This window comes from Thermobia domestica, chromosome 12 (genome assembly GCF_964235325.1).
Source record: "Thermobia domestica chromosome 12, izTheDome1.hap1.1, whole genome shotgun sequence".
In the NCBI taxonomy this organism is placed as follows: Eukaryota; Metazoa; Arthropoda; class Insecta; order Zygentoma; family Lepismatidae; genus Thermobia; species Thermobia domestica.
The window spans coordinates 177017757-177161935 of NC_137465.1; the positions used below are offsets into that span (position 1 = coordinate 177017757).

Sequence of the window (144179 nt, forward strand, 5' to 3'; positions counted from 1 at the left end):
AAACGTACACAATATATTATACAGATTCTGGACATAGCTTAAGGTATGTGTGAGATATTGGCATTTCTTAAAAAGTCTGTAAATGCTGTTTAAAGATGAGAGTACAATGCCAATTTAAAAAATAAATAAATAAAATAAAAGAAAGATAAAGTTCAGGTGAACATTTCAAGGAAAAGCCAGAAATAATAAAATGTACAAATATTCAGTTCATAATTGTTTTTTTACTTCATACATACAAATTTCGAAACATATAAGGATCAAATAGTGTAGAAATAATTCAACAGTTCATTCATATGAATGTTATCAAGTAATTGTGTCATGTTTCCAATCAACTTCCAACGTACCTGTTTTAATAAAGTAATTTACATTAGAAAGTAGACTACTAATACACATTCTTGAAAAGGTTGTTTACACAAGTTTTGTGTCAATAATAGATAAATCTTTGACAACATCTTCAAAATGGTCTGTGCTGTCTTTTATAGTTAACTGTAGGAAAAAAATATTTATAAATACTTGCTATATTTATGTACTGTAAGTTCTGCCAATAGGAACTACCCTAGCCAAAGTGTTCTTTCGTTACACAGAGACATTCTTTTAAGTTTTCTTTTTATTATAAAGAAGGAAATTATTCCGACTTCTTTCGAACACCAGACAACATCTTGCAAAATTCAATATAGTTCAACATCCACTTGCCCTCTCGTGAGTAAATTGGGGCGTCCTCGAATGCAATTTCTACCTACAAGAGAAAAAAAAATATCTTTTAAGCATACTAAATTTAAGATATTGTTCTTTCAGAGTAATCACAGGCAAAGAGAATATTAAGAAATTTGATTTCAATCATGGCAAGTCAATAAAAAAGCGTGGAAAAATAGGGGAAATTTTAAGGTCTCATTTCGATAATAATATGAATCAAAAATTAATTAAAATTTCGTTATTACATGCTTTTCTTTAACTTGTTATTATATAATACAACCGTGTCCTCAAATCTTGCAACGTATATTTAATTCATTTCCCAACGTCATACAGTGATGAAAGTTTGCATAGTGACATAAGTCGGTTAACAATACAATATTCTATTGTTACTTTTATATATTTTTAAAGATAGATTTCTTGTAATGTGTAGCGCTTGAACAATAATATTGTCAATAATCTTCAGGTACTCACATTTCCTCCATAATATTTTTATTAATAAATTTTAGCAATAATGATCAATAAAAATATTGAGGAGTGAAAGCGAAAGTGAGTACCTACAAGTTTATTGATTAGATCTCGTTTTTGATTTTAAAGATCGATATCAGCCTTGCAAGAATCTTTACTCTTGAGTAAAGCAAAATTATCTAATATACAGAGATTAAAATTCACAAGTTCGAACAAAATTTCAGATTTTCACCGTTTTTCATAATGCTTGAAAAAGAAAATCGAAAATGCTTTCTTTTTAAAAAAAAAAAATAATAATAAAATAAGCAAATCGTGCGAAAAATAATACTTTGAAAATCTACTTTCTTTAAAAATTTAACAAAAGTAAGTGAAACCATACTAAAAAAGAAAAAAATCTCAATATTTCAAGATGAATTTCTTTTAAAACAGAATTACTTTAGTACCATTTGCGTTTTATTTTGTTTCATTTGTTTTTAAAGAAAGCGCATTAAAAAAAAAAAAAATCTTTTACGTTGAATTTGGAGATTCGGACAAGAATACATTAACGATGAAGGACATGTCCTCAAATTTGTAAAAATTAAAATGAATTCTTTAATTCAATGTCGCATGGTTAGAGTAAAGAAAACGGACGATTAATGAAAGTACTGATTATGAAATAATTTTAGAATGAGAATGTGGAGGGACCGGATGAATCCTGAAAAAAAAAAAAAAAAAAAAAAAACACGGACACGGTTTTGTTCATCACAAGCTTGTATACGCTGAGATGAGACTAGAGCCTCCTTGCTTCTCAAATATATGGTATAAACCTTGTCCCGCAGTTGAAATTGCTACTGGTTAGTGCGAGTGATCAGAGATTTGATTCTAGAGAAGGGTACAGTTCTCCATCGTAGTCAAGTTGTTAGCACTCGTTCTTTCTGTGCACGTAGTCTCGGATTCGACTTCCGGGAGAGTACTTACCTCACGTAGAATGATCCTACTTTACCCAATAAGTCAAGTCTCATATAGCTTCGGTACTGAAAGAAAAAACAACGTAAAACTCTTATCAGTCTATTCAACACGTAAGTAAGGACACAGGTGTTGGTAGTTTGGTTATATACAAATAGTGTGGTATTTTCTGCGGATGTTTCTATTGCCTCAATTTAAGAAAAAAAGAGGTGCAGTAAGTGTGTAATGTTTGGTAAATCCGACTAATTTTTGGGAACATGAAAACCATTTCATTTTATTCGAGATATCGTAATTTACCACCTTGGTTACAATACAATAGTTATTATATTTTCCTTTTTCTTTTTTGTCCTCATTACTTCTGGGTACCTTGTACCTTCATATCATTATATTTACTTAAGAACACTTGCGTAAGTTAACAACTTAAAATAAAACTGAACTAAAGTTATATTGTTACGCAGAGGGGATGGATATAAGGCCTGAAATTAGTTATCAAAATTGAGATATGCTATATAAAATATGAACCAAAGTCAATGTACACTATGAAAAATATGTGCTTATTTCATTCCTATTATAAATAATAATAATAATAATACTGTAGGTGTAACTGCCAGAAATTTGCAATATATAAAAAGAGTGTTTGTAAAAGAACTCCCTAGATTTAAGTATAAATTTAATTGGGAAATGAATGAAAACTTACATCAATGAGTACATATCATGAAAGAGAATTCCTTCAAGCTTTGTTTAATGTTGGTAGACTTCAACGCGGGATCCATTTGTAGCCCTGCACACGTCGAGACGATATTCCACTTCTCGCCACGTATTCATCAATATTTCAAGTATAACTATCCCAACTGCCGCGACGATTATTTCCCGTAAATGATTGATGTATCTGATCTTTTCACTATACACAACATTTTTTATGTGGCCCCAAATCTTTTCTTTAAAAAATGACATCATCATCAATTCTGTGTAGAGAGTCAGCAGCAAACTCATACCTTTCGATTTTATCAGTAAGTTTAATTTCATGTAACAGTTGCCATTTGTAGGCGCGCAACTTAAGTCTTTTACGCGCAACATCATACGCAGTACCTTTAGGCCAATGACTTCTGCGGGCTCCGAACACAAGAAACACGGATCTGTTCAACAACATCTTCAGAAGTTTTCGGTGTACCTGGTGATTTTGCTTTTAAAACACTACCGGTTTCCTTGAAAGACTTTAGCCAATGACGGATAGTTTTGCTGTAGGTGGTTTACCACCATACTGACGTCTAAAATTACGTTGCACTGTTATAACTGACTCAGTTTTCACAAACCAAATAACACACTGTGCTTTCTGCTGCGTAGTACACATTGTTGCTGAGCTGCTCTGCACTGCACGCCTGCCTGGACTGAACTGAGGAAACAGAGGGGGAAAAAAACAGCACTGTGCCGTCTCAAGGTCAAGCAGACCTGCCAACTGCAGGGTAGCCAAACTTGGAGAGCTGAGGAATCAAACACCACAAACTAGAATAGTGTATGTTACTTTGTACAGATTCTAGGACACATTAAAGCAAGGGAGTTCTTTTTCAAACACACTGTATATGTTTACACACGCTGTGACAGCTCACTTTTCTACGATTTTCTTAAAAACAAGATTTGCCGTACATTCAGTTTTCCAACCTTATATTGTAAATTACAGTCTACTTTTTAGTCAAACCTTATTGATATGATACACTTATTACTAGGGTTAGGATTTTATTGCACTATAAATGCGGGGATAATGCAAAATAAAAAATGCAATTATGCACGCACTATAATTTGAAAAAAAAATGCTTTCACAGAGAATCATCCGTTACTGTTTATTAGTGTATTACCTATATATATATACAGTAGCGTAGCCAGGATGTGTGTTTGGGGGGGGGGGGCCAAGTGCTGTTATAGGTACATATAGAAAAATTACAAACAAAAAAATATATAAACATAAAAATATATAAAAAATTACAAACATCAAAGTACTAAAGTACATTGTTGGATCTCTTTGGGGGGGGGGGGGGCCCGGCCCCTCCGGGCCCCCCCTTCCCTACGCCACTGTATATATATATATATACACGTGTTTCTACTCTGTTGTGTTTTTCTCAAAAGAGGCACGTAACACTGAGTTGCAATAAACAACAAAAATCATATGTAGATTTTCGAACTGGAATACATGGTGGTTGTCTGCAAATAACGATTTGTACATTGAAAGGTTCTTTCAGTTTCTACAGAAACCACCGGAGCATATTCGAAATAGACCATATGACTTATTCCTAGATCACTTTCTAATTTGGGCAGTACAAATTTTCTGCCTGAAAGAGTGTCCACTATCGCACACAAAACATGGTACCTGAGGTTTTTTTTTTTCCCCCAATACATCTGTCATTTTTCTTGACACTACCAGTCCTACTTCCCCAGGAACACTTTCTAATGCACTTACTGCATTTTTGATTGAGTCAGTTGAAGTTGTCAACTTTTCTCGAGATTTATCTAAGGAAGTGATCACACCTGGTAGAAATCCAAAATTAGATTGAATGTACACAAGCTTACCTTGAATTTCAGGATTGGCCAGTATCTCTTGTGCAGTTCGAATCGCGGAAGTTTCGGAGGGGTCGAAAGAGTCTATCGTTTTCTTCACAGCTTCGAAGTTTTGACAATAGTATTTACAGGCTTCTAGCCACGTTCCTCACCTGGTAAGAACGGGGCTAGGTGGTAGAGGGAGTTCAGGATGCTCAGACTTAAAAGCAGCTACACGTGATGGGACCTTACTGAACACTTTCTTTACACTTCCTATGAGTTTATCATCAGGAAACTGCACACGTATCTCTTCAGCCACTTTGTGGCAACCATGCGCGAGGCACGTAATGTGAATCATTTTCGAATATAGCACCTGCAGTGAGTTCGCTGCTTTTACCATATACGGTGCAGCAGCGGTTACAAAGAGCAGCACGTTTTCATAAAGGACGCCATTAGGCCATAAGATATGCATTGATTTATCAAATAACTTACTGATCGTGGAATAATTGACCTTTTCCAGAACTTCGCAATTCAAAAGAAATGTTTTACCCGGCCCACCCTCCTGCATTCCTCCGAATCTCACGTTTCATCCATGGACACCCATATTTTCTTTCCGTCCACTTCTTGTTTAATACACTGCATTGTTTTCTCGTAAAGTTTGTTCACGTAATTCTTCCTTAATGTCAAAGAATCGGGGAGGGGTTTACAAGTGTATTTTTCCAAAAAGGCACGCAATGTCACGTTGTCCACTTTGTTCAACGGAATGTCCGCACAAATAAATGCTTCGCACAGATCTTCGAAAAAAAAAAAAAAAAAAAAAGAATTATTTTTGGATGTACCACACTGCGGGAGAAGTTGTTGCGCGGCGTTTGTCTCTCGTTTCGCACGTAACTTAAGTCCCCGTGTGTGTTTGTCCCTTGAAACATGCTGTTCAACGGTAAATTTTCTTTCGGCTGAAACTGCCGTATTACACACCTTGCAGTAGAGAACACTTCCATCTGTTCCATCTGTTGTAAATACTTTTTCACCTCCAAGTTCACTCACAAATCTTTAAGCTTGGAAGCAGTACTCTCTTTTATCTTCGGCATTTTAACCAGATAAACTGCAGAATTAGGCGTCTACCAACAGCTCGGCAAAACAGTGAATGCCAAGGTCACTGAACTCTCGCTCCTTCGTTTCATGTGACTAATCTCCAGAGACTGCAGTCTGCGGACATTGGCCACGCCTACTCCAACGAATCTTCAAACTAGAATCGTGTAGGCGGAAGCATTCTTCTTCAATTTATTGTTTTTATAGGAAAAATGACAATTATGCAGTTAGAAGTAAGAATAAATACTAAATATGCATGTAAAATGCCCAAAAAACTGTAAAAAAATGCACTTATACACAGAAATGGGCAAAAAACGCAAAAAAAAAAAAAAAAAAAATGCACAAACAAGTTTGTCTTAAATTACTTCTTTTTAATAAAACAGGATTTATAACACAACGAGCAATGTTTATACTAATCCAGAAAAAAGATGCAAAATCATCAAGATCCTAACCCTACTTATTACAAAGCACATTTTCAACTTTCAGCAGGAATAAAAGCTAAAACTATGGACGTGGTAATAAATGTATAAGATAGATCATTTTTATAATGACAAAAATTACGTAGTAGTATTCTGGGAAGTTAAATTTATTCACAAAATTCATGCTACATAGAACATGATCTATTCTTTCCTCAATAAACAAGTTTAAGATTGCAGAAGCAGTTGAAAATATAAATTCTATCATCACTTTTCATTTTTAAAAAATGCTAATGAAGTGTTGGCATTTAGATTAGGAAATAAATCTACGCAATTATAATAACATCCTATTAAGATGAGTTTTTTTTTTTTTGGGGGGGGGGGGTACAACTATTATATCGCCTCACTGTGAAGAAAGTTATAACAAGGAATTGTGTTAAGTAGCTTTTGTTTGTGGAGCCAACTTGAGTGAGATTAACAAGAAAAGTAGATCTTATAAGTGTATTTTAAATTAAAACTTACTCTCAGGTAAGATATTTTAAATTTGATCGTCTTAACTAACATAGAAGGTCTCTTGAAGTAATATAAATTCAATATTAACACATATCTTTTATCACTAAATTTATTGCTATAAAAGTTCAAGATATTTTGTTTTACCTCTTCCGATGTAAATCTGTCTCCCCAAGCCATTAAGTCATGTTTGAGCCTGAAATAATAATAAGAAAATTAGAAATTTTAAGAAACCAATACTAGAATTTATTATTTATTTTCACTAATAAACTAAGAACTGGTACAAGGCATTTAATTTCAATTCACATACTCCTTTATTAAATTTATGACATTCAGAAACAAATACACTTTCAATTTCAGATAACAAAAGTAAAAATTGGACAGAAAGCTGAAGTCTTATGTTTTACATCATGAATTTATTGGTGGAAACTCATTCTCCGTTACATCGTCTGATTTCAACGAAATTCGCACCACAGAACATGTGTCATAAAGGTCAATAGTTCGAAGATGTCGGAAAATACGACGACTGTACAGTAGTTGTATATATAAATCTATAGTTTGTGGATCTCAGTTTGCAGCTGTACTGCCAGGACGATGTCAGCAAACGCTTATTGTGCAATTAAATGACGTCAATTGTAGCCATAGAGTAAAGCTGCGAGAAACCTGGGGCTCCATTCCTTAGCGATTTGCATAAATGCAAAGCAAATTTTGCATTTCAATTTGCAAATGAAAAATAAAATGAAATCTTTGAGTTTAACATCCCATGATTATGCCCTTTAGACTAAGGGAGACGGATGATTAAGGCAAGTGAATGATGATGGAATAATAGGTAAAATGAGAAAGTGGAAGAAAATGGGAGTGCCTGTAGAAAATCCATGGACACAATGTTGTCCATCACAAACTTACTTGGTCATGGATCGAACCAGGGTCCCTACGCACTAGAGGTAAGCGCTCTACCACTAAGGCACTGTGTCCCCATTTTATTTGCAATGGTTGGAATACCAGTTATAATTACGTGTTACATTATCAGCATTGCGTTGTGATCCTCTAATTTTGCGATGACCGTTACTGAATGAGACCCAGGATGGTCGTTCTGCAGAATTTCCGTTTTACATTAGTACTGACGTGTCAGTAGTTCATCGTGCCAATAGTGTACACAACGGAGACACAGTGTTCCCACAACAGACATTCCTCCAATATCCCCCGACGCACGGTGAACACTTAGACATAAAGATCGTTCATATCGCCCTAACTGACAGGCAAATGTTCACTATTACAATCGATGGGAGTTCATGTGGTTCGGATTCCACATTAAGCTGTAAGTCTTCTTACGTGTAGCCTCAGTATTGAAAGAGACGCTAAACTTCATATAACCGACCAACCACCCAGTACAATTCGAGCTACCGTGTCCCTTATGTGAGCGCATGAACACTAAACGTTGTTCGAACTAGACCTACGTTTCCGCGTTCCTCTCGAATAGCTCTTACACTTGTGTCGGAACAACAATAGAAGTAAATGAAGGGCAGTGATATTTGGCGATAAGGTGGTAACTGTCTCTGTTTCGGACAGTGTAACGGTTGTACGCCGTGTTATCAACGTACAGATGAGTGGGAAAATTGAGCGTGTATTCTTACTCGTCATACAGGATCCACATCTGGAGTTTTGGTATGGGGCAAAAACCTACATACTCTGCCTGCTCTGTCTCCGGAGCTGAACCTATCGAATACATGCACAATACGGTAGAACAGTGCCTAACTGCCAGCCGGACTCCAGCAACGATCATCGTTCAACTACAGCAAGAACGTCATCATACCTTGTTGGCGAAACAAATGCTTTGTATGCTATTCGGAGTGATTATGCTTGCTTTTAAGGTGAGTGTTGTATGATTTTTTGAACACACTGTATAGCATTTTTTCAGATGTCCTACGGACAACTTATTGGGATTACTACCACCTACCTTCTTGTGTATCAAATTTGAACCAGATCTGTGAATCCCCATTAGGTATCCAGAAATGCGTTTGCACCAGTGTAATTGTAACTTGAGAATCCCAAAGCGGGCATGGAAATGAATAAATATTGCAGAATTTGCAAAATATTATCAAATCACACTAAAAAGTACACTACATGCTAAATACTTCATTTAACAGGAAAGAAAAAAATTAAGGAAAAGGAAGAAAAATATAGAACAGAAAAATCGCTGTGAGGAGTCCATGTAGACATCATCATCTTAGGATGCAACCATAGCAGAAAGTAGAAAGTGTTTCAGGTGGTGGAAGTTAAAGCTCACCGCCTGACTGAAACCGAAAAAGATTTCCCAAAATCGTTTACTTTCGCACCCTCGTTATGAAACCTAAAACCATAGGCTCTACTGAAGAAATACCGGAAATTCAAATGGAAAACCTGTCCTATATTTGCCATCAGTTCTAGTTTTCAACGTTCAATCACAAAAATAATATACTTTTCAGCAATCCAGTATTTTCTACTCTTCCAATCTTATTTACATACTTAACGTACACCCACTGTTCAGCTTTTTATATTGCGAAACTCTAACCAACTTCTTTTTCGATCTATGTCAACAATGGATCGATACTCTGAAGCGTCCAAATTCTCCATCTATCTGTCCAAGAACATGTAACCCATCACAACAGTTCGTTCGGCCTCACCTTCTGTATCATGAAAATGTTTTCCCCAGACTCTTAGATCCTCTCATGAATATGTCTATATTACCATCCTTTCAGCGAGTCGTTCTCCTGGTCTTGGGGGGCGTGGTGGCTCAGTGGTAGAGCTTTCACCTCCGGTGCTTGGGGTCCCTGATTCGATCCCAGCTCGCGCCGTGTGGACTTTGTGGTGGACAAACACCGTGCTCGTGGGTTTTCTCGGGGTTCTCCCGTTTCCTCCCACTTTCTTCATTCCACCATTTCATTCATCTCTCATCATCACCATCTCCTTTAGCCTAACCTGCAAAATCGTGGGACGTAAAACTTAAAGATTTCATTTTTCGTTCTCCTGGTCTTAACTATCTATAAAATTCAACTAACTACACTCCACCGTTTCCTACTTAACACTTCCTTTCATTTTTCATGTTTGTTTTTGTTCTTTAAATTACGGTTATTACTTTTAGTAGGTGCTTTTCGTACTGTATTACCTCTCATCATTTCATTTCTTATTCATAATTGACTATCTAAATACTACTCATTTCTAATTTTAGAACTACCAAAACTGAACCACTTGGCGTAACAGCCTCTTGTAGACCTCGGCCGCTCCAACGCCATCTGCTGGCGACCGGCAGACAATGAGTCTGTTGAAGATAAGGATATATTCCTGAATCAAGCTTAGCGACGAACACGTGGTCAGCGCGCTGCGTCGCCATCACGTCTTTCACGTGACTACCCAGTTTGCCTCACGACGATGGGTGGACGCCGAAAATTGGGAAGCATCGGCCGGGAATCGAGCCCGTGACCACGTGGATGTCAGTCTAACGCTCTAACAACTGGACTATCGTTTTCTCTAACTTTGGAACTACGTATAACTTAAATAAAAATAAAATCTTACCAAAACAAACATTTGTTGGTACTGATGTTATAGTTTTGACAATATATCATTGCCTTCAATAGACAAATAAGACAATGAGTCTGTTGAAGATAAGAATAGATTCCCGAAACTCTAACAAAGATATTAATAATAAGTGTCTGCTTTCGTTAGATATTATTTTTATTTAAAATAATTTGCTATCAAGTGTAGGTTTTTTTTCCCTACATTTCTTTCTTTTATCAAATACTCTTACCGATCACTTAGTTTTATCTTCCTCCGCTTGGAACACATTACTTTCAACTTTTGTGACACTTATCACATGACTGAGTTCCTTGATAGCACCCAGGACCCTTCACAGTTACTTTTCATCTGTTTGTTCATTTATTTTTCCTTATTTTTTTCTGTTTCGTCCCCTTTGTATCTAATGAAGCATTTAGCGGAAGTACGTACTTTTTTTAAAAGTGTTATTAATAAAGTTTTAACTTTATTCTGGTTAGTAGTTCGTTTCCCACGCCCAAATCGGTTTTTCTTTGTTAAACACACACACACACACACACACACACACACACACACACACATATATATATATATATATATATATATATATATATATATATATATATATATATATATATATATATATATATATATATATTAGAGTAAATGGTATTTCTTAAAAATATTTTGTTTATGAATAATGATTATGAACGTCTGAGGAGAATTTACTTATAACTTTCGCTTTAAATTGCACGGTTTCGCTGGGAAACGCCCAGCTTTAACAAGGTCAAACAAATCATTAAAAAGAAGGTAAGAAAGGATTGGGTACATGGAGCAATGGTTGTTCCTCAAACACTCAAAACAATGAGCGTAAGCTCTATAAATAATAATCAATCGAGCACGTTTACATTACTATCCTATCTACAATCTCCTGGCAATATGGCTACGTATAACGAGGATTAATTATGTGTGTATTGCAAGTACTGATCTCTTTCTTTACTTTCAAAGGTCAAAGTGTTGAAGATGGATTCCAGCTTCTCTCTCGTTCACTCTTTTGTTAAGTTATTGTTTGTTCTTACAAAGGATGATTCAGAAGTTTGAGAGTAATGAACCCTTGTTCCAAGAGCTCTCTTTTGTCACCTTGTTTTCTTTCTTCTCTTTTCGTTTCTGTCCTTGGTAATGCTTGGCAATAAGCGAAAATTTGGACTTTAACTGTAAAACAATTTGCAAACAATTGAAGATATGTGAAATATCAACACTAATGCTTTCGACTGTCCCTGATCCCAGAAATCTGGGCAATGGTTTCTGATCCCAATGAAAGGGAGGAAGCTCTGTGGCGTAAGGGCTGGCGTCAAACTCAAATGGTGACTTAACACGTACCATGGGATCCGAGATGAGATGCGGGAGCATCTCGACGTATATGTGGTACCTCTACACGCGAAGGCGGTTGCCGTGGAATGGTAGAGGTAGGCAGGGCCGGGATTGGACAAGCCCCCTTGGGCATCGTCTGGGGCTCTCGGATCGGGTTAGACTCTGCTGCACTGTGGTCATACCGTGAAATTCAGTAGCTCATGGGAGCCAATCCTAGGAATCTGGGAAACGGCGGGCATGGGCAGGAGGTGAGCTTTCCCCGAAACATCGAGTACCATGCATGCAGAGCATGGGAGGACGGCTCGCTAGCGGTCTGCCTTCACCAGTACGTAACTGGTAGGCACTTAACACTTCGGTCTGGCCGCGCAGTGGGCGTATTCCGCTCCCTTAGAGAATAGGGGTTAAATCGCTAAGGCGAGTCAGGGTTAAGGAACAAAAATCCTGACGGTGCACTTCGTGCAGGCGGACACTACGTCCAAGATAGAGGGAATACGGACCGGGTGTCTCAGTTGACGGAACCGGTCCAATAAATAGGCCAAACGGCAGCGGGCACGCCCTTCATGCATGTGCCAAATCGTAGTGGTAGACCACTAGATCCTAATGTCTCTGGTGCCACGCATTTGACTTTGATACTATCTCTAGTTTACATTTTCTCATATAACATGAATACTGTTCATCTGTACGTAGAATAAAAAGTTGCAAAGCATATAGTGAAAGAACCTGGTAGAAAAGTTAGGAAAATAAGACAATTATTTTTCTTCAAGAAATACTATATTTTTGTGTTAATAATTTGAGTTTGCCTATATTTAAAAGCAAATCAGTTAATTTATTTCGCTTGTCAGGTACTTTTTCCACACAAGATCTCGAAGCGAGGTAAAATTATCTTTAGTTTCGATGCGAACCATGATATAAAACAGAATAAATAGCTGTAGAAGAAATTGAGAACTTAATACTTTGATATTACAAGGTAATTTACCTATCTTCTAAAATAAATCCTTTTCCATCGTAGTCCCATTTAGACAGTGCCTCTAAGAGAACTTCTTCGGAATCCAAGTCTATAGCTTTGTGTCCCAGCAACACTACAAATCCTTCAAAATCCAAAGGATTCGGAGCCTGTGAATGAAGAAAATTCGCGTAATGATTAGTTTCACATTATTAGCCTAACTATTTCTAAATTGTTTGTCAATTACATCTTTCATATACCTTATCTACGAACAACAATATTCTACGTGATCTTTTTATTTAGTTATTATTTTTTGATACGATATTTTTTGGTGCTTACTTTATAGAACATATAAATTTAAGGCACCAAATAGCAATACTTAACTTTCAAGCCAGGAAGGACTTGTCGAAATCTACTGACGAGCAAGAAATAGAGAAAGAATACTAGAGAGAATCAAATAGCTTCCAACATTATGGTACTGTCAACTATTTTACATTCTACACCTGTGGTACATTCTGTAACGGTTTGCGCCAAAATCTGCGTTTTAGTTTTCAATAATAGGCATAGCAATCATAATTGATTTTTGGATGTTTTGCGTTACGTTACGCTCCACAATTTTTGCAAAGACTGATACGGAATAAGATCCCTGATTAATTTATTATTTTAATTGTTCTTTATCTTTACTATTGTTCCAGTTACTATTACAACTGTCGTTATAGTTACTTTCTGTTGGAGTATCTCTTTCTTTCTAGTGTTTACTCTTCCTTTCTAAAAGTTAACACCAGCATTGACTCGACCACTAGTTCTTTTGTCAAAATAATCAAAGTGGTTGTTGACAATAACACAGCCGGACAGCCACATGACGGATCAATATTGAACAACTGCTTGGCAGAAAATATAAAACTTATCATGCAACATGAAAAATTCGTAACTGTAAGTTCTTTTCCCAAACGCTTTATCAAATCGGAGGATATATTGTCCCCCCCTACAATTTATCTATCACATTTCATTTATATGTCTGCGATGTTTCTAAAGTTCTAGATCAGGTGTTTACACAATTATGCAACAAAAAGTTAGATTTTTTTTCTTACTTTCTTTTTTTCGCGTTACTGCGTTAGCAACTGGCAAAGTAACTTTCGAGCGAATAGTGACAAGAAAACAATTCGTAGACAGTCGCAGCAACAGACAGACATAAAGTAATAGAACATGGACTGCCTAACGATGCAAAAATCAGACTGCATAGTAAGTGCGCAAGGAATTTTCCAAAGCGCGAAACACAAGAAACATCGATGAATCAGGTTTTTCCCGATACTGTTAAACATACCTTATATTTTTGAGATTAACGCTTTAGTTGTAAAAATATAAGCAGAGAGTCCCTCAAGAGCCTTCTACACGATATGCTTCACTTCACTCCACACTAATAAATCTAACGCTATAATGACAGGTGAGCAATCAATCAATCTGTGAATATTTAATTCAGCAATATTCCGACATTCAAATCAAAATGTGCAGGTGTGTTATGGAGCACGAACCGCAGTCGTTGCCTAGTTGCAAATAGCACGTTCTGTAAAAGTTCCAGTAAGACGTCTCTCACAAATATAAGAAATTGGCTCCATGAAGGTGGGTAGATAATAAATACGGCCCAAATGGTCATGTACGATGCCCACACCATACACGTAATACAAAGCTGTACTGAGGGTCTTGCACGAGAGTAGAATGAAGATTTATTTCACACATGGAACTGTGAAGCGTGTCTGACTTTGTGAATATTACCTCGTTGGCTTACAGAACCACTGCTGGGAAGTCCGGTATAGCAACAGTTTGATGGAAAAACCATTGAAAACATCCCTGATAAGGCATCTACCTTCTGCAACTTGAATGGATGCTTTCATTTGTTGTTCAGTACACGCCACACACTGATAAGCGAGTGTGTAGCACGAGGCCTATGATATGAGGGATTCTATTTTTCCAAGGCGATCAATTTGTTAAGAGGAGACCTGAGATGGTAACCTGCGATGGAGGAAATCGTTAGTCATGCAGGCTCGTAGCTTCCCACTCCTTTTTGCAAAATGAAGAACTTCAACCGTAAAACTACAATGGCAACTACTGGTGTTTTGCAGTCACTAGCGACGTGCACTGCAAAACGACTCTAACGAATGAACTAATATACGTTCTGTACTTCGATTATCTTATGTACGTCAGTAGAAACATAAGACAGTCATACTTCACTTACCTCATTTAGCATTATTTGAATTTCATCGTCGCTCATCATCTTTCCCAAAGTCATATAGGTTAATTCTAAATCAGTTTTGTCTATTACGCCATCTCCGTTTACATCAAATAATGTGAAAGCCTGTCCAAATAAAGAGAAAAATATAAGTAAATATTGCAAGTTAAGTGATAAAATGCACTGCACTTGAGAACTATAGTCATTGCGGATTAAGTCGCGGGTTGATATTACTCATTTGTTTATGCATGTAGTCTTGAAAACACTTGAAGTGATTGTAGCAAAACTAGTGGCACGCGCCTTATTCTAAAACAAGTTGACGCTGTGCGGCTTTTGCTAAGTGATGCGTGTGTGATGACAAGATGACGAACTTTTCGCTATGTTATTCTTAGTGCTTTTGTTTTTGTTGCTTAGGTTCTGTTAGTGTTTTATTGTAGTGTTACATAAAAACAAAAAATCTGTAGTTTCCATGCCGCCTTTGTCCTTTTCTTCATGTTAAGTACTTTGTATGACAATCATTTCCAACTGGACGCTTTGTGTCGTCACAATTCGCTGCTCCCATTTTCAGTAAACTACGCAGTGAGAATAAGGAGTATGTATCAAACATGGCGTTAAAAACTGCATAGGTGACAGGAAAACAAGAACATAAATAGCATAGTTGTTGGTTTTGCAGATACACTACACGTGGATCCATGATTATTAATACACTGCCAACAGTTGTGTTATATCATTTCCCTACCTCGACTCTTGCCCTCCTTTGCTCCACATATTCCTCACAGTCCTTCCTTTGACCGCAAACCCGTGCTCCTACGTCATACATCGCCTAATTGGAAATGACTGATGTATGACTTTCTTTAAAACTGAATGATTTAATAACTTATGATAATATGATTAAAAGCCAATGACTGTGCAGCTTATATGCCACCTCGATAATGGAGAAAAGGAGAAATGAAAATGAATATATATATATATATATATATATATATATATATATATATATATATATATATATATATATATATATATATATATATATATATATATATATATATACAGTATGGCGCTAAATTCGTTGTACAAAAGCAGAGGAGTGATTCCTGGGAGTAAAACAAACAAAAAAGTTCCAATAAACATAGGGCGAAAACCCCATCGTTGACGTGTTATAGGCTGCCGAAAACATGAAAAAATGAATTCTAAAGGTCCATAGTTCCAAAACTATGGGACCTACCTTGGTCGGGTCAAGACTTCACTTAGGAACTAATTAGTATGAGCTCTATCCAAAAATATATGTTTTAGAATCCTAAGGTACTCACGCAACAATTTTTATGGAGGTAGTTGGAGAGTACTCTATATCATAGGCCTGTAGTCAAACTCCGTCTATAAAAATTGTGGTGGAAGCACCTCAGGATTCTGAAACACGCATTTTTGGATAGGGCACATACTAGTTCCTAAGTGAAGTCTTGACCCGACCAAGGTAGGTCCCACAAAAAACGAGCTATGAACCTTTAAAATTCATTTTTTCATGATTTTGGCAGCCTATAACACGTAAACGATGGGGTTTTTGCCCTATATTTATTGGAACTTTTTTGTTTGTTTTACTCCCAGGAATCACTCTTCTGCTTTTGTACAACGAATTTAGCGCCATATTGTACATACATACATACATACATACATACATACATACATACATACATACATACATACATACATACATACATACAAACGCTCTAAAAATACATAGGTAGGCGCGTAGAAAAAAATCAAATGTAAATTAAATGTTCAGTATTAAATATATTAATTTGCTTGAGCATTCCCCTTGGGATGTACACATTAATTTTGCTTAAGGAAAAAAATCAACTATTTTTTTTTCCTTCATTGACAGTATTAAATAAATCAGTGAACATTTTTTTCTTTTTACAGTCGATTGGTCACAGTTTTCACTTGATTTTAGACTCTTTCTCTTGGAAGAACACCAAGCTATTTATACTTGTGAAGTTATACAAATGTGGTATGAATCTCCGGTCTCTTGTGGATATTTACTAGTAAATTGAAAGCTTAATTGCGCCATACTAGTATTTTTGTAATAAAATGTAACACTAGTCCACTGACTTGTAGCTAATATTTTACTCTTGTAAGTTCGAAAAACACACACTCGTATATTTACATTAGCATCACAAGTCTAGTAGCTTTGAGAAATAGACCCCAGATTAATAGTGGTGCATATCCAATATAAACTCTTATTCTTTCAAATGACACTACATCAGGTTATTACAAATTTTGAGTGTACGTGTTGAACATACAGTACCGCACTTATTATTCAGTGCTGCAAAGTAAGGATGCTACAGTATCACAAACGCCTCTTTTTAACATTATCCATGTATCTGCAATGTAGATTATTATGAAATACTTGTTGTATAGGCATTTCAGTTTTCCTAAGTACGTTCCAATCGCATATCAAATATGAGCAAAATATCGCCTTGCAACTTTTTCTCCTTGTTGTAGTCTTCTAGTAAATTGTTATCTGATTCGAGAATCTGCCGTCATTTTCGGACCTAAGTACTTGAAAGTTTCTGCTATTTTCAGAGATTTCCTTGTAATTAGTATTTGTTTCCTGAAATAAATAGAGCTTATTTTTCTCATAACTTATACAAGAGCCATAATTTTCTGTACGTTTGTCTTAAGAATCCAGTTGTCTTTGTACTTCAACTCTTCCCCGAATCATTATGTTGTCTGCAAATACCTTACTAGTGAATTACTGATGAAATTCCAACAAGATAGTTTTAATTATTAATTCTTTAATAGTAATGATGTTTCTTCGGCTACCAGTAACTACCCATATTTTTTAGTTAAACTGGAAACTTCCATCGAGAAATTACATTTAGACGTTAAGTTAAATTCTATATATAAGTTTAACGTTGGGTCTGAATACATTTAGCGGCATAGCTTTTTGCCGTTGCATATACAAACGGATGAATAGAGGCTCAAATATCCAAAAATTGTTTTTCAGGCATAAGAGGTAGTGATACGTTTAATTTCATTTATTTATTTTTCACGTTTTCAAGGCACTTTATTTATATAGGTGTTTGTGAGTAAAAGTGAATAAAATGATATAAAATATTTAACTCTATAGGAATGAAATAGATATACAGGGTGTTTCAAAACAACACCGACAACATTTGGGAGGTGATTCCTAACACCAAGATAAGACAAAAAGTATAGACCAACCTGGGTGCACAAATGCTTCCTTCCGGAGTTATAAGCTGCCAAAAACATGAAAAAAATGAACTTTTAAAGGTTCATAGCTCCAAAACTATGGAACCTACCGTAGTCGAGTCAAGACTTCACCTAGAAACTAATATGTGCGCCATCCAAAAATACATGTTTCAGAATCCTGTGGTACTCACGCAACAATTTTTGTAGAAGTAGTTTAGCTACGGGCATATAATCTGAAGTACTCACCAACTACCTCTTTAAAAATTTTTGCAGGATTCTGAAACTTGGATATTTGGATAGGGCACGTACTAGTTCCTAAGTGAAGTCTTGACCCGACTACGGTAGGTCCCATAGTATTGGAGCTATGGCCTTTAAAGTTCCTTTATTCATGTTTTCGGAGCCTATGTTCCGGAAGGAAGCATTTGTGCACCAAGGTGGGTCTATACTTTTTGTCTTATCTCGTTGTCAGTAATCACCTCCCAAACGTTGTCGGTGTTGTTTTGAAACACCCTGTATATCGCTTATCCTTCAGTTTCATATAACGCTTTATTCAGAGCTTCAACAGGATTACACATATAAATCATGTCACAAATGTATCATGAACAAACAGCAGCTTTATATAAATGTTATAATAAATAATCCAGTAGTAAATTGTTTTAAAAAAATTGATTCAAACTTTAGTTTTATATATATATAAGAAAGAAAGTAAAATGTATTACTAATATCAAAATAACACGAAACGTAACGTTACGTCCCATAGCCAATTCTCTTAAAATGAAAGAAAAAACAAAAGTTCAACTGACGATCTGAAACATTAGGTTATATTTTTATAACGTGTTATTATCAAAACATTAATCTTGCTGTAGTTTGGTGAATTAGTTTTCAAAAATGTAGTTCATCAAATTCAAGTGTAATTATGTTGTAAGATTAAATGAATACAATTAGTTTCCCGCCTTTCTTGTCTTCCAAATTATTGAAATTTGAATGCAAATAAATATAAAATCACCTTGTGATTTTTAGGAAGAATAGGTGTAAACCGTTAATTCAATTTTAATAGATTGGAGAGGGAGAAAACTAAAATCTTTTTTGATACAATACTGAAGTATATTGTTACAATCAATTTAACGATAATGATAAATCAAATATTAGATTATCATTGCCTTTAAAATCAAATTAACGGCAATCGTAAATGAAATATTAGACCAATGTCTTAATTTTAATTTATAAAGATTGTTTTCTACTTACGTATGAAAATTGAAAATAATTAAAGTTGATTGAAAAAACAGACCAAGGATGAGCAAAGTACCTCGTGCAACTCTTGTAGTTTTTCCTCATCAATCTGGCTTAAAATATCCACATCTTCCGGTGGTGGTTCAAACTGAGATGGGTCATATTTTGGACGGTTTCTTTCCTTTTCCAGGTCCCGTTCTCGTTTTTCTTCTAATGCTAACTCCAGCAGCTTTTCAGCCAACAGCATTTTCTTCTCCAGTAAAGCTTTCTCAGCTTCTTCCCTCCGTCGCGCCAGTTCTTCGAGGGATAAATTCGCCTCTTCATCTTCAGTAGGTGGCGCTGGTGGCTTCGATTCTTCTGGTTTCGGTTCTTCAGGCTTCTTTTCTGGTTCGGGTGGTTTCTCTGGTTCCTTCTTTTCTTCTGCTGCTGCTTGTGGTGGAGCTTCTTCTTTTCCCTTCTCCTTCTTTTCGCCGGCGTCTTTCTTCTTCTTCTTTTTCTACAACAAACAACCAAATTTGCTGTTAGTGATTTCTCAGAACCAGAACATCTGTCTTTAAGTTTGGAAGTCGATGGTTACATATAATTTCAAAATAGGATTAAATAGTTGTTAGTATACAAATGCAACATGTTATCAGTATCCTAAGCAAGTATATACTCTGGGTAAAAGCAACATCACCAAATATTATGAGGTAATTCGGAGTACATGAAAAAAGAACCAAAAGAGAAAGAATCATCTCTCAGTTTTGTCACAAATGGTATACACTTACTGGATTGTACAATTTTTGGTCATGATGAATTCCGTTTTTTTCACGTGGGCTCAAGTTTATTCATGTTTGTTTTTGCAAATTGGTTTTAGATATGTATATTTAGATGTGAATCTTGTTTATATGGAAAGTTAACGTAAAATACGAAACTAAACACCAGTGTTAAATATTACTGCTTTCTCTAGGAATTTAGTTCCAAAATAGCGACAGCGCATGTCAGCATTGTTGCTCAGGTTTCAGCTCAACCACAGCTGCAGCCTATCGAATAGGCAAAAAATCCGTTGCTAGAAAACGACCAAAAATTCTGATTGGCTGAACGTAATCAGATTATTTTCCCGTTCCATATTTTTTCTCCTCGACAATAAAAATTATATCTTTTCTAGCCAACATTAAAAGAAAAAAATGAGGCAGTGCTTTGGCATACGACGTATAATCTTAAAAGATTTTTTCAAACCCGAAATGTAGTATTTACTGTTCCTGATTTCAATATTGGGTTACAATAGACCAAAAACAATAAAAGGGGAGAGAAACAGATTGATATTGATTAAACGTCTCAAGAGTAGGTTTTATCTCCACACTTATCCTTCTGTTGAAGCCAGAAGTGGTAGTTTTAACCACTGCCGGACTCTAGTTCCTCAATACAAAGCAAAATTTATATTATTATTATTATTATTATTATTATTATTATTATTATTATTATTATTATTATTATTATTATTATTATTATTATTATTATTTTCTGTTAACTTTAGCCGGTTAGGGCTGGTAACACCGTGAGCAGTTAGTCAGCCATTCACAGTGGTTACGTCGTTCGGTCGTGCTATAGTGTTACCAGTGTTTCAGCTAACATTACTAATATTTTACTAATGTTAGGTCTCATCTTGAATATTGTACGGTAATTTGGAATAGTGAAGCAAACTATTTTAGTTCTTCGATTGAATCAGTTCAAAATTCATTCCTAGCCTGGATAAAATGGAAGTTTAAAGAAATAGGAGAGGCGAGCTTGTAAGACATAAGGATGGATCTTAATTTTACCCTTCTGTCTGACAGGCGTCGGCTCTTTGACTTGAAATTTGTTCATGTAATTCTGCATGGAGATTTTGTTCTGGAAAACTTTTTTCTCTTCAATAATTCCTCACAGAAACATTAGGAAATTTATTCCGTTTATTAGTAAATATCTAACTAGGTCTTCTATATATAAAAGTATAGAAAGAGCTAATAACTTGTATCCTGTTCTTAATTTGTTTCATAAGAATTTCAAGAAGGTGCGTGAATTATTTTTTTTAATTTTTTAAATAAACTATGAAATGTCTTAGTATTTTTAGACTTGCAACTGATTCTCTTAATTTTGTTTTGTATTTTTCTAAATACTGTATGGATTTGTTATATATTATCGCAAATCTCCGACAATAAAAATTATATATATTTTATATAAAAAATTATATATAAAAATTATATATATATATTGTATTTTTTAAAAATCAAATTGTAAGAACCTTTTTAATTCTGAACAGATATACATGTTTGTTTCTTATTTTTGTTGTATTTCTGGAGGTCATTTTGTAAAGTTTGTAAGGTGCCATTTGAAAGATCCTTTTATGTTTTGTTAGGTTTTTTTTATTATTCTCTCGTCTTTTATTTTCCTATAATCTTTTCTTTTCTTCTATGCTTAATTCCTTCTTTACTACGTATACTGGACTTTTTTTTTTAAATTTGGTCATGGATTTTTTTATTTGTGTCATGAATTTGTTTATGCTTGTTTTATTTTCGTCATTATTACTAGCCTTATTTTCAGTGTATTTTACCTGAAGTGTTTAACTTAGAAATATTTATTTTCATATTGTATTAGCAGCTACATAATGTCTTTTTGAACTTTTTTTTCTCTTTCAATATTTTATAAACTGTTACAACTACATGGTTAATAATAATCTATTTTTGAATTTTATACTGTATATTTATCCTATATGGTATACCTTTTCTATATGCATGTTAAATATGCTTATTTTTTTTTTACTATTGTTATTTTTGTATTTTCCAGTTTGTAACAGATACTGCATGTTTTTGTGTTATTTTTCTGAACTAATATTTTATCCATTTCGTCTATTTTTGTATAATCAGTTGTATGCTGTTAATTCTATTTGCATGCGCCCTATGCTTGTAAAAACATTTTTTTTTTTTTTTTTTGTTTCTTAGGGGCACCTGTAGCTGTAATGCTGTTTGCTTCCAATAAACATATTTCATATTATTATTATTATTATTATTATTATTATTATTATTATTATTATTATTATTATTATTATTATTATTATTATTATTATTATTATTAACAACTGTTGCGCTCAAGCCTTCGGCTCTCTGTACACTAAGAGTTTAAAATCGCGCTTAATTAAAACCTCCAATTCTTTACTTGTCCTAATACAAAGAGCAAAGCACTTTCATATTCAGTATAATCATTATCCGCTCCAAATTATTAAATTGAAACAATAGTGTACGGTTTCGTACCCTCACGTGTAAGCAACTACTGTATAATTCCGAACGTGTGTTATTGTGTCCGAAATATAATCACCACCAGACAATGGAAGGAAGATATCAGGAAGACACAAAGTTGGTTTGGAAAGAAAAAAAATGTCTGACCTTTTCTTCACAGACCTTCTCTTTAAAAGATATCTATTAACAAAACCTCAAGTGGACAGAGGCATTAATTCTAGTGATGATAACTAATCTTCCTAATCTATCTCCCGAAATCGCCTTAGGAAAGAGCGCCGATCTTGGGGCGTGGGGTGCCCCCCTAATGCTCATGCGGACCCCCATGTATTTTTATGAATTTTTTATTGTTTTATATATATATATATATATATATATATATATATATATATATATATATATATATATATATATATATATATATATTGTTATATGTATTTTTATGAATATACATTATTATTATTATTATTATTATTATTATTATTATTATTATTATTATTATTATTATTATTATTATTATTATTATTATTATTATTATACTGTTAGCAGCCTATAGTTCTAAAAGGATGCATTACGATCCACGTTTATTAGAGTACTTTCCTTTAGTTACTTTAAAGACCTATTTCGCTAAACTTTGTGATCTTTTTTTCAAGACCTGTACGTGCAACACGAGAGAAAGTTAAGGAAAAACTCGATGTTAACCAGAAAACGCGAGAAAATAATACGGAAAAGTTCATTATCTTCTACCAGATATATCTTTATATTCTTTGAATTGTTAAATCGTTCTCAAACTCACAATTGGGGCCGCGGTGGCTCAGTGGTAGAGCGTTAACCTCTGGTGCTTGGGGTCCTTTGAACTTTGTGGTGGACAAGCACCGTGTGCGTGGGTTTTCTCGGGTTTCTCCCGTTTTCTCCCACTTTCTTCATTCCACCATTTCATTCATCACTCATCATCACCGTCTGTTTTAGCCTAACCGGCATAACCGTGCGACGTAAAACTCAAAGATTTCATTTTCATTTTTTCAAACTCACAATTTAAAAGACCGTAAAATTCACTCAATTCACTCTTTTCACTGAGCTGCGGTTCACTTAAGCTCAGTTACGTAAAACTAGGCATTATAAGTTCCCATAATATGTACACCTTTTAGGTTCGTATTCATCTTAATATTCCCAGTGGGGATAATAGTTCGAATCCTACTTTAAACAGTGCGTCTTGTCTTATACAGCCTCAATGATGAAAATGGACGTTAAATTTTAATAAACTAGTCAACAAATCACTTAAAACTTACATAAAACGAGTTTTATCTTTTAGAGTGGTTTCAGGTTCGACAATATGGATATAAAACAGAACATGAGAGAAAGAACGAAACGAATAAATAGAAACTCAAAATTGAGAAAATGGCTTCGCAAATATAATTTTGTTTATTTTCCTATGGTTTAGTTATGAAATTATTCTTCTATTTTCAAATTGGTAGAGTATTAAACTATACATACACAAAAATGCATTTCTTTCTGTTTTCACTCCAATTACACAGACAGCCAATTTTTTACTCAATAGAAGTTGACAGTGAACGGCTCAGAATGATTTTCATTCATTTAGAATAAATGACCAGATTAAGTAACATTTCATTTTAGGATAGAATATTCCTACAAGTGAATGTGAATATAAATATCATTTTACATTCAATTATTTTGAGCGGGACTCGCCAGAAGGTAGCACCTTACCCAGTCCTGGAAATATTGTGTGCTTATTTTATACATTTATATCATTCCACCTAATTTTATACTAGTTATTTTCTTAATCAAATTATAGAGATTTCTTTTGTAGTTACGTGGTTAGCTTACGCGCCTTTGGCACGGGAGATCCGGGTTTGATACCCAGTGGAGCTCATGTGGTTCGGTTCCACCTTTAAGCTGTAGGACTACATCTCATATAGCCCCGATGCTGAAAGGGGCACTAAGCTCTAAATTGATCAACCAACCAATTAAAAAAATTACAAAAAACAGAATACATTACTTCTTTTAATTCTAATCTGAAGCCGAGGTATGTAGTACTTAAGAATAATGAGTTCATAATATTGCACAGTTTTTATTTTATTAACTGTCTAAAGATAGATCTTGTAATACAGACTACGATAAAGAAATTTATTTTCGGTCGGGAAAGTATTCAATTTTGAAGGTTTGATAGCTTTTAAGTAAATAAATGATAGTGATTACTTCTTTAAAAAAATTTTAAAATAATAGTAACGTTATGTAAATATTTCATGTGGATTTGCGAAACGTAAAACATTAAATATAATATCACTTTTTCTCTTTAGAGACAATCTTTTTCAGGGCTTCTATAAAATCTGAAACAATGGTAGCACCTTATTTTACAGATCGTTTTCCGCTGGCTGTATGCTTTTTTGGACGTTGGAATTGATTGAGTGAAGAGAGCGAGCACCAGGCTCTCCTGATCTCTATGGAATGTATTATGTGAGAAGTTTTGAAAACAGAAGTGCATATTGAACAAATATAGAATCTGAAGGATATAACAATCGTAAGGATGCTTTAGATTCTCACATTTTGAAGATAATTCATTGAAATAGAAAGGAACGTTTGGGAAGCTGGGTTGGGAATGGTGACGAAATGGAGCACGTTTTGCATTAAGAAAGTATTCAATTTATGCATCTACCATTGGTTCCACACTTTGTAGAAATACTTATCTACTTTAGCTGGACAATTTCTAAACATAATGAAAGCTGTTTTAAAAATTACACACAAACTAATATTTATAATACATTTCATATAAGACACTGTTTTACACAAATCCACTCTGGATTATTTTTTAAGTTTGGAGCTAGTGTCTGAACTGTACGTAAGGGATTTTAGTGCCAAGGCATATGCACGCCCATTTAAAGGTACGGCAAGGGTAATTACAAACACTAAAATAAAATTTTAGATGTAGTGTCTTAATTTTTATCCCCAGAACTTACTGTAGTACTATTTTTATTAATATTGTTGTTGGGATTTTATTTATTGATTGATAGCGTTAGGAGTTAATGGAGATATTAACACGAAAGATATTTGTACCTGTCACAGTTTAGCCTTGTAGATACTTGCTACTCAGAAATGGACTGCCAATCTAACAATTAATATAAATATATATATATATATATACAAAACATGATTTCTAAAAGAGATACCAGGGAATAAAAAGGAATTCCTCGAGATGTAGAATAAAATAGAATAGAATAGAAGTAAAAGCAAAACGTCCTGTATCAACTATTGTCTGGGTTTAGACCCCTCTTAGCCTTCCGTGGGTGCGCCACTGCTGTCTTGCATAACGAAGTTTATATATATATAAAACTACGTTATGGCTAGGAATCCTTTCGATACCCAGTCTTATCCTTTCCAAATTAGTTGTAAAGCTTGAAACAAATGAAAATATAATGTTTTATATACAGTTTGTAATATACATATGACTTTTCTTCTGTCGATAACTGTTCACGATTTACACACATATAGGTAGTTAGATATGTCGGATACTATATACAGGGTGTCTCAAAAGTCCCCTGACGTAGGGTAACTGTTATTATCAGAGTTACAACAAAATGTAAGAGGAGAAACCGTCTCCAAATATCATGTTGTCAATCTAAAGTGAAGGAATTTTTTAAATCGGACGAGCTGTTTGGCTGTACACTCTTTGGGCGCCCGGGGCCGCGGTGGCTCAGTGATAGAGCGTTCATCTCTGATGCTTGGGTCCCGGGTCCGATCCCAGCCCCCGCCAAGTGAACTTTGTGGTGGACGAACACCATGTGCGTGGGATTCCTCGGGGTTCTCCCGTTTCCTCCCACTTTCTTCATTCCACCATTTTATTCATTACTCATCATCACCGTCTCCTTTAGCCTAACCGGCATAACCGTGGGACGTAAAACTCAAAGATTTCATTTTTTTTTCTTTGGGCGCCCAAAGTTAAATGAAAATGCAACGTTGCTCTTTATCTGGGCCAATAACATAAGTGAATGAAGTTACTGTATTTTACGCTAACTTGTCGATGGCCAGCTCCCATTTCAAACATGCCCCCATAATGTTATATTATTAATATTTATTTCATGTTTATTTTATTAATATTTTTGTTCTCCATTATCATTTTAGTAATTAATTACTAGCATCCTCAGTGATCTTGAAAGTTTAATTGACAACAAGTTTAGCTTACATGTTTGACCAACAACAATATAATTTGAAAATGAATGGTGAAGCACATGGCTCAGTTAGTAGAACTCTCACTTCTGATACGAGAGGTCCTATTCAAACCTAGGTTATGTGAGTTTGTAATGAAGAACATGTATCACCTGTAGAAAAAATAACATCACCATACTAACATGTAAGTGATTCGATTGCATATTGGAAATGAAAGAAAAAACTTTTATAAGTATATATTGGATTGAAATAAACATCTTTCCAGAGCTGTAAGTCGTCGTATGTGTGAAAAATTGTATCTTTAAATAACTGCAACACTGTTAGAAGCTTAACAACTATGAAAGGTTGCATTTGTTTTTGACCATATATATAGAATTTTAAAATAATCTACAAGGGATCATCTCCTGAAGTTTTGTTCCCTATAATGTCATTATATTTAGTATACATATATACTTACAGAATTGTCATGAAAGTTGCAGGTATTTAGTTAAATCGAATACTCGTTTGCAGTTCCGTACGCGGAAGTTCATCAACAGGGTGAGAGGGGTCAATCACTTAATTTCATATCCTTTTAGGACACGCGTTATTTTTGTATTAATATTTTAATATAATAAATGCTTATCTTTCGATAATATTTTGCTCAAGGGGGAGGAGGAAGCTTGGACCCCTAAACCCCCTTTTGTTTACGCCACTACTCGTTTGTGTACGACTACTCAAATAGCTTTCTTCATTACTTAGCTAAGTTGCTGTCAAAATGTTATTTTCCCATCCTTAATTTCCAAAAAGTTGCGTTTTGCAACATAGTTTTTTTTTTCAGTTTAATATTTGATAATAAATCACCTTCCGTACTTTTTTGTTGTATTTGGAAATCACTTGGTTTATAAAATACAAAAGGAAAAAAAAAAAAAAAAAAAACAATACATGAAAAAGTGAACAATTCGTTTGCTATTAATGACTACTCCAGAAAATTATAATACCCATAAATACTCTACCCAGAAATTGAACAATACTATTGTGAAGATACTGTATATGAAAATGTTATTTAATTGCGTACATAATGTGTTATTTTATTATGAACATTGGGACATTTTATTTTGAATTGAACTCAATGAAAACTGTCATCTTTGTTTAAGGTTGAAGTCACATTTCATTTTTTTTTTTTTTTTTTTTTTTTTTTTTTTTTTAAGTACACTTACTTTACAGACAAGGAAGTTTTCCTGCTGTCTGTAGTATTATTCTTACATGTGTATTTTCTTAATCAATAAAACAACAGATTGCTTTCCTGTCTGTATTTCTCTCACCTCACCTATGGTTAATATATGTAGCCTGCACTTTTCAACGTCATGGAAGAAATCGTCGTTGAACCAGGAAATAACCCGGAAGGACGTGAAGCAAAAGCCGTGGGAAGAGTATTGGAAGTGGCAATCGAAGTTTGATATTCAACCTACCAACATGTAGTAAGAAGACCACGACTTTGACTTCCGAGAAACGATACCTTGCTCTAGATACTGAGAGCATTGACTGTCTTTTACATAGTTAAGTTATTAACGATAATGTCTGGTCGTTTAGAAATTAAACTTCGGTTGAATTAATCACTGTAGATACATCGGCTTCGCTGTACGAATCGCGTTGGATCTTAACCTCCATCCATTTCATCATCCATCTGCAAAGAGAGATCAAGGAGGCCTGCAAATGGACAAACGTCGATTCACCAATGGAATCATAGAGGAAGGCACCTCGAAGCCTATAAATGAGTACAAGTAGATTTAACCTATCCCAATAGTTATTTCCCTTCTTACCAATTTCTACCCTCTCAACATCACAATCTGTTTCATTTTGTAAGTGTTCAGTTTCTTTTAAGTACAACCCAGGCCAGATCTCGTATCTTACGCTCTACCACGTATAAGTTTTACAAAATCCTGGGCGCGACTTGTCATTTTTAACATCCCTAATGTTATAAATCGTTCTCATATTATCTGAGCTTTAGAACTGACAAGTGGCGTTGCACATTATATGTTATCTCAATATTTTTATGCAGAACTGTGCAAGGATACTAATCTCGAACATTCATTTTTAAATCACGTTATTATTATAAATATAAGTTATAACAGCGATTCCGAAACTTTGTACCGCGAATTCCTGGATCACTGCAAAGTTTTCGTTGATGTGATCTGATTGTGTATGTGATATAATTAATACATTTCAGTTACAACGTATTTTAAAATAACATCACAGCTATTTATTTCACAGACAACATTTCTTTGTGACTCCTGTATCGTTTCTCATGAAATCAGTGAAGTCAAGCAATGCCGGATCAGGTCACAGGAAATATAGGTGACCATAGTCCTCATACTATGGTGTTGGAATTGCGGCGTCCATGTAGCGTCGTGAGGATAATTAAGGAGCTAATTGAAAAAGAAGTAGCGAATTCTGGTCTAGAGATTTAGTATTAACGACGAAGGGAGTCGATATGCTGAACACGCATCGCTCCAAAGGCATGAATTTCTCAAGACGGGTGGTAGGCCTTTGCCCGCTATGGGCTATTCCAACAGATGTTTAATTTTAAACTTTAAAGAGTCGTTTTCCTTGCAGCGAAAGGGATCTCTTTCTGCCAACCAACTAAGTGATATAGAGACTAAAAATAATTCTCACATCAAAACTATCTTTTTGATCATATGGTCTTGGTTTTTGTTTGGCCGAGGCTGAGGTGGAGTTGACAATATACTGTTCCAAATATGTGTGTGGTCAGGTTCATACACGAACTTCGTGGAAGAACTATATATACGAGATTTGATAAAGAAGTATTGGAAGATATACTGATTATGTTATAAAACCTCCCCCTCCTATGCAGTGCTTCTGTATTTGTCGCTTTCGTGCCTAGCACAAATTGACGCATTACAGTGTTTTGAAATTTAGAATCTATTAAATTATAGTGTTCATTGTGAGGGAAACGAGTAAGTGAACTATAGTGTTTTTGAATCTGAAATGTCTGTGTTTATATAACTAAAAAATATGTCGCAGAACAAATATAACAGAAGCGGTATGGAAGCTCGGAATTTAAGAAGACAAACTTAAGTATAATGATAATACAAGTGTGCATTTCTCTTATTCTTAATGTACATCTGTCAAATCTGAAAGTGAGGATGATCGACTTGATGCTCTGATCGCAACGAAGAAATACCACCATTAAATATAAAAGTGCAGTTTATTTATATTTCACGATATTAAATTGTAGTCTTGATACAGACCGCGGTGGCTCAGCAGTAAAATGTTTATCTCTGATGTGTGGAATCCCTGGTTTCATCCCAGCTCTCGCCAAGTGGGCTTTATGGTGGACAAACACCGTGTGTGGGTTTTTTTTTTCGGGATCTCCCGTTTTCTCCCACTTTGTTCATTCCATCGACTCATTCATTAGTATCATCATCGTTTCCCTTAATATTGTGAATAAACGTGGAACATTAAACTTTAAAATTTAAATATTTTAAATTCAAGTTCCGCTTTTTTATGCCCTGTTGGCTAAAACAGATAGATAATAAAAATCAAATTAATGATAATGGAAGAATTAGTGTAATTAAGATAATGGGAGGAAATGGGAAGCCCCGAGGAAACCCTCGAACACGTTTTCGCCACAAGCTTATGACGGTTTGAATCGACACTTAGCACCATTGGGCCACCGTGTACTCGGTGTTTATATTTCATGAATTGGTGCACAGCACGTAATTATCTTCTTGTACGAGAATTGCTTTGTCTCGGAACAAAGTAATCATGTAGGGAACTATAGGGCAGTGACCTTCAGTTTGAAAGTCCTAAGTAATATCGTTGCATGGGTCTGAGTATGGTTATAAGCGACGTACCTTCTCCAATTAATCCAAAGTGTATTTATATTCATTTGCTTGTCTAGTGAACATCAGAACAGAACTAAATATATTATTCATGCCACATTAATAACAGAAAGTAATATTACTAATAAGATACATACTATGATGGTGTTATTAGTGTCATATTTTTGTATTGTTATAAGGTACTGCATGTTGTTAGTGAGACTAGTACCTTTGCTACATACAACATTCGCCAGATGAAAGGTGGTTTTCTCACTGGGTGTTTGGCAATAGCGTTGCGGATTCATTGCTTGACGCCATCTACCAGTTCGGCTGACGCGGATTTTAATGTTGGAACAAAGGAAAAGAAACGAGCGTGAAAAAATTACTAAAGATAAAATAGTAAAAACTCAAGCAGAGGAAAGGGAACTTTAAGCACTTTCGCTAAATACTTCATCAAACAGGGAGAGGCACAAGAAATCAAGAAATAAACAGACAAGAGTAGTGTCTGAGTTTGAATATGGCACCAAACCGGACGCTTCTTAGTTATTACTCTTTCTTACTCTTTAGTTTCTTATTTCTTCTCTTCCATGTCTGATGAAATATTTATCGAAAGCGCTGCTAGTCTTATTCCTTTTCATTTGTACAAGTATTTTGTTTTGTAGCAATATTGTAATATTTTCTTGCAGTTTTCTGGCAATATGTTAAATATTGTATATTCCTAAACCTTTTGCTCTTGCTTATCTTACTTTTACTAGCGATCTTTTCCAATCTGTTACTCTCTCGTCCAGTAGTCCTTCCCAAGATGTCTTCTTCCTGGAGATCCGAATGGGGGATATTTTACCTCCAGAATTATATTTTAACTTGCGAAAGAACATTGCATATATGTTCTCTTTCTGCTGTCAGCAAAAATGAAAATGAAATGAAATGAAATCTTTAGTTTTACGTCCCACGGTTATGCCGGTTAGGCTAAAGGAGACGGTGATGATGAGAGATGAATGAAATGGTGGAATGAAGAAAGTGGGAGGAAATGGGAGAACCCCGAGAAAACCCACGAGCACGGTGTTTGTCCAACTCTGCTGTCAGCAAACTAGAGAAAAATAGTGGTGGTCTCCCGTAATAACCAGCCGTTAAAAGACTTTGACTACGCCCGAGACTAATGTTCAAGTTGCCGTACCGAACCCTATGATTTCCGCCAACTTTACTACTAGAGAACTGCTTACCTTCTTCCAAGGTAGTCTTTGTCTGGCTACTCTATGTAGATCTATTTGGTAGAAATAGCCCTTGTGGTAATGAATTACCGTCGACATAAGTCTGGTCATTAAAACGAATTGAGGCAAGATATAAAATAAAACCTGCCATTAAAATTATGGAAATCAACTGTCTCCGAGACGCCCGATTTCCACGAAATAAGTGCCCAGGAAACCCATGAAATTGATGTTCCTAAAATAGAATTCGGATTTACTTAAATACTAAGTCCTTTCTGTCGTGACTTCGTTGATGCACATGATCATAAAGCAGCAAAATCTACCTGACTATGATTCAAATGTGCCACATTTGCACGAGCAGTTAGATATATATTTTTTAACCTCGTATAGAGTATTAGTATCAAGGTAACAAAAAAGGAATTATTAAAATTGTATAATAAAGAGGGCATTAGTGACGCTGGGGAAAATTATGTTGATATACCAAATAAATTAATATATTTGTAAATTCTTCAAATTAATTATATGCAGAAGCCACAAAAATAAAGCGGATAGTATGTTTCTAATTTAAATGGTAATATGCATATAGAACATACTGTAGGTACACAAAATGTTGATAGATTTATATATCATAATTTAGGGATCGATTATAATCTGGCGAGTTAATCAAGAGGCGACAATCACGAAATGTTCTGTTTCTGATTATATATTGGTGCCACTTGTTTATTTTAAAACGAGTTTCGCATCTAAGGTAGACAATATTCAGATGAGAAAAAATAATAGTCTCAGCATCCAATCGGAATATTGCTTATGAAGTCGTTAAAATTAGGTGAATAAATTCCGTGTATTATTGTAATACCAGTTAGCTCTCTAGGCTATAGTTCTTATTTGAGAATCTTCGATTCTATTCCAATTCAATTGTCGTCAGTTGGAACATAGTTTTATGAGTGATAAAAAACAAAATTTGTTATCCAAATATTAGCTATTACATGAACCTAGAGGAATAGAAAATCTTCAAAATCTTTATGTTCTGTTAGTATTTTAAATGAGAATATTTTCACCCAGACACTTTGTAAATGGTAGTGAGAAGGTTGAACTTTGACTATGCCATATTAATATCGAATGTGGCCGTTGATGTGTTCATCTTTTAAGCCGAGTTTGAATCAGAGACAGATGAATTGAACTAAAACACAGCATGTGCATAACAGGTTTATATTTGTAGTTTCAATACATATATGATTTCAAGAATGAACCTCAAGTGAAATGACTTATTGGTAAAGATGAGTCAAATTCCATATTATTTTGAGCTTTTCAGATGTGTCAAATTCCATATTCAAATATAATAATGAATAATAATGTTTTGACAAATAACGCACAAACGCACGGAGCTGATTCTGTTAAGAGAACACAAGTTTAGCTTTTTATTTCAGAGATCATGGGAAGGAGTCTTGCTGTTTTATGTGCAGAAATTTATCAATAACGTTATTGTGTGTAGGTAATAGTCTAATTTGACCGTGGACATGAATTCGTCGTCTTTTAATATTTGATTTTCTCAATGTTTAATACAGTTGCTGTCTCTATGCGTGTGCCAAACGGAAATTAAATATATTATTAGATATATGGTGGTAAGAATCAGAGATCACATAAAATACTTGTCTTGTTTGGATCGAGATTTACCCGAAAATTAAACATATTGGACTGCAGTTATGAGATTCATCAAGATTAAGCATGAACAAAGGTCATGACAATCTAATGCTGTTTCACCATATGGCATGAAGTACCACAAAGCACAGTCTGGAATGGCATATTATAAAACAAGATTTGGACGCCCAAATCATCACAAGGCGAAAGGACACGAGCCAAGAAAAAAGTGTATTTAATAAGAACGATCTACCAGTACACACAGAAACACTTCTTACTTGGCATATAGAAGGGGCTAGTAAATTGTTATTGGTGAAGTTTGGATAAATTTATTATGTGTAGCAGAGTCCTAGTAGAATGCAAAAAGTGTTCGTATTATAGGAATGGATAGAAAAGCTTTCAAAGTTGTCTCTCATGAGTGGATGGTTTTTGTGTCCATGATCAGTTGATCATCTACATACTATTTGTAACTTTAATGCAAGCAACTGGAGCCTACTTCTAGAAGGAGGTCATGAATCATATTTATATGCCTTTTTTTATTCCAACTCTGTATAGCAGTCTTATGATGGCAGTTGTGCTGCAGACGAATAGTTAACCTATACAGTATATTATCTTAAGATAATCAAACCTTTATATTATTATTTATTTTTTTCAAAGGAGATATCTATTGTTAGAGAAATCTTTAGACACATATAAACACAAACAACAGGTAAGAAATGCCATTATAGGAACGTGTTTGTGGGCTAGACAATACTTACCACGAGCTTAGTGAAGTATTTAACTCGATCTGTCACTGCTGATGGTGAGACGGGTTTTCCTTTGTACATAACTGGAGCGGAAAGGTTTGCAGAATCGGTCGGAGATTCATCTTCCTCTTCTGCAGATCCACTGCTTCGGAAAATTTCATCTTCCTGGTTATTACAGCATAAATAGCTGCCATGAAAACATTCCTCGGAACATCTTCCATGATTAACGCTTTTTTCTTCATCAGATTCAGATTGTCAGGTATATTTTTATGGTTCTGTTTGTTAGTGGAGGTTAAATAGTATGATTATGAGAATTATTGAAGGTAATAAGCTAAAGTTTAGTTTCACAACGGAGGTTACTTAGATGTATATTATATAGTAGTATATAATATTTGATTTGGCCCCCGCTACTGTGCAATGATTTGTAAAATTAATTCAGTTGTTATAACAGTAAAACAATAATGAATCTCCAATGTTCGTTATTTAAGATAATTTCCAAATTTACTTTTTAAGTATAATCATGTCGGTCTTTGACCAAAAATAACTAAAATATAGCTTTATCGAGAAATTGTGCATATTAGCCACAAATAATACGATAATAATCTAAGAAACATTTACTAGATAATTATATAAAATAATTACTTATTATAGACGATTTCCAGTTACTTGCAATCAAATTTGAAGTCCACTGGGCATACTAATTTTTGTAAGTAAGAGTACCAGATACCTAGATAATTGGAACAACTCTTTTCTTTGAGCACTTGTCCCTATTTTTTACTGACTGCAATCAGAAAGTTAAATAACAAGATTTTCTCCTCACCAGTGAAAATATAAAGCATTATGGGATTAGGATGTTATAACTACCAAACTATAGATAATGTGGCTACATAGTTGAATATAGACACATTTCTACCCTATTTCAAAATCAAATACTTGTTTGTAAGAAAGACAAATGTGAATGGAATGATCTTTACAGGATTCGTCACATGGTTATACAGAAATGATTAAACTTTCAGAACCATACAACACGTCTAACCTTACTAAATAAGTTAATTTTCATGTACTGCAATTCGAGTCTCTATACGTCGTGGTATCGAATCAAGCAGGCAATGGATATTTTTTTTTCTGAGAGCTCTACTGTCTGACTGTTTGTATGCGAATTCACAATACATCGACACTGTCTGTTGGAAGACCATGACAAACAAGGGCCGACCAACCATTTCCGACACATAAGATCAGAAAAGCGGGTACCCACTCTTTCTCGAAGAAGTCTTATGCATTTTGAGATACCTGTAGCTGGGCGTTCTGTTGAAATATGGTGTTCTTGGTTGTTAAAGGAAGTGAATGACTTCGACTTCTAGAACTTCTCTAATATACCGGTCACTGATAAGGCTGCCGCCGATGAGTGCCAGCTTAAATTGGATGTTGTACCTAATGGCGCCAAATGCCTTACGCCTGCCATTTGGCTGCTATGACACTCGACAATACACACTGGAATCAGCACGATACCATCTAATACATATGCAGAAATAATTGTAGAACAGATTGAATCGGTAGTCGTGGTCTTGAGAAGTTTCGGCAACTCAGTGTAGTCGTCAGTTTATGTTGCACGTTTTGATGTCGACGAGGCATAATATTAGTTGCATACACATTGCTTGTTTGCTTGTCCACGCTTCACTACCTGAGTGCTGGGTAAGCCGCCCTCTCGTTGTTTTACATCGAATCGAAGTCAATGCTGAGCCCACACTTGCGCACCGTGCTGAAATTGTAACCGTTCGTATGCCATATTTTGCCGTACAAATTTTGAGAGTTTTGGTATATTTCCATTCCTTCTTTGTTTTGCAGTTTTTACAAAGAGCAGTGTACTTCGTCATGTTTAAAGTCCATTTCGTGCGAATTTGTAGTTTGATGCAGTGTTTTGATTAGAATCATTACGGATCCATAGTTCGCAGATTATTCATAGTATCAATTCAGTAAATGGCCAATTCAGCGGTACAATACCTATTCCTCCGCAGTTCTTCTTCTATTCTTAGGAGCAATATATATGTTTTGGTCCGCACATTTCTTCCTTGAAATCAAGTAAAGTCGATTTGTGTAAACTCTCAAGGTATATTACTCAGAAATGATGAATGGTGAACTTTTCTTCTCAGACTTCTAAAATGTAGTTCCAATGCACTTCAGTAAAAGGTAAAATAACAAACAAAATAGATGACAAGAATATGAACAAATCATTAAAACTACCTAAGAAAATACATAAGCTATATATAAATACAATTTTAGATTTTTGTTCATAACTTAACTATTTGAAGTAGCTTAAAAAGGTAAAAAGTAATAAAAAAAGTAAAGAAAAGAAGAACTCCTACAACGCTTACCTGAAAAATTGGTTTTAACTTCGTTGAACTATTTGTGAACTAATTCTCTGTTGAAAAGGTGAATGTGCTTATAGAATTAGCATTTTCAGTGTGCAAAATATAAAATCTTGATATTTTTAAGAGGGGGCGGATACTATAAGATTACCCCTATAGTCCCTTAACTAATAGGTATTTTGATTTAGTGCTTCGAAAACCTAGTAGTCACAGTTTTCAGCGCAGTAGCGGGTACCAGAAAAAGAGGTATAACTCGTGTAATTGTGTATGTTTCTCGTTGTATTTGTTGTAAGATAAAATACTGTGTTTCTTACGTTAGTGAACAATGAAAGAAACAAAGCAATCGTTGGTCATATATTAATAAAATTAGTTGCCAATAGTTTTCTTTTAAAAATGGTAAATATAAATACGAAAGTATATTAGGTATTCAGAAGATTGTTTCGGGTACGTGCAAACAAGTTCGCTATGTCACTGCTACTCCCAGGTTTCAGGTAGTGAAGGACCGCACATTATTTATTAGTCTGTAGCCTCTTCTACCATGATTCGGAGTGAAGCACGTGCAATAATTTAGTTCCGCTGAAACTGGACCGCTGTTGAGGAGGGTATATCATTGCACTTTTCCAGGCAAAGCTCACCTATGACAATAAATTTACACAGTATCAAGACAATAATTTAACTGTCGAAAAACGTCGTTGAGAACTCATCGGAAAATTTTCACACTCACACACTGCAAAGGCACCTGCAGGACTCAAATCAACATCAAATAAAGTGCTCCTGACATATGTCAGGTAGCTTGCCAAGAAAACCCATCCTATAAAAGGAGATGGTGTATGTGTCTCTAGCTAATGTCAACAGAAATATCCATCACCACTTTAGTCTGTAGTGCTATCGTCAGCCTCGCGTACACCACGTCCAACGATATCACATTGCTGAACGAAGGACAACTATTGAAAATTGTATGAGCAGCACATAGAAGAATATAAATGGAAGTATTTGGTTACTGAATTAAGCATACGTTTCCCTATGTGACATATTGATTAATAATTGTTGCGGGATATGAGTATACTTCGAAGTTAGTAACTTATAAGGTTGATAAAAATGTAAATGTGAATGCCACGAACCGTTATGATCCCCATTTTCTCCACAAATGTCGCACATTTGTAAGGTCATGATATTCCCTCCGGCCACACAGCTCGAACATGCTTCTACTTTTACCATCAAATGGAGAAAAAAAATCAGGCATCCACGTTATGTCTTTTTCTAATATTCAGTTGAATAACCTTAATGCCAGACATGAATATTTGTGTCTCTGGACTTCTAAACGATGTCTAAACTATCTCCATTTTCGAATAATTCGTACTGTCTGGAAGGCTTGCAGAGGAGTAGAAAAAAGTATCATGTCCTTTCTCCAGCGCAATCTCTTAGAATGGAAATTACGATGTGGAAAGGTATAGTGCTTGTGATAAAATCGAACACCACTGCTGGTAACGATATGGGGCTTCTAGGGCTCAATCAAACTTGTTTGTATGTATCCAGAACAACCTTTTGTATCATTATATAACATGAATAAGATTATTATCTCCATCGAATATGTAAAGTGTTTCTAAGTAGTAATTGTTATTAAAAAAAAAAAAAAAAGAAAAAAAAAAGCAGAACAAAAATGAGCGAGCCTTGGGTAACTTCGGAATGCTGTATAAATCAAAAAGAAAAGTTATATTGTACATCTCGCTGAATCTCTAGATATGAAAAAAAGCGTTAACCTGGCTGTTTGTGTGGAAAAACAAAACATATTTTATAAAAAAATATTTTCAAAATCCAAAAGCAGTGTTACAAAAATTTAAAAAAGATCCTTTTTATTAAAAATTGTCAAATTTTATTTTAAAAATTTTGTATTTCAAAATATTTTTATCCTAAAAATTCTCAAAATTGACAAAAAAAACTTTAAATACAGCATCTGAAGTGGACAAAAAAAGATTTAAAAACTCTTTTTAGATGTATTAAAAAATAGAGATATTGACACTTTACAATTTTGTTTGAATTTACAGTTCTTAAACTTTTGAAAAATACATTTACAAAAACTGTCGGTTGTTCTATATATGTAGGATTGAAGTTTGCTCATTATATCAGAATGTTGGCATAAGCAATAGAAAGATATAAACTTACATTAGCTAACCTGTCAAATTGGAAGTAATTCCAGAAGCAAGATTTAAATGGAGGAATATTTTAGGGTGCAAAGCTACTAAAACTAATTAATCGTGAACTATGAAGAACGAAGAGGAGAAAATCAATTTTACGGCGTTAAATACCTGCTTGAATGTTCCATATAATCGAAATTAATTCTCATTGAATATCCACCAAAGAAAGAAAAAATGTCTTACTAGTCTATCTTTGGAACAACGTATAACTTAAATCAAAAATAAAACCTGATCGAAGCTAACACTTATTAATACTAATCTATCATATAATTTCGGCAATAAATCATCTGCTATAAAGGCAATGATAAATTACCAAAACTGTAACAGTTAGTAATAATAAGTATTTGCTTTGGTCAGTCAGATTATGTTTTTATTTAACTTTATTATTATTCTCTGCCATATAAAACTTTGATTTAATTGTAACATGAGAAATGTTTAAATAGCTAGTTACCATATTGAAAATAAATAAAAATGTGCAAAAGTGATTTTCTTTTCGTTCTCTTTTGATTTTTTTTCTAAACAAATCAAATCAAATCAAAATGACAATATATATTATATGCGAACTATAGAACTCATTCGATGTTGACCAAAATAAGCATAGAATTAGACCCTGACTCCCTTAATAAGCATGTGAAACATTTTCCTCTGTAGATTTGGTTTCCGAGTTGCGAGCAATCAAAGTTGGAATTTGAATAGTCAAATTTGAAGAAAAAAGGATATTTAGAACAAAACCCCTTAAACGTTAATTTAAGCCATAGCAAAAAAAGACGGGCCCTCAAAACATTCGTATATATGCAGTACTTACAAAAAAAAAAAAAAAAAAAAAAAAAAAGCTTTAAAATAAATTAATATAGTTTTTTCTGCAATCGGGAAATTCATTGTTTTAAATCCTTCTATGTGACCAATGAACTCTGATATATTGACTTCTAAACTCCCCGATTCGGGAAAAATTACTATTAAGAAGTTCACCGTTTTTTCTTTCTTTTTTAAAAAGTCTTCACTCTTAGGATTTGATACAAGTTATTTTTTTCCATTATATTGTTGCAATTAAGAAATATACTATATATATCTTTGCAAAATGGATTTCTAAAAGCAAATTGTTCATAGTTAATGGCAAGGTTTGTTAGTTTTATTTTACCAAAATGAGAAATAAAATCAAATTATGCTAATTGATGTTCATATTTTCGTTAAGAAACAATAATAAATAAATAAAAATAAATTGAAATGTGACAAATATGAACTCGTATGATCTTTACTATTTAAGAATCCTTGGTTTTGTGGACTAAGAAGAACTACGGCTGGCCAGAAGGCTTTATAGTCATTCGTATACAGATGAGTACAAACTCGGATTGTGGCAATAGCTTTATTTTGAGTGCTGCGAACAATTCACAGGCAAAGATACAGCTTTTAAAATATCGATATATAACCTGATACAATAGATTACAAAACAAAATAATAATAATAATGAATTATAAGACCCTGAACGGGCAAGACCCTTGTTAGAATGTTCAGATATACAAATTTTTCTTAAATTAAAAAAATCAAGCTTCAAGTAAAAAAAATAGTTAATGTAACCCTTTTCATACTATATCCAAAACAATATAATTAAAGTTTTATTTAAAAGAAATTAATTGAACTTCTTAAATTTTCATATTGGTTAAATATGGTAGAGATAACTATAATCATCATCATAGGTATTCTGACATTATTGGTAGATCACTTGCTGCAGCTCAGAAGCTTCCAATGCACCACGGGTTTCAGCTAACCTCTTTGTCTGCATGTACGATTTTTCTGTTTTAATACTGGAGACAAGGTATAACAACAATATCAAAGAATGACAAATAATTTCTTGTCTCAAATTTAATATATTCGTTGCACTCTGTGGTTAACACTCCTAATTTTATATATGTAAATCTTCTTAGTATTATTTCAGATTTCGATTTTAATGGAACCAATGTTGATCGATTTCTTGTTCCATAATTAAGTACTCTTATATCTATATTTTCTAAACAATATTCACTACAATCTAACACCATAAGATAAAATTATTGATTAATGAGTTCCCTTCTTTCAAGTAGAGTTTGGTGTCTCCCAATAACTTAGCTAATATTCCTAGTTATGAGATAATGGCATCTTTATATTTTATAATAATAATATCAATGAATAAAGATTTTTAAAAAAAATGCTAATAATTTTAATGCTCCAGCTTGAAATGTTAATGTATTAATTACAAAAGTTTGCTAAGTTTAAAGAAATCTTCGTGATTTGTGTCAAAGTCTTTGAAAGAATTATGAATAAGAAAAGAGTATTTTATCAAATTTAGTTATGAATGAATTCAGGCCGTGACCAAGGAGATTACATTAATTTCTTTATTATATATTATATAGGTTTAATTTTTATGCACTTTACATAAAACAAAATACAGTGAAACCTGTCTTTAGCGGAATCGAGTGGGACTCGCAAAAATTTCCGTTGAAGTCAGGTTTCCGCTTAATCGAGATAGACCTTGCCGTTAAAAAAAATGCATGCTTATAACGTACATACTGAGAAAATATATTGCTGTACGTACCTTGTTTAATTATATACTTCTTTCTTGTACGAATTAATATACAAAAAAATTAAAATGAATACAAAATATGCTATGCACACGTTTTCTTTATTTTTTCCAATAGTTAAGCAGGGTTTTCTGTATACATTGCTGCTTGGCTGCTCGACTTTCCGCTCACACTTTATCCTGAGACACTACACCAAGTAAATCAAAGTTATTTTTCCGTAAGGCAAATTGTTGCAATTCTTTTAAACTTCTGAGAGCATCTTAATACCTCTTTATTGTACACTCATTTTGGAACACAGTAACGTATTCCTCTTCTTCCTCCACCTCGTCTTCTCCTTTCCGACTTTCCGTATGATTCTTGATGAAGATGGCGGGATTAAAGACAAATTGTCGGCGATGAATATGAGTAGTGGTTGGGAAAGGTCAACACTGTCCAGGAAGATTTAACAAAATAACTAAGATTTTATCGCAGACAGTGTTATGTATATGTTTACCCTCTCATAGAATATCTTTAACATTTTCTAGTCCGGAACTCAAAATTTTCCGTTAAAGGTTTATTTTGCTTTCCGTTGTCCGCATAACACAGTTTCCGCTTAACGAAGGGATTTTTAACTTTTTGTACTGCAAAATTAATGGGACCATGAAATATTTCCGTTTAAGACAGTTTTCCGTTTAATAAAGGGTCCTTTGAAGGCAGGTTTTACTGTAACATGTTTCTAATCTTTTATGTTATTGTGTTTACAGTATTTTTACCTCCAGTCATATTAGAATAGAACCAGTTGAGAACGGAGATGCTCCAAGAGCATTGCCGGAACGAACTTAAAAAGAATGGAGAGATGGAGTGGAAAGGATAACTGTCATTTTTCCTAGATGTAAAAGTAAATCTTTTTATCCGCATATTCTTCTCTTTCTCACAAAAATTAGCAAAATATCATCTCTCTATGACTTACAGCTCTCGAGATATGGCTGCTTAAATATCTAGAAATTCGAACTTTTTTGGCCAATATCTGAGGAACGGTGGCCAGTTGGCCAGTAGACAGTTAATCAGGGGCCAGCGGTTACTCTTTGGTACCAAAATGTTCACCATATTCTTAGGTATTGATCAACACCAATATGATCTCTGTAGACTTACGGTGATTTGGCTCCTTAAATCTTCCGAAATCGGAACTATCTTTTGGCCAATATCACGGGAACGGTAAGTTAGAGAGAGACAATATTGGTGTTAATTAATCCCTAATGGAATGTTAGACATTTTCGTACCGATATTAATTGATGGCCACTACATAATTGGCCACTGGCCAAACCAGTGGCCAGTTTGGCAGTGGCTACCGGTTACTATTTGGTACCAACATATTTACCATCCTCTTAGGTATTGTTCAATATCAATATCATCTCTCTACAACTTATGGCTCCCGAGCTATGGCTCGTTAAATATCTAGAAATTAGCCATTTTTTGGCCAATATCACGGAAAGGTTAGTCATAGAGAGACAATATTGGTGTTAATCAATCCCTAATAGAATGTTAAACATTTTGGTACCGATAATAATTGGTGCTCACCGGCCAACTGGCCATTGGACAAACCAGTGGCCAGTTGGACAGTGACCACCGATTGCTATTTGGTACCAAAATATTTACCATTCTCTTAGGTATTGATCAACACTAACATGATCTCTCTATTACTTACGGTTCCCGAGATATGGTTCCTTAAATCTCTGGATGTCGGCCATTTTTTGGCCAATATCTCGGGAAAACTAAGGGTGACGCGAAAAATTTAATCACTTTCTCTGATAGTTTTTGATGCAGTATCGAATGCAGGGTTCAAAATTGAAAAAAAAATCGTAAATAACAGACAGACAGACATAAAGAATTCAGTAACGAACTTTTTAAGTTCGTTGAAAAGAATTTCTCTTAAGAAAAGTGACTTGCCTTGTGTCTCTGTTTCTTTAATTCAGCGTTTCTCAACCTTTTTAAACCCTAGTACCACTAACATGGGTAAAATTTCCGATGGACCGCTAATTTTACATGCCCATTTTTTATGTATGTTTATTTCCTTAATACTTAGGACATATTGTAGCAATATAACGTAATAAATCTTAAAACATATTTTGAATTCCTACGGAAACAGTTATTCAATTGGAAGTAAATAGTTAAAAGTCAAATTATTTTTTCAACATTTAATATTAATTTACCAAATTAATAATATCATTAGATTATTACTCACTTTTAAGTAGGTGGGCCGCAGTGGCTCAGTGATGGAGCACTCATGTCTGTTGTGTGAGTTCCTTTGTTCGATCCTAGCTTTCGCCAAATGGGCTTTGTGATGGAAAAACACGTGTGTATGGGTATTTTCCTTTTCTCTTACTTTCGTTGTTCCACCATTATCATTCATCTTATCATCACCGTCTCCCTTAGCACCGACGCATAGTCGTAAGACGTTAAAAGTAAAACAAATAGGTAAATAATAATGTGACGATTAAATTTGTCTCCTTTTACCCAGTCCCTGGATATGTGTCTCAATATTAGTCAAATTTGGTCGAAGGTTGGCACATACATTAAGCTAGCTGCATTTTGTTTTTCGTTGAAGGAGGAATGAAAATCGTTTTTCACAAAGATAGGTTGTTGAAAACTGCATAACGATTTTCAATGCTTACTAAGATAATTCTAGAAATTCACTTTTCATTGAAGGCGAGATCCAGAAGCGAGACAAACCTAGATCACGGAAGGGCATTTTAAGCCCACTGTTACTTGAAAGCTTAATTAACTGTTTGTTCTTTGAGATGAGAAATCATTCTCGTAGCTGTAAGCCTTAAACAGATCTCGAATCCACAAAAAAATTTTCATACAAGTTATTTGGAAAGTATCGCGTAATACGGAATTATTAAACGGTAAACGACTTTAATAAAATTTATGTGTCAACGACCTGTGTCAGATAATCCTGTAAAACTAATTAATAAAATTAATTAGCTTTACAAAATTAATAAAATTAATTAGCTTTACAGCATTATCTGATACAGGTTTAAAATCTGGTGGCATTCCTTAGGGACTAATGCATCCCTATATGTGAAACAATGCATCCATTCCATTCATATCTAGAGGTATTTCCTTGACCTTAGAAGCAATCGCCTTGTGTCTGTTCGTAAGGGTATGGTCTCCATCCGTAAACACACACATTTTTTCTCTTAGGTCCCTTTTTTCTTGTGTAATTATCGAAAGAGTGAAATATATTTTCTCAAGCCGTTAGTTGGCAAATTACTACAAAATAGAACATAGTCCTGTATATCATCGCCATGTGCACATTAACGTAGCACATTCGTGACGGGGACACATAGTCATGTTGCTGACGTCCCCATCAACCTCCAATCAATCAATCAATCAATCAACGTAGTACATCAATTACGTATCATTTGTGACATCAGTAGTTTCGTCTATTTGTAGCACTAATGTCTCTTCGTAATACTTTCGATTAACTGAGATTCTACACTACCTTACATATCATTAAGTCTGTGACAGACAATGAAGGAGGAATCAAATGGTGGAAACTTGTAACAATGTAGTAGTTTTTACCACATTTTGTATAGTTGAAAAAAGTAAACTTCCCTGGCAGAATGAGGTTTCCCTGTTTTGACTATGCTGAATCTTAAGAGGTAGGATGCTTCCAGTGCTTTGCTTTTAATTGAACTTATGGCCGAATCTTTGTCCTTCGCACAATTTATTACCCTAAGTGTCTCTGAAATAACTCAATTGGTTTGTTTTTCACATCACAATGCTTTGTTTCTAAATGCCGTCCAAGTTTTACAGATTTCGTGTATCTGTTAGAAACACTTCATAAAACAAAACGCACCGTGGTTTCTGTTCACTTTTTTCACCCATCAAATAAGTCTTAATTCTACAAAGAACTAAATTGATCATACTTCCTATTATATTTTTTCTTTGAACTGCTTGCTTCAGCTTTTATAGCAGATTCACATTTATCGCTGTAACAACACTCGTTCGCAGATAGAATTAGCTTTGCTCGTATAACTTGCTTTTCTTTCTGAAGTTGCTGTTTTAAGTACTTTTTGAAAATATATTGAAACTTGAGTTAACTTTTGCCAAACTATAACTTAATACTTCTGGAGATGTACTGAGCTTCCATTGTCAGAAGAAACCTATTAATAAATGACAACAAACAACAACTAGCTTATTGAGATATGGATACCACATTTTACTTCAAACAGCACAACAAAGCAGAAGCAGCAAAATCTTCTTTACTTCACTACCCTTTATCTTTCTCTTCCTTCTGAAATAACAATTATTGTCGGCACGTAGCGTGGTGCCTTTCAAGTCAGTGACAAATGCAATCATGTAGTCCTACTCATTTTGTGGAAATACCAGGTTTTTTATCTGATCAATGAAATATGTTTCAAAATTTTAGAATCTAAAGAGCGGGTACGAGGATTATACTATGGTGAAATATTTAAAGATTTTAAAAAGTCTGGCTTTTAGTGTTCATTTTATGTGAAAAATTTTTTACGCATATATTTTAATTTGTTTTGTTTTATTTTTAATTATGTCTGCTGATCACCTGCATCATATTCACGGACACTGATGGCTCGCGCAGACCATAAGTTGAGAAACACTGCTTTAATTGAATATTTCCTTTCAATTATTCAATTAAAGGAACACATAGGAAGCAAAAGGTAAATCACTTTTCTTATGAATGTATAGCCTATAGTTTCTATCAGTAGATACACTTTCTCGTACTTTAATTTCATATTTCCGACGTTGAACAGCTTTTTAATAATAAAAAATTCATATAATGGGTCACGTAGAATATGCTCATTTAATGATTTCGCCAGATTTCCTGATACCTACACACCTCTGACTGTATAGAAGGCGTAACCGTCTCAGTTTCACTAATATTTATCGGTGTAGAATAAGAGTGCGTTAAAAAATGAATGTCGATTAATAGTGTTTTATTGGTTTTCTCCTAGAAGGCAATGATATACAAGAGTGAGTCATAAATCTTGAAATATTTCCACAACCCAAATAACAGGTGCATCTATACAACGTGAATGACGTAAGTACAAGGCCAAATTGACCAAGAGGTGTGGGAAGATGACTATTTAACACAGAGGCTGTCATTACGTCAGTACCTTCAGTCAATGTTTAGTGGGAATGAGGATTAGTGCTCAAAATCATTTGGCATGTGATCTGTCACTGTATGTGTTCGAGTTCGGGCATAACACTGCGGCAGCACCCCAAACAACTTATTGGTTCCAGATATTTCGTACAGGTTGTAAAAATGTCGAAGATCAGTCTAATTCCGGCCGCTTCAGGGTAACAGATTCTGAGGGCATACGATAAGCCACTGAGGAAAATGCTTCCACCAGCACACGAGGATTGTCAAATCTATTTGCGCGTGGTGTTGGTGCGTCAAATTCACGAATTCGGGAAAAGCCCAGAGGAACTCCCGCATTGTACCACATGAGTTGATCCCAACTCAGGCTCAGAGGAGAGCGAATGTGTGCCGACAACTGCTGTCCTGAAATGGATTGTTACCTGCGACGCAAAGTGGGTGTCCATAAATCCGAATATGCTAAAACAATGGTTGAGCAAGGACCAACTTCCAGAACCGATCGTCAAACAGGGGCATAAAGTAAGGTCATGCTCTGTCTGTGGTGGAACAACGAGAAGTATTCACTTCGAGTTCACTTCTAACAGTCATACCGTTGGGGACAGGCCGGTAGCCAGAACAAAAATTTAGGGGGCCCGGCTGAAGTTAGGGGGGGCTCGATCCAACCATTTATAGTTCATCACCATATTATAGTACATTTGCAAGCCTACCATGAAAATTTTAGGGGGCAGCGAAAATTTAGGGAGGGCGGCCCCCTAGACCCCCCTGGATACGGTCCTGGTTGGGGACCGTTAGAAATAAGCTCGAAATGGCTACTTCTCGTTGATCCATCACAGACCACACACACAGAGCATGACTCCTACCCCTCAATACAAGAAAAAAAATATCTGGGCTTTGGTTGGAAACGCCTAATGTATTATGACTAACTCTTTAGATATTGCCCAAAATTATGACAAACTCTTTAGATATAGCCCAAAATTATGATTAACTCTTTAGATATAACCCAAAATTATGATTAACTCTTTAGATATAGCCCAAAATTATAATTAACTCTGGAGATATATAGCCCACAATATTGATTAACTCCTAAACTTTAGTTTTATTTAACTATAATATTGACCAAGACAAAATATATATCAGTCGATGGATCAAATCGAACTGAACAAAATATGCTAGAGGGAAAATTCTCATGCGCAGTTTTCGAAGAAATTGAGAAAAACTATTTTTTTGGCTCTAGAAAAGTATATAATTCGTTGCCAAGGTGATGCAGCTCATAGTTTTGATTCTGCTGGATTAGATTATTTATTTATTTGTTTATTTATGTACTTCACAAGTGTACTCTGTTAAGTAACAGACTGTATCTCGTGTAAAGTTCTAAATAGATATTTTAAAAATTAATATGCACAAAATATAAGAGAAAATACGGTAAACAAAGAGAACCCAGTTCATGAATCCTTGGTTTGAGTAGAGAACGAGAAAGAAAGAAAATGAAGTACGTAAAAAACAAAAAATGGCGATGAGTATATATATATATATATATATATATATATATATATATATATATATATATATATATATATATAAGAGTTTTCGAAATTGAATATTGAAAGATTTGTTTTCTTTTCAGCACGAGAATGTAAATGCTTTTCGTTGATTGCAGTTGATAAATGAGATCCTCGCATCGTCACACTTGAACACTTAAGCGAATTAGAAACGATGTAATTGAAATTCCTCTCCTGAAAACATTTCTTGTTGCTACATTGCAAGCTAAGATATGAAGCATTTGAATTATGTTAACTGCTGTAATGCAGGCTTGAAGGTTTTGAAAAGAAATTATCATAAATTGATGACACAATTAAGATGTTTTACGCAAAACCTCTTATTCAAGCAAGTTTCTACAATTCGACACGATGTGTATTTATGTGGTTACTTTCGTAAAATTTATCCGATTTTCTTGAAACTTGACGTTTGTTTTATTTACGGCTCAAGTCTACTGCTTGAAGTTCAGATCGGTTCAGATCGGCAAAGCATAATGAGTAATTCAATGCTATTTAGAAGTTTATGTAGACCTATATGCTGGTAGTTTGATAATAAAGCACAATTATTTATGTATTATGATGAAAAATTGTGAGCAGATTACTGCGTGCTCATTTGTACACTCCAAAGATACTGAAGAAACAAATACGATTAATCCATTATGTCTGGATATACAAAATAAGTTTTAAGATTAAATTGTAATCATTCTCGTGTTATTGTCGATGGTTGCTACGGGGCACAATTAGTTAAGATACAACTTCAAATTGAAGTCCATGCCTCACTTAGGAACGGTTTTGAAACAAATAGGGTTCTCCCCGAGACGAGACAGATTTTTCATAACAAGATACGAGACGAGGTAGAGTTCTTAATAGAAATTAATACACTTTCTGAGACGGAACATCACTTTCACACCTTTTCGATACGAGACACCTTCAACTCTTTGTCTCAGATCCAAATCTTTTTGTGGGATATCAAATTCAATATGAGGATAAGTTAGAAAAATTAGTAATATCCAGTTACGCCCTTAATATTAGGGGTGGTTCTAAGTCGTGAATTTATTCTTAAACGAAAACATCCAAAACATTATAGTTTATTAAGTGTTTGATTAGTTGAGTGATGTGTGGTCAGCACAGCGGCTGGATTTAAGTAACTTCTTAATTACGAAGGGGCGGATCCAGGGGGCGATCTCCTCCCCCTCCAGAAGAGGAAACTTTATTTTATATATAAATAAAACCCATCCCAAAGTTTGGAGCTCTTAAAAGTAGCTCTAAGTAGCAGTATTGCAACCCATCGCTCCCCCAGAAATCTGTTCTGGATCCACCCCTGTAATTACATTTCAAGTAGCTTCATATTTAAAATAATAGTCTATGAGGCATTGGGAATTGAAAATGAAATGAAATGAAATCTTTCAGTTTAACGTCCCTCGTTATGCTTTACGGATGATTAAGATAAGTAAATGATGATGGAAAAATTGGTGGAATGATAATATGGGAGGAAACTAGAGTACTCGAAGAAACTCAGGGACATGATATTGTTCACCACAAACTTATTTGGCCGGGGATCGAACTAAGAACACTACGCACCCAAGGTAAGGTGTCTACCACTGAACTACCATGCCCCCTATGCCCATTAGGATAACGAAGTGATTTAGGCAGTTTTCGAATGGTGGAAGGATCAGCAAATAGAATTCTACGATGTCGAAGAAAAACTTCATATCTAGATGACAAATATATGTTTCACTTGCAGAGGAATACATCGAGAAATAGTTCAAGTAACTTCAATTCGTATCTAATAAGGTTTAGACATTCACATCTGACAATTATTTATTGGACACCTTTGCTATTAGCGTATTCACTTGTACGATATTTAGCAGACGTTTTAAGATCGATCTACAAGATCTACCTAGTCAACAATAGTATACTGAATTGTATTGACTGCTTCATTAAAGAAATGAAATGAGATAATTAGTTTAACGTCCCACGATAATGCAGGATAGGCTAAATGAGACTGTGATGATGAGAAATGAATGAAATGGTGGAATGAAGAAAATGGGAGGGAACGGAGATCCCTCGAAGAAACCCACTCACACGGTGTTTGTCCATCACAAAGCTCACTTGGCGCGAACTGGAATCGAACCAGGAATCCCATGCACCAGAGGTAAACTCTCTACCACTGAGCCACCGCGACTGCTTCATTGAGTCACAGCAACTGTTTCTTAACCTGTAAAACATTCAGTGAAAAAAATATTTTAACACATTCAATTCTAAGCCCGAGCACGACTTAATGCGAATGTACGAAGCCTGAGTCATTTGCCATGTATTTCATATGTCTATCTTTTCCCCACTACCTGATACACATCTTTTAAAATGCACCAAACTCATAGGAAGCTTGAAATTCCTACATTAGCCCAGGAGCAAGAGTATTAAATTAGGAACAAAGTGATACAGACACTCACTGAATGTTTCTCAACATTTACATATCTAATTAAGCACATCGCAAACGTATTATGTCATGAAAAGTAGAAGGAACCCACGAAGGGAACGCAGCTATGAAACATAAGTTAGGAAAGCTTTAAGAGCAAGAGAAAGACTGGAAACAAACGCAATAGGAAAAGCAAAATGTCGTATAATAGAAAGTTCAATAGTATATTAGTTCAGGAGGAAGTGAAGTATTTAGTTTAAAGTTCTACGATTATATCCTTCAAACCAAGGGAGATGATGATTAAAGCAAGTCAATGATGTCAGGAGAATTGGTGGTATGAGAGTGTAGGAAGAAACGGAATCGAACCAGGGACCCCACGCACCAGAGGTAAGCGCTCTACCAGTTAACCACTGTATTCCCTGTATTATAAACACACGAAAGGTAGATTTTACAATAAAACTATGAAGGAGAAATTAGAAGAAGTGATCGATTGTTCGTATTGCACAACACATTATAAATAATTACATTTATAAAAGCTGCAACTCCCACACAACATATATATATTTCAATGTTTTTCGTAGACGATAAGTCATGCACTCACAAGACGTGTTCATCGGTATGATAACTCTTTCTCTGAATTTATTCTGTGCTTAGACAAAGTAGATCAAACAAACATGTGTGTTTCCCATCTCTCGAAATCTAGCAGTGTTGTTCTAACTTGAACGATGTACTATAATTTTTAATCGTCCAAATATTGTACTTGGATGTTGTTTGTTTTTCATTCATCTTTTCATATAATACCACAAGAATTCTCCAGTATCTTGTGGGTCATTCTTGCGTCGCTCCTGCATCACATCACATTGAATACGAATTCTCTCTTACCTAACTTTGATCCTACATTTTGTTCTCGAGTTTTAGCTGCTTTTACATTTTTTCGACAAAATTTCGGCTGATCATAGTACTGAAAGGAAGCATTTCTACACTCAGATTGGTATATACATTTTGTTTTACCTTTCAAATGTTGTTGGTGTAGTTTAGAAACGCCCTGTATACTTGTTTTGTTTTTAATTATTAATAATCTGACGAGCTCGTGTGTTGTTTTGTGGATTGGCTGTGGTGTGTTTATATGCTGTTATTGGTTGAAGGAGTTAACGGGAGGGGAGGCGTGAGTGCTTTATTGCTTTACAGGTTGGCTAGTACATATGAACATTAAAAGATACTGACTGCACGGTTTATTAGGTTATAATATTGTTAAAGTGGTTATAATTTGAAGAGGAAAATGGAAACAACAAACAACAAAACATCGCTACATAAAGTAATGCACTCCGATATTAGAAGGACTACATATAAAGTGTTAAAACTTCATAGAAAAGATATTTAAAAAACGTGGATTTATATTGCATTCCATTTAATAAAACAACAGACAGCTGCCTATGCAATGAACAGAAATGTGAGAATTGTTATTAAAGTTGGTGTATTTTTATTCAAGCACACTATTCGGGAATGCGGCGTAGGATCGAAACTGCGTAGCATCGAAACTGCGTACGATCGAAAAATTCAGCTCAAAACCTGTTTCGATCCTACGCAGTTTCGATCGTACGCAGTTTCGACGCTACGCAGTTTCGACGCTACGCAGTTTCGACCGTACGCAGTTTCGATCCTACGCAGTTGCCCTGAAATAATTTAAGTTTTAATCATGCGCTCAAAAAATATATTTTTTTTCTCTCTCTCTTTAATTTGTTTAACCTGTGCAGCTATAAATTAGGGTTATATTCATGGACTCCACACGACCTAAACTGCGTAGGATCGAAACTGCGTACGGTCGAAACTGCGTAGCGTCGAAACTGCGTAGGATCGAAACTGCGTACGGTCGAAACTGCGTAGCGTCGAAACTGCGTACGATCGAAACTGCGTACGGTCGAAACTGCGTAGCGTCGAAACTGCGTAGGATCGAAACTGCGTAGGATCCACACTGCAGGTAGGATGGACAAGTTACAGGCGTATGGATTGAGAATCAATTATGATTTGTAATGATGACTATGTCAGAAGTGTAATACTAACTTTGAAACAGCTTCGACGGAATATAATGTAAAATAGTTATGTAATATGAAGAATTTAAAGTAATGAAGAATATGATGTATAATGAATATTGAAGGATAATAATAATAATAATGTTTAACGAATATTTCGATTGTAAAGATATTATTTCTAAAGGCTATCAGAAAGTTAGAGAAACAAAAGTCAGATAAAGATTCATATGCTGTTCTGTGTGTACTTGTCTGCGTAATATGAATGAAAATTTATATGATTTTATGTACAGCTTAACGACCTAATCACCAGTTATTCATATGTATGTCAACAACGTTACAATATTGTACTTCGCTTTGTGAGTTTCTCATTTGTACGCTGAACCTCAAATCGATTTATAATTGGAACACGTACCCGTGGGGGTAGGAGCATTTCAATGTATTCCGTTACATTTCACAAAAATATTTTTAACCGTAAAAGATTCGAAATTAAACTACTATTCAAATAGAGAATAAAATTACGAAAGTTTACAACTATTACTGGAAATCAATGCTGTCATCCATTTTGAACATTTTAAAAGAACATAGTTTCTAATGTATTGAAATTTCATTTCTTATGAATAGTTTGAAACGTTGTAAATAGTTGTAAAGAACCTGCAGAAAATTCGTCAAAATCCTCCTACAATGGGGAAGCCGTGTTAGACATGGAGTTAGTGGATGCAGATGGTGGCATTGGAAAAGTCCGGGTCTCCCGAGCACAGTGGTGATATCAGAAACCGGGCCCCAGCCATGAGGCTCCAGAAAAATGGGGTCCCGAAGTTTTGGGCGCGGGTTCTTTCTATACGCCTATTAAACATGGAATTGTATGTGGGTGGGTGGTGAAGTTTTTAAATGTTCGGGTCGTCTGAGCACAGTGTTAACGTCAGAAATTGGGCCCTTGTCTCAAAGGTCCAAAAATGGTGTCCCGAAATTTTGAGCTTGGCTTCATTATATTTTTCTTTTAAGCATGGAGTTATTGGATACATATTGTGGTGTTGGAAAGCTCCGGGACCTGAGACTCCAGAAATGAGATCCCAAAAGTTTGGGTTCAGGTCTCTTTTATTTGCCTATTTAACATGGTGTTGTACTATAGTGTTAGCGTTTGAAAGGTCGGGGTCGATTAACGAAAGCGGTAATGTCAGAAATTGGGCCCTGGCCTTGAAGCTCCAGAAAATGTGGTTCCGAAATGTTGGGCTTGAGTCCACTCTATTTCTCGTTTCAGCATGGAGTTGTTGCATACAGATGGTGACGTTGGAAAGATCCGATTCCCCTCAGCACAGTGGTGGTCAGGAACCGGGCCCCCAACATGGGGCCCCAGAAATGGAGTCCCAATGTTTTGGGCATGAGCCCCTTCTATACGCCTATTAAACATGAATTGTTGTACGAAGGTGAAAAACTTGTATCTTCGTAAAAAAAAAAAAAACAAAAAAAAAAAAAACTTGTCTCTTCCTTATAATTATTAGATAATAATCTCAGCTCCTAAACACGTATAAAAGATACCGAAGTTATATTTCAGCAAAAAACAATTACCATAAAACATCTCTTTGCATGTGTAATGACTGATATGTATTATACTTTGCTTCCCTCCCAAATAAATAAATAAATAAATAAACGATTACAGTCGATAAGCGTAAATCTGGCAGAACCTATTTTCCGAAATCTAAAACAAATCACGCAGATTGTTTATTGCTTGTTCGCGATTGTCCACATCACATTTTCGGTTTTTCATTGTATGTAATTAACTATACCATAACAGAAATTCCCGCTACGAACAAATTACACGTTAGGTATACGCCTATGTGTCTCGTCTCGAGGACTTCCGGGCCGCAGTGGCTTAGTGGCAGAGGGTTCACACATGCTGCGGGGCCCTGGTTCTATACCAACTTGCGCAAAGTGGGGTTTGTGGTGAACAAACACCGTGTGTGAGGGTTTTCTTGGAGTTTCCCTTTCCCACAACTCTTTCATTTCACCATTCCATTTATTCTCATCATCTGCGTCTCCTTTAGTCTACCCAGGATGACAGTCGGACATAAAACTTAAAGATTGCATTTTCATTTTCACATTTGGAGACCCTGTATCTGTGTTCCTTGAGTGCCCCAAATGCTAAATAATAATGGGTTGGAAGGCCCATGAAGTTTAGTACCTGGTACACTCATTATCTCAACTTGCCCAAAAAGTTAAGGGCTCACGTTAAGTTAACGCCCCAAAACTTTGATTTTCACACCTTATTAACTATATTGGCCCAAAAGATGAAATTTGTTAGCCCATCGACCTTTATCTCGACTAGCCCAGAAAGTTGGGAGGCTCTGGTGAAGTTAGCCCCCAAATTTTCGGCGCCTATATCACATTAACTATGGGAGAACGAAAGCTGAAATTTGGTAGCCTATCCAGCCCGTAGACAGTACTATGTAGGCCATTCATTCTCTGGACCAGCCCAGAAACTTTGGGGGGGGGGGGGGGGGGCTCACGTTAAATTAGAGCCCGAAATCTTTGGCGCGCATATCTCATTAACCCTTTCGGGACAAAATCGATTTTGGGGTTTTTGGTAGACTTTCAGTTAATGATTTATTGCCCAAACACTGTTATCCCGATTGATATCGTTTACGTCTTGTATTTTAGAAGAGGGACATGGCTATTTTTTGGTGTAAGTTAGATTGCAGTGTTGCTAACGGGAGGGATTATTGAAAAAATGTAGGAGTGAAATTAAAAAAAAAATCCCTAGCCGAATTTCATGATTTTTTCTAGCTGGGAACACCGAAGCCACAGGGGTTCAAGTCACCTAAAAAGAATTTTCTGGTATGTTGACAAGGTACAGTAAAAACCTGAAGTCGCTGGCTGCCATACAAAGAGAGAAAGAAAAAAACTCTCTCATAATACACATCAAATTTTGGCACTTCTTACGCGTCAGAAGCAAAAATCAGCATACATGGTGGTTCACCGTCTTCCCTAATTATTCAATCGTGCTCCTCTATGGTGCGTTTTGTAGGCCAAGAATGATTCCAGACAGTTGTACGTTGGTTTGAATATAGCCAAGGACACTGAAATAATAGGGGGGAAAGGATAAACTTCCCAAATTTTTTACAAACAATTACAATTAACATTTTCTGTAGCTGGCAACATTGCTACCACTCAGAAGCAAACAATTTTAAAGTAATCTTTGGCCCACCAATAATATATTCAGCTAGTATCATGATGATATCTCTCAAATTAAGCATGTAATTTTAAAAAGTATATCATTTTTCCTAGAAAGTCACTATTATCCTTAAAATTATGTAATATGGTATACTGTAAGACCGGAATTGTAGTGTCCCCAATTATCCAAGTGAAACTTTTTATAGTGCGTTGTGTAAGTCAAGGATGAGGCTTCCAGAATCTGGTATGTTCGTTCCAATGTAGCCAATAGAAGAGAAGGAAATAAGAGGCAAATTTTAGAAGGGAAAAAAGGAAATTTTTACCAAAAAAAGTCTGGAAATAAATAGTTCTATGGCTGGAAATACTGCTAAGAGACAGATGCAACTATCTTCAAATAAACCTTAGCCCACCACTAATATATCCTGAAAGTATCATGTCGATATTGAATAAACGAAGCTAGTAATTAAAAATTAATAGATTATGGTAAATATAAAAGTGAGAAAAATCAAGGATTAGAATCTTAATACGAAAATGAAATGAAATGAAATCTTTTAGTTTCACGTCCTACGGTTATGCCGGTTAGGCTAAAGTAGACGCTGATGATGAGAAATGAATGAAATGGTGGAATGAAAAAAGTGGAAGGAAACGGGAGAACCCCGATAAAACCCACACACACGATGTTTAGAACCTAAATACGAATTTATGGTGCGCCTCCTAATTACGCAATTGCAACGATCTGTGCCCAAGTTTGTTCAGTAAGGACCGATGTTTGACTGACGTAGTTCACTTGCGCTCGGACGTATAGGTACGGAATTATAAACTTCGAAAATTGACAAATCTGAAAATACTTTATCTTCGCATTGAATTTGGACCCCTCCTCCAAAGTAAGTTCATGCGTATGGTACGTACCACCATACTACGATTTTTAATTTCAGTAAAAATCCCTTTGTTTTCTTGCCCCCAGGATAACTATATACTCTGCCAGTTAATATGTTTAAAACATTTGGAGTGATGTATCGTCATGTGTATAGATTAACCTCTTGCACACAGAGAATGTTTCTTTTCCAAGATTTAAATAAAACTGAAATGTTTTCCATTTCCATACAGAATTCAATTCACCTAAGATGTCCAAAATTCAATTCACCTAAGATGTCCACAACAATTTTTATGGAGGTATTTGGAGAATACTTTATATCATAGGCCCGTAGTTAAACTCCCTCTATAAAAATTGTTGTGGAAGCACCTCAGGATTCTGACATACGCATTTTTGGATAGGGCACATACTAGTTCCTAAGTTAAGTCTTGACCCGACTGCGGTAGGTCCCATAGTTTTGGAGCTATGGACCTTTAAAATTCCTTTTTTCATGTTTTTGGCAGCCTATAACACGTAAACCGTCGCTTGTAGAGGGATAAATTCTTAAGGTCTTTTGAATTTGGCTAATCAGAGTGCTCCTTTAACCCGCGTATATTCGACGATAACCGTTCGGGATAAAATCTGCTCGCCATGTAGACCAAATTTTATTACAAAATGACGACTGTCTATTTACTTTATTTTGTAGTTCTTCCATATTCACTTTCAAATGATCGGCGCCAGTTGCCATCTAATAAAGTTGATGCGTTTGTTGCTTCTAGTACACAACCGCTTTGAAAAAGAAGCAATAAATAAATGCATCAAATGTGGGAGATGAATTTAGAACACCAAAATGGTACATGCCTAGCACATCTTGTGCTGTTAGGGTTTCTTCAGAAACATTTTGTAAAACAATTGAAAACACATCGCGCGGTTTGTATTTTGAAATTTTGCGTATACTTGGATTTGTTTAAGTATTTCTTTCTACTGTGTTTGCCTGTAGCTTCAGTTCATAAGCCTTTATAATTAGATACCCAACATATATGGCAATCACGCAGAAAACAACACCGAAGATTCTACACTTGTGTTAACACACAGGCTGTGTGTCATTTCAACTAGCGGCATTTGACACACAACTCCAAACGGAGAGTGAGTTGTTCTATCCACTTGTTTGTGTTATATTTTAACACAATCGTGCTAACACATAGGCATGTCGTTGAAATAATACAACGATTTTTTACAGTATAGGCACTTCCAGTAGAACTACAAGGATTAAATTTGGCAAAGTTTTTAGCCTCCTGGGACTATATAGAAAATTTCCAAAAGTGAATATTTTCCATTTTTAGCAGCTTTAAAGAGACAAAATACTGTGTAATTTAAATAGACTTTTTGGATGTACAAAATCTCATATTTTAGGTACCGTAATTGAAATCGGAATAAAAACTAGGAATTTTGGTATGTTAGTAGGTTTATGAGGCACGAGGCCGTAGGATGAGAAATTTTGTATCTGGCGACAAATTCCCACCTACTTAAAACTAAACTGATTATATAAACATTCAATTTTGCCAATTGCCAAGTTCATAAAGAAATTGAAAATCACAGCAACTGGGTAAGTAAGAAAATGCTAATCCAAATGTCAATTGAAAGAAACGGAAGTCTTTTAAGTAAATATTGGCAGCAACGCATTCTAATTTTCCAACTTGGTCAAAAGTTAGCAGGGTTGGAAAAAATACAGTTTTTTTTTTAAAAAAAAAGAACAAAACGCGTGTTTAAAACATGAAAAAAGTGTTTAAAATGTTTTAAAGATGTTTTAAAAAACACACAAAAAAGTAAAAGTACATGTTTTAAACATTTTAAACAGTTTAAAATATTATTTTAAACATATTTCAAAATCGTGTAATCACGTATTTATTAAGACTTTTTGCTCTTTCAACCGATCTTTTCATTTATTTTATTCTCTTTAAGACTACACAGTGTTGGGTACAGAACATTTCCGTATAGATTAGTAATTTTCAACTTATTTCATATAACGACCCCTTTTATTACACCCTCTTGCCAGTGACTCTCATACAGTAAGTATTTTCTTGGATATAGTAAGCTTTTAAGGTAGACTTTAAAATTTACCAACTATAGAGGTTTCACACAATCTATCAATATACATGGCAAAACAAAAGTCCTCACCATCCTTGTGCGTTGACAACGGGTTGAGGGAGAATGATGAATCTTGGAAGTGGTCTGACACATCAGATGGTGCTATCAAGCATCATGGCGAACATCTGTGCTTAGTATTCGAAATTTCAAATGCAAATGGTGTCATGTTACATGAGGGCTAGAATTTTACCAGAAATGCTGTTGTGCGGTTATTTTAACCATAAAGAAAATCATTTCGAGTTACCGCTTCTAAAAGTTTTGTAGTTATGCCTTTAGGGGCTAAGCTACCGTTTCGTGGAGGCGGGTGAGATTTTTGTTGCAAAATTTGATTACTACTTCATAACACTGGTGCTAATAAAATTATTTTATAATAATAGGGCTACGTTTTCGAAAAGTAATGTTTGAAGCACACTTCATATTGTGCTAACTTTATACTTTCTGCAAGTCTATGTAATTGGTTGTTTTTTGAGTCAAAAATTTATTGACGAAAGGTAATATTTGGGGCGTTCAGAGTACAATAGATCCAAATCCATTTTCAATAAACTTCAGTTTTCCTCAGCAAATGAATTCTATTTCAAAAAATAATACTTCGCAGTCAAGAATCCAAAACAAATGTAACTAAAACCATGCGAAAAGGCGTGGGATAGTTTCATATGACAGCCGCTAGTAAGGGCGTCAGTGGAACAGGAGGGCAACCACCCTCATCCGCACCCTGCATTTCAGATTTTGGGGACGGTAAGACAGTTTTAGAAATCTTTTGATAAGCAAAGTCCAACAGAATAAGCCTGAGGTAATTACACCGAATAAATACGAAGAACATACAGATGATTAAAACTGGGAAGTTGCTTAGGTCCAATTTCCTGAATTTTAAGCAGGCCCGAAACTCGAAAGTAGAGCCACCTTTGAAATCCTTGGGTAAAAAAATTATACAAGAAAGCAATATAGGCCTATAGCTCCTTACGGCCAATGATCAAAATCCGTATTTATTCGGTGCAAGGACTTCAATTTTTAAATGTTGGACTTTGCTAAGCAAAATGTTTCTAAATCTGCATTACTGCCCCAAAAATCTGAAATTCAGGGTAGAAGACGGATGATTTCTAAACGAACGCCCCTATCTAGCGGCAATCATACAAAATTCTAGATTCCTTTTTTTCAGGTAGTTTTTCTTTCTTTCATCTCGGATTCGTGGTTGTGAAAATATGACATTTTACGTCGATGTATTCTTTTGGACACATTCTGCATTTATGTAACGTAATTATGCATCATTGACTATGACATTCGGAGCTTGACTTGTTAATCATTCCAACGCTGCAACATACACAATACAAGTATAATGTTAATATCTTAAATGTATGAGCAAGGAGGGGGAAGGGAAAATTAGCTCTCCTCCCCATTCCGTCAACGCCCTTGTCTAGCGGTTGTCCTATGAAACTCTAGTCCACACGCTTTCCCGTGGTTTTTGTTTCATTTATTTCATACCCTATGCTACGAAGATATTACGTTTGCTGAGCAAAAGTGAACCTTTCTGAAAATGAACTTGGGTCCCTTGTGCTCTAAATGTTGAGTTGAAGCCAAATTTATCCTGCAACCCAAGTTTGTTCGAAACATATAAAATTAGTTTGTTTAGTTTGATTGATTACATCTTGCATCAGTAGCAAGGCTATATTAGACAGGGCTTTTTGTTTAAAGTGGGATCTGACCCACTAATTTTGAAATTTTACGTGGGATCGCAGTCAAAATCTATACAGCAAATTCCGACGCCTCGTGTCTCTATCCTCAAAAATTAATGTTAAAAGACTGAATATTGCACCCTGTAGCGTGGTACATACATACAAACAAACAAATTGAGATCAAATTGTCCCAGACCTTGACGTTCAGCACTAACGTTATAATAAGTATCACACTTGGTTAGTTACGTGATCGACTGCCATAACTTGCGTTTCTCACCTGGTCTCTTCATACAAGCTATGCCAAGTTGTAAAGTTTCAAAGAAAATTTAGAACTGTGGTGGGGAAGAGGTACGAAATAAAATTTTCATAATATAATGAAAAAGATATTGTTGATACAAAATTAGTTGTTACCTGAAGTTTCCAGTTGCATCTCAGCCACACCACTGACGTTAGATTCATCAGAAGCAATTTTCGGATCAACATTTTTACCATTTGTTTGGGTTTCCATTTTTACCAAGCATTGCATTTTTTATAATGATTTTTGTTCTTGGAACTAAACCACCCATTTCTTTCTTACACGTTTTGTGACAAACTCGTTTGATCGTTTACTTACCTGATTGAGTTTGAGTTACTCTAATAAATTTGTATCAAATCATGTCCTTCTTTTCTTCACGCATAATCCATGTTAAACGATTCCATGTTGTACGGAGACAGAACTAACATGTACTGTACAAACGAATGCTTGCGATATTTTAATTTCAGAACCTCAACGTCGCAATGAATACAACACAACAGTTTGTTTCCGTGATAATTATTTTATTTATTTTTTAATATCAGTTCTATAAGTAGTCCAACCTTCGACTACGACACTTTCTCGCAAGTTAACTGAGAAGCATTTAAACAATACAATATACGTTAAAAATAAGGGGGAAAAGAGACAAAATAAATTGTAGATCACCACATTGACCTGCTGTAGCCACGAGAAATCAAACCATTCACATGGGAAGAAAATAGTCTTCTGATTGGGGAGCACTTTTGGACAGTTCTCTTGCTCTGGAAGATTTCTTTTTTTTACGAACATAAAATAAAATGCAAATAAACATATGTTTAAGACAAGTCTTCAAAATAAACGTGTTTAAAACAAAATGTTTAAAACATAAACAAAATTTGTTTTAAACAAAATCAATTGTTAAAAAAAAGTTTTAATCATTTGTTTTAAATATTTTGTTTTAAACAAAACAACCCTGGAAGTTAGTAAATTTGGGACGAAGCCCAAACTAGCAAAAACTTGAACTAATTACATGAACCTTCGATTGTGCCACCTGCAAAGTCTATAAAAGAAGTGACAATTCACAGCAACTAGGTAACTAAGAAAATGTTAAGCTAAGTCAATTGAACTTAACGGCAATCTTCTGAACAAGGAATTTGCCAACTTGATCAGAAGTAGTGGCTTTTGGGGGGAGGATTCTCCTTTCTCCCTGCTGAGACAAGACTTAGCTTTTTTGGTCCTCCTGAATAAGTCATAGTCCCCCAAGAAAAATTTCCTGGGTACACCCCTGTATGATTATTTAATTATATTTGTCACTATTTTATTTCTCAGTTTCGTATCTATGCACTTTCGATCGTACGCAGTTTCGACCGTACGCAGTTTCGATCGTACGCAGTTTCGATCCTACGCAGTTTCGACGCTACGCAGTTTCGATCGTACGCAGTTTCGACGCTACGCAGTTTCGACCGTACGCAGTTTCGATCCTACGCAGTTTCGACGCTACGCAGTTTCGGTCGTATACAGTTTTGATCCTACTCCGATTTTTCCCTATATAACTTCAAAAAAATACTATTACTTAATATTCTGTGATTATAAAATAATTGTTTTTTTATTGTTCGATCATAAGACCTTATCTGTTTTCGATCCTACGCCGGTTTTAGTTTCGATCGTACGCAGTTTCGATCGTACGCAGTTTCGGTCGTACGCAGTTTCGGTCGTACGCAGTTTCGATCGTACGCAGTTTCGATGCTACGCAGTTTCGATCCTACGCATGTAACCCCACTATTCGAAGTGTATACATAAATCCATGCTGTAAACCAGTGGCGTATGAGAAGAGACTGATGCATTTACGCCCACCTCTTAGTATGGTAGTGATATGAAATTGTTTCTGTTAATATGCAGATAAAACGATTTTTCTTATAATTTATCACAAATATTGTGCAGTCATCTTAGGAACAAAACTTTCTTTCCAGAAGTTCCCTTTAACCTTACATAAAATTTTAACAAATTGGTTATGTACTGAATTCTTCTTTTGAGACAAAGGATTCTTTCTCGTCAGCATAAACATTAAAAGGTATCGTTTACTGGAGCAGATAAAAATATTAAAAAAGAAATAAGTTTTTCAAGTTTCTTGTAATTATTGACATGCTTAGCCGAATTGTAACGCTCGCTAATTCGTAGTACGTGGTCCCTGCTTCTACTCTCAACTTCACCACGAACAGTTTCTGGTGTTGATCCATTATCATGAAGGGCAGCGGTGGTTCAGAGCGCTCCTCTCTGGTGTATGGTCTCCCTGGTTTCATCCTAGCCCACATCAAGTGGGCTTTGTTCGTGTTCTCCCGTTTCCTTCCAATTTCTTCATTCCCCATTTCGTTATCTATTATAATCTCCTTTAAATTTTAAGGCATAATTGGGGGCAAACTAAAAGATATATTTCATTTTCCATCTTCGTGAAAGAATTGCGGAAGTACGTGAATTAATAAGTAGCGAACTCAGGTCCAGAAAGTCAGCAAGAATGACACCTGAGAGGTAGTGCACTGACCATGCATCATCTTATTGAACATGCTACATCTGGATAGCCATAGCCCTTCGATTGTAGCAACAGTGAGTTGAGTACTTCTTTCTATCTCGTAACTAATTTCATCAGTATTTCAAACCCGTAGGACTATAAACAAAACTAAAAAGAATATGATTTGTTTGTTATCTGTCTTCCCTGTAATTCGGCTCACCTCTGTGTATTGAAATAAAACACTTAACGTTATGACGCAAGAGCACACACGTAGAAGTCTGTCCACCCATACGAACGTTTCAGCCAGTGAAGAATGGTCCGTGCTGTGCGTGCGTGTGTGTGTGCATATCTGCACTTCTTCACTATTGCAGTTTATTAGTTCCATGATGTATTTTGGCTCCCCCGGTGCTGTAGACGTAATAAATTAACATTTTTTGTACTACTTAATATTCTTTAAGTTCTATTTTCGTATGAGGAAAATTAAGTTTGCAATCATCTACATGCTTTAGTGTTTAATCCCATGTTAATTAGTTTTACGTATTCAGCGCACAACGAGTTTCCATTAAATTTAATTCGGTTCAGTATATTCTTTTGATTTTGTTTTTTCTTTTTTTTAACTGCATTTGAAAGAACTCTCAAGTAAAACAGTACCCTGCTGTGCGACTGAGTCGCTTGTAAACTGCGAGATTAGTCCGTAACTTCGCCGCACGCACAGATGAAAACCAAACGAGATAGTATATACAAAAATTGATACAAGCAAACTCACTCTTATAGTTAACTAACAGAATGGTATGCAACCGGAAACACAGTACGGTTCTTTGGGTTGTCTAAGAACGGGCTGTTGAGATACTGTTTTTGAACTCCTTCCTAAACATACACGTTAAGAAAATCGAAATAGGCTACAGTCTCTTCTCTGCATTTACCTAGAAGTATGTCAAGCCAAATGGTATGAATTTGTATACGGAAATGAAATCAGTTTAACGTCCCACGATTATGCTCTTGAGGCTAAGGGAGACGGATGATTAAGGTAAGTAAATAATGATGGAAGAATCGGTGGTATGAGAATGTGGGACGAAGCTGGAGCACCCGGAGAAAATCCACGGGCACGATGTTGTCTACCATAAACTTACTTGGCCTGGGATCAAACAGGGACCTCACGCACCAGAGATAAGCGCTCTACCATTGAGCCACCATGCCTCCGACTTTGTGTACGGAACAAACAAAGATTAGCTTGACGTCATATATTTAGCATTTTCGAGTCTAAATTTTATTGTATTCTTTTGCTTCGATCTTCATACGAGGAACTTTTTATGTCATTTTATGCTGCGAATGTCAAGGATACGATATTTAATCATTTTTTAGGTTCTAGATTTTACATACATATAAAGTATGTAAGTTATTGAAGGAAATACTGTTTTGAAAGAAAACATAAAAATAAAATAGACTTATGATGTAGACTGTAGCCTGCCTATATGATGATTTGATTTCTTCTTCCGGTAATCCTGGTTTATTTTTATATTATTTTTTAATCCCTAATTTCTGATTTATTTCAAACACCCCAAACAAATTTCAAAGTTAACATACCTGTAACTGTAACGGATGAATTCTCTCTATCGTGGACGAAAACACTATTATTCCTTTTTATCGTTGAGTAATAACTTATCTAAGGTATACTATACATTTGATGATAATGTAGTATCTTATCCTAATTTTGATCTTTAACATGTTTATTTTATCCGCGATTTTCGTGCAAATCATAGTTAGAGACTAGTATTGATGCGATTCAGTGTGATATAAAAGCCATAAGTTAAACGTGGGGCTCGAATTCATCTTCTACTGAAAAGGCGAGAACGTTAGCTTTGAGGTTATATGCATGTTCGGGTTTAGAAGCTTATAGAGGAAACTTTATATTCGAACAAGACAGTTTCTAATATTGATTCTTTTTTTAAAACAATAAAGTTGTAGTTACAAATTCCGTGTCTATTTTATACTGGAAACAATAATAAATGTATTTTTTTTTATCATGTTGCATGTACCTTTAAATAAATTTAATGTAGTTTCCTCGGAATGACTTTGTAGTCAGTATTAAATTTAATATAACTGAATTCTGTTTATAAATTTTTATACAAAAAGCGTGTCAAAAGGCGATCTCTGTAGCGGTTGCGGTGGCTCAGTGGTACAGGGTTCGCTTGTGGTGATTGGGATCCCTGGTTCGATCCCTGGATTTTGTGGTGGACAAACATTGTGTGGCTTGGGTTTTCTCCGGGTTCTCCCATTTCCTACCATTTTATTCATTGTACCATTGCGTTCATTTCTCATCATCACAATCTCCTTTAGCCTAGCCGGCATACTCGTGGAACGTACAACTGAAAGACTTCATTTCAAAAGGCGATCTGCAAAGGTGATCTTGAAAAAAATAATTTTGATGTTAAACTTAATGCACTTGATACTACTTAACGCTCTTCTCTAAAATTCTCTCTCTCTCTCTCTCTTTTTTTTTTTTTTTTTTTTTTTTTTTGAAAATTATAGTAGGTTTAATAGCTAGAAGACACTCTAGCGCGTGAGGTCTCTGGTCCGATCCCAGTTTCCGCCAAGTGGACTTTATGGTGGACAAACACTGTATGCATGAGTTTTCTTGGAGTTCTCCTGTTTTCAGTGTGCCCTTTCGTCATTTCACCATTATCATTCATCTCATCAACACTATTTGTCTTAGCCTTGGTGCATAATCGTAGGGCGTTAATTAAAGAAAATCTTGAAGAAAAAAAATATGGAATATACAAAACGTGAGTGACATATAATCTACAAAATTTTATTCAATTAGAGAATTACTGTTTCCGAATTTTTCCGCATGGACCAGAAATTTAGATGCAAAGTTTATGACGTCATAATTGTTGGCCATTCAATTCAATCATTGTACAGACAGCGACAAAAGTTCTTTGATGAAATTAGTTACGTTAATAACTTCAGAATGGAAGGATAATTTGAGTACAGTTTTCAGTAAATTTTTTAAAAAAAGAATGTAATTTTCTGTACGTTCCAGCCATACCATCGTTATTCCCCAGAATAAATTTTACCATACAGGAAGAACTTTTTACACTGACTGTACGAAAGATCTTGAAAACAATTATTAGTTTATCTGGCATCTTTTTACAGATCCTACATATTAACTTTAAGGTAGAAGTTTGCAATGGTGATGTTAAGAGAAAAAGAACGCTCATTCATCCATGCACTACTAGTTGTTGATAAGTACTGAGGTGCGATAGTTATATTCTCAACTGAATTTGAAGATGTAAGAGACGTTGAGGTGTTCCGTTCATGGAAACTTCACTGCATGAATATCGGCTATCCAATCCGAGAAAAAAATGACTTCCCTTTTTAAAAAAATCACCAAAGTTTCGTTAAACTTGCATATGCCCTGTTTACGGATTTTCAACCGAATCCATTACTGGGATTGAGATTAGTGAGAGGCAAGGAGTTGAATTTACTGCATCTAAAAAAGTTAAAGAAATTAATTTAAAAAAGTAAAAAAAAAAAATCATTAAACACGGCCTTTTCTTCCTTTGAGGCTTCCAAATGGAACCTATTGCTTGCATCTGAAATAAAAGTAATCCTTGAAATAACGGTCAAGTATGAGTGATGAATTGGTTCCCAAAATTAAGAATCAGGGCAACTTTCGTAAAAAAAATTCCTGATTTTCATTGACCATGTTGGGTGATTTCTTCGAAACTGATGATTAAGGGAAGTGACTGATGATGGAAGAATTGGTGAAATGATAAAGTGGGAGGAAATGGAAATACCCGAGAAAAACCCACGGACATGATTTTGCCCATCACAAACTTACTTGGTTGGGTATCGAACCAGTAACCCTCGTACCAGACTTAAGCGCTCTATCACTTTTTTCTTTTTAAAAAATTTGCTCCAACCGGTGTGTTGTTCGCCATGGACACCTCACGCACTTTATAAACACGATAGGGATACGAACACAGAAATATCGAGGACAGTTAAAATTCTGACTGTGCTCTTTAGAAGGATTCAACCCCCAATGGACTTCACCTCACAATAGGCCGGTAGTCATCCCAAAAATGTAGGGGGAGGGGGCGGTAGAAGTTAGGGGGGCCGACCCAGTCATATAATAGTTCATCACCATATTATAGTTCATTTCCAAGGCTACCGTGAACATTTTAGGGGGCCAGCAAAAATTTAGGGGGCTGGTCCCGTTAGACCCCCTGTGGATACGGGCCTGCCTCACAATCGTCAGCCTAACGCCTTAGACTGCTAACTGAGCTATCGTGGTCCTCGTAATTTCTTTGAGATTGTAGGAATTATTTTGTTCTAGGGGCTGAAATTATCTCTATCTAAAAATTTGAAATACAATAATAATAATAATAATAATAATAATAATAATAATAATAATAATAATAATAATAATAATAATAATAATAATAATAATAATAAAAGTAAAAGATAACTTTCCTAAAATTTACAGAAGTTTCATGAAATATGGCATATGCTTTGTTTAAAACTTTCCAATCGGTCCTATTAATTGGGATTGAGACCAGTTAACGATAAGAAGATGAGATGATTAATAAAAATGAATAATTATGAATGGATTGGTGAATTGAGAATGTGTGGAGGAAATTGAAGAATCCCAAAATGACCCACAGGAACGATGTTGTCTACCACAAACTTACATAGAATGGGATCGAGCCAGGAACCCTTTGCACCAGAGGTGAACGCCATACCGCTGATCCACCGCACGATCTGTACCCGTATCTATTTCACGGTACTATAAAACTGTCAGTGATGTTTAGTGACGCTTGCTTGGTCTATGGCTCCAAACCAAGTGCGCTGCTGGACCCACACGTGTCCTATCCCGATGAAATTGTAATTATCCTGCATATTGGTGTATACCCAAAAACTGTACTGGACTTAAACCCCAAAGTGATTCGGAAGCCATATAATACATGCTAGATTCCGTCCTACATGACCGTGGTTGCTGCTTGGTTGGATTGGGAAATGAAATGAAATCTTTCAATTTAACGTCCCACGATTATGCCCGTAAGACTAAGGGAGACGGATGATTAAGGCAAGTGAATGATAATGGAGAATTGGTGGAATGAGAATATGGGAAGAAACAAGATTGCTCCGAGAAAACCAGCGGACACGATGTTGTGCACCACAAAATTACTTGGGTGCGGATCGAACCAATGACCCCACAAAGAAGTGATAAGCGCACTACCATTGAGCCACTGAGCCTCCGTTGGTTGGATTGGAGTTTAGCACCCCTTTCAGCACCGAGGCTATAAGAGACGTAGATGCTCCAGCTTAACATGGGATCCGAACCACATAAACGCTGACCTGGAATCGAAGTTGAGTCTCCCATTCCGACAGCACGTACACACGGTTGCGTAAAGACGTAAAACAGAAAATTCAATCAACCAATGGCAGAGTAATAAATCTATCTTGAACCATTAGTTTTCGTCTCCTGAAAAAAAAAAAAGTCAGAATCCCATGTTCATTAGACTTATACAACACAGTACAGTACGCACCGGTATCGAATACAGTCATTAACTGACGAAAGTATCTTCTGGAGACATAAGAAGGTAAATGTACGCCTCCACCTGTTTCGACAGACCACTGTAGGCTTAAGCGTGGTGTGAAGACAATACTCTACACTTTTGGGATCTCAGAGTGTATAAAAGGCGTGCACACTTGGCTACTTTTATCATCCAAGTTTACATAGTACCTACTTAATAGAGGCTGATTGAACCTTGTGGCCGAAGACAGAAAGATAATAAATCTCCCTCGACCCAGAATCGAACTTGAATCATTCAGTTGATAGGTAGGCGCCTTACCGATTAAGCAACCAAAGCTCCCTGGAGGCAATTTTAAAAAGAAATGATTTTTCTTTCTTTTGAACAAAACTAACCAATCCATAGATCAAGATCCAATTGCAGTATAATGTATGTATCATTCTTGTATTTCTTCAGTAATTATGATAAAAGTGATAAATAAGTAATTATCACGACCTAATTACAATGCGAATAGAAGGGCAATCATTCTTGGATTGTGGAGTACAAACAAGTACGCTTTGGTTAATATTCCTTTTGGTCGAAGTAAGTTGTGAATTGTATAAATGCACGCAAGAAATAGTTCTTCGATGAGTGTAATAAATAAATCTTAAAAATATATATATACTTCGAGATTTTACCTGTTGCTTCTTGAAATATCTCCCAATGTCTCTTAAATTGTGGCAAGTGCTGGGTTTTAAAAAATGCGGAACACGTGTATTTATCAGTTCATCTTCCCATTGTTGGCCCAACAATCGAAAGTACCTGAGAAGCTTGAATAATGTTCTATTATGCACCTACCTTTTCCTTCTCACCCTTTGCTGGCTCTGCACCGGCGTCCGCCATTTCGTCCACTGAGAGAACCTACACAGTCACTCTTCTAACGAGAAACAACTTGCTTTTTGGTGAAAGAAGCAGTTTTCTTTACTCTGTTTGTACCCAACATGCACCACCAACAACCAGCTGGCCTCTATCCATCTAAATATGGGCGGGTCTCTTGTGGGTTGGGCCATTTTATGAATATACTCAACCGCAAACCTTGTAGTTAAAAAAAATGAAGCACTATTAAAAAAAACGTGACTAGATAAATGACAAGTCAAAATTATGCCTGCAAAAATATATATTTAAAAAAATCCTGTTACAATCTGGCAACATTTGTCAAAAGAGCGGAAAAAAGTTTGTAAATGGTCTGGGTTTGTTTCCGTCTGAAAGTAGAGATGATCGAGCTTTGATCAAAGAATTTATGATTGATGCTTTATTCCAGAAGCAATTAATCCTTTTCGATATGCAGTAATTTAAATTTGAATCACACGAAAGAACTGATAAATTAAGCTTAGCTACCTAAACAAACAAAAGTGACAGTAATCATAAGGAGCTTTATATTTACTTAGAGAATATTTAATCATAATTGTTAGAGCATAATTGTGTATTAAAATGCCTAGCCTTGTACTCTTACAGAAATATTTGCAAGTAAATTGACTTAGAAGTGCGTGAATGGTAGTTTCTTTGTTGAAAACCAGGATAATGATTCCAAAATTGACTTCTTTGTTTCAAGTTAAACGTTTTTATGTTAAAAGTATATGAATGATATATAATATGCGAACGTACAGTTAGAAATGAAAGGAAATCTTTCAATTTAACGTCCCACGTTTATGCTCTATTAGGCTAAGGGAGACGTTGATTAAGGCAAGTGAATGATGAAAGAAAACATTTCAGTTTAACCTCCCACGGCTTATGTCCTTTAGGGCTAAGGGGAACGATGATTAAAGCAAGTGAATGATTAGGGCAAAATTGTTGGAATTAGAAAGTGGGAGGAAACGGGAGTACCCCGAGAAAACTCATGGACACAATGTTGTCCACCGGGGATCGAACCTGCAGCCCACGCATCAGAGGTATGCACTCTGCCACTGAGCTTCCGTGCAACCCCACAAGTGAATGATGATGAAAAATTGGTAAAATGAGTATGTTGGAGGAAACGAGAGCACCCCGAGAAAACTCACAGACCTCCACAAACTTACTTGTCCGAGGATCGAACTAGAGACTCATGCACAAGAGGAAATCACTCTACCACTGAGCAACCGTGTCCCCAAACCTACAGTTTAACGTGGAATATAGGCAATCTGCCATTATTGGAAGATTAATTGCCACAAACAGAGAAACTTCCATTCAACACGGTTCTCAGGTAACCTCTGCGCCTACAAGCATTAGTTTTCTGTTTTGAAATGAAATGAAACGCAATTTCTAGTTTTACGTTTTAAATGAAACGAATAATCAATGACAATGAAAGATTACAAAATAATATGGGAAATAAGAATATAGGAGGAAATGGGAGAATCACGAGAAAACCCATGGACACTGTATTGCCTACAACAAATTCGCATGGATCCCTCGCACCAGATATGAGCGCTCTACCACTGAGCTACTATATCCCCCAATCTTGTTTTAGTATTGTCAATCAACTGTAGCACCTTTCGCTTCTCCCTTTCTTTTCTGCCACAGCACCTTCCATCACGTCTCTCCTCCTTCCAACCAATGTCCCAACCAGTTTTTCTCTTTCTCTTTTTGAGGGTGCATGGTGGTTTAGTGACGTTGCGCTTACTTCTGGTACGTCGGGTTCCTGGTTCGATCCCCTGTCAAGTAGGTTTGTAGTGGACAGCATCGTGTGCGTGGGTTTTCTCGGGTTACTCCCGTTTTCTCTTACGTTCTCATTCCACCAATTCTTCCATCATCATTCACTGGCCTTAATGATCGTCTCCCTTAGCCTAAAGAACATAATCGTGGGACGTTAAACTGAAAGATTTCATTTTTGTTTCTGTTTATAATTAATCTAAAATTATTTTTTTCTCTCCTACTATTCTCAGTTTTTCGGTTGACCCTACTAAGTTTCTCCATTCTTTCATAATACAGAATTCTTCAGTTTTCTATGTTTTCTCTGACTGACTACGTTTCCTTCCCCATCCATCCCCATGTGGCTGTTTCTTTCTCTTAAATGCTTTTTTCCCCATTTCAATTGTTTTTATTTCGCGTTCACCATTCACGTCTTCATTAATCCCACTCAGTTACCGAAAACTAGTTGTCTGGTCTACTTTCTCCTCTCACACCTCTTATTCTTTTAGCCATTTCACATCCTATGTTCAATTCTTTTAATTTCTTATTTTGTCGAATTTGCATTTGAACACATTTTTAGGAGTTTTATTATTTTAATTTTTAATGTGCAGAATATATCGGGTATTGAAGACAATAGTCTCGCACCTGACGTCTCCATTAAACTCCCGATAATCAACCAATCCCAGCCACCAATCGATTCAAAGTCTTACTGTGAATCTAAACTAGTCCTACCGGTATCCTACAGAATGACACGAACTAATCAATTAGGCAAAAGGAGTTGTAAAATTGATTTCTATTTGTTTGTCTGTTAGACGGTTCACAGGTGTTTCGAAAACGTTGAAAATTATACTGACTTTTCGCGGCATCATAACAAAGTGTAACGTAAACTTATTTTTTTAAAAAAAATGAATAACCAGGGTTGAATTTTTTTTTAAGGAGAACGCTAAAAAGTGTTTTAAATGAAGCGATAAATGGAGGAGAAAGGTGCTATTTCCCGTGATTATTTTGACGACTACTTTTTTAGTTAATTGAAAACTATGTACACTCACGTCCAAAATGATTGTCGCATATCTATAACTGTCTTTTTGTAAGAATATGATTTGATAATGATTTTGCAGGATATTTTTAGTACTGATACTATGTGTAATCGGGAAATGTATGTGGTAAATGTCATAGGAAAAGAATTAGAACTACGAAAATTAGAATGAGTAAAACAAAATGTTGCTAAGGATCTTTCATTACGTTGTTATTATTTCCTGCTCTATTGACATGAAATTTATCACATACATGTCTTTGTTGATTATACACATACTAACATTATAAGAAATACCGAGCAAAATCGTTATCAAATTACATTCCTCTTATAAATTATATTCTCTGATGGACACGGTCCACGGTCCACGGTCTAGCTGGTTCCATTCCAGATCGCGGTAAGTAGACTTTGTGGTGGACAAACACATGTGCGTGGATTTTCTCTGGGTTCTCCTACTTTTTTTCATTCTACTATTTTATTATTCTCATCGTTACCGTCTACTTTAACCTGCATTGCATACCCACGAGTCATGCGTAAAACTTAAAGATTTCAATTTACATTTTTCATTAACAAAACGCAGATTACCTGGTTAATGCAACGTTGGATCAATTTTAGTCTGTGGTAACTGTATTCGTTTCGAAATTGAATCATACAACTTGTGAGTCGTTTCCAGAGAAAGAATACATCATTCTTCATCCAGTGCAGTACTAACTTTCATGAGGGACGGCGGTGGATGACATCTGGATCGTACTCGCTGTTCTAAAACTAACCATAGATCAATAAGTTTAAGTCGTGGGATTGAGCAGGCCGAGGGTATCTTAAGGTTTATGATGACATTCTTGTAACCACTCCTGAACATGTGTGGCTGTGTATATTCGAGCATTGTCATCTTGAAGACTTCGTTGTTAAGGAACTTCTGTACTATAAAAGTCACCTGAAATGAAATGGAATCTTTTTAACGTCCCACGTTTATGCACTTTAGGCTGGAAACAAATTACACTGGTATACAAATTTTGATCAAGGTCGTGCTTATGTTGGTTTTCGTCGGTTTCTTAATGAATTGCATCCACTGAACACGAGTATTGCAGTTATTTTCCCGTAATGACAAAATTTGTAATGATATAAGCATATCAGATTTTACTCAAACAGTAATATATTATACAATTGTATCTTATAGGAACGTTGAACTACAAACTAACACACACATTTTGGACATAAACTTTCTGGGTAACAAAAATCTACATAGCAATACATAAATATTATATTTCTTATAAAAATATATACAAAAGCACTTGAGATGGGAGGAAAGTGTTCATCATGTACTGGAATTCCGTACTCAAAAGTGAAGGTTAGTGGTTCCTTTTCTTTTGTGGGAAACGTTCACTTCGTCACGGACTAACCCCCAAACATAATCACCCATCATTGCACAGTCTCATCTTCCTTTGTATCTGCTTTCAATTACCTGAATGTCCTTATGGAAACGTACCCCGTGCTCTTCGCTAACATCTCCTTAATTCTCCCTAAAGAAATCCAGGTGTGAATGGAGCATATGTAATTTTAAAGACATTCTACATCCCAATGCTCGATATTGGTCAATGAATGTCTTAACTTGGTGATCGAACGCTTCACTTCGGTTATGCACAAGAAATCCCGTCACCAATTTATGAAAGGCCTCCCAAACGTTTCTTTCCAACTCCGTCATTTTTCTGTTTGAGTAACACTATGTAGTGTATGACATAAATACTGGCCCTGTGAAAATACCAGTCAGAACTTTTGCCTCTGATTAAGCTGGAAAGATTTGTTTGATACATTGTAGGGCAGGTGAATTGCGATCCAGAGCTTTCACAAATTGTTTTGCCAATCCCAGCTTCATATGTAATGCTGGCATGAGAACCTTCTCCCTGGGCACTAATGCTTCATTTATCACATTTTGTGTTCCTGGAATAAGCTCAGTTCTATCAGGCCACACGGTTTGGTCATAATGCTGGTTAGTTCCCGACTGTCCCACAGACATAGAGAGCAGGAATATTTAGTATAACCACTTTGCAACTCAATAAGAAAACCAACAATTTTGAAATTCCCACACACGTCCCATTGATGTTCCTCATATTTACTTTTCTCCAACATTAGCTTCACATTTGATTAACTCTACTTAATCAATTTACAAATTTGCTATGAATCTTTAGGATCTATATTCTCTGTTTGCTACTCCGAACAATTATCTTTAACAACAAATGTGAAAAAACCTATCGAATATCGAAGTAAAAGCACGCAAATTGCTCTGCATAAATCAGTATAGGAGAAAAATAAAACATGCTTATATCACTGAAAATATTGACACTACATAAGTATAAGTGTCAGATTCGTGTTCAGGGGGCCAAAATACATAAAAATTCATCAAGAAATAACAATAAGCAAAATTTTGTATACCAGTGTTATCAACGAGAGTGATCATGAAATAATAGATGGTATGAGAATATAAAAGAAATCGCGGAGCTCCCCCCCAAAAAATGGGCACTTACAGGATCCATTTGATCATTTAAAATGTCCACATAGTCAGTGACGTAAATTCGATCACTGTTGTAATAAGAGGACCAACGAAATATAAAAATGGCGGCCATAGCAGTCGAATCTGCACAATATTTAACATATGTATGAAGTCGACAGTGACGTGCATATGACTTTGTTGGGTGTTCGATATACGTATATAAATCTGACCTGTTCTTATAAACAATGATAAATACGAGTGATATTTTTCTCTTCAAAGCATCGGAGTCCTTATACAAGGGCGCCGATCCTGGGTTGCCCGGGCCCTCCAAAGCTCATGTCGGCCCCCTGTTGTATTTATGAATATACAATATTTGGCATAATTTGAATGCAGTTTGTCTTAAAATCCACATATATATACCTTCCACATTTGAATGCCCCCCCCCCAAATTTACAGAGAAATCGGCGCCCCTGTCCTTGTCAGTGGCGTACACAGTGCCTCAAAGGTAATTTGCGTATCATCTTACTCAAAGGGACTTAAAACCCGAACTCCCTTTGCGTCGTATGCCAGTGGTCCACCTTATTTATTCTTATATAATATTTTTATCACCAGGAGGTTAGATCTCTAATCTCGTATGTCTCGTCGCAAAATTCAGGTGATAGGTAAGAGAAAGATGAAAGAAAAAGTAAAAGAGGAGATAATAAGGAATGCGAAGAAGGCAGGCTTTAGAAAGTTATTAGACGAAAAAGGAAGAATTCCGGATATGAAAGGATTCCCAAAGATACACAAAAAAGAAGTAAAGTTGAGACCAGTAATGGATTGCAGAAAGAATATCTTTCAACAATTGGAAGAGGAAATAAAGATAATAGCAGAGGAAATAAGGGGTGAACAAGTAAGTAATAGAGTTAAGAATACAGAAGAAGTCAAGAGGATGATAGAGAAAGTAGGAAGAAGAAACGAGAGAACACTGATGTTTAGCGTAGATGTCAAAGCAATGTTTCCCAGCTTAAGAAGGGATTATATTTTGAAGGAATTGGAAGAAGAAATGGAGAATAGAACAATAAGGAAATGGAAGAAGGAGAAAGTGATAAAAGCATTAAAACTGATATGGGAAAACAGTGTGTGTTCAATAGGAGAAAAATTAGTGAAAATAAAGGAAGGACTAAGTATAAGATCGAAACTAAGCCCAGTGTTATCAGAAATTGTGATGAATAAATGAGAACAGAATGTTAAAGAGGAAGGAGGCGAAAGACTGATTATGTTTTGTAGGTATGTGCATGATTGTTTAGGTATTTGGAAAGGAACGAAGAGACAGTTCGAGCAATTTGTGGGAAGGATAGAAGATAAAGAAAAAGGAATAAGCCTAGAGATAGAATTAGAGGAAGAGGGGAAAATAAACTTTTTAGATATGACAATAAGGAAAGTAGGAGGGAGATTCGAAACAGTATGGTATAAGAAACAATGTTCAGCAGGTGTTTATTGCCACAGAAGAAGTGATGTAGATGAAGGAACTAAAAGGAACTTTATTAGAATTATGGAGAGAAGGATAAGAATGATAGACAGTGATGACGAGAAGAGAAAAGAAGACATAGAGCAGTTTCACAGATTATTAATGCAGAATGGATATAGTGAGGATAGATTGAAGAAGAATATCAAGAAAGAAGAGGGCAGAAGGCAGAAGGAAGTGAGAGAAGATACAGAAGAAGAAAAGAAAAGATGGTTCGGGATAGAGAGCATAGGAGAAAAAACGGAAGCCTTAAAAAGCTTATTGAGAAAAGGAGGAGTAAGAACGTACAGAAGAGGAAGTAGAAGAATTTTAGATGCGTTGAGAACGAGGAAAAGGAAGGTAACATAGATTCAAATAAGTGATGAAGGGGTTGTATATAGAATTAAATGCAAAGAATGTGATATGAGTTATATAGGAGAAACAGGAAAGAGGTTACAAGAAAGGATTAAACAGCACAGGGACGACGTTAAATTGAAGAGAGATAGTAACGCTATATATAAACATGTAAGGGAGACAGGACATGAGATAGACTGGGAAGGCGTAGAGGGGCTGAAAAAGGAGAAAAGAAGCATTATAAGAAAATGGAAAGAGGCAGAATGGATAAGAAAGGAAGGAAGCGAGAAACTTATGAGTTGGAATAGCGGACTAAATATACATGATGTATGGAGGAAGATTTTGGATAAAACAGAGAAGAAAGAAGAGGTAAAAACAGGTGTATTGAACAGCGGATAGACAATTAAAAGTTTATATTTTTCAAAAGTGAAAGTTATTCAATAAGAATACACAGGTGTGCCAATTAAAAGTTTAGCTCTTAAGTGAAAGTTAATCATTAAAAGTTGCATATGTATTAACTAAAAATTCTTAAAAAGGAAAGGACGAATATGATTGGCTCATGGAATGACCTCCTCTCATTTTAAGAAGTATATAAGCTGTAATCTTAGAAATTGTACTTCATAATGTGTCTGAGGAAGGCAAAGTTAATTTGCCGAAACTGTAACGCTATTATTTATTAGTTAATATATGTTTGGTCAGAATTTGTCTTTTAATTTATGCAAGTTCCAAAGCTAGAATGAGTGGTATTCAAATATTATTTCCAGGGCCCCTAATAGTAGACCCCATATTTTTACTGAAATGGGCCCACGAATCATTTTTGTTTTATTTACCTTTTGTATGTTGTTTTGTTTATGTAATGTAGTGATCCTGTTTGATGCTTCATTTATAATTTCATATTCGTATCTTATATGGAGTAAGAAAATTTTGTTTTGAAGTGGGCCCCTCTAGAACGACGGGGAGCTTCCCTGGAGGGCAGTTGCCGCACCTGCCCCCCACAAGTTACGGCCCTGCGTACTATACCACCTGGCGTACTACTTGTCGTCAGCGAAAAGAGCAGTACTACATGACAGTAACAGCGCACTAATGTTCACTGTTAAAAATTACGTGCAACAATGCTTGAGTGTTTCCATTATTTTTGTAACTATCTTTATTCCTGCATTTCTATTGTCAATTAACACAAGAAACAATAATTGTGAAGAAAGTAAAGTATTTATTTGTGTGTTACTTTAAAATAATAACTATATAATTGAGATTGCTGCTCATGTTTGATAAATCATTTACATTTTTTTTCCTTTTTTTTATTAGAAAAATTAAAACCTGTTCTTGATTTAAAAAGGTTGAGTTGATGAGTTGATTTTGAGTTTAACGTCCCGTTCAGCAGCGAGGCTATATGAGACGTGGACCTACTGATTAACGTGGAATCCGAACCACATGAGCTCCCGCCAAGAATCGAGCCCGGGCCTCCCACTTGATTTAAAAAGGACTTCTTTACGATAGCAATCATAAAATACCTATACTCTTTTGGATTGCACCTTCTTTACAGAACACGTTAATATCATTTTTACTATGACTACTTGAATTATTTTCAAAATCTTGGAACTATCTCTTCATATGTATGTTTTTATCTTTATACTGTAGATATATTATCATATTTAATTGAAGTTTGAAATACATTGCATTTTTCCTTTCTCCAAGAATTTCGTTTAGTAGAATCGAGCAAGGCCCGGAGTCGCAGATTAATTAGCGCCTTTAATGGATGTAATTTCGAGCTTGATTCGCGTTGGGCGTACAGAAGTCTTGGATTAGACCTGTACTTATCATTGTGACATCTATTTGAATGAAGAGATAGTACACTCCGTTCTATAAAGTTAGAATTAATAGAAATTAAAGCCAATATATGACAATATCCCACCATATAGGCAGTGAACGCCACGTGTCTCATATGGATAACAAAACCACGTGCTTGAACACCATTACCAGGAAGCAGACGACAGATATCACCGTCATCCGACGGAACACGAAGACGACTCCTTTCCACAAGCTCCGCTCCGAAGATTAGCTATATAAGCGGACACTCCAAGACAGAACATCAGTTTTTGATACCTAATATCTCTAGCTGCAACGGGCAAGAGGTACTCCTTTCTCTCCGTGCTGCAACGAGCAGGGGAGACTCTTCTAAACCTCTGTGCTGCAATGGATAAGAGGAATCCTAAGAACCATCTGTAATGGGCAGGGACGTCCTCAACCTCCGTGTAGTACCGGGCAGAAGGTTTCTTTGTATCTTTGTTTCCTTAAGGAAATTTCAGACTTATAGGAATAACCTATTTGTTGTAATCTTTTGTATCATAAACTGTACAAAAAAACTTATGTAGTTCACAATAAAATGTGCGGGACAAAACACCCATGTACTGTTTTTCTAGCAAATATTACATGGTGATCGTGTCGGTTTCAATCAGGTCGTGGGCAGTGATCTTCCTACTGGACACTCTTTCTAGTAACCGAAATCGGACTTTCTGCATTTTGTCAGGTACGTCTTTCTTCTAAGCTTTTCTTATTGAGTTTAGTAAAGTTGATTTATTGGTCAGGTAAAAATTTTATGCCTTTAATAAGAACGGGAAAAACACTTGCCAGGGCGAAAATAGAGAAAATACAGACAATGTGGCAAAGTCAGGATCCTAGATTCCGTTTAATACGCCGTATTTAACGAGATATTCTGGCCACATGACTGAGGACCCCGACCGTTTCCTCATTGTGTTTGACCACCTGGCTACATTACAATCATGGACCGCCGAAAAGAAGAAGGTATATCTACGAACCTTCAGGATGAAGCTCTACATTTAGTACTCCAATTAGAAAACCAATACCAATTGGACGGCTTAACGGCTAAAGCAAAAACTAATTTCATTAAGTAGACCAAAGTTTTCAGCATATAAGGTCGAACTTGAGCTATTCCAGATTCAGCAAGGAGGGGGAAATGATTCTTTTTTTTTAAAAAAGAAAACTGCGAGCGATTTGTCAACTTATGCCTGAGATAGCTGAGGAACAAAAAATTAATTTCTTGTCGCTGGAACTTCAGCGCAATTATTTACAGAAAATTGCCCTGGAAGCATTCCAAACAGTTCAGTCCCTACAGCCTAATCTCCAGTCTTTAGAAGCTGCACAAGACCTAATGAGAAAATAAGATTATGTGGATACTCCTTTCTCTCCGGGGCAGGAGAGACTCCTCTAAATCCTACTTCTGTGCTGCAACGGACTAGAGGTATGGTTATCTTTCCTCAGTGCTGCAACGGACAGGAGGAATTCTAAGATCCATTTGGAATGAGCAGGCTCGTCCTCAACCTCCGTGTTGCAACGGGCAGGAGGTTTCCTAGACCCAGCTTTTACGGACAGAGTAATTGTCAACCTCAAACTCCGTGCTGCAACGGATAGGAGGTTTCCTTGTGTTTAACTTTGAGGAACTCTTAAATACTTACAGAAATAACTTATATGTGCTCTTTTGTATCATAAACTGTACAAGAGCTCTTTCGTGGCTAAGCGGTTAGCGTACGCGCCTTTGGCGCGGGAGATTCAGGTTCGATTCCCGGCGGGAGTTCATGTAGTTCAGATTTCAGGTTAATCAGTAGGTCCCATTTCATATAACATCGCTGTTAAAAGAGACGTTAAACTCAAAATCAACTCAACTCATAAACTGTACAAAAAAAAAAAAAAAAAAATGGTTCATAATAAAAGGTGAGGACAAAACACCCTGTACTGTTTGGTCTACCAAATATTACAATACTGATTTCGCATCAACCAAATAAAAGCTGTCTATCGAATCACTGGCTTTCATTAATTGTGACTCAAAAGAGTTTAGGTTTGCTTTAGTGTTAATTACTACATACGAGGCCTATCTGAATAGTATCCGGACGACATTTTACATGGACTAAGGGCGAAATAGCGATAGTTTGATGATTTATGGTGTCTATGTAGTGTACGAATGTAATCTCAGCTATCCGCAACTGTTAATTTCTTAAATATACCTTTGTTCACATTTGACTTTTTAGATCGTTCAGTTGTGTGAACTAAGAATCATGAAACAGCAAGTCAACCTGAAATAAATGTCTGGTACGGTTGAGGAAAACTCAGCAAGAAGCGCTTCCAATGCTTTGTCAAGTGTAGTTTGAAGTTTGACATAGAAATAAACTGCCAATGCCACCAGAACGGATATTTTTCAGACAGATCTTGTATAGAGTGAAACCTCTATAAGCGAGGATCGCTTTAAAACGATCATCTCTTATCATGATGCATATTTATTGGAAAGGAATTATGATTCCATAAGAGCAAAATGTATTAAAAACCCGCTTTGTAGGGTCCATTGATTTTTGTAAAATATTCTTGATGACCATATTAATACAAGCATGTGCTCGGTGAACCTTGAAAAATCATACAAAAATTTGATGTGCCGTCGGGGTTTGGCGAAAAGACATTTTCATATACGGATAAAAGCTTTTGATACTATACTTGTAAATGATGTATCTGATGACAACCACATGGCTTCGCATAGAGTAGTGGCTAACGCTCTTGTCTTTTGTGGGAGCGGTCCCGGGTTCTGTTCTCAGTGGTGCACTCAGTCAGATACTGGAGGTTTTCCTCATTTACACCAGGCAAATGTCGGGATAGTGCCTAAATTAAAGATCGCAGAACAGTTCTTTCCTTCCCTATACTTCCTTCCTCCCGTACTTCTCCCTTGTAGTGTGACGGATTGTCCCTCATACATGACGAACTAAAATGTCCTTAGATGCCGACAGTTCAGAAATACATAATCCCTCTCCCTCTCCCAATACAACCACCAGACTTGTTTTTAACAGGAAAATTTGTTTGTAAGGAAATAAAGTTGTTCAACGACTAAAAGAAAATAGTTCCAGGAATTCGCGAAACTAGTTAACACAGTTCTACAAATAGAACCAACTGCAATGACCATTTTCTTTTCCCAAAAGAAGGAAGGATTCGTTCTCTTCTAGCTCTGACGGTTTATGAAGTCATTCTGCGAATTTCTAAAAGGCTTAGAAAATATCTAGCTGTCGTCGAGTGTTTTTCCTTCTTTCTTCTTGAATCAATAATTGTATAGCCTTAATAGTATTTTGTAACGGCACCAGGTTTATTTATTAACCCATTGATTTATATAGAGATCTATTTTTCTGTTTTTTTTTTTTTAAATAAACTGGAATATCCATGGTTTGATCTCACTTATTTTTTCTTGCTTTATCCATTCATTGCATTACAGTTTATTTCCCACCAGACATAGAACAGGATATTATATTCTCACCAACCAATATTTGTTTTACTGGGCCAATTACAGCTACCAAGAACTTTCATTCCATGTAGATATTCTGATATCTTCATACAAGAAGTGATCGGAAAGTAAGGTTACAGAGCCTGCAGTGAAATGTGTATATATTATTTCATACAACTAATACAGCCAACAGATAATACATACATTAGGTTACTTTTCGCCATAGTCTCTATATCGGTTGAGATACTTATCACATTGTGGAATGGGTTTGAAGATTCCCTCCTGGTAAAAATCCTGTCCTTGTGTGTTCAGCCACGTAGTTACGATGTGTTTCACCTCCTCATCTGAAGCGAAGCAATGGCTTCTTAAGTGCTCCTACAAGTGCGGGAACAGGTGAAAGTCACTTGAAGCGAGATCCGGGGAGTAGGGAGGGTGGTCGATAATGTCCCAGCGAGCTGTGTTCAAATTTGTTGATGCTGTACTGGGTCGGCCACTGCGCTCCTGGTCGATGACTTTTCTCTACCAGCCGTAAACTTTCGACACCATTCTGCGACATACTGACGAGACATTACAGTTTCTCTGTAAACGTCTACCAGCTGCCGGTGAATTTCATCCGCGGTTACAGGTTTCACCCACAGAAATCGAATAACTGAGCGGGCTTCTTCGCGAGACCATTTTTCCGAACGAGTCGCTGAAACTATGCACAATTGCCAACTCCATATATTAAAATTACAGCACACTCCTCATTCTTCTATAACAGAGGAAATTCCAGAATTATGGGCCTTGTAACCTTAGTTTCTGATCCTTCCTCGTATTTTCATTTTCATAGTCATGTTTTTGTATGACAAAATCGTGGGAGTTACGCGAAAGCAGGTAGAGCATGTAATAATTTAAGCTGTTGTTAAACAGCTAAAACCTTTATAAATAAATGCAACTATAAATTAGCCTTTTGTAGTATTGTTTATGTAAATTGTGAATGCTCACTTTTTTATTTATTCATTATGTTAATATCGTCGACAGCGTCACAAACTGTCGTATCTCAGTTTTCTAAACTTTTCAGGAGAGCGATTTTTAGGTTTTCACACAACTTTGAACAGCCATAACTCAAAATCTATTTTACCGAAAGAAGTGAAAATTTACCAAGTTATAACTTAAATCATAAGAAATCAGGGTAGAAAGTTTTATGGAATTTGCCTGTAAAACCTTGTGGAAAATTTGGCGGGAAAAAGATACGACAGTTTGTGACGATGGTAATCCTCTCTTGTATGAAAGATACGACGCATATTTTTTATACTGAGAACTACATTAATAGATGAACAATCGGAATATATTGCACTTTTATTGAGAAACTTCGTGTTTATTACACAAAATCATTTAGCAAATGCTTCCTGAGATTCTTGAGGGTAAAACGAAATTCCTGAGAACACACAAGAAACACAATATTAAGAGCGTACTAACCATAACATAATATAATGCTATCAAGTTGTCATTGCCAGAATATACCAGGGAAGCAAGAAAGTTCGTGCGCTTTTATACTATGAAAGAAAACTATCAATTACAGGGTTTTAGCGGTTTATTTATTCGGCAAAATAGCCTTCATTTGCTTCTACAATCTTCTCCCAGCGCTCAACAAGCTTGTAAATGCCAGTTTTGTAGAATATTTGTTCCCGAGACTCGAAAAACTCAGCAACTGCATTTTTGACGTCTTGTTCAGTCTTGAACCGCCTGCCACGCATAAAGTAGTCCATGGCCAAGAATAAATGGTAATCCGAAGGGGCGACATCTGGGGAGTAGGAAGGATGAGGTAGAAGCTCCCAACCAAGTTCTGAGATTACCTTCAGCGTCTGTTTTGCGGTGTGAGGGCACGCGTTGTCCTGGTGATAGAGCACACCTCTTCTGTTCACTATTTCTGGCTGTTTCTGGGTCAGTTTGGTGGCTACCGTTCTCATTTGTGATGAGTACACATCTTTGATAATTGTCTTACCACGTTCCAAGAATTCGTAGTGCACGATACCGTTTGTAGTCCACCAAACACAGAGCAAAACCTTGCGTTGATGGATGTTCGGTTTTGCAGTCAAAGGCTTCGGATTATTCGGTGATAGCCAATGGTATGACAGTTTTTTATTGTCATACATGACCCACTTCTCGTCACAAGTTAATATACGGTCCAAAATTGAACAGATTTGGTGTCTCGTCAACAAAGATGAACAGATATTCAGTCTTAGAACTGGGCTCGTAGCGGTCAGCTGGTGAGGGACCCACTGACCCAGTTTCCAGATCTTGCCCAACTGATGCAGACTTACCCGAATGGTTTCCCTGCTTACCTCGAATCGGTGAGCAAGTTCCTCACGTATTTGACTGCAATCATCTTCAATAGTGGCCTTCAGGTGGTCCATCCACTGATCCACTGATTTAGGCTTCCCAGAGCGAGGCTTACCTTGCAAGGTCTCGTCACCAGTTGAAAAGGTCTGGAACCATTTTTGTGCTGTACGTTTACTTATTACACCCTCTCCGAACGCAACACATATTTTTCTAGCTGCTTCTGCACCATTTGTCCCCAATTTAAACTCGTAAAGCAAACAAACTCTAAGAACTTCATTTGACACTGACATGATCACGAGCGCTTTTTACACACCACAATAACAAATGCGTTGTTATATTCACCGTGGCTGATGCGTCAATGAATAAGGTTTCCCAAACCGTCAAAACTTTCATGCTACGGTGACAGATGTCGCCGCAGCAGCCAAATGGACGCGGGAGTGGTTCAAAAGCGCACGAACTTTCTTGCTTCCCTGGTAAAATCTTGCAAAGTAATTTGCAAATTGCATGCTTTGATATTGCACTTGCAAGGATGGCTAATGTGGTAAGTTTCTGTAAAATTGAACATGTTCAGGGTTTCGAATGATTGGAGTTGGGCCCGGACACAATGATAACGAGTCCTCGTACTTCTCTGGAGATAATTTTTGACAAGTTTGCGAAGTAGGAACTTCTATCTGGTGGATTCAATCTGCGTTCTTTTCAGGGAAATAGTTCTGTAAGTGTCCTCAAAATGACTTGTCTTAAACTGAATGCAGTTTGGATAGTCTTTGTTCACTTTCACTTCGCGTATTTCCGTCCAATTGATTGGATCTCCATTTTCATCACGTCTAACTGACAGAATACAAAGACATTGGGACAGAGATCTAGTCTCGTATATCGCTTCTGTCAACACAATGAACGGTATATGGGTTCTTTTTCCTTGCCAGTTTAACAATCGGTTCAAGTTGCGAGGGTACAAAATTACTGCCACAGTGCTTAATAGATGTGCTTATAGCACTGTGGACTGAATCTCCCTCATTTTGTCCATGCCGAGATTCAAAGAATCTGAGAGAAATTTCGAAATTTCTCTGATGTTCTTACGTGTTTGCACCGCATACCCCATCATAGCAACCAACCTGAACTCATACTAGATCCATTCTGTATTTCTCTAACTCATTCGTTACGGATTTTAACGCGCCTGCCCTATAAAGACTTCTAATATTCCATGTTCCAAATCTCATGTCCATTTTGTTTTGCTGAGGTCGTGCCAAGTTATCAGTCCTGGTCCCAGGGTTCTGTGAATGTTTCTGAATGTGAATGTTGTTAGCCTCACCCAAACCCCCAAGTTGGAGGTCCACTCCTTGTCTGCCCGCGACTGCTTATTCACTATCTTCGCAGTTAACCTCTATATCTAAAGGCCTTCTCCTCGATCCGCAACCTGAGTACGCCCTATGCCGTGCAAATATATATGTATACAGCCCCGCATTGATCAAGTATAACATTCTAGCTTATAAGTGTATTTGCTTCGGCTGTTCCGAGCTTAAAATATAAGTAAAAAGACATTAAGAACAAATAATAAAGAATCTAAGTCTACTTGATGGATAACAATAAGAAATGATATAGAAAGCAATGAGTTTATTAGTACGGAACTGTATACCCACTTTTGGGCCACTTTGTGTATATATAAACAAATTAATTTGAATATAGACGTATCTGTCCAGTTGGAAAAGATTTGTTGCTCACAAACTGTCGTAACTCAAGATACGACTGTTTGTGAAAATGGTTTATATGCTCCATCTTAAGATACGACACAGTGACGTCATCACCACCGTCAAAACAACGCACATTACAGATGTGTCGTTTTGGGAAATTGTAGAAGTCAGTGTATACAACCACATAGTAAAATATCTCAATTTTCGATTTTTTTGAGATACGACACTTTGTGACGCTGTCGACGATATGAAGGCAGCTCTTAAAAACGGGTTAGGCACTTTATTTCGTGTATTTGGTTACAGTCTGTTTTCAATATTATAATATTTTCTTTTATTCATTCCAGGAAGGTGTGAAAGTTTAACACAAAATTCCTGACCCTATAGCTAACACAGGCAAAGGCCGTCCAAATAGCACATTTTCAACTTTGTAATGCATAGTTATCATATTAGCTACCAATGTCAGTAATTTTGGATACCGAGACCAGAGTTAGTTGCATGTTAGTTAAATTAGCTTCCGAATTGCCTCACTATGCCGTCCCTTTAGAAAACATTGGAATTCAAAAAATTTGCTTACGGTAAAGAAATATTGGCTTTAGATAGCCACCATTAAAGTTTCCGTTATCCGTTAATGGATTTACTTCATTAATGAACTCGCCGAGACAATCACTCTAGCTATGTCTTGCAAAATCGTAATTCAAAATCAAAAGTTTACTACGTGTATGGGATAATGGCTATAGATAGCTACCGTTAGAATCGCCGTTATCTGTTAATTTGTTAACGGATTGACTCCATTAACCAATTTGGTCAAGATAATTTCTCTAGCTATCTGTTGCAGAAAAAATAGTTTAAAAATCGCTTACATGTATGGGATATGAGCTATAGATAGCCACCGTTAAAACCGCCGTTATCCGTTAATACGTTAACGGATTTCCTCCATTTATGAAATCGCCCGAAATAATCGCTCAGCTATCTACTGCAAGAAACAGAATTAAAAAAATTCGCAACCGTTCAATAGTTATCAAGCGGTGTAACGGACAGACGTACTAACAAAATTATATATATATATATATATATATATATATATATATATATATATATATATATATATATATATATATATATATATATATATATATAGAGAGAGAGAGAGAGGTCTATATATATCACTGTGTCATCCTACTAAAACCAACGAAAGAACTTAAGACATGAGTTAACGCAGCTGTGAAATATTTTGGAATATGCTAATTTGTAAAAAGCGTCTTTTTTTTTTAATGTGAGAATTTGAGGTCGATTTTTTACTTCTTGAAGGCAGGAAATATGCATATAACAAGATTTCACACCACGTGTTCCAAATCTTGGAGGATGAAATTCACAAATCGATTGAAAGCGAATCATTGGCTTAAAAGAAAAAAAAAAAAAAACTCCACGGCATTATTTAAAATGTGTATATCGAATTGTATTAAGTGATCATGTGGAAAATCTAGAATTCTTAGGGGAATGCATAGGCGGAGTACGTACGAAATTTCTAGAATGGGAAAAAGGAAAAAAGAAGAAAGGTAACCACGTGAACTGTTTTATTATTATTATTATTATTATTATTATTATTATTATTATTATTATTATTTGTCTGTGTCTTGTTTTCAGTTTTTGCAATCAGCTTTTCCAATCTACATGCTAATGCGGTAGGATTTCCAACATAAATCTAAAATTAATAATAATAATAATAATAATAATAATAATAATAATAATAATAATAATAATAATAATCTTTATTTCAGTGCTGCGTATAGCTTGTTGCAAAAATACATCATATTGTGTGGTATCAGAGCACTGCATTACAATGGAATAATAATACTAATAATATAATACTAAGGTAAAAATAGGAACACTAATATAAAACATAATGTAGATAAAAGTCAATTAAGCTGAAATAATTCTTTGTCAACGCAGTAAAAAATTGTCAAAACTCTATCTATACCAATGAAAAGCTAAGAACGGCAGTCTTAAAATTACATTTTTGCTTAATGTTGTTAAAAGTTATTGCTTAAAACTATCAGTTATTTCTCATATTTTCATGTGCTTAATACAATAAGTCTAAAATTATGTACTTAAAGAACCTGTCAAACTTTTTTAAAATTTCACATTTCCAATTCGGAGGAACTAAAATCCTGCTATTTCTTATCTATGATTTGACACTTTCGTATGTTTCGTAAACAGTATTCACTAATATATACATTATCTAGTATTTTTTTTTTTGTATGCACACTTTGTCAAAATCTTTTTTGTTTCTATTCATAAGATTCTTGAAACTCCAGTAATCAATCCAATCAAAATTGATTGGATAATAATAATATACGAATATGATTATCAATATATTCTTGGGAGCAAAGTACAAAAGCACTCAATGGATACGGTTCGTTCTAGTCTTTTTAGCAGTGTTGTCGCACCTCATTTTCATACCTTGTATCAAACACCAAACATCTCTTATCATGAGGCCAACTGACATTTGTAAGCACATAAGACACTTAATAGCGAAACAGGAACCGATCTTTGGGAGACCCGGGTTCGATTCCCGGCGGGAGCTCATGTGGTTCGGATTTCACGTTAATCAGTAGGTCTACGTGTCACATAGCCTCGCTGCTGAAAGGGACACTAAACTGAAATTCACCTTCAGGAACCGATCTTCAACCAGGAATGGTATCTCATTACCATAGAATGTTAGAAACCTGAATATCAGCTGCAGTTGACAAATTCATCTTTCTAAAAGTGTTTCCTTCTTTTCCAACAAAACATGGTGCAATTAGAGCGCAAAAACAATTTTCTGATATAGCGTCGAGCAGATTGAAAGTAGCATCTTTGTTTATAAGTACGAAAGTATTTCCAATTCACTTAAAAGAGATTTGATTTTAGATTTAATTCAGACAGGACTAAATTCTGTTTATCTTCAGAATATCATTCCAATATCTATTACCTCAAATGTTTGAGCGTGCTCAAAGCTAATGAATAAATTTAATAATAATAATAATAATAATAATAATAATAATAATAATAATAATAATAATAATAATAATAATAATAATAATAATAATAATAATAATAATAATAATAACACTGTTCAACAACGAAAATGTAAATTGAACAAAATCAGCTAATTCTTATTGATTTTGTGGTGCTGATCACGAATTTAAAAGTTATTTTCGAATATTAGCTCTACTTTTCGTTTTACAGGCATGTCTAATAATAACGCTTTAAAAATAAATATATTCGCTTCGTTTGGGGTAAAATGTTACACTGATCCGGCAACACTGGAGAAACTATATGAACGCTTGGTTTCATTGTGTTCCTTATCTCAGTAGTGTTCTGCTATTGTTAGAAAAGACAGGTTTAGTGCAGTTATCAGCGTTTTGGGTGTGACGTTTGTGTAGTGCAGGACATAAAAATACAACTATAAGTACGCAAAAATATTGGTATTTCGAATGTATATTTTTAAATAGTTGTCGGAACTATTTCAAGTGACATTTTGAGGATTTCAATAAACAAAAATGCCGCGAAATTGTGTAAACAGTGCGGATAGCTTCTGCTACGTGTGTGGGGAAGTGACATTTTCCTCACAAAAGCAGACTATAACACCACTAATAAGGAAAGCCTATCAATATTACTTTGGTTGTAAAATTGGAGACCAAGATAAATCTTGGGCACCCCACATTGTGTGTAACACTTGTGCCAGCAATCTAAGAAATTGGATTAATGGGAAGGGGCGACCACATCAGAGACTGTTATTTTTGTATGGTTCTTTCTGTCAAGAAGGGAATTTCCACGAAGAAGCAGGCCTTGATCTATCCTAACATTCCTTCTGCAATGCGCCCTGTTCCACATGGAGAAGGACTACCTGCTCCTGACCCACCTAAAGAATACGATCTTTTTTCTGATGATGATCAAGAAGTTGAAGCTCCTGAATCAAGTACTTCGAAGGACCCTACGTTTGATGTAGAAGAACCTCCATGTGAACCACATAGACTTACTCAAGAGGAACTAAGTGATCTAATCAGAGACTTGGACTTCGAAAAGCAAAGCCGAAATTTTAGGGTCACGCTTAAAGCAATGGAATTTATTGCAGGAAAAAGTAAATATTTCAGTGTATCGGGATAGGGAGAAGATGTTCACTTCATTTTTTACTATGGAAGACACACTTGTGGCATGTACAGATGTAAATGGTCTCATGAGGGCATTTAAAATTAATTACGAACCTACGGAGTGGAGGCTCTTCATAGATTCGTCCAAGGTGAGTTTAAAGGCAGTGCTTTTACATATTGGAAATGAACTTCCTTCAATTCCTGTAGGTTACGCAGATCATATGAAGGAATCTTATGAAAACTTGAAACGTTTACTTCAAGCCATTAAATATTACGATTTTCAGTGGCTCATTTGTGGTGACCTTAAAGTAATACCACTGTTGCTAGCTATGCAGTTAGGGTATACAAAGTATTGTTGCTTTATATGTGAATGGGACAGTAGAGATCGTGGATCTCATTACCGCAAAAGTGATTGGAGTACCAGAGAAACTCTTCAGCCGGGAGTGAAAAATGTGCAGCATGAACCACTGGTAGATCGTAACCGAATTTTGCTTTCCCCTCTACATATTAAATTAGGTCTTATGAAAAGTTTTGTTAAGAGCATGAACCAAGAGGATGAGGCCTATAAGTACCTAAGAGAGCAATTCCCTCGATTAAGTGATGCCAAAGTTAAAGAGGTGTTTTCATAGGGCCACAGATTAGGCAACTATTCAAAGATCACAAGTTCGACGAAACTCTCCAAGTTGAGGAGAAAGCTGCGTGGGAAATCTTGAAGAGTGCTTGTTCACAGTTCTTGGGAAGACACCGAGTAACAAATTACAAACAACTGGTAGCAAAGTTGTTATTATGCTACGAAAATCTTGGTTGCAATATGTCTCTGAAACTCCACTTTCTTCATTCACATCTAGACTTCTTTCCCGAAGATTGTGGAGCAGTAAGTGATGAACATGGGGAGCGTTTCCATCAAGATATTGCAGCCATGGAGAAGAGATATGAGGGAAAGTGGAGTTCTAACATATTGACCGACTACTGTTGGACTATTGCAAGGGATGCTCCAGATGTAACCTACAAAAGGCAAGCCAAGCGAAGACACTCAAAATAAAATAAACATAATCCTGTACAAGGGATCACTTGAAACTTTTGTCTACATTGCAGTGTAGTTCTTGCACAAAAAGGTATTTGTACATATTTTTCATGTTTTGATGTTAATACTGATTTTTATTACGGAATTGTTAATGTTTAACTTGACCACGGTTACTTTATTTTCTGTATCGCTGTGAAACTGGTATTTGCGCAATTTTGAAAAAGGAAGTACAAGGGTATAGAAAGCTATAGGTTAGGGTACTTCTTAACTCCCCAGCTTATCACATCACAGTGAAATAGATGAAAAAAAGTGAAATGTAGGTTTTTACAAGGATTTTGCTTAAATGTTCTATAAATATTAATATATTTGTATATATACAGCTACTGTTGTACAAGGGCTTTTTTTTTCACAACCTGAGCTAAGAAAATTCTTCTATTATCATTTCCTTTCATATTATGCTTAAATGAATGTAAAAATCGCAATTTCAAAGAATTTACATACTTTCGATCAAAATTTGTTGAACAATGTAATAATAATAATAATAATAATAATAATAATAATAATAATAATAATAATAATAATAATAATAATAATAATAATAATAATAATAACGATTACATTGCTGTTGCTAGGTTTGATCGGACCGTTTAATATGTGCCATATACAGGGGAAGGACAAAGATATGGAAACACCTGGTATAAAAGTGGTAGCCATTTCAAAAACGATTTGCGTCTGAATGGTGGATGTCGCTATGGTTACCGGCACATCCTATGAGGTATACATACCTATACAGAGGCAGTGGTGCAACGCCTATTAAAACTAGGCAATGGAGCAGAGGAAGACTGTCATCTGGTCGGATGAGTCTTCCGTTACATTGTTTCCAACAGCTGGCCGAATTTACGTGTGGAGAACACCAACACAAGCGTACAATACAGACTGTCTGTTACCAAGAGTGAAGCATGGCGGTGGTTTGGTGATGATTTGGACAGCCATATCCTTCTATTCTGTCGGACCCATCATTACCCTGCATGGACATGTCACTGCCAAGGACTGCGTCCAGATTCTAATGCCGTGTTTCAAGATGACAGAGTCCCTGGTCGTACAGATCACGTCGTCCAAGACTGGTTTGATGAGCACGAAAATTAAGTTTCACATCTGCCATGGCCTCCACAACCGCCAGACCTCAATATCATTGAGCCCTTGTGGTCAGTTTTGGAGACCAAGGTGCGAGCCCGCTACCCACTACTGTCGTCTCTATGACAACTAGCAACTGTTTTGGCTGAAGAATGGTACAACATCCCTTTAACAACCATACGCAACCTATATTTCTCCATTCCCTGTCGACTGCAGGCCGTTCTTCGTGCCAAAGGTGTTCCTACTCGCTATTAATAAAGGTAATGTGCAATTTTCCAGGTGTTTCCATATTTTTTGTCCATCCTCTGTATTTCCACCTATTGGAAAACTACTTCATCAGACAACTGCGCAGAAAAGCACTGTCTCTATGCCATTATGTGAACTTCCTTCTGCTTGAGAATAGCGAACCGAGCGTATTTGTTTATATCTTGCTCCGAAGCAGTGACGACGCCAGCCTTAATTTCTTTGCGGGACTAGCGTAAGGGCAAAGTTTTCTTGAAATGGAAAAGTTAGAGATGTATTCACCCCTTTGCAAGGGCGCCGATTGTGGGCGCGGCTCCCCAAAGTTCATGAAAATGAAAATCTTTCAGTTTTACGTCTCACGGTTATGCCGGTTAGCTAAAGGAGACAGTGATGATGAGAAATGAATGAAATGGTGGTGTGGGCCTCCGCATTGTATTTATGATAGTGATGAGCAAATGAAAGACCAAGACCAAGACCGGGATGGTCTTGGTCTTGGTCTTGCACTCGAACACTTGTTATTGGTCTTGGTTTTGGTCCTGCTTGCAAGAGTCTCGCAAGTTTTGCTTTTAAGATATCTTTTGCTTTTCATAGGTAAATTTTACTCTGGATATAAACGATAATAAATTCTACAATGCTCCAATAGTAACGGAAATACAATGTATGTTTCTAAATGTAAGTACAATGGAAGTACATAGTAACGGAAATACAATGTATGTTTCCCTTCGTGTAAGTATGATGATAGTGTACAACATACCTGATGACCTTTATTTTTTTAATGGGTGCCCACGCTTCACTACTTATAAGATAAATCACAACGTTTCGTAATCTTTTTATATTTTTAACAGATCCAACGCTCCACTGGTTCCCAAACTGGGGAGGCTACCCCTAAGACGCATCAAAGAAAATCAAGACGGCACAGATTATTGAAATACCATGAATTGCAAAATTATTTTTACAGTCTAAAGGCATCAGATTTTTCTTTTCAATCACGATTAGCTAATCCTTGTATTAAACAAACTTCCAATGAAATATTGAGATTTTGTTTTACTGAATTCAATATGTACTCTATGGAGCAGAAACATTGACATTATGCAAAAGCGATGAAAAAAAATGTAGACTTTCGAAACGTGAGCATGGAGAAAAAAAGGAGAGAACTAGATGTCTTGAACGGAAAACGAATAAGAAGGTGTTAAAAAATAGTAGTAAGAAAAAAAGAATAATTTTAGATATTGTTAAAAGGAGGAAGAGGAACTGGTTGGGATATTGGCTGAATAGGAACTGTCTTATGAGGGACGTGTTGGAGGGTATTATGGAAGGAAAGAGAGGGAGGGAGAGAAGGAGACTGTAGTTGAAGGAAGGTATTAAAACAGAAAATTGCCACGCCACGACGAAGAGACTAGCTGAGGATCACCGTACATCGAAGTTTCTCAGTTGCAGCAAGTAACCTGTCAATAATGGCAGAATAGATGATGATGATGATATGTTTAGCAATATTGACCAAAAAATGAGAGAGAGAAAAATTAAAATAATAATTATTATTATCAAAATTTTTAATATTTTAGAAATGGTTGCGAAACGTGGTCGCTTACTCTGAGGGAAGAACATAGACTGAAAGTATTTGAGAACAGGATCCTGAGAAGAATATTCGGACCCAAGAGGAACGGGAATGGGGAATGGCAGAAGCTTCATAACGAGGAACTACATAGTTTATACGGTTTACCCAACATTGTTAGGGTCGTCAAGTCTAGGAGGCTTAGGTGGGCAGGTCATGTAGCTAGAATGGAAGAAAGTAGAAACGCTTTCAAAGTCTTGACTGGTAGACCCATAGGAAAACGACCATTAGGAAGACCTAGGCGCAGATGGGAGGATAATATTAAGATGGATCTCGCAGAGATAGGAATACAAAGTAGAAACTGGATCCAATTAGCTAAGGATAGAAGTCAGTGGAGAGCTTTTGTGAACGCGGCACTGAACCCCCGGGTTCCATAGGCCATAGAGTTAGTTAGTTACTTAATATTTTAGAATAATTTGAATGAAAACTGAAAACGACTCAACTGTCTATGTCTTGTGTGTAAACTCAATTTATATAAATATATTTTTGACCTATATTAGAAATAGAAAATAACGGCATCAAACTCCAAGTTATTTGAAATAACTACAAAATCATTCTCACTTGTAAATATGGATTACAAGAATCTATTACCTACTTCGTTGGGTTAAACATTTTTTTTAAAAAATAATATGTTTCGTTAGTCAGTCACTTTTTACAATTACTAAAGCGCTCTCTGATATTAGTCATTTTCGATGATTTTCATATTTCTCTCCCCTCTTCCTCCCCAAGTTGCGGGGCTGAATTGGATTTAAGCGGCATCAGAATGTCACTGTCCATCTTAGAGGCGACGAAAACTATGGATTTGTCACTAATATCGGTCATTTTCAGTAAATTTATACATCTCCTTCTCCCCCATGTTGCAAGGCACGGCATCGGAAGTGTCACTGTTCACCTCAATGACCTCGAAAACCATGAATTCGAAATTATAATGGTTTATATACAGTATATATATCAGTGACCTCGAAAACTGTTGATTGCACTCCAATATCGGTCGTTTTCGATCATTTTTAAATATCTCTCCCCTCCCCCTCCCCTAATCTGCACCGTCAAAGTAATATGTCAGAAACCATTTCAGGTCCGAACATCATCTATGTTGAAAATGTGATCGAGATCGGTCGGGTGTTTCAAGAGTTATTAAGTTTTATTTATTTTTATATATACACCTCCCCCTCCTCCTCCCCTAGGTTCTACCATCAAAGTGAAACTATAAAAAACTTTATAGTCCCGAACATCATACGTACATGTTTAAAATTTTATTAAGATCGGGTGGTTCAAGAGTTATTAAATCACAAACCTAGTCACTTTTATTTTTTTATTTATATTGATTTTTGTATATGTCCCCCTCCTCCTCATCCCCTACGTTGCTCTGTCAAAGTGAACTGACAAATAACATTCTAGCCTTGAACCTCATCTATATTACAAATTTGATCGCGATTGGTCGTTTGGTTCAAGAGTGATTAAGTTTTATATATTATTTTATAAGTCCCCCTCCCCTAAGATTTATCGTCAAAATGAAATGATGAGAACACTCCCAGACCCAAACCTCATCTATGTTGAAAATTTGATCGAGATCGAGTGTGTGGTTCAAGAGATTAGGAGTCACAAACATAGTCACTTTCAATTTTATAATATAGATTTACTGTTGTAATATAATGTTGTATCGCTCAATCCTAGGTGTGCCGTATACCTAGAGAGGATAAAGGTTATATTGATAAATAATTATTCAGCGTATAAGCATCCGCCCATGAAATCAAACTTGCGGCCACATGCACTAAGTTTTTGTCAATGTCATGAAAATATTATTTCGATATTAATTTTATGAGCACAGATTAAAAATTTCCAACAAATGCTTGAGTCTCGGAGCCAAGGCCCTACCCATTTAGTCGGCACCGCCTATGGTGTACGGAATTACCGATGTTCAATACTACATTTCTCTTTAGTTTTGGGAGAAGAACCCTACTAATATGCTTTGAAACAAAATGAAGCATCTAGTTTAACGTTCCACGATTATGCACCATTTCTAAGGGAGGCGGTGATGATGAGAAATGACTGAAACAGTGGAATAAAGAAAGTAGGAGGAAACGGAAAAACCACCAGAAAACCCACGCATACTGTGTTTGTCCACCAAAATAGCTCACATGGCGCAAAATGAACCTGTGTGACTTGAAAACGAGCAATATCGAACAACCAATTCAGAGAACGACATACTGAAGCTATATGCTACAGGGGCAGATTGACTCACACGGATTGCATAAACTACTGGGAACACATTCACTCCAGCAGCATTTGTACTGAAGCCAAGAAATTCAAGTAAAAAATGTAATGATTTCCCCCCATCTTTTTTACATTCTATAAAAAAATGCAAGTAGTACAGGCACTTGTGCAAGACTCTTGCGCAAGAGTCTTGGTCTTGCAGGTATGGTCTTGGTCTTGGTCTTGCATCGGTATTCCTGGTCTTGGTCTTGATCTGGCATGCAAGACTCTTGCAAAAACTGCAAGACCAAGACTCTTGCACTCATCACTAATTTATGAATATATAATATTTGGCATAATTCTAATGCAGTTTGTCTTAAAATCCTCATATGTGCCTTCTGCATCTGAATTCCCCTCCCCCCACAAATTTGCAAGGAAATCGGCGCCCTTGCCCCTTTGACAAGTATTGATGTCAACCGCAAGTAATGCTTCATATCGAGAAGTCTCAGAACACGCAATGTTTAACAGTGTTGAGTACCAGCGCCATCTTTGTTTTTATGTGGGAAGGGGGTCTTCTTTCTTTGAAATGAACAAGAATTTCAGTGTTTTAATTTTACAAATCTCTTCTATTCAGGTTTAGTTAAATATATCTAGCTTTATAACGATGCATTCGCGTTATAGATAAATTTAGTATTACTTAAATTAGATTCGATTTATAAATGTTAATTAAGTATATATTAAAGAGTTTAATTTTTACAGAGTTAGGTATATTTAAATAGATTTTTTAGAAGGATAGGGAAATCAAAACATTGCAAGTTCAGTATATCAGTTACGTCCCTTAAAATTACAGTTCATTTCAAAGAAAGCGAAGAATATTTTTTCATATAAATCAATGGCCTTGAAAAGAAGAGAAACGTTAATATTCGAACTTATTTTTCTTTTTTAAGATCTGATTATCCATCTTGCTGGATATCCCTTCATGATAGGATCAATTTCAAACCTAGGTGTTAAATCATATTGCGACTATATACTATATAGCGATAATTTTAAGAAATTATCGGTATATATTGTATTTTTTAAGACGGAATGAATTTTTCCTTTGTCCCTAAGTTCAACCCTAAACAATTATAAGGGTAAATCTTAAGATTTAATATGAAAGACACACACACACACACACTATTTCATAAAAATGGGAGCATTCTACGAGAAATTTCTCGTAAAAGACATTTTTTTTTAAAAAGGGGGGAGAATTCACACTTTCACTATTAAGTGATTTCAACTCAGTGGATAAATGAACTTAAACCCTTGCCCTGAATGATGTCAACCTCAAGTAATAATCTCCATTGGAAACTTTAAGAAAGCATACACCACGCTCCAGGAAATTCTAATAATTTCTCGGAAAGATATTCTCATGTAGTTAAATATATTTATACTTCTTTCCTCTAATTAATTTTAGCCCGTAAAAATAGGGATAAACTTTAGGTCTAGCATAGTTTCTCAAGTTGGGATAAATTCACCATCTCGTTTTCGGTTAATTTAATTTAAATTCCAAATGGTGTATGTTTGGGAATTCTGAAAGGAAATATACGCTAAACTGCATCAAATATCAAAATGGAACAATTTTTCCTAAATTTATCATGAAGTTTGTGTATACCGGTACATGTTCAATTTCAACTAATGAAGATAATCGAAATAAAATCGAATAACTAAGCAACTTACTTTACCTATGTCTCGGTGACCAATCAGAAGGATTCTAGTCCCGTAATCTACTACCATTACTTTTTTTTAACACTTCATCAATGTTTGGATCATACGTATGTATAATATTAAGGTCCTGGCAAGCTTTCATCCAATAATCCTTCTTTTTTATTATTAATTCTTTCCATTCTTAAAGAAATTTTTGAGAATGTTATTAAAAAATAAACAAAAAATACATTAGAAACATTGAATTTATATGTGAAATATTTTATAATTCAACGGAACAATACAAATAAGACTACTAAAACCATTTAAAAACATTTCTTTCGTTTTATCGAAAGAAAGTAATAATTGCTTATGTAAAATCATGGAGCAAAAACGAAGAGGCTTTAAAAGTCAATTTAATATCTTTAAAGTTTTCCCGCCGTTTTTGCTTTTTGTAGGTTATTCTAATATGTATTAATATAAAAGTTGCAGAATAACTTTTCTGTATCAAACGTTGGCAGTGTTTTTTTCTTTAACAACAAATCATTATGATTGCTGGAATTTCAAGAATAGATCTTTTTCGTTTCTGAAATTTCCCCGTACCGTACAAGAGCTAGTTGACAAGACTTTTGACCTGATACGTATTTTAAGAAGAGAATATTTTTAAGAAATTATATATTGTTAATCATTATGACTTTAAATAAAAGAAAAATTGCTATGCGAATTTTGAACTTAGAAGCCAAGTGTGTAAGTTTATGAGAAGATTTGTGATGTTGGATAAAATAAATGTGCTAAGTAAACATGTAATGGAGAAGTTAAAATGAAATGTGAGAGATATTTTGTTTATTTTGAGATTCTTATAAAACATTTTAAAATCAGAAAATATAGTTGACATGAAATTTGGTTTTTAGAATTTACTGAAACTTTGTTTTAGTACATTCTGTCTTTTCAAATCTCATTATGTGTTGAATGTGATTAATTTCTGGTACGAGATCCATCCATGGTTTTTGAAGAACCAAATCACGTAATTTTCGTACGAGAATTTTTTAAAAATACATTAAGTGTACTAAAAATTGAAATGTTCTCCGTTTTCAGAAATTATATTAATGATTTTTCTTCATCTTGTTTGTCTCAATGTTGTATCACTATATACTAGTTTTGCCATATCATTTCTTAAATGCAGATCAGAAGTTATAGTAATGCTTTCCCTCCATTACTGGATGAAGTAAACTTAATAGAAATAATTGTTTTAAACTGTCTACTGTCAGTAGTATTTGAACAATTTTGAAAATGCAAACCATATCGTGGACTTTATTAACTGAATTGAATTTGGTAATCTTGTCAGGTGAAACGTGGAGGAATATATCCTCACACATTTATATTTTGTATTTCCACACAGGAAATGTAAAACAGAAGCTCCAAATAGACCAGAAGTTCATGGACTATTTCGTGTACGGATGAAGATTTTAATCTGCACAAAAATAAAGTAGAAAAAATAAGTAGGATCTTGTGGACTTTACAGTTATAAACTGACTAACAGGTGCATAGCGTTTACATCTGTCAGCTGCGAGTGAAGAGGAAATGGCGACACCATGTTATCCAGTTGGTGATATTGATTAATTCTAGAAAGTGCATCTACACCCTAAAACACGATCATTGAAATGCGTTGCACTGCTTGAACCTGTTAGCGTAATATCTTATTTCAATAACAAGTACATTATAATTAGTAAAAGTAACGAATTTTATTATTATTTTTTTAAAACTTTTTTTTCTCTAAGTAGACGGTTGGTGTGGGATGTGTCAAAAATCGCTTCAGATGTCGTGCCAAGGGTTTGAGACCGTCTCTCTTCAGGCACCTGTGCTGCCCTGATTCACTGTTCCTAATTTGGTTTCTTTCATAAGCGTAAATCTTCTAGATTTTATATGCTTAGTCGTTTTCTTCTCACTAAGATATTAAAAGAACTTACGGAAACCTTGATGACCTAAAATGATTAAATTACAAGCCATTAAAACCGTTGCACAAGTACACAGAGTATTAAAAACTTTTGCTGTTTGGAAAGAATAAAAGAAGAAAAAGAGGCAATTTTACATTTAAGTAGTTAATATTTTGTGTACCACTAACCTAAACATCAAGACACTTTATTTTGCTAATGTCAGCTGTATCCAAAGGAAACCTTGAAACACCGCTTCATTAAGATATTGAAGACAGACAGAAATTTAATGCTTTTCGTTTTGGAGTACGTACAGGTCACAGGACATCTCGGTTTTGGCGTCGCGTGCATGAAAGATGGTTATATGAAGTGAAGCGTAGGTGTAACCTGGTTTTAGATACGTTAATATGCTTTCATCTTAAATTCTTTCAAAGTAAAAAGTATTATTAACACTAGAGAATATTGCTAAAGATAATTTTTCGATATTGCATAGTTTTAGGAGCTGAATGTGATAATTATCACGCGTCAATCGATTCCTTAGAATATAGTAAGAATTTAAATATATCAACGCATAGCAAGACTAAATTCAATGCAACTAGCGTATTGCCTATTTGTCTGTCAATTAGTACCTACTACTAATTAGAAGGTGTTTTTTTTTTTTTATTCTAGCTATCCATTAAAAAAATAAATGGCACAGTCACATAATATCAACAGTGTCCGTCCCTTCCAAGTGCTTGGATGCAACCCCCTCAAATTAAAACCACTACTCCCCATAAACAGTGTATCTTCCAGACATGTTTTCGGGGGGAAGTGCCCCCACCCCCGGAGCTCTGAGAGTGACCCCCGGAGGACACCAAAAGAATACGTCTATAATATAATAATAAATAGAATAGTACCAGCAGTTCCCCCCGGAACATTTTTTTCTGAATGAACGACTGCCCATAAAAAGAGTACTAAAGAAGGAGAGCAGAGTTGGTTGTGACAAAATCAAGATAACTTGCTTTCAAAGCTATATTTTATTCAATTTCGGAACTTTCAGACGTTTATAAAAGGTTAATTATGGTATAATTAAAGTGCGATCAGTGTTCGTAGGTTTGCTTAAGAAAATTTCCCTCAACTGACACAAAATTTTATCTTTTCTTATCAAATTTTCCCTAGTTTGTAAATGAAATGAAATCTTTCTGTTTTTTGTTTCACGGTTATGTCGGCTAGGCGAAAGGAGACGGTGATGATGAGAAATGAATGCAATGGTGAAATGAAGAAAGTGGGAGGAGACGGAAGAACCCCGAGATAACCCACGGGCACGGACGAGCTGGGATCGAAGCAGAGGCTGCACGCACCAGAGGTGAACGCTCTATTGCTGAGTCACCGTGCCCCCTCCCTAGTTTGTAGAGTGTCCAATTCTTATGACAGAAATTATGTGATAAGATTAATTTAGCTGTGTTAGGGGCCGTCCACATATTACGTAACGCTATTTTTGACCAATTTTTACCCCTCCCCCTTGTCACACTTCGTAACGCAAGACCGGACCCCTCCCCCCTTCGTTACATAACACTTTTTGATTTTTCGCCGATTTTTCAAATTTTGGGAGTTATTGCAATAAAAAAAAACTACTTTTAATGGTAGAACTTTTTATTACAAAATGCTTGTAATATTTGTAGTTTTTCACCAACAAATCAAAGTATTAGAAAATGGTAGTACCGTAATAATATTTTAACTCCATAAGGTTGTTTCATTAACCAGTTTTAATTCTTCCAAATTGCATACTGTTGTTTTCGAAAGGAGATTCCATACTTTTAGGTCACGATGATTGGTGAGGAGGAAATAGAAAGTTGCAAGTGAAATAGGATCTAAAGAACCAACATCGACCTTATTTTTTCGAGATCCAAGATGCTTTGTGTATTTGAAGTTTGCCAGTGTCGACAACGCAAAGGAGTTCTCTTCCTCGTCAACCACAGATTCAAAGTGGCTACATACGTGAAGGATCAGGTACATCTCGTTTGTGAACAAGCTTTCGAACATCTTCTTTGGACTTAGGACTTCAGTGTACCTCTTTTCAAATTATTCTTGTCCTGAATGAGTGCCAGAATGCTAATATACACGATTTCTCCAGAAATATTCAAATCTAAAAATAAAAAGATTCAGTGCGACATGAAAATCCGACGAATTAGATTTTTAATATTTTATTTTGCTCTGCAAATCGTGGATCGTTCCGTCGCGGAAAATATTATTTAACGAAAAAGTGTTTCTTCTGTTTCACATGCGAAACCCCTTAGAAAAATAGAGTGGGTAATGATTCATATCAAAAAGGTTTAAATAATATTCTCAGAAATAGCGGGGGACGCGAGGACATTTTCTAGTGATGGTTGCGATCACTAAAAACTAACCCTAGAAAAGTATACGCCGTAAATGCAATGCTACGATGGCCACAAAATGGAGTTTTATTGTAATACACGCAGAATTCGTCACCAGTCACGCTGGTGTCTACTAGCATCTTTGAATCCCTTCTTCAGGATTCAATTCATAAGCTAGATGTTCGCAAGTTCCTAAAACAATAGAAATATTTATTTATTTATTTATAAAAAAAGGGAAAGAACTGAATAAAATTACGTTTGAAAGATTGTATATAAACATGTGAATAAAAATAAAAACTACAGTAAACAAAACATGCGTTACGTAATGAAGACGTCCTTGTCACACTTCGCAACGCAAGGCCGAACCCCCTCCCCCCTTTGCCACGTTACGTAATATGTGGACGATCCCTTATAGGAAGTGTCAAACATATTTGTTTTTTGCTACTATTTTTTACCTTTTTTTTTTACAAAAAATACACTTAAATAGAACCAACCAACAATGGGTGCAAAATATGTTACTTTGAACAAACATACACACACACACACACACACACACACACACACACACACACACACACACACACACACACGCATGGAGACTATTACTATTGTGTTGGTTTATTTCTGAAGAAAAAAAAAACATTTATATTAGTCAATTAGTCAGCACCAAAATTTCTCTGGATTTTCACTTTTTTTTTTTCGAGGAAAATCTTTTTGCTAAATTTACCTACGTAATTTCGCTAGATTAGAGAAATTTCCCTCAAACTATGAACACTGAGTGCGATTGTGTCATTTTCAGTTTTTTTTAAATACGTTCCCTGAAAGATATCATGGACGCAATCTGTGCCCTAAAACTATCTGTAAGTACGTATCATACATAAGATACTAATCAAATTTTAAAACAATATGAAGGAAATAGTGTCTTCAAACTTACTTAGATATTGAATTTAGTACTTTAGACAAAAATATTTCATATATAAAAAACATTCTTATTTTTGGTTACTTATTTATTTATTTATTTTTAAATCACAGAATTTTTATACGTACTATAAGTCATTGTATTAAGAAAGCACTTTGTGATTCTACCGAGATTACTGAGATGTAACTGCAATTTAATTAACAAAATGAATTTTCATATTTTCATACTGATGTTTTGTAAGTTTATTTATGGCAGAATCTGTACTCTTCAACAAAACTTTTCCAGTCCATATTTAGTAGAATTCGTTTTTTTTTCCCACTTACTAAAATTACTATTTAACAATGTCCTAACATTTCAATTCCTTACACTATGTTCAAGCAGTGACGTGATGTGCAGTGCAATGTTACTGTGACATCAGTGTTGACTGCATTGGTGGTAGAAGCACGTGGGGTCTATGGTTGAATCCCAGTTCCCACCAAGTAAGCTTTGTGGTGGGCAAAAAACGTGCGCGCAGGTTTTCTGGAGATTCTTCAGTTTTCTTCCACTTTCGACATTCTTCCGTTACCCTCCATCTCATAATCACTGTCTTCTTGTCTTCGGTGTACACTCATGGGACATTAAACTTAAAGAAAAGAAACATTGGCAATAATTTTAGAAAGTGAGTACTAAATCACGACCGAGTCGTATAAACTTTCGATATATTTGAATGAATCTTGCAGAAATAAGCTAATGTTACACGCTAAAACCAACTTTGATGTACATTTTCGATATTAATTCAATTTGCTGACTTGAAATCATACTAAAATCAATTTTAATGTAAATTTTTGTCTATAACCTGGTAAATGATTCCTTCTTATCTCATTGGGAGACTTTCCTTTATCTTCGTGGCCAAATGGCAATGCTTATCCTTTGTGTGTACGAGGTCCCGGATTCTATTCTCAGAGGGATGCTTCTTTTTCTCTGCCCTCTTTCTTTTTTATTCTCTATTATTATTATTTCGCATTTAGACTACTCAAAAAATTAACTTCGTTTTGGATATATATTTTTGGTACCGCAATATTGTGATAATTTCATTTTTTTGAAATATTTCTGGATATATCGATCGTTTCGATATTTTTTCTATGTCGATTTCGATATCCAAATCTGGTTAATTACTATATCATCTGAGATCGCGAGTTAGAAGAATGTACTTCGAAGCAGAATATTATGATTATTATCAATTAATTTGTTTTCTGATTTGTAAAATCTCTACGTATCGTTACATAATGTATTTTAATGACAGTATTTATTGAAGTAAAGTCACATGTACTTACTAATAAAAACTACATTTCAATTTTAATGAAGAAACAATACGTTCTACATTTATTTTCACATTATAACACGAAGAAGCATTTTACCCTTCCCGCTGGCCTAGTGACTAGTGTGCGCGTCTATTGTATGGAGTCCTGTGTTCAATTCCCAGTGGAGAGTTTAGAAATTTGAGCGTATTACAGTAGTTCGCATTCCACTTTAAACTATAAGTCGACGTCTCATATAGCCTCGGTGCTGAAAGGGAGGCTACTTTTCAATCCAACTAACAAATGATTGTATACTGAGGGAAAAAAACATAAGAATAATTCAAGAATCAAAATAAATTGGTCTTTCGATAAGAAAGGAAAAGGGTATATCTGTGGACGTAGTGGGTGTTCTAGTTTCACCGGATTGTTATAGAGCTGTTGGAGTAATGTTCAACGACAAAAATGTTTTGGTAAAGATTAATAATATTAGTAATAATTGTACTGAAAACGTAAAAGATTTTGCCCCACGAAATTATCGTTCACATATATATAGCATGGACTAAATATTCAAGAGTATCATATTTTATGAGCTAAAGTCACATTTATAAATGATTCTAACAGAATATCTGAAACTCGTCGTAAAGTATTTCCCGAACAAGAACGAGATGTATGTGAATTTTCTATCAAAACAAAAATGTTTTGGTATATCTTTCTTGGTTTATTGTATTTGTTTTCATGCTGCAGTGTGAATTCACTCAACCTATCATAATGACAAGATGTATAACTTTCAGGCACTGACCTAGTCGTTAGGCAACCGAAACGTCACATGTGTACTTTGGATTGCATAAGGTACACTTGCTTGTAAGTAATGCAATATCAGTTTGGAACCCAAACAAAATAAATAACAACTACATTACAATAGGCACATGGCGGGCATACCAATGATTTTGAGTTTGATAAGTAATTGAATGTATCAATGCCACATGTGCACAGCAAGAGTTACATTGAGATTCCCATCACAAATATGTGTGCATATTTCCATAAAATGTGTTGTCCCTCTTGCTTACTACAGAAATCAGTACGGAGCATACGTTATCCGTATGGTACATAAGCACTGCCCTTAGATGTTACATCATGCCGTTGCAGGATATCTGATATCGAACAGCCTTCCTTTTATTACATACATATATGGATGTTACCTTCGTCAGCTATACGGAAAGTATACGGAAAGTACGTACAGATGGAAAGTACGTACAGATGGAACACTTATACAGAAAGGATTATAAAACATGCGTTTTCAGTTATACGTTTGCTGTACGTTAAGTCCAAAAACTACAGGATTTACAAATGTAATATACGATTTTATGTACGCCACATACAATTTTTTGTTCCCAGTATACCCCACTCTAAGTAACGAAACAGCTCCCTCGTGGCTATTATGTGAGTAATGTGCGCATCTTTGTCACCTGGGGACTGGATGTGATTCGAATTCCAGATTAAGCTATAGGTTAGTAGATTCTCGTTACTGAAAAGGAATGTTAAACTCCAACCAACAGCCAAGCCAAGTTACGGAGTGGAACACGGCACCAGAGGAAAGGAAATATAATAAAGGTCAGAACCCATCCTGAATATTTCTCAAAATAAAAACTGCATTTTAAGTCCACCTTTCGTTTCTTTAGATTTCCTTTTGTATGCTTTGTTTCCCAGTTTTCACATCTAGGACAAAAAACATGAGAATTTGAAATTGTGCGATTCTCATACACTCGTATCACTCTCATACATTGCACTTACTTTACATCACGATATATGATATATTTCTTTGACTTCGCTGTAAACTAGAGTGGTCTGAGTGGCTCAGTGGTAGAGCGTTCACCTCTGGTGCAAGGGGTCCCTAGTTTGATCCCAGCTCGCACCAAGTAAACCTTGTGGTGGACAAACACCGTGCGCGCGGGTTTCCTTTGGATTCTCCCGTTTCTTTCCACTTCCTTCATTCCACCATTTCATTCATTTCTCATAATCACCATCTCCTTTAGCCTAGCCGGCATATGCGTGGAACGTAAAACTCATTTCATTTTTTCCCCTTGTAAACGAGTTTTTGAACTAACTAAAGATTTTACGAGTGAGAAAAAATATTTGATGATGGTTTTAATGTAAAAGAAACAAGGAAAAAATCTTGCGATCGCGTGTAGAAGTTATGACCAAACGTGCTTGCTTACTCCAAATTCCGTACTTCACACTTCTCAACACATCCACAGACATTACCTTGTTTAAGAGCGACATCAGTTTTCATCGCACGTAAAATGCGAGCGAAGGATATTTATAATTAGAGAGAGCCAGGTGTGCATTAGATGATAGCAACAGCTTTGGACCACCAAGTATAGACGGAAAAGGTTCATGTTCCCAATGACTTGATATAAACCAGGAAATAAATATATACTGTCCACTTATAAGTACAACGCATTCAACATATGTGATACAATTTTGACTAATAAACATATGGAATAATAAAAGAAAACTCGATTCAATTCCAGATTTATATTTCTCGATTATCTTAATTTTAGCTTAGGCATGCTGTAGAAATGACGTGATTAACCGTGCGAGCATAGATATGATTAATGTTCTTGCATCACAATCGGGAAGTTCCGAGTTTGAGTCTTTGTGTCGCCATCCTAAGTAGACCCACTTTTTTTTTTAAAAAGTTATTTCTCAGTTCGACCGCATAAAGGCTGGACGCTTATCTATGAACATAGGTCTCGACAACTTCCTTGGAAATTTCCTTGTAACTTTTCTTTGTTAATAATTGCAGTAGTGGCTCCACGTAGCATAGTCGCTAACGCTCCCATCTCTGGTACGAGCGGTCCCGGGTTTGATTCTCGGAGGGGACAGTCGGTCGAAGAAGTGTAAAAGCTTTTTCAAGCCAATCATCCTGAGTAAGGTTTTCTGCGTTTTCCTCATTCACACTACACAAATGTCTAGATAGTACCTAACTTACAGGTCCCAAGCCGCTTCATTACTTCTCCAATCCTTTCTTCCTTCTCTTTCCTCGGATAGTGTGATCGCTGAGGTATGTTATCCCTTATACGTGGCGGGCTAAGATGGCCATAGATGCCGAAAACCCAGAAATCTAATTCCTAATAATTCTAGTGTAAAATGACGTCATGCCTCTGGAACTTGGTTTACTTAAGTTCTCCATCTTTAGTGAATGACAATAACCAGAGGCTGGCTCTGTTTCCTATTCATTCTCTGCTTCCTATTCTGACTTCCTATTCTAAGCACAAAAACGTTTGATAAGAAAAGAGACTCAGAAGATTAAACATTGGTAAAATTAAATAAATATCGTAAAGTTAGCTACATTGCTTAAAATTATGTAATTCCGAAAACTTGTAGTTAATTACAACTACCAAAAACTATTGCTATAATGTTATAGAATCAAAAGAAAGCAGCAATCATTTTTAAAATTTGCAACAAATACATCATAAGCAGTATAGCAATCTATACCGATATTATTCATAATTTCCGAGACGGTTTGAGATATCAAATTACTGTAAATGGCATTATGAACTATATGAAATTGAAAACTATCTCCATGATTAGATGTGATATTTATCTAAACATTTTCTTGAAATCAAGTCTTGAAAGTCAAATTTTCAATCCTTGTAATTGTTTCCTATTTATGAAAACGAGTCATAACATGATTATAGAATTCGATACAAAGATACATTGAATGTGTATTCTAATTCATCTATCACATTTATGTTATTTCTGTTCTAGTTCTCCGAAATTTGAATGTTTGTGCTACGGGAGCGACCTTGGTTTGCAGCATTGAACAATAAATGTTGATATTGTAGGCTTTCATTTAACATGTGGGTTTGAAATATGTAGTAATCTGACGTAGTGACACGTGAAAAACGCAACTTTATGTTGGCTTAGCAACACTATTAATCTGGTTGTATTGCAGACTATGTTAGTCAAATTCCTCTTGTCGATATTTGCATCGTACAAAATTTTGCCTATTTATACCGAAACCCGCTCTTATTCATATTTTCTGATCTTTTAGTACAGGCCAATACTTTATAGATGTTTGCCAGGAAATGCAAGAATTAAAATGCATATTTAAAAATTGTATTTTAAAATAAATTTTATGGTGTTTAACTTAATTGCAGGCAGTAGCGGCTCTAGGCTTGTAATAGAGGGAGCAAGAGAAAAATTGGGGAGGCGAGGCAACCACACTTGTTTTGCTTTATTATTATTATTATTATTATTATTATTATTATTATTATTATTATTATTATTATTATTATTATTATTATTATTATTATTATTATTATTTAATTCTGAGCTTCTACCAATCCTATTTAATTCTGACTGCACAGCTTCATGTTTGTGGAAAGCAAATGAACATTGGCTCGTTTCTGGATACACTTTTAATATAAGTAAGCACAACACAACAACATAAACTTACAACAAATATTGAAAGGAGCATATGATACAAATATACAGTAGTAAAGTGAATTGTAAATATTAGAAGCACATATGCCTACAGCCTACATGCTATAAAAATGCACAGTCATGTCCAAAATGATTTTCGCATGTCTATAAATATGTTTTTAACTCCATTTCCAGGCCTAAATCTAAAAGAAACAACCCTTTAATCCCAGGACCTGCCAAAAGGCAGATTATTATTATTATTATTATTATTATTATTATTATTATTATTATTATTATTATTATTATTATTATTATTATTATTATTATTATTTTGAATATTATTATAAATATGTTATAGGAATATAATTTGATAACGATTTTGCTCGGTATTTCTTATAATGTTAGTATGTGTATAGACAACAAAGACATGTATGTGATAAATTTCATGTCAAAAGAGCAGGAAATAATAACAACGTAACGAAAGATCCTTAGCAACATTTTATTTTACTCATTCTAATTTTCGTATTTATAATTCTCTTCCTATGAAATTTATCACAAATATACATTTCCCGATTATATACATAGTAACAATATTAAAATTATCCTGCAAAATCATTATCAAATTATGTTCCCACAACAAGACAGTTATAGATATGCGATAATAATTTTGGACATGACTGTACTTGATACAAGAAGTAACATGTATGAATTTTATAAAGGCATGTAACAGTATTATGAAACCAATTACATGTAATGAAACATTAATATCTACTACTATGTAGTCTTTCAGTTTTTATATAAGGTTCTGTTCATTGTAATGGCTGTAACTTTTTTAATATAACGAATATTTCCATGATTCTTTTTGTTATTCATAAAACCAATTATGAAATTCTGTCATTTGCAGAATTACAAAGGGTGTTGTGTTTATGTTATTTAACTTTAAAACACACATCTGGCTGCAGTTTATCACTAGTTATCAATACGCGGAAGTACAAAGGGATTGTTAAATGTTCAACGTGAAACATGGAAATACTCAGTGGTTATCCATACTTAGAACAGCTTAGTTAATTAGGGATCAGAACCAGCATTAAAGAATGCGTTAATGAACAAACGTAGCTTCTTTATCTGTCAACATGTCAATGAACAATAAAGATTTCAATGTCATATATACTTCAGTGCCAAATTCTAGGAGCAGTTCGTGATCATGAGTTCACCGGTTGTACATAGAAAAATGGGGGGCGAAGGGGGGAGGCGAGAAAAAATATTGGAGTGGCGGTCGCCCCTCCTTGCCCCCCTGTAGCGCCGCCACTGATTGCAGAAAATGTAAAATGATGAACAAAGTAAGTACATACAATTTTAAAATAAAGAAGATATAACGTAAAACGTAGGCCTAATTACTCGGTGTTAATTAAATAATTTAAATTTGTTTCACTGTTCGTTCATAAATGCTCAGTTTATGGTACTTTATGGTCTTTGCTTCAACCGAGGGACGACGTACTCTCACATTTCGCCATCATCTGTGTTTGCTTTTATTTGTATATACCGTAGACGGCCATACTTTGCACCGGAATGACAACTGAGCCCCCTCACGCAAGGTTAGATGTTGTGTCTTAGTTCGCTACCGATACCTACAACGACACAAATGATGTGTCAGGTAATAAATTCTACCTTTGTAAGGGAAAAAATCCTTTTCCTTCATGAAAATTAAGTATTAAAAAAGTTATAAACAATTTTCAATAGGGAGTTAATTCCCGCCCACCCTGTATATAATTTAAATATTTTCACAGAATATGAACGTATTTATTTAAGTTGAGTTGAATGAAAATAATATGTGTACGTGATATTTCCATTTCTCTTGAAATGAACGGAGTGGATACATGTTGATATCCGGTGCACACACACACACACACACACACACACACACATACATACATACATATATACATACATACATACATACATACATACATACATACATATATTACATGAATTGGATTTGTACAAGCTCCAAGTCAACAACGAAAATGGGTTCACAGAGCAGTGGCACCTAGTCATTTATAGAATTTTCATCCATTTCTCTTCTTCTGAATCTGTTTACCTTTTGCTTCTTGCATGTTTTTTCTTGTCTTTTAAAAGACGCGAGTCAGCAACTTTGCTACACCAGATGGACGTTTTCTTGCAAACTGTAACTTTCCATGAAATTGAAATTTGAATGGAGAAAAAACCTTCAGATCAAAATGGATTTGGTAAATTACTCTTAGTTTGTTTTGACTCAGATAGTTTCTAAAACTTTCAAACGAAGAAAAAAACATATGGTCTGAGCACACGGATTGCCAATTCGTTTTGCTGTTTCTATGCGTAAATGAAATCTTGTAGCATAACCTTTGAGACATTCACGTTCTTTTTATACCGTATATTTACCATAAATATTTGCATTCTATATATTATGCTTTATCTTTGGGATAGAATATCCAAATTAAGAATCATAGTTGTAATTTTGACTACTTCCAAAGTAAATGAAAAATTCCTAAAAACGAAGTAGGAATTAGCAGTACTTACATCTCGTGCGATATATTTGAAACTTTGTGCACTACATAATGAACACTCTATCACTTAGCTATCCCTTAAATTATAACTTGAAGATTTTAAATCTTAATTTCAATAATCTTTTCAAAATTTTTCTTCTTTTTAATCATACAAACTAAACCAACATTACCTGAATCGCACTTCGTCAGAAAGTTAGTTGTATTCCTTCATAAGAACTATTTTCAATCGACCAGTTTTTGAGACGAAACAGTGGTATTTATTCTTTGTTTTGGGTCTTCCATTTGATTTCATTTTCTTGTAAGAGCTCCATTTTCCGTTTTCAAAAAATCCTTTGACTTTCATTTCTTCACATCAATATTTAAATTATTTTCCAGCATGGATTCTCTGAAATATTTGAAAAGAACAAATATTAGATTTCAATTTCAATTGAAATTTACATTTAAATACAGAATTTTTGATTGAAAATTCATCTAATACAGTGAAACATGTCTATGTTGGCCACCATCGGTCCATTGAAAAGTGGCCAACTTAGACAGGATGGCCAGCTTACACAAAAAAGTGTGATTGGTGTATTTTTAGAATAGGATTTCTAGTATTAATTGATTGTAAAATTTTAATAAACAATGGCACTACAGCTACTTTTAAATAATGTTTATAGAGCAATCAAAACAATATACAGTACTAGAACAATCACAGTATGTTTAATGAGCTACAAGTCTTTACCTTCCAAGCAAAAGATGTTTTGAGAAAATCTTAAGGGAATTCATTCCTCAAAACCTCCGCTACCTTTCGACAAGCCGTCAGATCCCAATAGTTGACTAGCTTTAACATTGAGAATTTTCCGGAGTTACTAAAGCTCTTCACTAATGAAAGGGGGCGATATAGCTAATGTTTTACCAAAACAGAGAGGATAAACAAATACGTACAACCATTTCCTGAATTCCTGTACGTGCTTTCTTTTACTCCTTCACCACCCCTTTACCAGGATAGTGTTCTGGCCATTGACCTCTAAGAACAAATCGTGGCAATCAATGCTTCTTTGTCTCCAGTCACAAATACAGAACAATCATATGGGAATACGAAAGAGTTAAGGAAAATAACAACGGTATTTTGCGTGGCCAAGATACGTAGGTAAATTTATCATTATCATCATAGGGTAAATACTGCTTCAACGCGGCCAACTTTCAAGATAGACAAGTGGCCAACTTATAGAGTAATTAGTAATGAACGTCATATGGGAAAATGCAGGTTCAAGTTGAACCAGGCCAAGATGAGCAGGTGGCCAACTTAGACAGGTTGATCAAGTTACAGGTTTTACTGTATTTTCCTTCTTGTGGTTCTGTCGGTACATAATGAAATCAACGATTAATAGCATTTTTGTGCAGTGGAAACCTATCGATTGAGTTCCTGAATTCCTGAATATTCATTATTCGAATAATTGTTTGAATAATTATTCGTAAACTGACTAATTGTTCGAATAATCCGAATAACGAATAGGGGAGAATGGGGGAATGACGGTCACCTAAGCAAACATCGTTATAATCTATCTCCTAAAGCACGAAAAGTTTCCGCGATAAGTCGATCCTATAGGTAATTCTCTCTAATATATTGTGACCAATTTCAAACTCCATCTCTTATTTCATTGCCAAGCTAAAAACGAAAATATGAGCATACTCAATTGACCGTTATTTCCCACACGGTCGGGTAATGGCTGTCAAGGATTTCCCCATGCTTTATATATATATATATATATATATATATATATATATATATATATATATATATATATATATATATATATATATATATATATAACTTCAACACTATTAACATTTCAAATTTATTCATTAACTTTAGAAGAGTTGGGTATCTACAGAGACTGATAATAAACCGTAGTTTCGTGTAAAGAAGGTTTAAAAAACTACTTATTCATTGAAGTTACATATATTTTCGTCAACTCCTTAATATACAGAAGTATTTGAAACATATATCTATTGGTATTGGCAAAATATCATCAAATGAATATGTACGTCTGGATCCAGGGGAAGTTCCTTGTTCAACTTCATCATCTCTGGACTCTGAGTTAAATTACACTTGAGGAGCTTTGTTTGGGGGGTTGACTACCAAGATTTATTTATTATCGTTTATTTTAATGTCGGGGAGTCCCGATCACTAACTGTCATTACCCCATCCGTTTGACCGGGGCTACCCAAAACTCATGTTTTGAGTAAAACATGGTCAACACCAACATACAAACAAATGAATGCATTAATTTATAGATTGATTTAGAACTATATAAGCATAGCGTTTACCTAAAAAGTCACTTAATAAAAATATCAAATGGAACAGTATTTACAGTGTCGAATATTTTGCCTAATATTATATCAAACGCAGCAAAAAATACAACACGCCTTCATTTAATACCTATCACTCCTACAATGACGTCGCTCTTAAAATTACTTTATCTGACAGTTGACAGTAAGGCGCCATCATCTGCTTCTATTTACGAAAAGTTTTTCACTCTATATCCAACTGACCGGTGTTACCTCCTGGCCAGGGCTACCCCTCTCTCCCCTATTTTCCTTGCTGATTCGTTTGCTTTCCGCAAGAGCATAGTTCAAACCATTCACTTACAAAACACTTCCCTGAGACATGCAATGATTTTATGGAATACCTGGGGGCAGCCATGACTCAATGGTAGAGGTCACTCACCTCTAGTGCGAGAGGTCCCTGGTTTGACTTGAGCTTCCACCAAGTGGCCTTTGTGGTAGACAAAGACCGTGTGTGTGGATTTTCTCGGGGTTCACCTGTTTCTCCAACTTTTTTCATTCCACCATTATCATGGGCCTCATGATTGTTTCTCTTAGTTTCGGTGTGTACACTTGGAACGTTAAACTACGTGTTCGACAATATTTCTTCAGCTATAGTGGTTTGTTCAGAGTTTTATTAATGTGAATCATTGTTTTATGTTCAATTTTCTAGTAAGATTTTAATAATGACTTTAACTATCCTTGTTTGTCACTAATTCGTAAAACGAACCTTCTCTGCTTAATCATATCGTAAATTCTTCTCTTGTCAAAATCTTCAGTTTATGAAAACAAACCATTATTTTTTGTTACATATTTGAGTCATAAATCACACATTATATGAGAGTATCACTATCGTTCTTGAATTAGCAGCAAGTGAAGATGGAAAATCGCAGAACTAGATTTGAAATTTTAGTTTTCGATACTAAGTAGGTGTTAATACTGCTTTCTGTTTTCATTAAAAAAAAAGAAAGAGAAGAAAATAATTTGTAATGGTCTTAAGTGATGATTACAAGACTGCCATTGACACGAGGAAACATATGACTACAACAATATGAGCATTCCGCAAAGAGTGAAGGGAAATGTGTCAAAAGATAAACAGAACATTTGCCAAGTTGGAAACATAAAGAAATGATATTAAAATAGTATAAAAAAACATTTGCGTATGACAAGGACTATGCCGTAAACAAGGCATTTTGGCAAGAATCACAAACTATGCAACGATGCTTTTACTTTCGCAGAGATAAATCGAATGAACAGAAGGAGTATTTCATAGATGAAAGAACACTTTTTACAACTTCGGCTCGATCTGTGAATGAGATGGGAAAATTGCCAATGCAAACAATAATTAAAGGAAGGCACAACATTGAAATTAGGAAATTAACTTATGAGTGTTTATAATAGTTTTAATTAATGTATTTGTGTATTAAGATAAACTTTAAGGAATGATTTCCTTTTATTTTTATACTATATTTTATTAGATTCAGGAACTATGTTTAGAAAATCAAGTTAGAGAATGGTTAGCAAACCTCCATTTGACTTGAGAGGTTCAAAGATTCTATTACCATTGAGACAAGAATACCAAGGTATTTAGTGTGAAATGTATATTATGAGACTACTGCCAGCCTCCATAAACACGTTAATATTTTCTTCTTTTACATAAGAAATAAATAGCCTCCGATAAGTAGTTTGTATAAAGTAGAGAATTGCTAGAAGAAATTCGAATCTTATCCACCCTCCACCACCTAACTGAATGACTTCTTCTTTCAATATATTTTTAGCGCAATTCCATACAACTATATATCACAATAAATCTATGCCATTTCATAAAAAAAAGCAGTTATTCATGGTAGTTTTTCGACTCCCTGGCAAATTTACTAATGGATAAAAATAAAAATTTCGTAGATAATTAAATGGTGTGTTTTTAGTATTTTTGGCAAAATATTGACTTAAGGAGCGTTCAAAAAGAAACGAGCCGAAGCTGTAATGTGCACACCGGTGATAGAATGGTAATATTGTTAAGTGTGTAACAAATAAGCGTTCTGACAAGAGCGTGGAAGTTAACAACCCGTCACTAAAAAGTGACGTGGTAAGCCATGTGACTTATAAAGTTAGCAGAAGCATACGCCAATCGTCTAGCGCGGTCAGTCGCTTTGTGAGCAGTGCAGCAGTGAAATGGAGGCATCAAAGGAAGAGCAAAGAGGTGTTGTTCGTTTTCTGACGTCGGAAGGAGTAGGGGAAACAGGCGTTCATCGAAGAATGTCACAAGTGTACGGTGACCACTGCATGCCCCTTGCAAGAGTCAAGGAGTGGTACAAGCGCTTCAGGGAAGGACGGGTGTCGTTAGCCGATGACGCACGGTTTGGAACACCACACCGTATTACCGATGACATCGTCCAGCTGATTGATGCACTCGTTACCCAAAACCGCAGAGTTACAATGAAAGCCGTAGCCACCGAGGTTAAGTTGAGCGTCAGACGGAAACACTGAACTAGCGTGAAGTATGTGCGCAATGGGTGTCCCACAGTCTTCAATCACAACAAAAAGCATGTCGAATGGCCCAGTCTTGATCATCTGCAGCGATATGCCAGGAAAGGGAATGAGTTCCTGCACGAGTGGTGACTGGAGAAGAGTGTTGGTGTCATGACTTCGAACCAGAATCAAAACGACAAAATTTCCAGTGGAAGCCTTCAGGCCACAAAAAAAAAAAAAAAAAAAAAAAAAAAAAATCCAAGGCCATTCAAACAAGTGTAGGAAAGGTTATGCTGACGTTCTTCTTTGGTTAAGGTGGCCCCCTTCTGATAGACTTCCTGCAGCACGGGACAACAGTGAATGCCCAGCATTACACGCAAACATTGGCCAACCTTTGCCAAGCGATCAAATCGAAACGACCAGGCAAGCTCATCCGTGGGGTCACTTTTCTCCATGAAAATGAACAACCTCATATGGCCAACACAGTTAGTGCAGTCGTGCAGAAATTCAAGTGGGAGGTTCTCTTTCACCCTCCATACAGTCCAGATATCTCTCCCTGTCATTATGCCATTTTTGATTCCCTTAAAAAGGCTCTGAGGGGCAAACGATTCACTTGGACGACGATGTTCAGCAGTACGTTGGGAATTGGTTTGCAACGCAGCCCAGGGAATTCTGCGAGACAGCCATTCACAGCCTTGTGTCGCAGTGGACAAGTACTTGAACAGCCAGGACCAATATTTCTAACATATGTAAGAGTTTCTGTTCCTCGGCCTGCGACTCGTTTCTTTATGAACGCTCCTTATATAATTGAAGCAAATTATTTCACATTGTAACCCAAGAAAGTGGCAAAAAGGAAACTTTTGGTGTTTTAGGAATAATTTATGCAATACTAGCAATTGGATTCCTAGGATTTATTGTCTGGGCTCATCATATATTCACTGTTGGTATGGATGTTGATACTCGCGCTTACTAATATATACTTTTCAATTTAATGTGCCACGATTTGCCCCAAGAAAGCGGGGAAAGGAGAACCCCGAGAAAACCCACACATATGGTGTTGTCCACCACATAGCCCACTTAACGTAAGCTTGAATCACCGTTTTCCCCGTTTCACTTATTATGCTTGAAAATTTGTTACAAAATGAGTACATGATAAACACTGTTTTGTCAACATGATAGAATACGTGTTGTCAGCGCGGAAGACTTAGGTTCGATTTCAGTGGGAGCTAATATCGTTTAGATTCCACATTATTCTGTTGGTGTAACTTTGAATACTGAAAAAAAAAAGTTAAACTCAAAACCATGTTAAAAGTTCTTCTGATACTGTTACAGTGAAATACCGTCTACAATGCATAAACGCACAAAAGTAAGTATAGGTTCTTAGTGCAGTGTACGATAACTTTTTTTCTTTTTTAAGTTCTTCCACAAGATATTTGTAATTTTTTTTAAAGAAGTGAAGAAGTGATATTAATATTCAAAATGACGTAAAAATCCTAAATCTGTAGTGGCACGGAGCGACTTAATGGTAAAACCGTTGCATCTATAAATCCTGTTAAGAACCACCGCGAATGAACTGTCAAAGGTAAAGGGTTTAAAAATATTAATTCCTTTCATCCGTCAAGCTTTTTTTCTCCTCTTAATTTTATAACCAAAATTCTTTGCAGATTATTTACACCCTTCGCTATCACAGTTTTCTTTCTCAGTTTCTTTCACGTCACGTAAAAAAACGTGCGATAAAAAAAGAAACTAAAAATTTTGGCATTTGTAGCAACATTCACGAAACTGTTACTAAATAAGCATTCTTCCTTGAAGCAAGCGAACGAGTCATGGCGAGTGAAAGACGGGCTCACTCGTTTCGTGGCCACAAACCACCCCCGCACAAGGCATTTTCACACAGCAATCTTCGGATCAACGCCAACTGGAGCTGAGCCATAAATTCAAATTAACCACAAATGCACGAGGAAGGCATGAGAAGTGGGGGTGGGGAATATAGCATATATGGCATTGGATGGTTATTTTGTGAAACAAGTCATACTTGCAATGTGTGCTAAAATTATCCAATCCATTTCAAGCAAACATTGTATGTAAAACTACATAGGTTAATCCATAATAATAATTTTGCCTCAAAACACAAAAGCTTCCTTAATATAAATGACATCTCGTTCAAACAGAAGCACCTATAGTTCATTTAATTAAATGCCAGCTTAAACCTCTTGAAGTTCGTCGAAAGCCAATGGCGTGCAGGTGTGACGTTGTTGGATTTTGCTTCCTTCCGTATGCAGGTACAACGTGAAACCTTAACGCGAAAAATTAAGATATTGAAAAACACACTCGTTCTTACAAATTTATTAACGCTATGGTGATATATATCATAATGACATACCTTTGAAATTGCTTTCTCGTAATCCAGGAACAAAACTATTAGCCAACGTCGTCCAACTTGCATTAGATATTGTGAAAAGGCGGACACGCCTCAAACGTCAGGAGGTTTGAGCCGAACTGTAAAACGAAGTATATAATTTAAAATAAACGAAGTATTCGAAGATTTTTACACGATTTTATTTGACATTTCTTTGTCAGTGTGGTGGGGTCAAATTTTGAATAAAATGTTCATCCAATATTTCAACCCGAATTTCTAAGCTTTGCATGCATGATTATATTCGATGACGGTGCATTTTCTCAATTTTGATCCTAATCACATAAGGAGAATTATAAGGTTGTGTTGCTAGTACTTCCGTCGTCCGTTACTCCGCACGACAACTTTTAAACGGAAACGATTTTTTATTATGTTCTTTGCAATAGCTAGAATAATTACACAGCCACACACACACAAAAGAATAAACGTTTTGTGCACCGGACCCCACGGTACGGATTCGATGTATATTTTGTTACACAGAATCAAAATTCCGAATCCTCAAGACAATCGACCGTGTCATTTTTTTTAATGGACGAAACTTTTTAGCGATTTTGCGTATGGAGAATACATATAAGACAGCCATACAAAAAAAAAAAAAAATAAATAAATCTGTCCAGTGGACCACAGGGGAGTATGGATTCGATATTTTGGTACACAGAATCCAAATTTCAAAACCCCAAGACGATCGACCGTGTAATTTTTTTAATGGGCAAGAAACTTCAGCGAATTTTGGTACGTAAGACAGCATAGATGTCTTTCGCCCATAAAACAAAATTGACACGATGAATCGTCCTGGGGTTTCGAAATTTGGATTCTGTGTAAAAAAAAAAAAAATACATCGAATCTATATCCTGGGGTCCAGTGCAAAGAACTTTATTTTTTTTGTGTGTAGCTGGTAGATGGTTAATGGAGGTCAATCTGTTAGCATCTTAACAGGTAACGACTACTTTAACGGTGAAGTCTATATTACATATCCCTTTCATGTAAGGGAGTATTTAATTTTCTCCGCAATATATAGCTAGAACGATTATTTCGGCCGAGTTCGTTAGTGGAGTCAATCCGTTAACGCCTTAACGGATAACGGTTACTTCTATAGCTCATATTCCATACTTGTAAACGAATTTTTGAATTCTGTTTTTTTCTTTCAATAGATTGCTAGAACACCTATTTCGGTCGAGTTCATTAATGGGAGTAAATAGGTGAAAATCTTAACGGATAACAGAAACTCAAACGGTGGCTATCTATTCCCGTATCCCATAAAAGGAAACATATTTTTGAATTTTGCTTTTGCAATAGGTAGTTCGAGTGATTATCTCGGCCGAATTTCGAAGCGAGTGAATCCTTTAAAATCTTAAATGGCTAACACTGACTTAAACGTTGACTACGTATATATCATATATGTAAGCAAAATTTTGAATTCTGTTTTTTGAAACAGATAGCTAGAACGAGTATTTCGGCCGAGTTCGTTAACTGAATCCGCCAGTCCGTTAACATCTTAACGGATAATGGTGGCTATCTACATTCCATACATTCACGTGATCTTCTTTACTGTCTTTACCAGGGAATATATTACTTTAATTTTGAGAATTGTATACAATTGAACACTCACAAATTCACAGATAATCTTAAAGAAATAGTTTCTAAATTCAACATAAGATGCTGCGGTGACAACCCTTTTCGTCCAAACATACAAGTATTTAGTCCAAAGGACATCTTGCTCAGAGACATTCGGTGAGGTAACATTTGATCCAGTGACATTGTGCTCAACAGACACTTTATCCAACTTAAAATTCGTCCATAAGACAGAGTAAGATTTTATCCAAAGTACAATTCGTCCGAAGTACAATTTGCCCACAAACATTTGGTACAAACAACGATTTGTCCATTTGACATTCCGTCCGAAGGACATTTCGTGTAAACACATTTGGTTTAACATACATTTCATCTAAAGACATTTTTATTCAGTATTAGCATCTGAAAAAGAAATAGTGAACGGTAAAGTGGCGCAGGAGATGGGGTTCTATTCCCGAGGACACTTCATGGTCTCTGATTCCACGTTAAGCTGTAAGTCCTTGTTTCGTATAACTTAGTGTAAAATGATTATGTAACTCGTCTACCACTCATTCAATGTTTTCACAGATAATGTGTAAGTTCTTATTTCACTCTGTTTTCAGTGTCCATCTTTCGTCCAGGATTTGTAGTTCAGGACAGATACACAACGAACAAAGCTCTTTTATAAAGGTGGCGCGTTTCAAGTAACGCTGGTATCACAAACGTAAACATTTTTATGAAGTGTATAGACAAATTACATATTTTGCACTATCAATTTATTCAGCATTTTAAATAATCTTTTATGATAAAAGAAACAAAGAAATTGTTAGAATTTCTGCAAGTTTTTTTTTTTTAACATTCAAGTGCAAGTGATGTACGTTTAACAGCATCCATAGCTTTTCGTTCTTGCAAGTAATATTTTAGCTACTGATTTCTTTTTAAAATACAATTTTGTCTTATATAACATAATACGATCGAAGAAGAAAAATCTGAATAATAAGAGACGACACTTTCTTTTAATTTCAATTACATAAAAGGTATCGCCTGACAAGAACGACTTGTTTGCCGGGTGAATTATACCGTAATGAACCGTCACATGTTCAAATGAGAGTAGCAGTATCTAGAAAGATTCATTCTTAATCAGCTATCGCACGTAAATATAATAAAGTGTTGTGTTAGTTCATAACTTCCTGCAATTTCAGCATCTCAGACATCTAGCCATTGGTGTTGAGCTATAGAGCTACACGCAAAACAGAAAATTAGAGTGATATTTTTCATCTTAGGAGTAAGGTCAAAACCTAAAACTCTATCTCTTAAGCTTGATACGTATTACCTGTTGCGTTGAGTCAAGGCGGACTCCTTCCCAATACACTTTAAAATAGATTATAGTAAACCGCGACTGAGTTTTGGCTATCCACGCTAATGGATATGAATTTCTATTTTATGTAAATTACAATGGAAAGGAATTAATTCGAAACAAAGAGAAAAATAAGGGAGAAATGAGAAATGCTTTATTCCTTGCTTATAAGACAATCGTAGGAGATATAACATTCTGAGGTTTATTTTGTTTTTTTCAATTCTGCAAAATAAACTTAACGTGATGTGTACGTTTTATGCATGCTTGACGTCTAAAATTAGCAATTTCATTTCACTCCAACGCAAATGTTGAAATATGTGACAATTTGAAATAGGCAGCTGTTCACGTTGTTATGCTCAAGGAAACTGTTTAGGATGCCTCCCATCTTATATAACGCATTAAAACGTTTTGCACTAATTAAGAAAAACGAGAACTATTCAAAGTAAAATCCGAACTATTCCAGAGGTTGAGTTTGAATTTAATTTAATGCACCAACGATGAATGAGAAGATATTAGAGAACGCGAGATTAAGCTGACTATAAAGTTTCAGGAAGTTTAGGTTATAAAGTTTTAATTGAACCACGATAACTCTTACAATATTTTTCTATCTGTTCCAGTTTAAAGCAAATTTGATAGTGATTCTTATAATAGTAAACCAAAATTTAAAACAAATTGATTGATTGATTGATTTTGAGTTTTACGTCCCGTTCAGCAGCGAGGCTATATGAGACGTGGACCTACTGATTAACGTGGAATCCGAACCACATGAGCTCTCGCCGGGAATCGAACCCCGGTCTCCCACGCCAAGGGCGCGTACGCTAACCGCTTAGCCACGGAGGAGCTCAAAAATTTAAAACAAAGTGAATTGTTATGTGTGAAATTTCCATTCCTAAATGGTAAATATTTTTTCTTACCCTAGGATCAAGTCGTTAGTTGAAGAGCTCGGTTACTCAACATTCTACGTAAGATTTCGGCTGCCGGAGTTAAAAATGAAAATAAAATTTGTAAGTTTTACGTCTCACGATTATGGCGGCGAGGCTAAAGGAAACAGAGATGATGAGAAATGAATGAAATGGTGGAATGAAGAAAGTGCAAGGAAACGAGAGAACCCCGAAAAAACTCACACATACGATGTTTGTCCACCATAAAGCTCACTTAGCGCGACCTGGGAATGAACCAAGGACCCCATGCACCACATTTGAACGCTCTATCATTGAGCCACCGCAGCCACCGCCTGAGCTAAGAGTATACTTGTCAAAACAGATTCTTTCTGGATAATATGTTTCCATTCGTCTGAATATAAGACGTAATTCATTGTTAGAACTGGGAAAGAGTGAAACTATAACGAAATATCTCATAAGTTTGAACTGGATACATTCTAACAATAATTTTATAATATTTGTAGAATAATAAGAATATCTCTTATATTAATCACGAAAGTTAAAGAAGTATGCAATGGATGACAAATGGAAAATTTAAGCATAAAATTTTGATATAAATTAGCTTCAGTTCAGTTTTGCTGTTATTCGCTGTGTTATATTTGGTTTAGCATATTCACTGGAGTTTGAACACACCATTCAAATGAACACATTCACGTTAGACATTTTTCATGAAGGGGTACAGAAACACTTCAATAGTGTTAGAGTTAATGAATGAAATAAAAAAACAAGCGAATTTCGATTCATATTGTGACATTAAGATAGAATCGATTATTATAACCAAAAGTAATACATTTCCGGTTTAAATAGACGAATAAGATAGAGATGATAGAGATGGAATCTACTCTTAAAACGCTGAATCTATATTTAATAACTTATCATTATCTCTTTCCTTTGGTGTTATATGAATATAGATATTGCTGAAACGAAGTGGTAGATATACAATGTCATTGCAGATTTTATTTATTTATTTACTTAAACATACCCTTAACAGAGAAAAATTACTTCATTTAAATTCGATTACCATTAATTCCGACATCTTCAATATATATAAACACACATTGAAGATACGGAACTTTAAAAGTGCTCAAATACAAAAGAACCGAAAGTAAGATTTAGCAGTGTACTCAGGTGACTTTATTGCTTATATATTACATAATGTTTTTGGTTTCTTAATATAACTTAAGGAACTCCAAGAATTTGATGGGAAATCCGAAATTCTGTAGCTTAGATGCAAAATTTTATGATTGATAGGTCGAAAGCTTTAGAGAGATGGAAGTAGACGGAGTTAAAGCATGAACAACCGTGTAATGCGGAATATACTCCCTATATATAATTTACAAGATTCTTCATTGCAGTCCTATGCGAAAAAATACTGATTTTAAAATATGTTACACCTAACATGATCAAAGATACGATTATATAACATCTGTTCAAATACTCTTGCACGTGCACAAAGTATTGCTGAAGCCTATAATTATGAACATTGTTTGTATAATCAAATTTAAATATTAAACAAACCTGTGTTAAATTCCATAACGTGGATAAAGATTTTTGCCTAATTATTAATTTGAATATTAAACACAGAGGCTTCGTAAGTGGTTCTGAACATCCCTAGGGTACATATGATTGTATCTGATAGGGGCCACTTGCTCGTTGAAGTTTAGTTTCTTTATTGCAGTGTTATACTCTATGTAACTAATTTCATCCAGGCATAGAGTATTAGGATATTAAATATCACGTTAATAGCAGCACTGTCACTATAAACAGACCAAAAATATTTCACAAATACGTTCGTGATATCAATATTTGTTACTAAAATGTCATTTTCAAGTCTCATAATGCAGGTATCGTATTTTTTCTCTTATCAGAAATTACTTTCTTAACGTTATGCGTATTCTTATTTAAGCCTTACTCCAGCAATATATTTACGATTTGTCATCATCATTTAGCCTATCATTTTCTTTGAACCCTTTCCGAGTTAAGCAGATAAACATTTATCATGATCTGAATAATTCATTCTTTTATGATACACCTCATTTCTTTTTAAAATGTCACTTATTTCTCTCGTAAATCAACAAAGGCACTCCTTACTAAAATGTAATCTCCCATATGAAACTGTCTCATCAAATACAGTATTAGGAATTTGATAAAATATAGCAAATGTTGCATAAAATTCTAGTAAAATCTGCATGGCGGAACATATCATACAAATTAAGAAAGAAAGATTTTTAATATTTCTACGTACTTTGTGATAATATATTGAAATTGAAATATCATTAATACTCATAATCTACTTCAATCTGGTAATATTATCAATTGACCTTAATACAATAGCATCTCTATCCCCCATCTCTCTTCTTTTGTTGTACCTGCATTCTCTACCAATAGATTTGCAAACCCTTTTTCTTTCTTATTCTTCTTGATTCATCAAACATTCTTTTTCCAAAAGATGTAAGATTTTGATTTATATATATTGGGCAATATAATCTAACCTATGCCAATGGTATTTAGATTTCTCTTGACCTTACGTTTCTGCAGTATTTTATCTTTATGTACTCTTGTTACAAGCTTTACAATGATTCCCTCTTCAGATTGATGGGGTAACCTTTAAGGTTATGGCATTAATCTATTTGCTCGTTGGAATTTCTTTTACATCTAATGCTCAATCTATAATAAATTGCATTTCCTTTAAAATATTATATATATTTTGTTTGCCTTTTTCCAGAATCTACATATTTCAGCAGTATTACAACGCTCGTATTGTTCAAATTCACCCAGTTGGAAATGAGTTTGATTCAGTTCCTTTCTTCGTTACAGATTTTCTCCTTTCAGCTATCCAATTTGTTGCAAACATTCACTTAGCTTCACTGACTGATTATTAATTCTTTAAGTATATTCGTCAAGTTTTTCCTGTGCAATACTTAATGAGTTACCCAAGTTTCTTTCAGTTTCTTTATTTTATTTATGAAGATTTTTAATCTTTTAAAATCTCAATAAATTTAATTCGTGTAAATCCACAATAGTTAGAGATCCTGTTCTTTGTGGATCTTCATTATATTGGCTATCTCGTCTTGCTTTCGAACACTTTTTGCTGTACCATATAATTTATCTTTTTCACATCATTCTCACTTAAATTTTCACACTTCCAATGGTTAAATTTTAAGCATCCAAGCACATAATTTTCGATGGTTCTTGCCTTGAGTTCAATTTATTACACTCCGAACACGAACTCATGTTTAGGTGGTTCACTGTATCGATCTCTCGAGAATATATGAACTCCAATCACTGAGTCAGTTAGTTACTTGGCAATATTGGTATTGGCGTTGATTTTGTTTTCTTATATACATTCCAAAAATGCACTTTAGTAAACATTATTAAATCAAAAGATTCAATATATTTCAATCAAACATTTTCTCGTAGGCCTTATATCTGGAGAACTACATATAGTGTAGCGAAACCCAAACTGTCAGTTAACTCAATATGCTGTGATTATTCCGTAGAAAATACCAAAACTTGATTTAGGGGCCATTCAAATATTTTGTGGCCCCTGATCCAAGATCCAATATATTTCAATCAAAAAAAAAAAAAATTGCAGGCTTTATATCTGGAGAACTACATACAGTGTAGCCAAATCCATACTATCAGTTAACTCAGTATGGTGTGCTTATTCATAAAAAATACGAAAACTCGATTTAGAGGCCATTCAAAAATTTCGCTGCTCCCGATCCAAAAACTAATTTTTGACCAAGATCGCAGACTTTTGATCCATTTTTAGTTTTCCTAAAATTCTTATTTTAGTGTGTATATGTTTCGTAAGCAGAGTTAAGTTTAATAAAGAGGACATTAACACTTGCCAACAGTATTGAACCAAGTAGTTTTACAGAAAGATACGGGTCCATAACCTCACTGATTTGCACACATGTTATGAATAAGAACTGATGGAGAGTGCGGAAACTATTCTTGCAACGTTAGTACACTTCAAAATAACATTTCTTGTAATCTCTTATTATTTTTGTTCTATGGAGATTTAATACTGAAATAATTAATGGTAAAAGGTCGAGATGGAGTCTATACTTTAGTGATATAATGTAATCAACTTTAAAATAATTCTTCGTATTGCTTATCGTTTTTGCTTGATGGGGATCTAATACCACTTCCGGTTTCACCATTCGTTTCAAGGTAGAGATGAAATCTCTTGGAAAATTGATTCCACTTCAAAAATCCATTTATAGCTCTTTGTTACCGTTTGTGCTCTATCGGAATCCAATATTGAACTCATAAGTGTTACAAAGTTAAGATGTTAAAACTATTTTTAAAATATTTCTTATTATCTCTTACCGTCTTTACTACATGGGAATCCAGGGTTGAAATCGGAAATGGCCAAGTCTACAACTTCAATAGTAAATTCATTTTTTTAAAATTAATTAAGAACAAAATAAAACTATCACTTACCGTATGTACTTTACCGAGATCCAATATTTAAACTGCCTACTACCTTCAACTTCAATAAAGATGCTGGGGCAGACTCAATCTTGAGAATTGAATCTACGTATATCAAAAACCACTTCTCGCCATCAATTGTCGTTGTACTCTGTGGAGATCAATATTGGGGCCAGAAAAGTAGTAGTAGAAGTCTGCATCTCATTGTTTCAATAAAAGCAGAAATAGAACCTATTCTTGAGACATGAATCCATACCATTTTGCAGTGGCGGCTGGTACTATATGTTGCATGGTTGTGCAACCGGATATTTCTTTAATACTAAAGATATTTTTAAGTATTAAAGTAGTGTATCAGTAAAAAATAAACCTTTGCTCTTGAGCGCAAAACAGTATTGATGCATTTCTAAAAAATAATAATAATTTTAAAAAAAACTGAAAGAAAGAGAGTGGTATACAAATCCAGTGGCAGCAAGCGTTGCCACTGGAAGCAGCAACATTGAGCATATGGCAGCGAGCTCCTATCTCTTAACATGAGGAAGTGGATTTATTCTTGCATCGCTGCTATCCTCCCGTATTACGCGTTTGCAGTTGCTATTTCGTTGCAACTGGTATGTAGTCAGCATTTGTAGTAGTTACGAATTCCTCCGTTTGGCAGCGCTTGACTCAATTGATAGGTTGAGTGAGATATAGACGCTTGGAAGAAAGAAGTTACTCACCAAACAGAAACTCGCAAAGAGCAAATACGCGTCTGGTGGTAGCAGGGGCGGATCCAAGCTGAATATTTGAGGCAGGGCAGTCGTTCGAAGTCAATAGATTTTATTTTACATTTATAATACAAAGGTAAAAATTCTTGGGATGGATTTTATTTTTAAAATAAAAAATATCCTATTCTGAGGGGGGGGGGCGATCGAGAATCGAAGAAGAGAATGTCTTACCACTGGTCTAATTCCTATCTGTGTGTCGCTCGGGCACATGATCCCGTGTTCAATTTTCGGCGGAGAGCATAAAAAATTAATCTCAAATTATTCACTTTCAATATTCATCTGTCTTCTTTAGCCTAAATTGCTGGAATGTTAAACTATTATTTTTTTTTTCATTTTCGAAGGAAAAAATCTTATATTTCATGCTTCTTTATAATAGAACAGCAGACAAAAATACGTACTTACTGAAAATGAACTCTTTGTCCCTTATATTCATACAAAGAAATGCTAACAAAATGCATATTGTCGGAGGAGAGAGGTGTTTCTGTACCTTAAAGAAAATAAAGCGGAAAATATTTGCAGTAGCGATGCTTTCTATTCAGAAAAACTTGGCGAGCAGCATTTCAGATTTCAATGAAGTCATAGAAGAATTTGAAGCTCGAAAAGAACGAAGAAAGACCTTCCATTCTAAAATAATGCATAGTTTACTTAATTAAATAATTTTGTTTAACTGTGTGCATGAATATATGCATTTTTTGCTTTTTTTCTTCTTTTTGGGTTAACGATATCATTCATGGCTTACAGCACATGCTATATATTCGATTTATCTCTTGTTAAATAACATGAACGTAGAAGTTTTTGTATATAAATAGTGTATAAACGTACATTGATAGTGGTTGTTTGAAAAAAAGGAAATAACTTATATATTAAATCAATATTAGAGAATACACTTTAATGAATAAATATACAAAGGGAGCTTATAAGGACTTTCCTCTTCATATTTTCTGAATATTTTTTGGATAAGACTCAAGAATGCTGGGGGGAGGGAACACTTGCGCGTAACTACATACCTTTGATATTGCAACATTGCAACCGGTACTTCTACAGACCACGAACCGCTACTGCAATTTTGCACTATGGAGATCAATAATGAAACTGGGAGTAGTAGCACATTTCTTCCAATTGTGATTTTAATACAGGGATTAGAACGGAGATGAAAGCTATTCTTGAGTCGCTAAATGCACAAATAATAATAGGGGGCACGCAGGTTCACCCGTTGTGCGTGGGGTCCCTGGTTCGATCTCAGTTTGCGCTAAGTGAGCTTTGTGTTGGACAAACACCGTGTTCGTGGGTTTTCTCGGAGTTCTACCGTTTCCTCCCACTTTATCCATTCCATCATTCAATCCATTTCTCATCATCACCGTCTCCTTTAGCTTAGCCGGCGTAAACGTGGGATGTAAAACTGAAAAATTTCGTTTCATTTTTTAAAATAATAATAAATAGCGACAAAGGTTATTAACCATTTCTCGGTATCTACACTATTATTGTTTCTGCATTATGCGAATCAATATTGAAACTGGGAACAATACTTAATTTCTACCGCTTCAGATTTCAATAGAAGGATGATGGCAGAGCCAGTTTATTCTTAGCATGCTTAACCACTAAAGTCAATTGTCGTCACTATTACAGTTTTTTCTTAATAGCAATCAATGTTAAAACCGGAAATGATAAGAAAATTATCTCTGCCACTTCCTGTGAAATTGAAGGAATTAAAACCAAGAACGAAGCTATTCTCGCGACACTAAATTGATTTAAAAGAGAACTTCTCTTTGTCTTTTATGTTTTAGCTCTGATACAAATGGGTGGACGAACAGACATATCCGTTCTATCAGACTTCCGATATTTATTCATAACCTAGTTTGAATCGGAGAGAGCTAATAATGAAATGTAAGAAAACGTGTGACATGGCTAATATGATACAATATAGTAGGGGTCATATATACACCAAAACGATATAATTATCCAGTACGTCTGAAAAGGCTTTATTTTTTTCAGTGTGTTTTGTTCACACGAACATGATTGACAATGTTCTTTCGACGTTATTAAACTATGTCCAATATACAGATAGACAATTTCATCACAACTTGATCTGAACCTAACTCATAATTAGTCTGTTTGATGTTGAATGGTCAAAATTATTTTCAACTTAAGGAGTAGTCAAATAGCTTAAGATCGGCGTTAAGATTAAATTAGGTTGAGATGGCAAAAGTGATGAAAGAAGATGAATGAAGTTGAGACAGATTGAGGTTAAGAGTCCAAATGCTGTCAGGTTGAGTTTGAATGATGTTAACAAGGAAACATAGCTTGAGGTTCAGATGGAGTAAGGAACGTTGATTGGCATATATGAAAGAGGAGCGCAGACATTTAAAAATTTTTAATTATTAGGTCTTAGTGAAAGCAGTGATCAAGGCCCTATTGTAACTTTTCTGAAATCACTTTTGTTGACATTTCATCATAGAAAGTATATATGGAGACAATTTGACTCCAATATCGTCTTAATATTATTTTAAAAATGAAAACATAAAGTCCTGTCTGTTAACGCATATCGATAATTAAAATATTTAATTTATGCATTTTGAGTTACGTGTATAGCAGAAAGAACTGTCCAATAAAAACAATGAACTTTACCAAAACCTTCGTCGAACACTGATAGGTACAAATTAAAACAGTCACTTTTAACAGTGTTGAGATTTCTATCTAACTATTTAAATATAAAAGATTGAACTGAAAAGTAAATGAAACCAAACTGAAACATTAAATACACACTGTATGTTAGAAAACGATATATACATTAAAAGCTCAGTAAATTTAAAATTGAAAGGATAATTTATTTAGTATAATTACTGCAGCAATATTATAAACGAAAAAAAAATCAACAGATAACGCTAGACCACAAATGTGATATACGACACAATTACGTATATAGAAACCAATACATAGTCATGTAGGGATGTAACCGGCAAGTTATTCTAGAGAGCATGAAATTTTCACGAGCGTCAGGCCTTTTAAAAACTAAAAACAAACCAAAAGCTTCTTTCAAGATTATGAAAGCATTAATAACACATAGATATTGCATATTATTATTATTATTATTATTATTATTATTATTATTATTATTATTATTATTATTATTAGTAGTAGTAGTAGTAGTAGTAGTAGTAGTAGTAGTAGTATATTTCAGATATGCTACATTTTTGAGACCTGAATCATGATAGTACGTGAAGTTAAAATGACGGGTTATGTCACGGGCAGCAAATGATGGCTTAACACCCAAAACAAACTCCTGCTCTTCTGATTGGGGGTTAGTCTGATTTATGTTTATTAAAATTGTTCTAATAATGCTTATAATAGAATGTAAAAAAAAACATTAAAAAAATAAACCATGTCAACATGTTAAATAATTAAAACAACCTAATTAATCATCCACTATGTACTCTCATTTGTATAACTATATGAACGCAGTCCTAAATATAAAAATGTTTTCTGCCCAAATCTCATAAGCAGTAGGAAATTTTAATATTATAGAATTTGCCCCTCCTACCCCCTTAGAACTGTAATTTTCAAGACACTGAAACATATACTTTATTACTTTTAGTTAAAAGTTCAAATACCGACTTTCACACACCCAGCTTAAGCAAATCTTTCCTTAAAAATTACTTTATAAACATTTTCTGAATAAGTAGTGAGAAATTTGAATATTAGTGAAATAATCCCTTGCTCTTCCCTTTTCTGTGTTGAATTTCCAATAATTTTAAGTGGAAAGTTTATATACGTACCAAGTTTCATTTTACTAGCTTCAGAGATTTGTGAGATATACTATTCTTTTCTTAAAAAAAATTATATTCTGCTTTCGCAAGAAAATGTTTTTGAAAATAAAAATTTGATGACTCTAATTGTAGTAGTATGACGTGGAAGATAAATAACTCATTCTTACTCTTTTACATAAAAGTACAGAAGATGAACACAGTCAAATAAACAAACTTCCATCAACAGTTTCCGATATCTTATGACTAATTTATGTATACATTTCCCACAAGCTATGATTTGAATTTCACGCACTAAGACCCAGGTTTCAAAAAGGTTACAAACTGGAAATATAATAATAATAATAATAATAATAATAATAATAATAATAATAATAATAATAATAAATGTATTTATGTATGTGTGAAATATGTATATATTTATTCTCTTATTGAAGCTTTCATAATCTGGAAATAAACTTTTTGTTTTAATATGTAAAAAGCCTGTTCCTCTAGAAACACTTGTTGGCTACACCCCTAAGTGACTGTTTTGAATTCTCTCAGTGTATTGTATTGCATATACATTAATAGTTTAGCGTTATTTGTTCATTTTTTCTTATATATCAATTCTATCACATCATACTGCGAAATGTAGTAATTGTATTGCATAATAAATGTTCTTTGAATTTTAAATTTACTGCGTTTTTAATGTATACAGTGGGTATTTAATGTTTACTTTTACAATAACTAGTAGCCTTTTGCCCTAATTAAGTAAACTTTGATGGACTTTTGTCATAACTTTGGAAAGTTAGTGTGTGTTTTCAATTCTACTCTTAATAAAATGCACTCCACAGAGTATATACACTGCAGTTCTGAATGTTTGGTTGGTTTAAGAAAAGTATCGTAAAATATGTTCTTTAAACATTTTTATCTAATTCAGTTTTGGAATTTGTCATGGGATTCTCGTATCTCCATTTTAATGAAACGAATTTCTTGGCCAATTATTCTTACAATAATATGAGTTATATTATGTAATTCATGTATAACTGTAGAACAGGTGATGATGATAGTAATAATTTTAATATTACAAAGTAGCTGTTACCGTTGGAATTAGCTACATTCTTAACATTAGGGATGGTATTGAGACGAGACGAGACGAGACTTTGTACAGTCTCGGTCTCGTCTCGGTTTGAAAATAGCTGTCTCGGTCTCGTCTCGAGTCAAAAATCGCCGTCTCGGTCAACAGATGCTTGTCTCGATCTCGGTCTCGGTCTCGAAGACCAAGTCTCGGTCTCGTCTCGGGTCCCGTCTCTAAAGTCTCGAAACAAATAGTGTGAAATTAAAGTTGTGAAAGTATTATTATCGTAAAGTATGTCGTTTCCGCTTCTTATTTTTTGCCTTCATTCTTGACTTAGAATTATGGTATGATGTACCTCTGCGTAGTTAATTTGCTAGCGCTAAGGCTTTCCATGTGTGTGTTCCAGATTCAATCGTCAGTGGGTATAACATACCAGGGGTAAAACTCTAATAGTAACCCATATTTCACTTTCAGCAATAGACTCTGTCTCAAATACCTTCAGTACTGCCTATACAATTTAACTCTATTAAATTAACTCCAGTACTACACAGTAGTTTATTTCATTCCTTTGAATCAGAATTGTTCAGTACCTCCTAACGAATAACACAACACATTAAATCAGACCGAAATTGAAATTTTACAATATCTCATTTATTATCCAATACATTCTGCTTTGACTGTCATTTTAAAAACATAATATAATGTTCATTATCTTAACAAATAGAGTAAGTTATTACCACAATATATTTTGTTTCAAATTGATGAAATGCTTTATTACCGTTTCACATCCCAGTGTTTAATTGACACTTTAAAACAGGAACTTCCTTAACCTTGTGGTGGGAGCTACGGTACTCATCTTTGCTATCTGTGGTCTCGGGTTGGATCACCAAACAAATTAGATTCAAAGTCCGATGTTTCGTATAGTTCGCGTCTCACTTTAAGTACATTCTGTTTCTTATACAAGTTCATAAGGTCGTAATGTATTACATAAGCATACATCCAGTGCCGTAACATAGATTAAGCTTATTACTGAGCTCTCAGCGGTACATGTGATCTTTATTCGAGAAAACTAATCGTGCGTTCATGTTGAAATTTTATATTGATTGAAAATTACTTGGGAAACTTATTAGGTGCATTGTGCTGCCACCTATTGCCAATGTACTCATTATCAGTGACCTCAGTAGTCATTAGACATCGTGAGAAAGCAGAATGGGGCGGAACTCACGGACTTCGAACGAGGTCAGGTGATTGGGTGTCACTTGTGACAGTTGTCTGTACGCGAGATTTCCACACTCCTACCTAAACATCCCTAGGTCCACTGTGTCTGATGTGATAGTGAAGTGAAAACATGGAGGGACACGAAAGCGTACAGGCCGACCTCTTCTGTTAACTGATAGAGACCGCCGACAGTTGAAGAGGGTTGTAAAGTGTAATAGGCAGACATCTATCCAGACCATCACACAGGAATTCCAAACTACATCAGAATCCACTCCAAGTACTATGACAGTTAGGCGTGAGGTGAGAAAACTTGGATTTAATGGTCGAGCGGCTGCTCATAAGCCACATATCACGCAGGTAAATGCCAAACGACGCCTCGCTTGGTGTAAGGAGCGTAAACATTGGACGATTGAACAGTGGAAAAACGTTGTGTGGAGTGACGAATCACGGTACACAATGTGGCAATCCGATGTCAGGGTGTGGGTTTGGCGAATGCCCGGTGAACGTCATCTGTCAGCGTGTGTAGTAAAAACAGTAAAATTCGGAGATAGTGGTGTTATGGTGTGGTCATGTTTTTTCTTGGAGGAGGTTTGCATCCCTTGTTGTTTTGCGTAGCACTCTCACAGCGCATACCTACATTGATGTTTTAAGCACTTTCTTGCTTCCCACTGTTGAAGAGCAATTCGGGGATGGTGATTGGATATTTCAACACGATCGAGCACCTGTTCATAGTGCACGGTTTGTGACGGAGTGGCTACATAACCAATGACTATAACATCCCTGTAATGGACTGACCTAAACACAGTCCTGACTTAAATCCTATAGAACACCTTTGGGATGTTTTGGAACGCCGACTTAGTGCCAGGCCTCACCGACCTACATCGATACCTCTCCTCAGTTTAGCACTCCGTGCAGAATGGGCTGCCATTCCCCAAGAAACCTTCCAGCACCTGATTGAAAGTATGCCTGCGAGAGTGGAAGCTATCATTAAGGCTAAGGGTGGGCCAACACCATATTAAATTCCAGCAGTACCGATGGAGGGCGCCACGAACTTGTAAGTCATTTTCAGCCAGGTGTCCGGATACTTTTGATCACATAGTGTATTATATAAGTATATAGATAATTCGAGCTATATGTATCTATTTTCTCTGTCCCGGCAAAACAAGTGATTCTTAACTTTCTATTTTTTTCTATTAATTTTCGTAGTTTTGCTGCAATATGAAGAATCAAAAATATTTTTTTCGCTGTACGAATTTCATTAAATTTTAGATCCGTTTTTACCCTACCTTACCTAGTAAAAGTTACACACACACACACACACACACACACATATATATATATATATATATATATATATATATATATATATATATATATAGAGAGAGAGAGAGAGAGAGAGAGAGAGAGAGAGAGAGAGAGAGAGATAGATAGATAGATAGATAGATAGATAGATAGATAGATAGATAGATAGATAGATAGATAGATAGATAGATAGATAGATATATGAACTTTAGAGGTAGACTATGCTAAGTCACTTTTTGGTCGAAATTGAGTTAACAATACTTTTATAATAGACTACGTTCTTTCAAGTGGTGTAATAATGTAAGTCTAAAAGCATCCTATTACTTTGTAACTACTTAGTATAGTTTGAAAAACAGTACTATAGGTCTTACTTAAGGAACCGGTTCTTCGCTTCTGTAAAATTACGAAATTATGACTTGGTTTAGATTATCTCTGAGGTCCAGGGTTTAGATTATCTCTGAGGTCCAGATATAATAAAATCATACTCCCCAGTTGTTCTTGATTTCGTCAAACCTTCTTGTACAAGGACGTTTTCTAAGCTGTTTTATCTCGTGGCATCCTGTCTAGAATTGTTTTTGTTCATCGATCATAATTTCTTGCTATATGTCCAGCACATTTTCCAGTCAATGTTAAAAATCATTTCATTAGTACCAGTCATTAGTTGCCAAATAATTCATTTCTACTGTATATATTTGGCCTACAAATAGTTCAAATCCGCTGCTTTTGGAGTACAGGCACACTAGTTTTTGATCTTCGAATCCGACAAGACTGACTCAATGATTTAAATCAGCACAATGAGAGGAACTCCATTTGGTCTAGTGGCTAGCACGCTTGACTTCGATTCGCGTGGTCCCGATTTTGATTGCCGGTGAGGGTACAGTTGAACGACCGAAGTGTTCGGATTCCATTATAATCGTTAGCTCCACGCCTCCTTTAGACACCTTAGCATAATCGTGGGACGTTAAACTAAAACAAACCAAACCAAAAATCAACATAATGTGTATTACTAACTGTAAGTTCTCGAATAATTGCATATAGCTATATGGTATGGATCGAGTTTGAAGTGGTTGGTAGTCAAACTAAAACAAGTGAAATGAAACTAGGCTGTAATTAGAACTTTTAATTAACCATGGCTTTGTGTTCATCAGGATTAAGGCTTAGGGGAACAACTAGGGTTACTGAAAAGTTATCAATTACATTTAATTTCAGTTAAAATTTGCATTTACATGTATTGCTGGAATCAAAACTTTGACATTAACATTAACATTACAAAGACTACGAAAAACATCGTCTTTTGAAAATATTCTTGCACCATAAAACAAATTGCGAGTAATTTTAAAATATTTTGCAGTTTACCTACGTTATTTGCACAATATTTAGAATTACATTTAGCAATTTATTTAAGTTGGCAGCACTACTTAAAATAATGGAACTGCGACTTGTAATTAAAACCACCAAAAACTATTGTTATAATGTTATAGAAGCAAACTAAAGCAACAATCATTATAAAAAATTAACACAAATACGTTATTTTAAGCAGTATAACAATCACTATCCATGTGTTGGCTATCTCTGAAACGGTTTGAAATAACAATTGTTCTAAATAACATGATCACTTAAGTCTTTTGGAAGCATCTACATGATGAGACGTGATATGTCAGCACGTTTTCGAAGTAAAGTCTTTAGAAAAAGTTAAATTTTTCATTTCTTGTAACTTTGATCCTACATTCATTCGAAATACATTATACCATGATCATAGTATTTGACGCTAAGATAGAAATGATGCGCATTGCACCGTCTATGCCATTTGATTTATTAGATATCTCCAAAATGTTGATGTTGGTGATACTGTATTGTCCTTTGTTACAGTGAATAATGTATGTGGTATTGTGATTTTATTTAATATCTAAATTAGAAATAGGTAATATCTTACATAGTGCAATTTGAGAAAATACAACTTTATTTTGCGTTGGCAACACTTCTTGTTTATCTAGTGGTACTGCAGAGTATCTAGAAGAATTTTCCCTTCAATATTTCACACAACATGGTACAAATTTTCAGTATTTTTAACATATATATATATATATATATATATATATATATATATATATATATATATATATAGAGAGAGAGAGAGAGAGAGAGAGAGAGAGAGAGAGAGGGAGGAAGGTTACCAAAGAGCACGCACTTAATATTCATTTTCAAATAGCTCCGAAAGTAATGAAGCAAAAATTATATAAATTGTACAAAATTATAATTGAAGTTTAGGCTACATTGTAAGAAATAGAAAAGTTTACTACTAGATGTAGAAATGGAGATATACGTTAAAAAGTTAAAAAACTCAAATGCGTACTCTTAAGGACCAGTGTCCCAAAGAGTGCGTTTTGCGGTCCCTAAGAGGGCGCACTTAACACCTATCATACTTGAAACCTAAACCCCTTCGCAAACTTTAATTTACCCTAAGGTTTGCTTCCAATTGTTCGTATACAGGCGATTCTAAACTATTTTGCTTTTGCTTCCAACAATTTCTTGATGACACGTCCATGTGGTTTTAAAGAATATATTATGAACGTACACGAAATTTAAAACATTAAAAAAATCTTCGTTTAGTTTCACCCACAAATTATGATTTTTATGAGTAAAATTAATGATGATTTTTTAAATTCTTAGTTCGTGGTTTCATTACATTATTCCACCAACTGGAAAAAATCCTGAACAACACCTTTAGTGTATGTCTTTTTTAATTCTTAGTTCGTGGTTTCATTACAATCGTAATCGAAGCCATATTTCACTCAGCATCTTCCTCCAGAACACTTCCAGAATCTTTATTTTGATCATTTCCTCACTTCTTAGGACGACACCATCATACCATGAAAGACAATGGCAAACTACCATGGACCAAAGGCCTACCTTCGGGCAGAACACCACATCATCATTGTAATTTAAGAAATTTTGTGAATTTAAAATAGTTCTTATATATGATTTACAGTTGGTGCTTGAATCGAAGACAAACAATTACAAATAATTCTACAATCCATTCAAACATCATATTACACTCCGAGAGTAACTGACGAGAATAACCACAGTCTGTAATATGAATGCCGCTACCCACACACACTATCAAAGAAATTCTCCCATGGAGTACGTACGCGTTCTTTGGTAACTCACTAACGCGCACTCTTTGGGAAACAACAGTCAATTCGAATAAAATTCATCCATGTGGCTGCACATGCAAGACCCCCGAAACAAAGCCATGGTAAACAATTCTATCTGCATTCATGTTTCCTACCATGCAACAAGGGTACTGTAGTTAGCTGCTAGTATATATCAGAATAATTTCTTAACTAAGAGTATTAAAATATTACATCAAGAATTCAAAGAAGTTATTTTTAGCTGTATTTTCTGTTTGCAGCGAACCGTTAACTTCCCTTTTCTTCGTATCAACTCTCACACAAAGACGCATCAAACAGCGTAGCAACAACAATTCTGTGTGTTACCACTTCAGCGTAATTGGCACTGCGCGCTCTTAGGGCGTGCGTGCTCTTTGGTAACCCTCCTCTCTCTCTCTTTCTCTCTCTCTCTCTCTCTCTCTCTCTCTCTCTCTCTCTTATATATATATATATATATATATATATATATATATATATATATATATATATATATATATATATATATAGAGAGAGAGAGAGAGAGAGAGAAGATTATATACAACAGCAGTGGATTTTGTTTCGGGAGAGGTTTGAGGAACGGGTAAGAAACAATTGTGTTGTACGTACATGCGAAAAAATGATCACAATTTTAATTCGGGAGGGGCTTGAACCCGACACCTATCCCTAAATACGCCACTGTGCATCAGTCAACGGTTCCCATATTATCTCACGCAGCAACAAAACAAATTTTGAGTAAAGGCAAAATAGCTGTCAATATTCGAGACGAGACCGAGACTTTCGAGACTGACTGAGGTCTCGTCTCGATTTATAGAGCTCTGTCTCGGTCTCGGTCACGTCTCGGTATGTAAAACTCCGTCTCGGTCTCGGTCTCATCTCGGTATATAAAAGTCCGTCTCGGTCTCGCTCGGTACCATCCCTATTTAAAATAATAAGACACATCTTTTGATATTTGACGTAGAAGGGAAGAAAAGGGTTAGGAATTGCAATATATCTATACCCGTACTATTACATAAAGGACGAAATGAAATGAAATGAAATTTCTAGTTTTTACGTCCCGCGATTATGCACCGAGGCTAAGGGAGATATGATGATGAGAATGAATGAAGATCCCACATTCCAGAAATGAGTACTCTACCACTGAGCCACCACGGCCCTATATAAAATAGTAGAAGCGACTTACTCATGATAATCCAGGTTACACTATTTTAAGAAACGTAAAATTCGGATAAAACACTTCTTTTATCATGGAAGCAAGAATTAAAGAATAAGAAAGGATGTTGTACATTAGTATGTCTCAACGTTGAAAAACACATTATAGTGGTAACTTTCTCTGAAATATTTATTACATTCTTCAAACTTCAGTCTTCATTTTTTAACAAGGTAAAATGTATTTTAAAAAAAACTTTCTAGTAGTTACATTTTTTCTCGTTAAGTGGCTACACCTTCACTGAGTACAGATGTGATGCTCCGTAGATGTAGTTCAACACTTTTCCTGAAGATGTTGCAGAAGAACAGGCTGCTGAAGTGAAGTCAGCCATCTGTTAGATTCAACTCAAACCATTTGAAATAACGTCTCCATTGCAGAGGCGCCGACATTGAAGACATTGGGGAAAATGAAATAATGTTGAAAAAATAACGATAAAAAAATAATAACAAAAACATTTTTAATGCACTGGGAAGGAGAAAAAATTGGTAGAATAATTCAGTTTTTTGCCTTATTTACAAAAGGATAGAAAAATGTATATACAATGGCTTATTTACGATTTTGTTCCGGGGTGTGGGAGCTTTGCTAACTTTGTTCCTGGAAATGTGAAAATTCTGCAAGGTATTTCATTTACTTTAATATAGTAAATACAATTTCGGGGGGTGGCTTAAGCCCGGAAGCCCCCCTTAAATACGTCACTGTGTATATATGTGGTTATGTGTGTGTGTATATGTTAAAATGAAAAAAAAATTGACTGAAACTGGAAATATTAGACGTTCTACCTAAAGTTGAAGGTTAAAGCTTTTTTATGTATATTTTCTAAACTCAAAATCAACTCAACTTAACTCCTTGCTAGTGTGTTTTATTTTTAATTTTTTTCTAAAATAAAGTCATTAACGAACACCTCTATAATATGAATAAAAATATAAAATGTATTTTGATTGGAGAGAAACATCCTTTTTACGGGCACTCCAATTACGGATGCTCTCAGATACGGACAGGACGCGAGGGTGTGTTCCAGTCGTCAACCCCCACCCATCAAATTTTGTCAGTGTCTTCTCTCGCGCTACACCGAAAACATCTCCCGAGAGTACAGTGTCGTCGGATTGACGTCAATTTCCGTTTTGTTAATTATTTCTTGTTGCGTTATATTTTCGTTGTTATTATTTGTGCTATTGTTACCATTTTAGACTAGTTGTTACAGTAGTTATTGTTGTGCAGTGCTATTATTGGTAATTTTTAAATGCTTTTATTATATAGTCGTTTACTATGTCTTCAAAGTTTGGCAACATAGTTGGTGAATTTCAGCTGTTTGATGTTTCCCCATGTGTGCGCTCGGGAAGCGGCTCCACGAATTGTACCGAAGTTTTCCGATGTGTTGGAGCTCAAGCAAAATATTTCTATGATTGGTTTAGAGTCCAAGCTTCACGACTCGGCGCGAGTACTACAGAGTAAAATAACAGGAACATGGACAGTATTGTTTCATTCTCACTTTGTCGCTTCTGTGCTCCTCACCCAACTCCGTTGAACTCAGTGTCTATCGAGTGAGTGACAACGAACAGATACGTAAATGAACAAGAAAGAAAAAGAAACTTGATTTTTCAATAGCCTAGAATCAAGTATAGTCGAGCAGAGCTCTTGTTTGCTCGACAGGCTTCTGCTCTTCTCTCCTGCACTTTGTTTAGGTTGATTAGAGAACCTCCTGGTTTAAAAGAAAATGGAGAACACTAAAAGTTATAGATCTCCTTTGGTGGTGAAATATCTTCTTATTATCTCTAACGTCACTCATGGTGCATGACAAGTCTAGAATTGTATAGTCTAAAATTGTAACGGTCACCCCATATTTACGGCAATTAATCAGGTCTCTTCAGGTCTGAATCCACTGGGGGTCTAGAGGCCCCCCCAAAAAAATTTTTGCTGGACCCCCTAAAAGTTTCACGGTAGGCTTGCAAATGAACTATAATATGGTGATGCACTATAATATGGATGGATCGGGCCCCCCTAAGTTCTACAGCTCCCCTTACATTTTTGGGCTGGCTGTCGGGCTGTGTCCCATCGATGTCCTTCGTTATTGAAAGATTTCAATGTATTTACTTTTTTACTCTTTATTCAGTATTTCTAATTTCTATTGCCTCTTTCCTCTTATTACGAAAAGGAAAGTGTTTATATGAAGTTACCAGAACCCCTAACCGTCTTCAATCAAACTTCTGTGATGTTCCTGTTGTATAAGTAGCGGACGCTCGTTGCAGATTTGTAAGTCATTCATTTTACTAATTTTACAATAAAACAATAAGCTAAAAAATTATATGAAAATATTATATTGTCATCAAAATTACGAATTGATAAAAAAAAAAAAAAAAAAACGAGATGTAGTTCGAGATTTATGGAAGTGCAAGTTGCAGGATTTTACTCTAACAAAGGGCAGGACTTGTTTGCGGATTTCGTTCTCTGTTACTTAGAAAGATCATTTAGCTTTGATTATGGCAAAATTATTGAAGAAAATGTATCTATCTCAAAGGCATTTAGTTGTTATGTAAAATTTTAACTACCAAAAATTATGGAAAATATTAAAAAAATAATAGTAACTGAAGTAAGCTACAAAGTGTAGTTATGTTCTTATAATATAAAACTTTTCACATCTGCCTTTCCTATCTAGAAATGTAAATAGTTGCAGTTGTAGTCAACCTTATTTAAAATATATATTACGAAAATTGTAATCTACGTATGTTAATTACAGAAGTGAAAAAGATGTAAGTTCCAGAATAGCGCAGACTAAACAAGCATTCAATAGGAAAAGAGGACTGCTAACATCAAGAAATGTGTCGTTGGATGTTCGTAAACAATTTATTAAGACCCTGGTATGGAGCGTGGCGCTTTACGGATCAGAGACGCGGACATTGAGAAAACCTGAATATCCAAGCTGGAAGCATTTGAATTATGGTATTGGAGTAGAATGCTGCACATATCATGGACCGAAAGGAAAAGGAATGAAGATGTAGTAAAGGAAGCTAATGAAAGACGACAGATCATGAAGATAATAGGAAAGAGAAAAACGAAGAAACAGCATGTTTGGCCATCTTATTTGGCACTCCGGTTGGATCACTGTACTGATAGAGTGAATGCAGAAGGAAAACCAGGAAGAGGAAGACCAAAGATAGAATATTTAGATGCAGTTACGAAGAAGAGACCTTATCAAAGTATAAAACATCTCTCCCACGGGAAAGAAAGGTTTTAAAATATCCATGTTGTCCATCAACCTATGGTAGAGGTGAACAAGACAAAGATGTTAATCACGATTTTATATTAAAAGTGGGGTATAGCTTAAGAAAAGGAAGAAAGAAATATGCTATTGAAGTATATGACTTTCTTGCATACCATAATTTTGCAATTACATTTTACTTTTTTTTTTCAGAATTCAGAGATCTGCGTTGTTAATGCTAACAAATTTACCTTTGTTTTAAGCAGTTATGATTATATTGGAAATAAGTTTTAAAAGTAATAGTGGATTTATTTTATCACCAAATTGTAGTGGTACATTGCAATAAAAATGTGTAAAAGCGCAAAAGTTCAACAATGTCAATAAGGTGTGAATATTGATCCACTCATCTTGCAAATATAATTATAATCGAAATTTTTGTTTAAGTACCTAAAATTGTCTTAGCTATGAAGAAAATACAGCAAATATATGTACCCTTGAAGAAAAAGAAACATAAATTTACGGTTCTACTGCAAGTAATGTTTAATTTCGCTGAAGAAACTGAAAAATATTATAGATGAGCCAGAATAGGGAACTTCGATAAAGATTGGAAAACATCGATAATTTTAGCATTAAATTTAATAGGAATCGATTCAAGCTACTACAAAACCTAGTTGTTAACATATGTTCAGTAAAAAAAGAAAATAATTCTTAAGTAGCTGCGTTTTGAAAAACAGTTCTTTCCTGCAACTGAAACTACTACGATAAACTTTGCTGATGGGTTGCGGGTAAGTCAATGTTTGTCAGTCCACCCCGGCCTGGAACAATGTCTGATACTTAAATTGAAGACTGTCTGTAGTTAAAAATAATTTTATATTCTTTTATGTGATCCGTTGCTGCTTCTACGAATGGTATAGTAATAAGGTTGCCAAGTTTGAAAAGGAATTACCTGCATCCGTTTATTACAAATAAATGCAAATATTATTTAAAAAGTAGTTAACAAGGAGCCAAGATAACACGATAAGTCATCAATTACCGTTGAGTTCATTTTTCTAGTCGCTGCCTTAACTTAGATTTTTGGGTAATTCATATTTTGGCCACACTGTAATTTCTATGCATGGCGACATTGAAAATTCTTCCAATACATATTTTCGGGTGTAGAATAACATTATCTATTGTTGTGGTAAGTTACATTTCATAATCTATTTTCACTTACGAAAAACTAGCAAAAGAAAAATGGTTAACTTTCATAATGTTTTTAGTAGTCTGCCCCTTAAATCAAATATTCTATATCCGTTTCCAGTCTCTTGTGATGTCCTAATCTGCTTCTTTTATTCTCAATAAACACAAGCTGAGCGATGACGTAGTAGTCGAAAAGTGCCGGGAATATTTTTTCTTTCTTTTTTTAGGTACAGACAGTCCTTAGATAAATAGATCATTCCAGGGCTCTTTACGTAAATTGAATTTTTACTATAACCTAAGATCTGTCGCAAACACGTACGGAAAAGAAAGAAAGTCGAACACGTACGAAAAAAGAGAAAACTGGTTAATAAGACCTCAATGGTAAAATTGAATTACATACTAATTTATGTATAGGTACAGAACCTTATATTTTTCTAACGCTGATGATAAAAAAAAAATAAATAAAGAGTTAATCACAGTTCAACAATAGTTAATTACCTAATTATTGATGCCTGACTCACTAAATAGCTCTCAAAATAGAATTTATAGATTAATACTACTTTTTCCTTAAGATATAATACAGTTCGTAATTTTGACTTTTGTTGGAAATTTCTTAGGTACCGGTAAGTATGATCTTATGTAACTCGGAAAGATCTGTACACTATTCGTGGATTGATGACTACCCACTCACTGCCAATACATCTTAATCC

At 35.2% G+C, this 144179-nt stretch overlaps 1 protein-coding gene across 1 annotated transcript; it reads right to left on the minus strand.

Moving 5' to 3' along the window:
- Nucleotides 1-201: 201 nt before the first annotated feature.
- On the minus strand, nucleotides 202-69348 carry LOC145666853 (myosin regulatory light chain 2, smooth muscle minor isoform-like). Its single transcript, XM_081734432.1, has 6 exons — nucleotides 69206-69348; nucleotides 19236-19655; nucleotides 14723-14842; nucleotides 12523-12659; nucleotides 6795-6843; nucleotides 202-736 (listed from the first exon to the last, which is right to left on the minus strand). Exons 1-6 carry the CDS (start codon nucleotides 69248-69250, stop codon nucleotides 626-628), a joined length of 882 nt encoding a protein of 293 aa, XP_081590558.1. The 5' UTR covers nucleotides 69251-69348; the 3' UTR covers nucleotides 202-625.
- Between the last annotated feature and the right edge of the window lie 74831 nt (nucleotides 69349-144179).

What these genes read in the sequence shown, in the direction of transcription:
- LOC145666853 (XM_081734432.1), bottom strand. Translation starts at nt 69,250, where the DNA reads ATGGCGGACGCCGGTGCAGAGCCAGCAAAGGGTGAGAAGGAAAAG. An exon ending in CAAAGGGTGAGAAGGAAAAG is followed by an intron (nt 19,656 to 69,205) that starts GTAGGTGCATAA and finishes TGTTTGTTGTAG; the next exon opens with AAAAAGAAGAAGAAGAAAGA. An exon ending in GGATTTATTTTAGAAGATAG is followed by an intron (nt 6,844 to 12,522) that starts GTAAATTACCTT and finishes TTATTATTTCAG; the next exon opens with GCTCAAACATGACTTAATGG.